Source organism: Eucalyptus grandis, chromosome 6, assembly GCF_016545825.1.
Source record: "Eucalyptus grandis isolate ANBG69807.140 chromosome 6, ASM1654582v1, whole genome shotgun sequence".
NCBI classification, from domain to species: Eukaryota; Viridiplantae; Streptophyta; class Magnoliopsida; order Myrtales; family Myrtaceae; genus Eucalyptus; species Eucalyptus grandis.
This window is the reverse complement of record NC_052617.1, coordinates 52174217-52311457: the sequence shown is the minus strand read 5'-3', so window position 1 is coordinate 52311457 and position 137241 is coordinate 52174217. Positions and strand designations below refer to the sequence as shown.

Sequence of the window (137241 nt, the reverse complement as noted above, 5' to 3'; positions counted from 1 at the left end):
TTGGTCTGCTGGTGATTTTTTTTATTTTTTTTTGGCTTGAATAGAGATTTGGCAAGCTAGGACCACCGGCCGTTACAGCGTAGATGGTAGATCATTTGTTCTCCACCAAGGAGGCCAAGGTTCGAAGCCCCTGCGAAGCAAGAAATTTGGCGAGCTAGGATCTTAGTGCTTTTCTTTGAATAAGAGGAGTAAGGGGAGATGTGTGATAACACAAGGGACTAGTCCTTTGAATCTCTTAGTACTATACCTACATCAATTCGTTAGGACTCTTAGTACTATTTTAGGAGAAATTATCAAAGAAATCATAAATTCATTACACTTATATCAATTCAGTTTTACACATTTTAATTTAATTAAATTAATCCTAAACATTGTGATGATTTACCAATATAATCCATTCAACTGATTTTCATCGAAAATCACTAAAACGATTGTGTCATCTAAAATCGTCAATATCTACGTTAACGATTTTCAATGAAAATAGACCGAAATAAATGCCGAATACTTTAAAGTTAAGTCCTTGCAAATCTGGCATCTTAAGTCTTGACATGTGTCGAGATTGAAAATAGACCGAAAACAGAGTGAAAACAATGCATCGAGATTCTTAAATCTTGACATGCCTGCGGGGCTGATCTTTCCGAAGATTGCACACGATCCGTCACAATAGCGTTGGCATGAGGGCGTCGGAAAGTGATGAGCCCAGCATTTTAGGGACTCCGGGGTCCAATCAAATATTCAATGCCAAACATCTCTAGCATCAATGCGTCATCGATGCGTTTCTCGGCCGGCCAGAGAATAGAGAATCGATTTGCAGGGATCGCCTTACGTATTTTTTCTGGTACGTCCTTATATCGTGTGGGGGCCGGGCGAGTCACTGGATTAGTTCAGATGACAACGAAAGGTCGGCCCTTTTCCACAGACCTAATTCCGCACCACATTTAAAAGCCGGCGGCTCTGTTTCCTTCCCACCCAATTCGTCATTTAATGCTGTCGAATCTGCGCGGGGGGCATCATCATCAATGAGCAAATATGCTCGATCGAATTTGACACATCTGCTATAGGCATATCTTGGACCTGAGCAGGTCCTTAAACTGCTCCCCCCTGAACAGACCATCTCGGGGGGACTCCTCCTCACAAGCCATTTACAGGCAAGTGAGGGGAGAGTAGTATGGGATAATGGTCCCATTGGGAGACCCGGCCGAGCCCTTTACGGGTTAGGGTCCCACCTCTGATCCCCGTGAAGCCTTTGTAACCAATCCGGGCGTGGTTCAGGGACATGACGAGGCCTGAGCAGTGGCACACTTTGCTGGGGTGGCCGGCAAGCCGGCGGCTCTGTTTCCTTCCCACCCAATTCGTCATTTAATGCTATCGAATCTGCGCGGGGGGCATCATCATCAATGAGCAAATATGCTCGATCGAATTTGACACATCTGCTATAGGCATATCTGAACTTTATACGACACATAAAGTCAAAATCACCCGTAAGTAACCCGACATGTTACCTCGTCCACGCATCCCTTTCGTCGACCGTACGATTTCAGTATGCAAAGTAATCGGACAGGCTCGTTTTGGTAATGTCCGCTCCCCTCGTCATCTGGCCCGACAATTTTGTGGAGGGTTGTACTTTACCCCAGGCCATGGCTTCCGATAGGCCTTGCAGCGAGTTATAAATATCACACCCTTGCCGGTTTAATTAAAAAGTTAATACTAAGAAAAACATACCACCGCACTAAGTAGCGCTACTGGTTTCAGACGGGCTTTCTCCCCTCACGAAGGGGAGAAGTTCGAATCCCAGCGCGTCACGGGTGGACTTACCCGCTTCACGAGGTGGCGGGTTCCTTCGTAGATCTCGGGTTTTGCCCACCTTTGTCAATTTACGGGTTTTCCTAAGTCATCAAAAAAAAAAAAACATCCATCTAATTATAACCACAAAAAATCTCATAATAATATCTCCGTCGTAAATTTAATTTCCATTAATTTTTATTAAATTTATCATCAAATTACTAAATTGGATGGATGATATGTAATAATTGACGAGTATAATCATTAAAGATTTTATTCTTCATTTGTTATAAATATATCAATTTATGATTTTTGGTAAACAAAACATTAAGTTTAATATTTTTTATGATAAAAAAATTAATTTAAGATAAATTTATCATAAGTATTAACTTTGAGATTTTTATGGTCAAAAAATTAATTTTAATCAAATTTGTCGCATGTGAAGTTTTTTGTTGATACGCCACTCAAATCAAAGATGACATGAGAATCATGGCTCTTTGTACGAATAGCTATATCTGGAATTATTTAATTATATTGGGTAGAGTTAGCATTGCTTGACTTTTGCTTGGCAAAGATATTTGAGAAATATTATTTAAAAATGAGGGAAAGGAGGAGGAAGAAGCTAGCCGTCCAAGACCAAGACGGGGTACAAATAAGGTCCTCTTTCTCCTCCAGAAGAGCACAACCTCGCTTTGGCTTTGGAGAGAGAGCTCGATTTTTTTCTAGTCAGCTCTCGCAAATCTCTCTGCAAATAGAAGAGGTAGATGTCTCTCTGTGTATCTTGTTCGTGCTTTTGCTAAGCTGAAGCGGCGAGCTTCGCCATCTTCATGCATGCAGAGATGGCAATATAATCTCAGAAAAACGAAGAGTTCGTGAATATATATTATGAACATGCTCACCGAGGAGATTTGATTTGCAGCAGCTCGTTAACTTTCTATTTTCTGTCTGCATGATCATCAGGAAGGCCGGTTCGCGAGTACCCGAATACCGAGAGCCGCAGTATAATCGGTTGAAGGAAGAGAGAACGAGAATGTGGAGGCTGAAGATAGCAGAAGGAGAGGACGGTCCCTACCTGTACAGCACCAACAACTACGTGGGGAGACAGATTTGGGAGTTCGATCCGGAGGCTGGCACCGCTGAGGAGCGCGCGGAGGTCGAGGCTGCTCGCCAGCACTTCTACGACCACCGCCACCAAGTCAAGCCCTGTGGCGACCTCCTCTGGCGCATGCAGGTACATAACGCGTCCCACGCACCTGATGAACACGCACCCAACACACTTGCTCTACTTTCTTGTTTCTGCGTGTGTGGGAACGAATCGTAGTCCACATTTTTTCTGTCGACTTCAGAACTGAGGAGGGCATTGCATACATGTACATATCTGTCGAACTTGACACGGATACGTAGAATCAGTTTTCAATTACGTTAGCCAACTGTGCATCTAGACGTACGTAGCCTGGTCTTTGGTGGCTGCCGGGCCTTCACGTTTGAATGAGAAGATCGAGGGCGGCTTTAGAACAAGAACTGAAACCCGTGCGGTACTGTACATATGTCGATGCTTGTTTTGGACTTGAATTGTGTGTGTGTGTGTGTGTGAACGACGCGGGGTTGGTGCACAAGGGTTAAAAAATGAAAAGGAAAAGGAGAGACTCGACCCTTTGAAAGGGAGGTCAGCGAGGAAAGGCAAAGCAGCACCCCAGCACCCTAGACATCTCGGGTCAAATAATTCAACCGAACCTTCGTCCCACGACCACACGGCCCTTTCTCTCCTTGGCTTCGTCGTTCTCTTCTTTCCCTTTTCAACAATTTCGCTCTAGCTTCAATCACCCCACGTCCACCAAAACGTGAAAAGGGAGCTCGGCACTGTAGCCCACCGGAAATCGGGCGAAGCTATCGTCTCGATCTCGGGACTCGAACTTCGCAGATTACTAGCCCAATCACGTTTGCAGCCACTGCTGGCACTGAGGGATGGAATCAAGTCTAACACATACGAGTTACCATTTTTTTTTAACTTTAAAGCTTTACTGTCGTTGCTTGTTGTATAGTGTAAAACCTGTTAACGTGGGGGGTACTACCAAGTTGGTGGGCAACCTTAAGCTGACGCATGGTGCATGATTTCTGGGCAGTTCCTGAGGGAGAAGGAGTTCAAGCAGACGATTCCGCCAGTGAGGGTGGAGGATGGCGAGGAGATCACCTACGACAAGGCGTCCACCGCGCTGAAGCGGGCCGTCCACTTCTTCTCCGCCCTGCAGGCTAGCGACGGTCATTGGCCTGCCGAGAACGCCGGCCCTCTCTTCTTCCTCCCTCCCCTGGTCATGTGCGTCTACATCACCGGCCACCTTGACGCCGTCTTCCCCGCCGAGCATCGCAAAGAGATTCTCCGCTACATCTACAACCACCAGGTAGTCTTTCCCTGCAAAAAAGAAAGACACTCGGATGGAGAAATGGCGGAGGAACTTTGAAAGACTTCGACTGGAAACTCTGTTTATGTCTTGCGTTATTTCTGTTGCAGAATGAAGATGGTGGATGGGGCTTGCACATCGAAGGTCACAGCACCATGTTCTGCACCGCCCTGAGCTACATATGCATGCGCATTCTTGGGGAAGGGCCCGATGGTGGCAAGGACAATGCTTGTGCTCGGGCCAGGAAGTGGATTCATGACCGTGGCGGGGTGACCTACATACCCTCCTGGGGCAAGACTTGGCTCTCGGTACTCCCCTCACTCTTTCCTTCATTCGATCGTCAAAAAATTGTTCTCAAGATCGTCCTGTGTATGTGTTTGAGTGTTATCATATATGTGACATTGTGCTTCTGCTTGTGTGTTGTCGTGCGTGCTCTGTAGATCCTCGGCGTTTTTGAATGGACTGGAAGCAACCCAATGCCCCCTGAGTTCTGGATCTTGCCTTCGTTCCTCCCCATGCATCCAGGTTTGTTTTCCCAGATTTTCTTCATCTTGTCCTTGATAATATTCTACTGTAGTCCAGTACACCTAATCTTACACGGGTAATAAGACAAATTTGGACTAATTTTCACACTGGAACCGTGTGGCATTTTTGCTGCGCCAACAAGAAAATAGCATTGGCTTTTCATTGAAGTCACCACCCTTCAAGAATTCCCCCTAATTGCGTTTCTCCTTAGTTTCATGGATGTGTTGACTAAATTTTCCCGTCCTGAATGATGTAGCTAAGATGTGGTGCTACTGTCGGATGGTTTACATGCCCATGTCGTACTTGTACGGGAAAAAATTTGTCGGCCCGATCACGCCTCTTGTTCAACAGTTGAGAGAAGAACTTCATACTCAACCCTACGACACCATTTGCTGGAGGAAAGTTCGCCATCTTTGTGCCAAGGCAAGTATCACTGGCTGTTCCAAAATATCAATCCACAATCAGATAGTTTGCAAGAAAGTAAATTTTTAATAAAATGATTCGAATTGTTGTTGCAGGAGGATCTCTACTATCCCCATCCTTTGATACAGGATCTAATGTGGGATAGTCTTTACATATGCACAGAGCCTTTTCTCAACCGTTGGCCGCTTAATAAACTTAGAGAAAAGGCTCTTCAGGTGACGATGAAGCACATTCACTATGAGGACGAGAACAGTCGATACATCACAATTGGATGTGTTGAAAAGGTAATGAAGACGTACATTCAAAGAGGAGAGAGACACAAATCGCAATATTTACACATCATGAGAAACAACACTGAGAATATATCTTTTGCTTTGGACCTGGACAGGTGTTGTGCATGCTTGCTTGCTGGGTAGAAGACCCAGACGGTGACTATTTCAAGAAGCATCTCGCGAGGATACCGGATTACCTTTGGGTGGCTGAAGACGGAATGAAGATGCAGGTTAGTAGTAGTGTCAATGACCTATAACAGAATTGGGCTCAAATTTGAACTGATAAATACTTATCTGCATATTTGAAAGATGAAAGTACTGTTATAATGACGAGAATATTGATTTAATAAAGTGAGACCATCTAGAGGAAAACTTAGTATGGTATTTGGCTCATTCATATGCAGAGTTTTGGTAGCCAGGAGTGGGATACGGGCTTTGCCATCCAAGCTTTGCTTGCCAGTAATATGACTGAGGAGATAGCACCGGTATTAGCTAGAGGACATGACTTCATTAAAAAATCTCAGGTTTGAAATTTTATTCTTGCAAGCGCCTGTTTGCCTCAAAACCTTTTCCATGTTTCTTTTGCTTCCTCTTGTAAGCTGAACTGTATCAATCTGTCAACAAAATTCCAGGTCAAGGACAATCCATCTGGTGACTTCAAAAGCATGCACCGTCATATTTCTAAAGGATCTTGGACATTTTCAGATCAAGATCACGGTTGGCAAGTATCTGATTGCACTGCAGAAGGTCTGAAGGTAATACTACTACGACTACACAGCATCCACAGGTTCAATTCAATCCTAAATTGCTCTGTTTCTCACTGAATCTCTTTTCCTGTTTATTCAGTGTTGCTTGCTTTTCTCAATGATGCCACCTGAAATTGTTGGTGAGAAGATGGAGCCAGAGAGGTTGTACGATTCTGTCAATATCTTACTTTCTCTACAAGTGAGTACACCATTGTTTTTCTTTCCTGAGCAAGACTTGAGAAACTATTTGACCTAGACAAGATATATTGGCCAAACTTTGTTTGCTCCATGCATCCCAAAATTGTGTGGCTATTTAAGTCTTTCTTTGAGTTTCATAACTTTTTTCAGATTCCCAAGTATGATATATATTATAATATCATCACATCAACCATGCTTATCACTTGTTTCAGAGTAAAAATGGCGGATTGGCTGCGTGGGAACCTGCAGGAGCCCAGGAATGGCTAGAAGTAAGTATTTAATAAATTTGTGGGAATTCCTTGATAGTCCTGACAGACTAAGACATGTTTCTTTGTTAACAAATTACTAAACGGAGACATTATTTCTCATCATGTGTCACTTGCAGCTCCTAAATCCAACAGAGTTCTTTGCGGACATTGTTGTCGAGCATGAATATGTTGAATGCACATCATCAGCTATCCATGCGTTAGTTATGTTCAGGAAGTTGTATCCTGGCCACAGGAAGAAGGAGATCGAGAATTTCTTAGTAAACGCTGTACAGTTTCTGGAGAACATACAAAATCCAGATGGCTCGTGGTATGTTCCTTTTCCACTAGGCACTTCTGAATACTTCAGATTAATTAAGGAAAAGACTAACCAATTGAGCAATTTTTGCAGGTATGGGAACTGGGGAGTCTGTTTTACATACGGCTCATGGTTTGCGCTTGGAGGACTAGCAGCTGCTGGCAAGACGTATAGCAATTGTGCAGCTATGCGCAAAGGAGTCGCTTTTCTTCTGCAAACACAGTTGCAGGATGGTGGGTGGGGAGAGAGCTATCTTTCTTGCCCGAAGAAGGTAATTTCTAGAGGGACCTTCTACAGCATGTTCGGCTTTAGCTGTATTTGTTGCAAGCTTTTCTAGCGACATGGAAATCTTGAATTTTCTAATGGTCATTTCGGTCGATGTAGGAATACGTACCACTTGAAGGGAACAGATCGAATCTGGTGCACACCGCTTGGGCTATGATGGGTTTGATTCACGCAGGGCAGGTCAGTGGATGATCTTGTTGTTTGGATCTCAACTGCATTAACCTTACTTTTGTGATAGTAAAAATCAGTATTCCATGTGAAGTTTCTGACTTTGGTACTTTATCTACTATCAGACGGAGAGGGATCCGACTCCATTGCACCGGGCCGCAAAGCTGCTGATCAATTCACAGATGGAAGATGGCGATTATCCCCAACAGGTTTGTACCTTCCTATAACTTTTGATCTCATATAGTGTTAATATCTCGGATATAAAAGAGTGCTCGCCCCCAATATCGTTGGAAAGAATTTCCTCTGCAATAGCCCATACAGCTAGGAGAACCCAGAGACGATTATTCAACGCATATTTTCTTACAACAATCGAAGCATGAACTATGGCTGCCGTGATTATTAATAGTCAATAACTTCGGGTGGCAGGAAATCACTGGGGTTTTCATGAAGAACTGCATGTTACACTACGCCGCTTACAGGAACATATACCCATTGTGGGCTCTGGCAGAGTATCGCAGGCGGGTTCCTTTACCGTCGAAAGTCCTCTGAAGAAACAAGGCATGTCATCACGGCTTCCATATTGAGAAAACTTAGATTTCATCGGCATAACAGAATTCAAAACCCATGTAGGTGGTTTTTTTGGTTTCATAGATCCGAAGGACTTGCGGTCCTAGAATGGATGGTCGAAGCTAAGATGATGGTGTATCCACAGTTCATTGTAATATAATCAATACTCCTGTTGAAATAATGTAAATGATCAAATACAAGTTTTCATACACGTTCTATCTACTCCTCATGGGGCGCAATGGAGCATTTGTATTGTTTCTATACCTTTTCTTCTGGCGTTGAGTAAAAATTGCATCGTTTTCTACTTCTGTAAGAACAGGAACTGATGCGATATTTCACGGAAATTTATTCATTTTAATGTCGCTGTCCTCTTGATGATACACAAGGAAAGAAAATTCTTCAATCCATGCAAATATAACCCATTTGATCTGTATGATGGTAAGGCTGATTTGTTGAGCCACGTCATGGAATTGTGGGCTCTGGCTGGGCGATTTTCTGTAAGCAGAAATCGAGTTACGGTGCCACATTATGTGCTAACCTAGAACTACAAATGGTGTTGTCGATTAAGATAGCAGGACGGGTATAATGACTGTTCTTAGATCCATTAACACGTGCACATATCCAGAATATTGTACTCTGTTTATCCTAATGAACCAAGCTAGTGATTTGAGTTTTCTCTTATTGGCATTTTGTCTGACCAGATTCGAAACAAGAAAGGTCCTCCTTAATTTAAGATATCTGTGTGTGTGTGTGTGTGTGTGAGAGAGAGAGAGAGAGAGAGAGAGATTAGATGGGAGTCTCATCTTTGTTTTCTCCCCTATTATTAGCCACATTAACGTCTGGTACCAATTCTTCACTGATATGGAAGGAACAAAAGAACTACTGGATTTTTTTCACTTGCACAAGAGAGAACCACCAGATTATTGTTCAGAAGCTTTGATCAAGCACATTTCCACAGTTATCGTTATCCATAACCAAAAGGCAAAAGGAAAGAAGCATTGAGCTCGTCACAGAGAAGAAAGAATGTGGGTTGGAAAGAGTCATGGGGAGAACAAAACCAGCACCAGGAACGGATTAGTCGCAATTGCTGTCGACAAGGACAAAGGCAGCCAATGTGCCATCCGGTGGGCCGGTGATAATCTCCTCTCCAGGGGCCAAACTGTCATCCTCATTCATGTTCACAACGACTCTTCACGTATGTATACCATTTTCATTCGCATCTATCTCTTCTCATACATAGAAATCGAGATTGCATTTCAGTCTCAAACACGCTTTGCATCCTCAGTTTCCAGCCCATCGCAGATACATCGTAAACTTGTCATCACGTTTCATCATATCCAGAAAGAAAAACTAGAGGAAATTGACCGAGCAAAGCAAACTATTACAGGAAATGCTAGCAATGTGATGTTATGTATCACCCTGCACAGCATAATCCATTACCAGACATCGGGAGCTCCTGCAGATTCCAAAAAGCATGTGACTGACTATTTCTCTTTTTGATTGGTTGCAGTTGCACACAAACATCGCCGCCGCCGCCGCCGCCAGCAACATCATCATCACCATCACCATTCCACTTCTGACATTGCTCATGGAATTTCATCCCCCCGACAGAAGCAGGACCTCGACAAGCCAACCATGGACCTGTTTCTCACCTTCCATTGTTATTGCACTCAAAAAGATGTAAGTCAAAAAGCTGAAAATCCTTTCAGTATCAATATTTCAGATCGTGTTAACAAGTGCCCCCGAAGCACTTCCTATGCTTGCCTGACAAGGAAAGTTTCAAATTTGAAGGCACCAGTTACGCACATTACCTGAAAAAGTTAGTTATTTGGAAATTGAAATTTTCCTTAATTAGATGTTCAACAAGTACTTTGTTTGTGGACAATCTCTAACAGAATCCTTATGTTTGTACTTCATCTTTCTTATAGTGTTGTTTCGCTCCTTCAATGTATATCTAGAATTCGGTGCATATCATCCTTAATATAAATGCTACAAACACTAGAGTTTGCGTAGATCTACTTAAGTTGGTGGTTTTTCTTCAACAGATTAAAGTCTTCGCATATCCCAAGCAATGTCTCAAATGGGGTACCGGATTTCTGCACCGTTTATGTCATCTCCAAGGGAAAGGTCTCTTCTGTGCGGAAAGCTTCTCGTCCAGTCCCTCATGCCTCCCCTCTTCTTGACCAAATACAGAACCTCAGAGAAAACAGCCGGTTCTGAAAGATACTTGCAGAACAGTTTAAGAGGTTCATTTCTCTCCCCGATCACTTCAGATATGCTTCAGCATTACAAGAATATTAAATTGTTGGAGTGTTCCAATGGCTGCAGAAAGATCCTTGCCTAGACCTCTCAGCAGGAAATATGAGTCTATCAAGTAAGTTTCAAAAATATTAAATCTTTATTCACCGCCAGCGAAAAAGGTGGAAACCCTCCAAGGAATATGGGGTTGCAAACAATATATCCTAAGCAAGTGCAGTTCAAAAGGAAAAAAGAATGATCATATAGAAGCGTGATATATATTCTTGACTATTTTGGATGCGCATCAATTTAATTAGAGGTAGTAATGATGAGAGGGGAGAGGCAGAGAAGTGGTTGAACATTGTCACTACAGTTTACAGCTTCAGTTTCTTCAAATGTGCACTCACTGGGCCTGTGATAATAAAACAGGTCAATATGGGATAGAGGAAGGTCACCTGGATATGTAGCGGGGATAATGTCAGACCCGGATTCTGACATATCATTTGTCAGCTAGGGAAGGCCAAGCACAGAACACACATCCTCTGTGTTCTATGACCATAGTGACTCCTTCCACCCTCCAAGGCTTTCCACCAGTCCTGATAGTTCATCCATTCATTCAAAGCACAAGTTCGCCAACCCCAATTCTCTGCATGGATTTTCATCAGCCTCATATGACAGTGGACACACATCAAATTCATCACATCACAAGGTGATCTTTTCTCAATCTCAGACTTACAAGTATCTGCCACAATACATGGTAATTAATTACTTTTCCATGACAAGTTGCAAGAAAATTTATCTAATACGACTAAGTAAAGAAATGCCCACCTACCCTGAGATGGTTTTAAGAGCTATCAGCATGATGAGTTCATATTCTTCTTTCGCATATATTATTCCAAGAAGTTTAAACCGTAGGAAATTGAGGTGTCATATATTGGTTCCTGCATATCTCAAACAAGTTTCTGATGTAATAGGTGATTCTTTTTGCACTCTTCAGTTGCAAAAACAGTCATAACTGTTAATTAGGCCGAACAAGAATCATCTTCTATTGCAAATGAGGAAGTGCCTTATATTATAGTGCCATTCACAATGTAGTGTAGGTGTTCAGCATGCAATTGTTAATAGTATAAAACAAGGCAAGAGAACTGGATGACCAAATCTCAAATTGCATTCATACAAGGTAAACAAAAGGCGAGTGTTAATTGCACATAGCCGAGTAAAAGATGATTACAAAGATGTCTGTACTCCACAGGTATATATATTCTGTCACGGTTTAATAGTCTCTTAAAAAACCTAGATCCATCAAAGTAATAGTCATGTTTCCAAGAAAGATAATCATTGTAGTACAAGTGAAATTCTTATGTGATGACTTCTGACCTTTCTTTCCATATTAAAATAATGCAGGATGAAGTCGAAGCTGAAATGAGGAGGCTGAAGTTAGAACTGAAGCAAACAATGGAACTGTATAGTACAGCATGCAAAGAAGCACTCGCAGCAAAACAGAAGGTACTGAGAAGAGAAGTACTTATTTCATGTGAAAATAGGGTACTTGCTTAAACCAAACTGACTTCAGGAAATGGAGATGCATTGCTGGAGACTAGAAGAAGAGCAACGTCTTGAAGAGGCACGATTTGCTCAGGAAGCTGCATTATCAATTGTAGAAAAGGAGAGGGCTAAGTGCAAAGCAGCCATTGATGCAACCGACGCAGCACAGAAGCTAGCAGAATTAGAAGCACTGAGGAGGGCCAATGTGGAAATGAAAGTCCTCAAAAGTGCAGAGGAGATGAAGAAGGTCTTGGATTCATTAAATCACAGTGATGCAAGATGCAGGATGTACACTATCAAAGAGATTGAAGCTGCAACAAATTCATTTGATGAGTCCTACAAGATTGGGGAGGGAGGTTATGGGCCAGTCTTCAAGTGTTACCTTGATCATACGCCAGTCGCAGTCAAAGTCTTACGTCCAGATGCAGCTCATGGAAAATCACAGTTTCAGCAAGAGGTGAGAGAGAAGAATTGAAACCTTTTTTGAAGCCTTGCACATTTCTTGCTTTGTAACTCACAAATGTCACTGTTTGTCGTCAATTGAGGAACTGAGAACGTCATGGAAATGCCACCAAGTAAATGGCAGTATACAGCTCGCTCCAAAGAGTGGGGGAAGTTTAGGAGAGATGGGGAAAGTCAGCAGCTGACGGTCGAAGCAAATGTTGGACATCTACCTTCTGTCTAATTACAGCTAAAACATGATCGAGATACTTCAAAAATTCATTAAATGCATATCTTCTAGGAAATGAATACCGCCAATGAGGCTATTATAGTCCCTGGTGATAAAGAAAAGGTTATGCAATTCAGGATTCTTCCCATTCTTTCACTAGTGAGGCACAAGAGATTTTTTTTTTCTTTTTTCACAATAATTTTCAAAAAGAGGAAGCAGAATTGCAGTGAATTTAATCACATTATCATATTTAATCTGTCCATTGACCATGATGATGCAGGTGGAAGTACTTAGCCGCATAAGGCATCCCAACATGGTTCTCCTCTTAGGAGCCTGCCCTGAGCACGGGTGTCTAGTGTACGAGTTTATGGCCAATGGAAGCTTAGATGACCGTCTTTTCAGGTGAGGCAAATCCCCCATTCTTTCTTGGCAACTTTGATTCCGAATTGCTGCAGAGGTAGCCACAGGCTTTATGTTTCTCCATCAGACAAAACCTGAGCCTCTAGTCCATCGAGACCTTAAACCAGGCAACATCTTGCTCGGTGACAACTACGTCAGCAAGATCAGTGATGTTGGATTGGCAAGGCTTGTTCCTCCTTCCGTTGCTGAAAACGTGACTCAGTACCGAATGACATCGACTGCAGGAACCTTCTGCTATATTGATCCCGAATATCAACAAACTGGAATGCTTGCCGTAAAATCTGATGTATATTCTCTCGGAATCGTCCTTCTACAATTAATCACGGGGAAACCACCAATGGGTGTCACTCATAACGTCAGCACATCTATAGAGAACGGGAACTTTTTGGATATGTTAGACCCTGATGTGCCTAATTGGCCTGTTGAGGAGGCCTTCTGCCTCGCACAGCTAGCTCTGCAGTGTGCAGAGTTAAGACGAAAGGATCGGCCTGATCTTGGCAAGGTGGTTTTGCCAGAGCTTAACAGATTGAGAGATTTTGCTGAGGAGAACATAGAAAATGGCTCATTATCAGTTGGCGCCAGAACCCCGTCTCCTCATCACTCTTACATTTCCAATGCCCAGGTAAAAACAAATTCTCTTTACTAAAATCTGGAAACTGGCTCAAAACATCCGCCTCCCACTAAGATCTTTGCTTAAAGCACACTTCTAACATAATAAGAAGGCTTGACTTGTTTCCAAAATGTCGTGGCAGGAGGTGACAAAGGATCCTTTGCTCGTGCATTCAGGAAGCTCAAGGAGCCACTCCAACACTCTCTGCATAAACAGCTAGTTCAGTCAGAGTACAACTTTGCGATTAGCATCTTCATCATATACACCGTTTTAACTTTTCTCAATTCTGCATTGCCCCATGTCAGGAAGATGCTAATCAATTGATAAATGGAAGACGGTGATTATTCCCAGCAGGTTTGGAACTTTCTTATAACATTTTCCCCTACATTTTATATGAATGCAATTTCCTGTACTGGAGAACATAGGACGAAATTGATCACTTGATGCCTAATCAAGCACCCAGAAGCGTTACGTTACAACGAAACATATCCTATCTTCTAAACTTGAACTTTGCTCTCCAATTTACTTAATTACGCTCTGCTTGCAGGATATCGATGATTTTTCATTCAGCCTATGTCGCATTGTACTGTTTGCCGGGGAGTGGATACTTGTGGGCTTCCCAGAGTGTCGCAGGCAGGTTCATCCATCATGAAGGGCCCTTTGATGAAACAGAGTACATAGCCTTGTGTATACTGTCACTGTGTATGTTTGATGAACAGAAGGACCTGCCTTGTATCCATTGTATTTAAAGTTCACGAAAGAAACCAAAACATGCTTGTGGTCAACTTGGCTTATTTTAAGGAGCTTTAGGGCAGACCAGAGCAGCAGAAACGTCATGTAACTATCTTGTTTCTGTTAAAAGTTTACTGAAAGTTTGCTGATGCTTTTGAAAAGGGAAGAGATTGGATGCTGATGAAGATGATGCAGATGCATCATCGTATGTTAAATGATTTGACTTTCCTGAAAAGCCCGCGCTATGCAAAAAAAAAAAACAGTTGGTTAGTTCAACGACCACAAGGTCCACAGAAGCGCTCGACATGAAAATCCCTTTTACTTGTAAGATCATATTACAAATCATTTATTTATGGTATTTATATTGACCTGTTATACTCTTTTTTTTATGTCAATATCCATATAGAGGGAATGCTGAACAAATTTACAGAAAATGATTTAATTGTAACTTCAAAGTTTTGTCTTAATTCTATTTAATTGGGATGAAAACATTTGGATAAGGGTATTGAATGACAATTTCAAAAATAAAAAATAAACACAAGAATCGACAAATTGGACTCAACTATGTGGCAACCCTATCTTATAGTGACAAAGGTATGGATTTTTGTGTGGATTAAAACATGCAATGAGGGTTCTGCACAACTAAGTACAAAACGATTTCATATTTGAGTTATCCTATCTCGTCAATATGGTTAGATTCGGAAGAGCCCTTATCAAACATTTTAAGCATTTGGCCGATTAGATAGTGAGCTAGTCATGTCTAGAAGATTAAAAGGTCATCTATGTATTTTCCTTTTTTTTATGGACTAGCTCTAGATATAGATCTACACTGAAAATAAGGATGCCATCGTTGCATGTAGTCGAATTAATTTTAGTGAGACGGTGAATCTAGTAAGCACACTTGTAAATAGAGGTATCACTCATTGGTCTTGATTTGACATTTTCTTGAGATTTTGGATAGAAACTGATGCAAGTAATTACATTGTCGTCGAAAGTAATATAGGGCTTAATTTTGTCACTAGAATAAAGTTGAGGCTAATGATGCGTTTCTTTCATGGAAATGACTGATTTAGAAAATAATCTTTTGAAAAATAATTACTTATATTATTTTGAAAAATTAGTCAATGAAAAATTTCTTCATCAATGATAACAATCTATTGCCTAACAATTGTCTTGAGTGATAAAAAAAAAATCTATTCATTTATTTTTAAGAGTGGTAAAAATGATTACTTTTCGAAAAATATTTTTCACGACACTCATTTTCCATGAAATGAACACACCTATCATTCCCATGCAATATGGTAGCAGTATGGGGACCAAAAAGTGCAATTTGTTTTAGAGGTTTGAACAGGTAGGAGTCACATGTCAATAAGTCAGTACCAACACAGTAATTTCTGGCAAACATTGAATGGAAATTAACAGAAGGACTTTAATTGGAAAAAGAAAATGCTATCAAGAGTAGAATTGTGACCACATAAGTATGGGGACTAAAAGTTAATTCCTCCAGCAGATAAAATGTAAATTTGCTCAAAAAACAACATATTCGCCTTAACAAGTTTTTATGACTAAACCAAAAGTTGGCGAGTAACTAAATTCAGTCGTTATCTAATGGGATGAATGCCGGCAAGCCGGTCATATTAAGATTAGTAAATTTTGAACATAAGCCTCTGACTTTAAAGCTTTGATAAGTCATAATTGAAGAAAAGTCACTATAACCATTAAAGTATTTGGTAATCTTAAAAGTATAAAAAAAAAAAAAAAAGTCAGTAAATGACCCAAATTAATTGGAAACCTAATGTGATGGATATTGATGCATCCGTCAGATTAAAGTCAACAACTTCTTATATAGGTCAACGAGTCTTGATATTGTGATTTGGTAACCGAATAGACACTTTTTGTTGATATTTGATATACACACCTTTGTTGCATCAGATACAGTTTTATAGACATACAGAAAATATAATAATATAGCACATGGTCGAGTTGATTATTTATTGGCATAACCCTAAAAGTGGATGCTGGACCAGATCAAGGATTCATCTTCCAAAATAAGGGATCGAAAGCCATTTACGTCCAGCCTCTTCACCTATTTCTCCAAAGCTTTGCCCTCCTAGTTCCAATCGGCAACCACCTTTCGGCAATTCTATCTATAAAATCAAAGTATATGTCCGCCCAACATGCGCGCGCTTTATGCAATAAAAATGTTCTTTTCAATTCAATATGTACACACACGCATGCACATAGACACGCGAGCGCGCACTCTTACTTCAAGACATGGGTTTTACAAAACCAAAGAAGATATAGTACCACTCATGTAGACAATAACTTTATCACCAACCCTCAACCATACAATGACATTCACAATCAAGACAAAAAAAAATCACTAGGGGCTCCACAGATTTAGTTATGTGCATCTCCTTACCTTCCTCACCATCCAACCAAGCCAAAACAAATGACACAACGGCATAACTGCTGTCATTGTACTGATCCAAAATCAGTTTAAAAAAAAAAAAATCGACATGCTCTCATGCTTCTCCAATTCATTATACTCGTAAATCCGTCGCCTATTTTCTATTTCTTCTAATAAGAATCCTCTGTCATGGTTAACCCGGTTCTCTTCACACTCTTGTCGGCCTGTAGACCACGCTAGAAAAGCTTCTCTGTCGGATGATGGAATACTTGAACTTCCTCCCTTTCCATAGTTCATGTCCCTTCCCATGCTGATTGGTTTTTATCAAATTCTTGCGATACCTGGGCAAACCGATTATATACAATGTGATATTTCAACTGGAACCAATATTATCCATGACAACGACCATTACCTGATTTTCATGAGTAAATTATGTTAAACCTTCGAAGAGAGCGAGTCAACTGGATTTTAGCTTAGGGTCCCAAAATCAATTAGTGACCCCACAAAGAAATGTAACAAACTCCCACGAAAATCACCAAATCGACTGCAATAAATTCACTCACTTGCACATCACATTCATATCAATCTCTAGTACCATAACATCGAAATTGTGGATGGCTATGTTGCGAAAAGTTATTTGCTTGGTTTATGAGATTTATTTCTAGTTTGGAATTCTGATTTTAGAGGATGGCAAGCCACCGGCTTTGTAGATGGAGACCTTGCTTAGGGAGGGAGTCTTAATTGCCTTGTCATCAAGTGTTGATCAATGGACTTGATCATTGATGTTTGTAATGATTAATTGAGAATTTTCTAAAACATACAAAGTTTTGTCGAAAAGAGACAACTCATATGTGATTCGATATGTATTTTATACCTTGAGTTTAGTTATGAAGTTTCAATATTGCTTTGTATAAATGCATAATGATTGTTCAATCCGCTTAAAAGATATACGTACTACTCATTGAGTTATGGTTGTTCACCCCGTTATTTCCCAACCATTTCAGGTTCATTGATTGGTAGCTAATACAGCAAGAGTGCTATCAATGGGGACCTTTAGAAGTGGATAGTATGGTTTGAGGCTGTGTCCTTTGGGTGAAAGAATGGCCATGTCACCCCATCCCTATAGTTTGGTGTAATATCTCGTGGTATCAGTGCCAACTCCCGTCAACATGTGGGGCCACAACAAGGGCTTTGTGCCATAAGGGATGGAGAATATGACAACCCGAACCCTAAAGGTGTGTAGCATGGTTGGGATGGCAAGGGAGGTTGGAGCTGGCGAGCAAGTGTGACCCAAAAAGTGGGCAAGGCTAAACGCATTTCTTTTATCCTACATTGCCAAGGGAAGGAGTCCTAGGCTAGTTGATGAGGCTTAGGTTCTCTAACTGTGTAACACGTTTTAAAACCCTGAAAACTAGATGCCAAAGTAGACAATATTATGCAGTGGTCTACCAAGTCCTTACAGGAATGTGATCCTGAGGATGGGCAGCATGACTGGGATGGCAGGGAATGTTGCAAGCAGGCGACCCTAAAAGGGGAGTCATGGGCTAGCGCATATCTTTTGTCCCACATCTCCGAGAATGGGAGTCATGGGCTAATTGATAAGGCTTGGGTTAGCGCATGTCTTCTTTCCCACATTGCCAAAAAGGGGAGTCATGGGCTAGCGCATGTCTTTTGTCCCACATCACCAAGAAGGGGAGTCATGGGCTAATTGATAAGACTTGGATTATCTACCGTGTTTTAAAGCCGTGAGGGCTAAAAACCCAAAGCTAGACATCACTTGGGTTCTCTTCTTTGTTTAACGGCTTTTAAAGCCACAATATTACACTATGATAACACCCGACCGTGACCCAAAAAAAGCCCGAGCAAGGCTAAGTGCATGTATTTTGTCCCTAAGGGTGGGTAGTGTGGTCGGGATGGCAAGGGAGGCTTATAGGTTCTATCAGAGCCGACTTCCGACAGCGTGTGGAGCCACAGCGAAAGCGCATGGGTAGCGTGGTCGGGATGGCAAGGGAGGCTTATAGGTTCTATCAGAGCCGACTTCCGACAGCGTGTGAATAATAACACCTGACCGTGACCCAAAAAAAGCCCGAGCAAGGCCAAGTGCATGTATTTTGTCCCTAAGGGTGGGTAGTGTGGTCGGGATGGCAGGGGAGGCTTATAGGTTCTATCAGAGCCGACTTCTAACAGCGTGTGGAGCCACAGTGAAAGCGCATGGGTAGCGTGGTCGGGATGGCAAGGGAGGCTTATAGGTTCTATCAAAGCCGACTTCCGACAGCGTGTGGAGCCACAGCGAAAGCGCATGGGTAGCGTGGTCACAGCGAAAGCGCATGGGTAGTGTGGTCGGGATGGCAGGGGAGGCTGTGTTAGCAGGCGACTGTGACCCAAAAAGCGAGCAAGGCTAAGTGCATGTATTTTGTCCCACATCACCAAGGGGGGATTCCTAAACTAGTTGATAAGCATTGGGTTCTTTACTCTACGTAGCGTATTTTAAATCCGTGAGAGCCAGTGATCCAAAATGGATAATATTACATAGTGAGAGCCCTGGCTCCTTACATAACTAATGAGTATTTGTATCGAGACTAAACCTAAATTTGACACAACGCAAGTGAGAGGGAAAAGAAAACCCTTCGGGGACTAAATTGAACAACTAAACAAAGTATAGGGACGAAATTGAATAAAAATTAACATTAAGTTCTATAGTAGACGGACTATCCATCAACATTAGTAGATTTAGCAAATTCCGCCTATAATTTTAATGGAAAGATCGCAGTGAACCAATCTTCAAACATACAAGGACGACATCGAACAAAAAGAAGTTCGGAGATGACGTTGAATGAGCAAAATTTCAAAGACCGTTGTTACCTCCATAATAATTTTTATATAAGACTTAGGGCGCTTTTGGTAACGATTATGTTTTCAGGAGTAAATTCTGATCAGAAATTATTCCTTTTTATTCTATTCCCGGGAACAGATTCTAAGCATTTTAAGATGTTTGGTAACTGTCCAAAATTTCTGATTCTGAAATAAAATTGCATTTGGTACCGTACTCATTAATTCTGGTCCGGCGACCAACAAGACGAGGGCCGACGACCTCACCGGAGCGTCACCGGCCCTCTACGAGACCCGCCCTCATCGGCCGAGCCTTGCCGGCAGCTAGGCGAGGCTCGCCTAGCCCCACCTCATCGAGGCTAGGCAAGGCTCGCCTGGCCACCAGCGGGGCTGGGCATCGCGAGGCCTGCCTGGCCACCGGCGAGGTTGGGCGAGGCCCGCCTAGCCACCAACAAGGCTCGGCCTGGGGAGGCCGAGCCTCGCCGGTGGCTAGGCTTGCCTCCGGCGAGCTCGCCCCGGCCAAGCGAGCTCGCTAGACCGGCGGCAGCGGAGGACAATGGTCGGTGGCAGCGGATGGTAGCGGGCGATGGTGGACGATGGTCGCGAGATGGCCGAAGGGAAAAATAAAAGTTGTTGGTTTTGATTATCAATTCTGATCCTGAAACAATAATCAACTTTTTTTTTATTCTTGATTCCACTTCCAATATATTCCCAGGAACAAAAATTTTACCAAACGCGATTTTGAGAACAAAAAATCAGAATTTGGCCATGTTTGAATGGTTAGCAAACAGAGCCTTACATGGCAAATAATCCTACCCTTAAAATATGCAAAGCAAGTCAATGCTGAACTTCCAACGTTTTTTTCTTTCTTTGGGCCAGAGCTGAGCTACCGACATGGGAAATCACAGAGAGAAAAGGGGAAAGGGAGGGGGGAGGTAGGAGAGAGAAAGATTATAGGAGAGTCTCATATTTTGGTCTCCTCCTAGCTATTTTTAGTGACCGATGCTCGATCCTTTCGTGCACTAAGACAGGGGAACAGACAGGAAAGGAAAACACACAACCTTTGATGCCTGAAGAAGAGAAAATAGCGGGTACACCTTTTCAGGAGGGAGCTCTGACCATCAAACACAGTCCAAGGTTTTCTTGTCACCCACCCAAGAATCAATCCGTTTGATCCTCAGTTTCCAGAGAGAGAAAGAGAGAATGTGGATAGGAAAGGGTCATGTGGAGAAGAAAGCCGCGATGAGGAATGGATTGGTCGCCGTCGCCATCGACAGGGACAAAGGTTGCCAATACGCCATCCGTTGGGCCGTCGATAATATCCTCTCCAAGGGCCAAACCGTCATCCTCATCCATGTCCACCAAAACTCCGCCTCCGCTCCCAGTAAGTTACCATGCTACATTCTTCATTTTCTCTTTCTGAGTAGCTTGCTGATCGCCATTTTCAAAGCTATGATATGACATGATGCCTCATCGAAATGGATCAGACATGTACATTTAACTCTCTCTCTCTCTCTCTCTTCGGTGGATGCAGCACCGCGACACCATCACCACAATCATGACCACCATCACCACAATCATGAGCACCATCACCACAATCATGAGCCCCACACGGCTTCCCATTTTGAAGTCTCGTCGCCGCACAAGCAGGAGTTACAGAAGCTAAACAAAGACCTGTTTCTCACTTTCCATTGTTATTGCACCCGAAAAGATGTACGCATCTAATAATGAAGTCCTTTCCCTTCAATACTGCAATTTTCCCGCCATCTTTCATAAGCAAAACAAGCATGATGCAACATTCTTTGCCTCATTTATTACTTACATTCACAAATTCAGTAACTTGGATCAGATACATTGCCTAGATGTCATACTGGAGGACATGGACGTGGCCAGAGCAATTACAGAATATGTCTCTTACGCCGGGATAGAGCTCTTGGTTCTCGGCGCTTCGCATCGTCATGGCTTCATCAGGTGGCAGCTTCTATCCTCTAAAATTCTACCCTTTTTCCCTTTCTAATTTTTCTCCAACGTCTCGGGCATCTAATTACAAATAGAGCTGTATGTGAAACCGAACCATCCACGATTCCTCTTCCTTTATGCAATGCGGAGTCGGTCAGAGAGCATCTCATTTTAGCTTTCATATGAGCTTGTCACGTCGTGTTCCCTACTTATTTGCACTAGCTCTACAAAGATTTTGAACTTTTCTACACACCATTCCTGAGACAAAACCTCAGAAGCGAATCACATGATCTGAGGAATAAAACGGAAACGGGATACGGCACTAATGAAGAATGAGAAAAATCTTCACTCAATCAAAAGTTTACGAACTTCAAAGGAGAATGATCTTCACGCCAACTTCCAAGGACACAAACACGAGATGAAATGTGTACTTTACGCTGGGTGTGAACCTGGCTCTACGAAAAAACATTATGTATAGGACAATCAAACTTGCACCCTGCAATATGAGTACTGCAAATAGGCCTAAACTTCTTGTTTTTTCTTAATTAGATTAAAGCACGTAAACATCCCAAGCAGCGTATCAAAAGGGGCACCGGATTTCTGCACGGTTTACGTCATCTCCAAAGGAAAGGTCTCTTCCGTGCGGAATGCTTCTCGTCCATCTCCTCATGCCTCCCCTCTTCTTGACCAAATACAGAACCTTAACGAACAGACAGCCGGTTCGGAAAAACACCTGCATAACAGTTTAAAAGGTTCGTTTATCTCACCAACCACTTCCGTCATTGCTTACAGCGTGGCGAAAATGTAGACTGTTGAAGCCTCTATTATTTGCAGATCAAACATCAATCAAGTCTTCCCTTGCCATGCACAATGAGTCCATCAGGTAAGTCGTGAAATCTTAGACCATTTCCAGAAAGAGTGTATGTTTTTTTTTTCTTTAATGGTTGAATGCATATGGGGGTTTCAAATGCTTGTAGTCTATAGACATTTCAATTTACAAAGAGACGAATCTTTGGCAAGAAGAAGTGCTTTTTTTTTTCTTGACTATCCTTGATGCATGTCAAGTTGGACATTGGGTCCATATAGTTGCAAGTCTCGTGACTTGTGAGAGGAGGTGAAAGGCAGCATAGGTTGAGTACTCTCATTGTGATTATGTCATGCTGCTGGTTTTATAAGTCTAGACTCATTCAACGAGTTCAATGAAAAAATAATGAAACAGGTCGCCATTGGATAAAAGAAGAGGCTCATCAGCATATGCAGCAGGGATGATGCCAGAAGTAGAAACTGACATATCGTTCATCAGCTCTGGAAGATCAAGCACAGATCAACCATCCTCCTCACTCTATGACCGAATGGACTCCTTTCACCCCGCCAGGCTCTCCGCCAGCCCAGATAGGTCATCCATTCATTCACTGCAGAAATATATCGATTTCAGTTCATCATATGAATTGTCACCGATCTCCCAAGAGAGTGCGCGAACATCATGCTCGTACTCATCACAGAATCTGGTAATGTTTTCTTATACTAAGACATCTCTTCAACATACAATAGTAGTTTCAATGTTCTAAAACTAACCAAGAGATATTTCAAGCGATCTGGAAAGTGCTTGGTTACCAGCATCACTATCTTACCTCAAATTTGTCGTCAGATTGTTTCCAAAATGTTTAGAGTATGTGTGCATTGCCTGAAAGAATACTAGATTTGTTTTTACTCAAACATGAGAATACTAATTGCATATGTGAACAATCAAGAATTAATAGATGACTTTTAAGTTCCACGTTCTCTGTACAAAATATGCAGGATGATGTAGAAATTGAAATGAGGAGGCTAAAGTTAGAATTGAAGCAAACAATGGAGATGTACAGTACGGCATGCAGGGAGGCACTGGTGGCAAAACAAAAGGTGTGGATGATCACCATGCGCTTTGATTGTAAATTATATAAACGACAGTTGTTTTAATTGAGTTAGCTTCAGGCAATGGAGCTGCAACGCTGGAGATTCGAAGAAGAGCAGAAACTGGACGAGGTGCAACATGCCAAGGAAAATGCTCTGTCAATTGCAAAGATAGAAAGAGCTAAGTACAAAGCAGCCCTTGAAGAAGCAGAGGCAGCACAGAGAATTGCAGAGCTGGAAGCACAAAGGAGACTGAATGCAGAAATGAAAGCTCTCAGAGAGGCAGAAGAGATAAAGAAGGTATTGGATGAACTGCAGCACAGCGATGCAAGATACAGGCGATACACAATTGAAGAGATTGAAGCTGCAACAAATTTCTTTGCCAAGTCTCACAAGGTTGGCGAGGGAGGTTATGGCCCAGTGTTCAAGTGTTACCTAGATCATACACCAGTTGCAGTTAAAGTTTTGCGTCCAGATGCAGTCCACGGAAGGTCGCAGTTTCAACAAGAGGTATGGGGGAGACAAGGATTTTGCATTTAGATTCTTGCATATCTTCCTTCCTGGGGGCCTTTTTAATGCATCAAAAAGCTTACCAATGCTTCAATCCATCTTCTCTTCATAGTAAATCTATCAATCAAAGAAGATCTGAGCAAAGCCAAATCAAAAGTTCCGTAAGACAAAGTAAAACACAGTTGAAGCATGACATATAGCCCAGTCATCTTTAGGTGTTAAATTAAAGGATCTAAGACGTGGACAGACATACTGTTGACATATACATATGTATATATGAGTACAAAGATTAGCAAACATAATCTGTCCCTTAATCATGGTGATGCAGGTGGAAGTACTTAGCCGCATAAGGCATCCCAACATGGTGCTTCTCTTAGGAGCCTGCCCAGAGTACGGGTGTCTAGTGTATGAGTACATGGCCAATGGAAGCTTAGAGGAACGTCTTTTCAAGCGAGGCAAGTCCCCCGTTCTGTCTTGGCAACTTAGATTCAGAATTGCTGCAGAGATAGCCACAGGCCTCCTGTTCATCCATCAGACAAAGCCAGAGCCTCTAGTCCATCGTGACCTCAAACCTGGCAACATTTTGCTTGATTACAACTATGTCAGCAAAATTAGCGATGTTGGATTGGCTAGGCTGGTTCCTCCATCAGTTGCTGAAAGTGTAACACAGTACCGAATGACTTCGACCGCAGGCACTTTCTGCTACATCGATCCCGAGTATCAGCAAACAGGGATGCTAGGCGTGAAATCCGATGTTTATTCTTTCGGAATCGTGCTTCTGCAACTAATCACGGCAAAATCACCAATGGGCATCACTCACCACGTCAGCAAGTCCATCGAGAAAGGAAACTTCTCAGAGATGCTAGACCCTGACGTACCTGACTGGCCAGTTGAGGAGGCTTTGTCCCTTGCACAGATAGCTCTCCAATGTGCTGAGATGAGGAGGAAAGACCGGCCGGATCTCGGCAAGGTTGTTTTGCCAGAACTCAACAAGCTTAGAGATTTCGCTGACGAGAACTTGCAGCACTGCTCAATATTGGGTGGCAGTGCACTGCCGTCCCCTCATCACTCTCACATTTCCACATCTCAGGTAAGCCAAAGTCTCTCCACCATCATCTGAATTTAAAATATAAACACTTTTTCAGTACCCACTCAAATTATCCTGTTAATCTAACAAAGAAACAGTTGATCAGCTACAGCTATAAATATCAGAGGTATGCGTTCATTAATCATGACCAAGGAGTCATAAGTTTTTGTTGGATGTTTGTGGTGCAGGAGGTGATGAGCGACCCGCTAGTGGTACTGTCGGGGAGCTCAAGGGGCTACTCCAGCACATCAGCCAAAACAACCACCTGATTCCGAAAATGCCAAGTACTCCTATTCACTTCACAGTTTACAGGCACAGGCGGAACCAGACCAGATTATTACATTGCCTTGTTGTAGTGGGTGTGCACATCCTCAGGTGTATAGTTTAGAGGAATCAAATTTGGGTGACGCATAATGTTGAATTTAGGACGAGAATATATAGGAGTTAGGAAGTTGGCGAACTCAAGAAAAAGAGTCCAATTTTGGTCCATAGATATCCACCGCGCGTATGACTGACAGACTAATTTATTGAACTTTGATTGTTCCTGATACTTGCCTCCCCTCATTTTTCTTCTATGAAGAAAGCAAATAATCACTGATCCCTAAGGAAAGAGGAAGAGCTCGCTTTAGCACACGTACATGGTAAACCAAGAATCTTACCCAGAGGGAGCGAATTGAGTGAATACAGAAGCCTATGGAATCCTTCATAGCATCCAATGCCACACTGAAACTAAGAAGACCGCGATGAATCAATCACTAATGGCATAAACCAGCACCAATGAGGAAGACCACATGACCCATCGAGCGTGTACCAGGTCCGACCATGTCTCCTCATACCCCCTTACACTTCCTGCCACCACGGCTCTGGGAGATCTTTCAACTACAAATTTTGTTTTGATCTTACGGTTGCATCGTTGTATCGATGAACATTGGATGTAGACCTTAGGAATGGTGGATGACATGCCTAGGCCCAATTTCTACCGGATCTTTCTGCTTCACTTCGGCTCTGCGGTAAATTATTATTGACCTTAGGGGAAAGAAGAAGTTCAATGCTTGACAATTCTCGGCTATGGAATGGTTGAGATAAGAGTATCTTGTAATGCTCTCACTTACCTAAACCAACACTGAAAGTTTTCCCTCGATCTATCTTTAGATTTCATGCTCCTCTGTTCTGCCCGATTGGCCCAAAAAAATCTATGCTTTGGTCTGTTTGAGATGTCGAAATACGTGGTAAGAAATATAAAGCACAAGTAGATCCAGGCAGTCCCTGTCAAATAGGTTGCTTCTTGGTGCTTTCACTCTGTTTTGCCTTGTGTATTCGTTCTCTGGTCTAGCTAGGGAGAACTGGATTTTTCTCCTTTTCTGGCAAAGGAAGACTTTCTGTGCTTTACTTTACCAAAAAAAAAAGACTTTCTGTGCTTTACTATCGATGCAAATTCAAGGATAACTACTATCATACAGATGTTTAGCATCTCCAATTATTAATTTTTTAACCCATTAACAATTTTAAATACATTTTGTCAGTGTCAAAGAACATGCTAGAATGAATAATATGGTATTCACATGATCACGTGATACTTTCATTTATGAACATATGGGACGTACTGAACAACTTGCACCGCCGATATATAGAGTCATCCCTCATCATCATCATCATCATCGACACATCCACTGACCATGACCAGCATGTCATTAATTCTCCAACAGTTTGGTGTGGACTCTAGGGATGATTGAAAGAAGTATGTGCCCTAGAAAAGTATTTGGAAAAATTTGCTTTTTATCTTCGCACATTACTTAGAATTACTTTTAAGAGTTATCTCTTGTTTTTCATCACTAGGTCTATTTTTTTTTTTTTTGACAGAAAGATATAATATTAGATGGAACGAGTAATACAGCCAGCAGCTACAGCATCTGAAACAAGAAGATCCGAAAGGGGAGGGGGGGAAAGTCAGCCCAACTAGGTATAAGATAGCCTTTGCTATGGGCCCTAGCGGCCCAGTCAGCTGCAAAATTTGTCTGTCTTTTACAATACCTAATACAGAGACACGAGAAACGGCAAAGGAGAGCGGCGGCTTCTGCTATCAAAGTGCGAATCTCCCATGGCGGATCAATCTTGTTGTTGATGGAGTCAACCAATAGAAGACAATCTGACTCGATCTGAAGATGCGTTTCATTGTTGCCTTGCTGCAATAGATGTCGAAGGGTCACGATCAAAGCTTGAGTTTCTGTTTGCAAGGCAGAAGACGCAGGTACCGTTCTGGCGAAACCTTCTCGCATTTTCCCTGTGTGATCCCGGCTTATAGCTTGAAACTTGAAAAGTACTGAGATTTGAAGCTTGTCACCTCCATGGCCATTTAAGCTCAAACGAAAAAGATGTCGCATTTGCGCCCCTCTCTTCGAAAAATAATTAAAAATGCCGCGTCAACGAAAAGGAGTTGGTTGACGACATTAAGCTGCATATGAAAAATTGTTGTCACTCTCGTTCATGATAGGAACGGGGGATGCAGACTTGGTCCCCATGTGCTTGATGTAGACAAGTTTTCATATAGGACCAAGTTTAAAAAAAAAAAAAAAAAAATTTGTTGTCACTCTCGTTATTCAAATATCAATAATCTCAAATAAATAGTTTGGTATGAAAACTTGGTCCTCTCTTGTGTGATTTCTAGGTCACATTAAAATTACCCCGTCTCTATCATGTGCATGATGTAGACTAACTCGACTAACTCGATAATTAAATAAAAAAATTGCAAGATTAAAATATGAGGATAATTACCTACCAGTCACGAACATACTATGTAAATATCAATTCAATTCAAAATCTTTTCAACTTTACCGATATATTCCTAAACCTTTATGATATCTTATAATATTGTCCTTCTAACCAAATGATGTTGGACATTGTTGATGTGACATTCAATCATGACCGGCCGTTTCCAAAAAATTGTGTAACTAAGGATGTGTTTAGTAGCCTTTTGTTCTCAAAAATAATTCCTATTCAGAAAAAAAAATATATTTCTACTTTAGTGAACAAAAATTTATATTTTTTTTTTACTAATTGTTTATGTTTTAAACCTATTCCTTTACCACTTTTTTGTACGGGAAATAGAAGAATTAATTGACATTACCAAGTAAATTTATGTTCTTTTTTAGTTTTGGGGACCAAAAAAAGAAAAAATTTTAAAAATAAAAATAAAAGGATGGTTACTAGGCGTAAGCATGATTCCAAAATAGAATTTAGAACCTGACAATGGACCAGTAGGAACTTATAGGTTCCAGGTTTCAAGATATGCACGTAAGCTACGGGTCCTAAAAAAATTATAAACATACTTTAACAAATAGATTTCTGATTCCAACAAATGATAAATATATTTCGATGAATAAGTTTTCAAGTCCCTAGTTGGAGGAACCTGTAACTTATAACATGTAACCTAGAAATCTAAATAAGTTTTAATTCATATTCTATGCTATTCAATGATGAGTGTGTGATTTGGATGCATTAATTTGAGCTTGCATGACTTTTTATTTTATTTATGTACATACTTTTTTATGTCTGTTATGATCAGTAAAATATAACAGCAAATGACGATCATTGAAATCATTTAATTAATAATATAAGTGAAACCTAATAGACCCTGAAAAAGCACAAGTTTAGGATATGCACGATAAGTTTCAAATTCTGAAAAATGAATAACCTGTCCTGTCAGATAAGTTTTAGATGGAAATCTGGAATGTGAAGTCGCTCTTTTTTAATGATTATTAGACAAGGTCTAAATAAATAAATAAAATGGGTTCTTCCGTTTGGAACGTGGGAAAAGATTTTCCTCAATCCGAGGAGATAAAAAGAAAAAAGAAAAAAACGTGGTACGAGGGTGAGGTCGTGGCGTGGGGCTAGGCTATGGTTGACCGGTAGTGGCAGTGATTGGAGGAGATCAGATCGGTCGTTGTCGTCGTCGTCGTCGTCGCCGTCTTCGTCTTCTTCTTCTTCTTCGAGAAGCTATGTCGCTCTCTCTCCCTTCCCGTCCGTGCCTATATTGACCTGCGCCGCTCCCACGTTAACACCCGTCACCGCGTCCCTCCGCCTCCTCTCTCTCTCTCTCTCTCTCTCTCTCTGCGGGATCGCCGCCGTGCCGGAAAACCCAATGCGTGGCACCGTCGAGCTCGGGCCGGAGCGGCGCCGATCGCCGGCCGACCCGGGGATCGGGGGCGTGGACGACGTCCTGATCGAAGTCCTGGTCCGCCTCCCCCGGAAGACCCTGCTGAGGTGCAAGCTCGTCTGCCGGCGGTGGCGCCACCTCATCTCCGGCCCCCTCTTCGTCGCCGAGTACTCCCGCCGCCACGCCCGCCTCCACTCCTCCGGGTTCTACCTCCAAAGGTTGCTGCTTTGCGAGCTCTACCCGTCCCTCAAGTTCGTCTCCTGCGACACCCCGGCGGAGGCCCTGGCCGGCTCCGGTCCTCGCCCCGGCGCCGACGCTTCTCTGGCTGACTTGATCGAAGACGAGCATGGGGTGTTCATTCGGCATTCCTGCAACGGCTTCCTCCTCTGCAGCAGCTCCCGGTGTCCCCTGGGCGATCGGGTTTACTACATCTGCACGCCGCCCACCAGGCAGTTCCTCCCTCTCCCCGACCCGGGCTGCAGGACCGTCTTCGCGATCAACATAGCCTTCGATCCCGCCAAATCCCTTTACCGGCTCGTGTGCGTCGCCGACTCCGAACTGTCGGAGCGGCACCGGCAGATTCTCGTGTGCTCCTCGCACTTCGGCCGCTGGAGGGAATCGGGGAAGCCGTTCCTCGTTTCGGATGAGCTGTTGTTCGACCGGGGCGCGTATTGGAGTGGCGGACTTCACTGGATTGGCAGGGGAAGGTCTGCGCTCCGGTTCCGTGTGGAAGACGAGGTTTTGATGGAGATGGCGATGCCGCCGATCCAAGAAGGGTGGTCCGAGAGGAAATTGGGCTACTTCGGGGAATCAGGAGGCCATCTCTATCTGGTGGAGATCTACGGCTCGTCTACTACTGCCTTTGATGTGATGGCGTTGGCGAGGGACTACTCCGGCTGGTTCATGAAGTACCATGTCGATCTTGAAGCAGTGGCGAGGGATTTGGTGAGGAGTCTGCAGAGGATTATCGATATGGTGGCCGCTTACGCCTTCTCTGTCCTGCATATTGTTCATAGGCAAGGAGGAGAGGAGGAAGAGTGTTTCATGGTATTGCGCATCCCCAGCAAATTTGTGTTATACGACCTCAAGACGAACACGGCCATGGACATTGGCGACTCGATGCCCCAGCTCTGGAGCATTAAACAGGACGGTGGTTTGTTTTATACCTGGGAAGGAGTCTACCAATACAAGGATGCTCTTTGTTATCTTTGATATTGTAGGCATTTGCCTGGACCTTTTTACTTTTTCCCAACCATTGCTAAAATTTGTGAGGCCTTGTAAGAAACCACTGACTTGAGTTATACCCTATATAATAATATACAAGTGAAGTGAATTGGCTCTTAACTGATATCGTTTCACATCCTTTGACTGCAATCATCAGGATTCTATGTCGTACTTTTGCAGCTGTAGCTTGTGATGCTTTAAAAGTATTTTGTAGTTGAGGATTTGTCTAGTTTATGGTTAATCTTCCAGTGACATTTATCCAGAAACCACTGAAGACTTGGATAGTGAAGCAGGGTATTGCCAGAGGAAGATGCTGCACCTTGTGTATAAAGCTACGGTTTAAGGATGAACATCTCGTTTCCTGCTCTGTGGAGTAAACAGATGATGCATTTTAGCTTAGCTAGGGGAGAATTCTAAACCCTGGCAGCTACCAGAGGAAATACAGGGGGAGCTTATAGGCAAATACTAAGAATTTTTCCTGCTGATGATTATCTGTCAAAAGACTAAAAGCAAGAATATTGATGCATTTTTTATTTTTTTTCTGAGAAGATAAAATACCTCTAGAAGTCTTCTCTGCCTTTATGTTGTAGGCTTTGCCATTCTCTCCCCTGTTGCAGGATATGAGAGTGAGTTTGCCATATTGAGTCCTTGATGATAGATTGATAGTGCTATTTACCTTAGGAAAAAAGAACACTCTGTCAGCAGTAGCATGGTGCCTTAATTGAAAAAATTAGTGTATGCGGAGTAATAATAGCCACCTCTACCAAAGGGTCATCTCGAAGTGAGAATCTCGACACATGAAAAAGATAGATGATGCATAATGCAGAACCTTGGACTGATGATAAGCTTATAAGAGTTTGGAGCTAGAAGGAAGACTGAATTGCTTAATTGAGGTACTTGCTAGAAGCCAATTATTCTGAATGATCTAAAACAACCTGACCAAGTTAACTCGCTGCTACTGCTAATAAACATCGTTTATTCTTGTCTCAGCAGCAATAGTATTCATATGTTGTTTTTCTTCTTCAAAGTAACTGCAGAAACTCCTACAGAAAGATTGCTTGAACCAGGAAAAAAAAAAGGGAAGAAGAAGAAAAATGGACCTGTCGAAATGAGCATATGCTTGACCACAGCAAGTGTTTGCAACTGCTTTATTCCAGATTCGAAAGGTTGAAATTCTGCAAGTTTCATCTTACGGAAATATCCGTTTCTCCTTTAAAAGGATTACCTGCAGTGAGTTTTGATGTAAGGTTCGATCAAGTAAATCTGACTGGTCACCGTCATGCTTGACAGATAAGCAGTTCCATTGGTAAGGATTAGACTTCATTCAGATGGTTCGCCGGACTTTTTATCCTCAATATTGCGCCACAAACGTTACCCTGACATCTCAACATAATTAAGTCCAATGGGATATTGTTTATTTTACATTGATTGCGGTAATCAAGTACAAAAGGGTCGTAAAATAAAAGGAAAAATGACATGGTACGATGATTATAGAACAGATAATTTCGTGATTTGCAAGGGGTGAGCAGCACAGTTCAAGTACTTAATGGAAAATATGTTTGTCGAACAACAATACACGCGAGTTGCTACTTGTTCTCACGTCACTTTCTATGTGCTCTCCTGAAGGCTGTTTCCGACAATCAAATTCTGGGACAAAATTCACGAGCTATTCATCGAAAATTTTGTCGGGTATCGTGAAAAGTGCTTCCACTGAACTCCTCTTTGAATTTTTCTTTTGTTTTTTCTTTCTTGGTGAAAATTCGTAAAACACAACCCGCGCCATCCTGCCCAGCCAACTAATCCTTCAGATTCCTTGTCTTTCAACAGACAGAATTAGTACCAGTTGCATAATCCCACGCTGTACAAAAAAAAAGTTTATCCAGAAGAGACATGAAGCTCAACCGGTCTTGGAATATACGAATTCGTCCAGATATGAAGTTTTCTCTTGGCTTCTACTTCCAAATCCAAAATGCAGCTGGACTTAAGCTTCATCATAGAATGGTTCAAAACTGGATGTATTTTTCATTTTCATTGAGCTGAAGACAAATTCCGCAACATCTAACAAGAGATTGTTTGATCCAGCTCTGGTTGGCCCAAGTTGCATATACTACTAACCTTGAATTGAACATGTCGGATTAAGTCGGGGACATGCTGATGGTTTTTTCAGCTGTAAATGACCCCTGAAAAGGTTTCCTTGTTTATTCCTATTGGATGGCTAGACATGTTATCCTACATTTTCAGCTTTGGGGCCTCATAGTTGGTCACTTTAATGGATATGTACGGTACAAACATGCTATTATATCAGCATGTCACCTCTAACTTTCACTATTACTAAACATTCTAACTATCTACATTGACGGTAGTTGACGTAACGGAGCACAACCTCCACATCAATTCTTGATCTATCGCCTAAATGAAGCATGGTAGGCGTATATATGGCGCCCCTACAGTTTTCAAAGGCCATTGAATGTCTGTATAGTTTGCTCTATGGCTAGTTGTCTGTAGAAATTCATACTGATAGAAAAGGCCGCTGCCTCATGCTTTATTCTGAATGCTGTGGGAGAGGATCGATTACCAACTCGGTCCACCAACCGAAAAATAGAAGACACCCGAATCATCCTAGGCCAGAAAATACCGATTGAGGCGTGAGAAATTATGGCCAGCGAGACAGACGATGCATGCACCTTTCAATGAACCCACATCACACGTGTCGTCTCTGGATCGCCATTATGTAAATGAGGAGAAACGGCTCAAAAATCCCAGACGAAAAATATAAGGCCAAAGACAAACGGAAGAAGAAACTAATCTGAACAACGTCGGGAGTGGGTTGAGAAAAGTAGCCTAGATGAGGGCACCATGCGTCAAAATAGCTCGTGGTCCGCCAACAATGGCGCACCAGACGTTGATGGCAACACCTTGTTGTTGTACTTGTCGCTGTCATTTTTTTTAAGGACGGTATAACAAGAGAAATTTCAGGGACGGAGTTTCCGACACTTTTTTTGGTTATTTACGGGCTGGATTGGATTGACCGCTAACCGTTGTTTTCTTCACGTATAAAGCAGAAACATCGGGGTCCATGACAATCTAACAATATTCCACGCCACTTCTCATTCTTCCCTTAGAATTGGACCTAAACACCAGCTCGTCTCTAATCTCTCTACCTTCTGATGACCCTTTCATGTCTCCCAAAGACAGTGTGCCCATGTTTTCATAGAGATGCCACACCTGTTTTCTCCATGGCGGTAGTCCTCTTCAGGTTGTGTGGTTCATCAAGAATACATATCGCCGTGTGGCATGGACACTTTCTTTCGTAGGATGAGATTCACATAACATTCTGGATCGTGGCCATTTTCGACGACAGGATGAATAAACATCGAGTTGGCGGGTGGCCCAAGAACATGCTCAAGCAATGGCTACGGTCGCCTCCACAGCATCACCGCCACCAGCCTCCTCCTCATGCGTCCAGGAAACCGCAGGGAGACAATTTGACGGAATCATTGCTCGCCATGGAGTTCTGGGACGACAGGAGGCCACCGGGAAGAGTGCCAAAGGGGTCCCTGGTGGTGTACGTCGGGCCAAAGCTGAGGAGGTTTGTGATCCCGGCAAACTACCTGTCAGCACCGGAGTTCAGGACTTTGATGGAACGGGTGGCCGAGGAGGTCGGGTTCGAGCAGGAGGGGGGGCTTCAGATCCCTTGTTGTGAGGAAGAAGATTTTGAGGAAATCCTGGCCAGGTGCAGGGCATTCCCCCAGATGATGTCCAAGCCAAAAAGAAATAGGAGTAATAGGAAGACTTAATTTGATGGTTTCTTTCTTTGTCCTTGTTGCCCTGCATGTGCCTAAAAATACAAGAATTTCAAGGGTTATGTCCATATCGAACGCTGAATTGAATGCACATATTCATCAGCTTCATCGATTAGTTCGTCTGTTCTTCGAATGGTGTATTTGATCATGCATTCACCTCTTACGGGAGCTGAACCAAGATGCGGGAGTCATGGAGCCACCCGAACAATGATGAGACTACTAAGACCAGCATAAAAAATTGGCATGCTAAATAATAGACATTCAATACCCAACCAATTAGTCAGAATATTGATTTTATAAATTGGTCGAAGTTTACCTAATTACTATTCTCGTGTCACAAACGCTTAGGATAATTTTTATCCTGATCAAGTTCGGCAATCTCCGGATGGAAGATACCAAAATATGTCCGGATAAAAAGTTCAAAAAATCCAGGAATAAGGGCTGAAATAATACCCGGATGATATATTAAATAAATAAATAAAATTGAGGGGAAAAGAAGTGAAGGAACCGTGAGGTTCCTGTAATAACTTGATGCCAACATCGATGGCAATGGTGGTTCAACTAGCAACCACCCACGGTTGCCAAACGAACCCTTTTCTCTTTAAAGTCGCTGCGCTTGCCGCGACAGTTAGATCTAGGGTTTTTTGGCCTATCCAATGACCTAACTGAATTTTTTTTGTGATTCTATTTTAGATGGCGCAAACAGTAAATGAGATTAAATTTGTCCAAAGCTACAGTGAATTTTTTGACATACCTGATCTATCCTATCCCAATTCTTGTCCCAACTACTAAACATAGCCTCAAGGATAGAGACAAAAATCATGCAATGACATTCTCATGCGTCGAAAAGGTTCACATCAGTCAGATTTCAGGAACATTTTTCGAATTCAAGGTAGCTTCCCAAACAATAACATCACAATATCTAGGTGGAAATTCACCTATCACATAGACGATTTCAATATAGGCTTTCGTATCATTGTACAGTCGCCCATTGCATATCACAAAAAGTAATCTGCACCCCTTGTAAAAAGCTGTCAAAACCATTGAAGAAAAGTACGGCTTTAGTAAGGCTTTTTCTCAAGTTCAGTTCAGATCTATTAAGGGAAGGCATCCATAGGCGCACAAACATCTATCTTTTCACCCTAAAAGTGGTTACAAAGCAATGATGCAAAAAAGTTGCCAAATAGATTAATGGACATGAAAATTATAACGAAATGAGGGGAAATATGACAAAGGCGGAAGACAAAGAAGTGGAAAAATTAGAGAATATATTAAAAATAGGAAAGCAATCGAGTCCCATGAGAAAAAGAGGATAAACTCTTTCTTTTAAGTCATAGTTGGCACCACATTTGCAAAAGGAAAAGGTGAAAAGGTCATTTTGCAAGCAAAATCTTCCCAAGAAGACCATTTGACAATAAAATGTTTGCTCGAGTTTGGATAATCTAGCATATCTGAAGGCATATTTGCAGAAACACATTCAGTACATGCTGACAAAAACTGTGCAGAAGGTTGCCATGTGAAAAATGAGACCAAAATGCTATACAATGGAGGCCTTAAAATGAATTTTGCTGCCTGCTATTATTCCGAGAAACACCGCTACTTTCATCTGCACTATGTACACCAAAAGGGAATTTCTTTGCTGACTTTAGAAGACAAGCACTACTATGCAAAAGGCCCGGAGATTATTATCCATGCCTGCAACTTTTTAATAAGCCAAAAGATGAGGAAATGGAAATTCATGAGATGGCATTACAAACCTCGCTGGTTGTGCTGTGGGTTACGAGACAAAGCAGAGTCCATGAAGACCCTTCTCTTTAGGTCTTCCAAATCACTTGTTAGATCCCAATTGCCCATCCCCAGCTCATCGATGGAGAATACATCATCCCATTTCTAATAGAGTCCAAGCTCCAACCACAGCCTTGACAGCTGAAGCATCATCTGCTTGAAGCCAACTCACAGTGAGTCTTTGATAACACCGGCAGGAGTGGACAGAGTGAAATAAGATCACAACAAATGCCTGATACATTTGACAAAACCAAATAAACTGTATTAGAACCAGCTAAAGGGATTTAACAATTTCAAATAGCAACTCTCCCGTAATAGTCATAAACACTTTTGACTCTTCACTAATCAAACTCGACTTGATGACACTAAAACAGTTGAGTGAAATATTACATAACACTAGATATGGGCTTAGCAGATTTCCAACTTCCAACTACTGTTAGGTTCAAAAAATCCCAGCAACAGCCTAGGAAATAAAGGTACAGAGTGCAACTAGTAGAATGGCAATACAAAGTCTAGTCCAGCATGAAATTCCATGATAAGGGCCAAGAAAAACAAATGTAAACTCGAAGCTACCTAAATAAGTAATGTATGAATTGAAACCTGAAATAAGACGCTACATAACATGCGTGATCACCAGCTCGATTATTCTCACATGGCTGTAATAAGTTTGTTGAAATATTATCTCACATTGTTTGACAACAGGTCATAAATGCTTTTTATATTCATGTGGTCTCCCTCTACCTATCAGCTTAAGCTTTTGGGTTGGATTTTCTAACATGATACCAGAGCTAGTGCTATCCCTTTTGCGAATTTGCGTGGTCGAAATTCCATGTAAATGTGCTTAGTCAAAATTCCACATGTCACTCATAATTATGGCTAGCACGTGAGTGGGGACATTGAAATATTGTCCCATATGCTTGACAACAAATCCTAAATACTCTTCATATTCACGTAATCTCCCTCCACCGATTAGGTTAAGCTTTTGGGTTTGACTTTCTAACAAAGTTTGAAGGTAAAATTTTGAGTGAATGGATAAGTGAAGATGAGAATTTAAGTCAATACAGATGTTTTCTTCTTTACAAAGAGCTCCTTATGCATCCATTGGTGGTGATTCAGCACAAAATACGGCTCTCATATGCTATTATACCTGATTCCTCATTGCACTGCACTTCCAAAGTGACAAAGCACAAGCAAGCATGAGTTGATTCGAATGTGGTCCACTCAATTAACCATTATGGATAATTTCATAAAAATCCCGAACAAGATTATGAAGGCGATCCACCTCAAATGACTACGACATACCTGCAAGAGAACAAAACCGAGATGTTCCATCTAAGCACAGCTAAGAATGTCAGAATCAAGCAGGAAAACAATCCCATAATATTAACCTAAACTTACGACCGTTCTACGTATTAACTTGCAAATTAATATGCCTCTGAGGAAAGTGGATATTGAGCTCTTTCACTGTATTCTCCACTCCAAATAACCATCAAAAGAAAATTACCTCTCCTCTTTGATGGCTTAATGCCGGGACCTGCACTTAATTTCCCAGAACCAGGCCTTTTGGCAGGGAAAGCTTTTCCAGAGGCTTCAGGCTTCTTTGAAGGTATAAGAGAAGATGACAGAAGAGCATCAACAGCTTCACGCTGTCGTTTCCTTTTAACAATTAAGTCATTCCGCATTCCATCAAGAGCAGCACCTTTGCCGCAATCATTGCCAACCTTATCTTCAAGTCCATCCACAGCCGAGGGCGAAGAATCATTGAGATTTCTCTGACTTCTTTCTAGCTCAGATGATTTGGTTCGTCTTTTAGAAGCACGGGTATCCAAATGCTTATCAATATCACCAGCATCCATCTCCTTTCCAACATGGCCACTCTTGTTAGACTTATTGTACACATTGCTCCCTGGAGTATTATTGTATTTCTCTTCATTACGCTCTTTGGCCCTCCTTTTGCCATCCATGGCATGTTCTTCAGAAGCAAAAGTTGTATTATGAGTTGACCTGACGTCTTCATTTGCAACCATGGAATGAGCATCACCCCTTCGTAATGGATAACCTTTTCTCTTCAAACCTCCTTTCTTCCTCAGAGCATCTTCTCGTATTGAAGCATCAGACCTCTCTCCAGTCTCCTTTTGACTACTAGGAACTGCATGGCCTACATATTCTGCTTTCTTTCTAGTGGAACCCTTTGTATTGTTCTCAGTTCTCTGAGTACCATGACTCTTAATTTCTGGCTTTTTGTTATGGTTCAGCTCTACTGAACAGCATGCAGATTCACTTCCCAAAGCTGATTCCAACATAGATGTATAGGGAGTTTTAACAGATACAAATAAGCTCCTGGCCTTAGCATCCTCCAGAAGAGCAGCCCAGCTGCGATTTGTCTTTAATGTCCTTGAATTGCCCAATATCCAAAGAGAGAGTTTAGCTCTTGTTAAAGCGACATTCATGCGCCGCACATCAGCAACAAATCCAATAGTGCTTGATGATACGCCACTCATCGCAGAGCCTGGTTTAGCAGCCCTTACTGTGGAAAGTATCAGTATATCAACCTCACGGCCCTGAAAACCGTCCACAGTATTGAATTCCATTCCGGCGGCGGCAGAAGATCCAAATGTGCTATAGAACCGTGAACGCAACAAGGAGAGTTGACGCTTGTATGGAGTGATTATACCAATTCTCCCGCCGATAAATTCCGATGGGTACCTTTAAGAGTGACAAAAACCATGAAAATAGGGGTTAGTGCTCAGCATTAGGCAGACAAGTTTCTGTGAAAATGACCAATAATGTCATAAAAGGGAATTCCTGACAAATGAATTTTAATTGAGAGGACGTACCTCATTTTGAAAAACCTTAAGAGTTCAATGGCCGCATCCACCTCTCGCTCATTACAAAGAGATAGTGCACCAGAATTTCCACCACGCATCTCCATGCCATCAACAATGTCATAAAATATATATGGACCAAGACCTTTGGTCTGATGAAAGGACGCGGATCTTTCATCTATTATATCCCCATTCAACAGCTTCCCATCATAAAAATAAGTAGACGGAAACTGGCATATCTCAGGGTGCATCCTATACTGCAAAAGATACAAGCTTCTTCACAACATGGTTCTGGTAAAGCAGGATTATTCTCTTCACAATGGCAAAAGACACAATTGGGAAGTAATAGCAGAGCTTTTAGACAGATGGGACAAGCTAAGAATCAGCAGCCAACCAAATAATGAAGAAAAGAGGACATCAAAGACAGGAAGATCTTTCGGGTCTAGTCAGACCATTCCATTATATTGACAATTTCATAGAGAACTTTTTCTTTTGCATCTGTATGAATCGATATCATTCCCTTCCAATTCCTTCCTGATACCTCCCAAGGAAAATCCCGAATTGGATTCCAAATTGATGGGTTAGTGTGAGCTTATCCGACCCGCACGAAAGGCGTAACGATCTAGGCACTGTCCTGGAGAGAAACTCGGTGAAATAGACATGTCTGTCAAGATGCAGACTACCTACACCTGGACAGAAAGACCCTATGAAACTTTACTGTTCCTTGGGATTGGCTTTGACCTTTCCTGCGCAGCTTAGGTGGGAAGGCGAAAAAAGCTATACTGACAGAAAAACTTGCATTTGTCACAATATCATACGTTAAAAAGATATTAGTACCTGGTACGGGAAGGGCTTTTCCATGAATGGATGATTATCCATTTCTTTTTTTAATAATACAATTTGTTTTATTTGGACTATAAAAAAATCAATTTCTGATATTAGTAATAAAAATTCAAAGATTTTATTATCCTCCTTCTCACAAGCATATGTATTTTACCAATTATATCAAACGCAATTTTGTAATTTGGACATCGTAGCATAACCATCAAGGTGATGTTAGGACCTAAAAGATCAAATGGAAGGATAGATAGACAAGTAAATCCCTTATGTCACTACGAATGCCCCCAATCTGTGCAATGTGATGTGTCTATTTATCTATCTCTTAAGTCGAAATGGGAGCAGGTTAAGAAGTTCTAAGGTGCTTAGCACAACCATGTTAGCCTATTGCTCCTAAAATACCAGAGCAACAGATGCTATTGAACTTTGCACAATGGACCTAGCACCACATTTGTATCTACCTTCGGGGAAACATAAGATGCATGAAATTAATAGGTATGAATGTATTATGTTATCCAGTCACACCCCTCTTCCAAAAATATGCTTCTATTTATGGAAAAAACAAAAGAAAAGAGAGCTTGATACACAATGATGTCAAACAAAAAGTAGTGGACAAATACATGGCATTATGTAATCCAAGGATGAAGCTATATTCTTATATCTAATGTCCAAGAAAAAGGAATGCAACAAACATGGTAATAAATGAGGAATCACAAAGCTAGTTACTTAGCACTTCAATGAATTCAGAAAAGCGAGACAACCACAGATACAATGACCTCTTTCCAAGTAAGAAAAATCCCATAGCCACAGATGAATTTAATTCTCTAACGTTAAATATTTTAATATACATCAGCAAGTAAATCTATTATCCATAAGTGCCCTTGTGGGTTTCCTGATATAAAATTCCCGTCCTCTACCTTATATCTAAAGCTTTTGGATAGAATTCACTTATATATGCAACATAATTAAAATAAAAAAAAAAAAAATCACGTTTCTGATTCAACATTTCAAATCAAAAGTCTAAAGAGCCAACAATGCCAGAGAATATGAATATCATGCAAAAATGCATCTTTATTTATTTATCTGTAATAAATCACAGCAGGGGTTGACTACATTCTAATTAAGCACAAGAAATGGTCTAGTTTTGAAGTTCAAGACAACACAATTTAATCCACCTGTTTGGTAAGCATTGTGACAGGATAACCTGCCCTCTGCAGACGTTCAAACATGCTGCACTCATATAGGAATTTGCTAGCGATGTTAGACATTACAGTAGCCGGGAGCTGCTTTGGATCACCAACCTTCAATAAGGAAATTCAAGCTTCAGCAATAACTTCAAAACGACATTTAATTTAAGAAGTAATGAGTTTCAATCTTCTCACCATGATACAGTTGGTCCCCATTGACTTTAAAAGTTGAAGAGGAATTAGAGTAGCTGGTTCAAGTGCCTGCAGTGAGAAAAAAAGAATGCCATTGAGGCTTACTGATCAAAATGCTAATGTCAATAGAGGAAATAGGATGAAGTTTTTACTTGTGCCGCTTCATCAATGACAACAGCATCGAAAAGAGCATTCTCAGATGAACTTCCAAATTTAGCATTTGACATAGACTCAGAGCAAACTTCATATAGATCTCCACCACAGCCGCTTAATGTAGTTACAATAATTTCGGCTTCCCTTAGCATGGATTTTCGCAATTTATACTTAAGAGCTCTTATTTCTTCATTAGCTTTCTTCTCTTGAGCCTGAACGAGGCTAAGTTCTTTGTATATTTGCCTTTTTTGCTCATAAAGTTCTTTCAGCTTCAGCTCAAGTTCTTCATCAGAAAATTCCTTACCATCAACCATCTTCTTACTCTCATCCTTCAGAGAACATGCAAGATCTGTATTTTCATCTCTTATGTTAGCACGCTTTGCCTCATAGTGCCTAATACGATCGACTAACTTCTCTAAGTTTGCGCGCAGCTGCACAGTGGAGACATCATTTCTGGCATCAGTCAAATTCTTTTCTTCAGCCAACCGTTGATCAACAAGCGTGTCGATGAAGTATTGCAAGGAATTTGAGTGTACAGTCTTAGCATTTCCGACCCTTACAAGATAAGGTTTGTACATCTTCCCATCGCAGCCGTACAGACCTTCACTGGATATTCTTGATACCAACTCATCCACTGCCGCATTAGATTGAGCACAAATAAGTACCCTTCCTCTAGCAGAACGCTCCATGGGTTTTGTAGAATTCTCAACGTCTTTATTTAATTGCCTAGCTAAAGCTGCATCTTGCCATGCCCTAGCAATTGCAACAGGCTCGCTGACTTTTGGCCTGAACTTGGTAAATGAAGTACTGCTCCCCTTCAAGCTCTCAGGTGGGGAACTTTTTGTCTCATCTGTTCTTTGCAGAGAGCCAAGCAATGCACTGACAATGGCAACTATAGTTCGAGTCTTCCCTGTGCCTGCCCGGACAAAAACAACTTCAGATTTGGCATCATTCTCAACAGCTTAAATTAAGTGGGTAATTTAAATACCTGGAGGACCCTGAATGAGAGACAACCGGCAATCTTTACGTGAAACCAAAGAACTGATGGATGCACTGATAGCTAGAAGTTGACTGTCATTGAAAGTTGCCTCCAGCTTTTGCCGCAGAGGCCTGGACAGCTTACCCAAACGTGATGATTTAGCTTCATTCATACCCTGAGAATTATTGGTAGGGTCCAGAATAATCTGAAGGATTGGGAAATTCTTCATTGAAGATAATGCCTGAAATTCACGAAGTTGAGGTGTGATGCTCATAATTCGACTTCCATGCCATTTACTGCGATCAATGAGGAGTCTTCTAGCTTGATTTAAACGGGAAGAAGCATTTTGGAGATAGAACCTAATAACTAGTGTGCTTGACTTCCTTTGGTGGTCTCTCTCACGCCTCTCTACCTGCAAATGACATAAACCAAAGCATACACAATCATAAAAGGGAGTAACAGATACGGCAGTACAACGTCTGAAAGCTTATACAACTACTTAGATTGTGCTAGGACTCCAGAAAATCAAAGTCTGGACAGTTTATTAGATGTCTGCAAATCATCCATGGCATGCACAACTGATTATAGAGCAGTTAGCATTTATATGAATTTCACCAAGCACTTGTCTATCACCAAAAAATATCTCAGCAGGAAAAACCCAAATTACTCACCTTTCCAACCATATGAATTTCATGGGAAGGACTTTGCACAGGTTCTTTAGTCAACAAAACAAGGTCATTCTCTGAGAAACTTTTACCAGATGCAGAATAAGTGTCATCATGGACAAAGCGGACAAGATGAAAGTCGTCTACTCTATCAACAGACAGCACAGATAGCCTTCCACAGTACACATCTTCCAAAGATGACATCTCGAGATAGGAACTGCGTAATTGTGCTTTAAACTCCTCGAGAACCAGTGGTCGAAAAATATCAACATATTGTTCAGCTGACTCAAAGCACAGAGGAACTTCCTTCAATTCACTAAGTTTTTTATCATCCTCAATGCTCGTAGGTGACGAACCCACCGTGCCAAAATAATCTATTTCTAAGATAGGTCTGTACCACTCATCAAGCCTCGGTGGCTGAAACCTTTTATTTTCAGCATGCCGCCTGTGCCAATACCCACACCTATTCTGTATAGACGACTTCAGTTGAATCAGTTGACGTTTAGGAGCAGTAGCACTGAGATTCATGAGAGACGAATGATGCAACTTTACAGATCTATTGACTGATTTCTGAGGATCATCTTTTGTATTGCTTACCATCTCTTTCAATATTTTATCACCAGCTTCAGATAACTCATTACTTGAACTTTGATTTTTCCTATCATTCACAACAGCTTCATCGGATAAGGTTTGCACTGGGACTTCATCTTGGGAAGAAAAGATGTCCTTTAAACTGCAGTCTGCAGTTATCTTCTGGTTCTTAGAATTTGCAATAATCAAGTTATCTAGTTTTTTCCTCCGAGAAGACACATTAGGACTCTCAATAGAATCTCTTAAATGACATACAACTGGTGAATCTTTAGAGGAACGAGTTCCAGAAGTCTTCTTCGCATGGTAAATTTGTGGAGAATTTCTGTCTAAAGCAGCTTTCTGACCAACCAGCATGCAGTCGTTTGGCTTGGTCATGGACACATTGGCTCCATCCTCTGACTTACTTCTAGATAGAAAACCAGGTGAAATCTGCTTTTCTGTTTCATCATCTGAAATAACGACATAATTTGGATCTTTCTTACTTGACACAACTGCTGTCTCCAAGATTTGCCTACCCAAAACTCCACCAGAAGATGTTCGGACAGGTAAAGTGGGATACTCTTTTTCAGCAGACATATCCAGAGAAAATGGAACATGTGAACTGAAATCTGTCTTTCCATCAAGAGTAGAAGCTTCCATGGATAAAGAAACAGAGAGGCATGATACTTGCTTCATTAGTTCATCCAATGAAAGGGAATCTGATAAGGAAACATATGTATTAGTCCAACCTAAAAGAAAACATAAGCGAGCAGATTATTGTGACAAAATAACTCTTATCAACAGAGCTCACCAGATGTGATAAGATTTTCAATAGACCTGATTAGGGATGAAGATGCATCACTAAATGCTCCTTTGAGCAATTTCAGCACAGATATTACTGCTTTTTTCCAATATACGACAATGACATTCAATGACGATTTTCCCCATTCCATCAAATGCTGAAGCCATTCATAGTCCATTACCTTTCCCATTGACATTCCAGAATTCCCAGTTGCAACAACTGATTGCCAATTCTTTTCAAAAACCACTGGGAGAAGCTCAAGTATACGCACACAAGTCATCTGCAAAGACAGAGAATTACAGGAGGAAATTTTTCACCATGCAAACAAAGCTGTACCTGAAGATAGTATTCATTCTATAGATGTTTTATGTCCTGATAAAGGAGTGATTTCAAATCTTCTATAATTTAGTTGGGCAAAAAGAAATAAGAAACATGATGCCAATTACCAAAATTAATATAAACATGTCCATTCCTACAGCAGGGTGAGAAGGAATGCTCACAGTTATAAAACAAGAGTCTAACTGATAGATCAATACCTGACAGATGCTATGGTCTATAAACGTTTTCCCTACCATCAAGCACTTCTCTATGGAAGGCCAAGCAGCTTCAGATAGTAAAATGTTGAATTTCTCAAGCAAGTCGGAACCAGCATTTGAAGTACGAGCAATTGCATCAACAGTTAAAGAATCAAAAACAGGCTGCCGCAAAAATCCCCCTTGAGAAGATAGCTTGCCAGCAGTTAATTCACTGGACATTTCTCCTCGCAAATCTGAAGTAGGCGGATTTCCTTCATTCAACAATTTTCGGAGAAGGAAAAAGAAATGTTGCAATGTGTGAAAGTTCAGTCCCAGAGAATCTGACTGGAGTTGGAGTATCTGCAAACAGAAGAAACAACTAAACACAAGTCCACCAAACAGGGACCAATTACAGAATAATCCTCCGAAGGTCATATTTTTTGTCAAGCATCATCCCATTACTTTTATGCTAGATGGCCTTAGGTAACAGCTTCATATAAAATTTTTTTTTGGTAAGAAGCTTCATATAAAGTTGCAGGCCATATATTCGAAAATCCTGATGATATAGGGAAAATTGACTCCTAATGGAGAGGAGGATAAATAACCTGAGTCAAGTCTATAAGAAAGCTAATTTTCCATAAGGTTATACAACAAAAAGTAATGGTGGCATTGAACTAAATATTGAATTAACAAATGATCTGGTACACAAAAGAAATCCCTTCCCATCCAGAAACTCCTTTCCATCTAAGAAAATAAAACATAAGATGAAATAAGAGGAGGAAGCCCAAATAAGAAATAAATCCCTCAAGACTCACCAGAAGTGCATGTTTTAGCCCTGAAAGGACTGCAGACAAAGAGAGGTTGAATGAGCAAAGAAATTTCAATCCACATGTGAGACCTTGTGTACTAGAAACTTGTTCCAAGATACTCTTCGCAGAGTGTCTCACGTTCTGTGACATGAGAAACCCATTATAATCAAGGTAAAAGGTCAATCAAGCGCTGGGAATTTTTAAAAGAAGAAAATCATGCGATTTACAAAATTAAACAATTAGCATACATCATTGGGATCAGCAAGCAAAAGAATCAAGCTTCCACTCATCCTTGGTTCCCACGTCCACTGCTTCAGCAGTTGTCCTTGTGCTATTTGAACTAGAAAATGTCCAGTCAACCTGCAACAACCTTCATCTCAATATTTTCTGGAATCACAAGCCACTTCATCTCATAAATGATATGTGAAATCGAGGTCAGTTATAATTGAAAACTTTGGTAGGTGGCAAGAGTCTTAAGTATCTCAGGAATACCATTCTGGCATCAGACTTGAAAAGTTATTAACACCAAAAGAACAAACCATCTGCACAACCTATGGAAGAGAAAAGTAATAGCTCAAACCCTACTATATGCTTGTCACAGCACAAATGTTTGCTTCCACATAAAGGAATGTGGATGCAAGCCAGAGTTGCAATTGCATTCTCCAGTACTCCCTCATGCCAAAATTCCTCTAGTATTTGCAGGAGCTTTCAAGCAGTGCTCATCCACCTTAAGAAGCACCTCATATGCTCATATTACTGGTTTTATCATGTAGATACACCCCACAGGACAGAGGACATACTGTAAACAATGCTATACAGTTCTAACCTGTTAAATGTTTTTATCAGAGGGAGACACATTGAGGAAGCTTCCACAGAGTTCTTTGACACCTTTCCATCTCCACCGTCATCAGAGCCGGTAGGAACCTTCCATCCAAATGCAGATGACATTTCGGTGGCAAATGACAAAATCCAAGGTTGAATTGGAAGATATTTTTCCCCACTAATATCAGGTTCTACAAACAACAAGCGAGATCTGGCCCAAAAGACAGCCTTGGTAAATGATAATGGAAGAGCGTTGGGATCAATTTCAACCAAAACATCAGTCCATAACATGGGGATGCACATCCATCCCCTATATTCCCGAGAAACGACCATATTTTGTGAACTGAAAGCACCCCATCCACCAAAATCCTCCTCCTCCACACCATATGGAAGAAATGCCAGCCCATCATCATCTTCATCATCATTCAACTTGATGGCACTTCTACCAATACTTGGACGTGTGTGAAAACTTAAGGACGATGATATTAAGGCGGCAGCATCAGAGACCATGATAGTTTGAATGAGATCAAGGGCAGGTTGCCGCAAAGAAGGATGAAGAGAAGAATCCTTCAAGGAAGACATGAGAGAGGGACCCCTGTGCAGTTCAGTATTTTCAGAAATGAGTAATATTATCCTTCTTCCTTGTACATGTCAAGAATTCTAAACTCTGAGATTGGACACTAAAGTTTCATTCACTATAGATAGAGTTCATTGGGCAAGAAAAAGAGGGATAAGTAAAGCCTGTGCACCTCCATGATGAAATATTTGAATCCAATAAACGATCATTTGTGAAATAAAAGCTCAACCTCTGGTAAGAATGCCTAAACTTGAGGGGCAATCATCTCTCAAGATGAAGCCCTCATCATTTTCTCTTAGTATGCATAGAGCAAAATGCATAAGAAAATCAATAAGAAAAAGGCACAGATATAGAGTAGATATAGCTATACTTACCACATATGTGAACATTCAAAAGGGGGAGAAGGTGGATTCATCTTGTAACCTCTGTGTATGATAAGGAAAGCTATCTGGAAACACGAGATTGAATAATTAACAAGAAAGATCAGCCCACTAAATAAACCAAACAAGTGCGCCAGATGAAACTGTCTGGACTCACAAGAGAATATGTACCTGGCGAGCTTTTTGTCTAGTGAGAACACTGAAGTTGCTGCTAATTGGCACTTGATGGAGGAGAAAATAAAGAAAACCCCTTCTTTGCTTCTCAAGCTCGCCATCTTGCCAAGCTTCAAGAGACTGGAGAACTCAAAGTTTACTCATCACAGACATCAGCACTTGAAAGTAAAAGAAGCAATGGAAGAACAGGAATAAATGCATGCCTGCAAAAGTGGCTGGAAAAGTTCAAAGATATCCTTATGAATCTTCTCATTACGAGAATGGAAACACTGCCCAACAAGTGTGCTTCGCATGATGCTTGGAGATAAGGCAGACCTCAACCATAGCTTACAACCTTAAAGGAACACCAAATGCGAAAAGGTGGAGAACAATGAGACTCCTATAACAGCAACAATGTTGCTTTTGTTTCTTAAAAGGACAAATCAAAAGAAATCAACAAACCAAGCATTTCAAAGAGAAGCTTCAAGCAAGTGACCGCATGAGAGAATACAGGAGAATCACTGGAGACTTGGTTAAGAACAACATCGAGAAAAATAGGATAGGACTCCAATATCCCTTCTTCCAATGCTGGAGGCTCTAGAAACCCAATCCTTCAAAATTAGAATTAAAAAATCAGAGAGCACAAACAAAGAGACTGAAAATGCCTGACTATACAGAACTTCAGCACCCCAACCTACAATGATTTAATCCCAATCCATGCAGCAGAACGGTCAAGCTCCAATCTTGGCCTTAAGTTTTCACTGGTCAAGGGCATCACTTCAGTTTCCAAGGACCCAATAATTTTTTTAAGCAACTGCTGCAAAGGTTCCAAGTCTTCAGCTCTCCTATACACAAACAAAGAACCATTTATATATCAAACACTTTCAGAGTCAAGTGTGCTTATCAGCAGTAAATCAATATGTAACTGATAGGCTGACTATCTTTTCAGAGGATAGTTCACTGCTTTGCAGTGTTGACAAAACTCATCTTAATAACCCCTATGGAGCTTGTATAATTTTTAACTGTAGTGAAGGGTCCTCATAATAAAAAAGAAAGGAATGATGAACCTACAGTGCAACAATCGTGTGAATTGCCACGATACTGAACATCAAATAAAATGAAGAAAAACAAATAATCATGCCAACCATTGTATAGCAGGCAAGCTTTCACCAGTAAAGCAACTTTTAGCAAAACTATTCGAGGCATTAATAAGTTCCACAAGCATTTAACAGCAACAAGAGCCATACTTTAAGCAATAATCAGCAGCCTTGAGAGGTCAACTACACAACAGAAGTAGAAAGCCGATCATCAGAACATAGAAACAAACAAGATGACGAAGCAAAAGCCAACGATTCAGGACATTCAACCATCTTTCTGGAAATCAGAGAGGACAAATGACCTCAAACAGCAAGATAAGCTCACAATATTAGACTCCGTCTACCTATTCCAGATGCCAGAAAAATTGAAATCACAACATAGAATTAAGAGCTTCGAAGAGAACAAATTAAGAGATACATGCTAATCATATCACCAAAAAGAAGATTGCAAAACAATAAGCCTCGACTTAAGTTAAATATTGATTGAAAAAAAAAGCAGATTGGAGGACAGCAAACATACCTCAGTTTACCCATGGATTCAGCTAACCGATGAGCGACAAAACGCACTCTTCGCTTGAAAAAGAATAACGCATACACGCCCTAACATAGTATTTATTTGAAAATGAATAAAAAGCCCTCATAACAGATCAATAACTTGCCAGGCAAAAAGGAGAAGACAAGTTGAGTAAAATGTACCGGAAACTGTTGGTTTCTATCCAACGCCAATTCATGGACATTGTCAATAGCTTCAATGAAAGCTTCAAATTCAGAGAACAATGACTTATCATCGAGCAGAACAGGATGCATTAGAACCTGAAATGTCATTAACAGGAAAGACATGACATGAAGATATGTTCACTTGGAGTTTAAGGAAGATGAATGCACAAAAGATAATGACTTTTTAAACTCAATTTGAGGAAGACTACCAATTGGTTCTTGTCCACCTCTAGCATTCATTGTTTAACTTATGTAAACCAAACATAACGGCCACAATATTACAGAATCCCAACAAGCACCCGAAGCTCTAAATACTGAGTGGAAGATTAGTCATTCCCATGCAGCATGCCATGACATACCTCGTACATGACGCTAACAACTTCTGCATTATCATGTGCGGGGAAGTAGTCTTTCTTTGCCATTCTTTCATTGATCTCTCTCAAGTGTTGAGTCACTCGCTCTTCATCCAGACTCTGCAACACGTCAAGAAGTGGACCAATTGAACTTGGCTCATACTCCGTTCTATACATCTCGAGGGCTTGATGATGCTGAGAAATGCAACGGATGCACGTCTTCATCTCCTCGGAGATTCTTTTCCATAGAAGCCTGAGAGGAGAATCTTGGCGCTCATCCCTAAAATAATTGTAGAACGTCTCCAGCAAAGGCCCCATTAGATCCGCCGAATCGCACCAAATGTGCGTTTCTTTCGGCAAGCGCATCAAAAAGTTGAATGCATCCACAAACCTGGCATCATCCAAAAGTCAGAGATTTTCCTGAGAAGACATCCCCTGTACAGTAAGCGCATACTGCAGTTCTTTCGAGCAGTCTTAGCAGGCAACACATCTCATTGAGTTTTAACACACTCGAAAACAAGCAAAACGAGCCCTTCCATATTTAAAAGCCCAAAAGATCAGCACAATCAGCTGGACGATGGCCATGATTCGCGGAGGATCAAAACCACCGATCATAAGACGATCAAGGAGGAGATAAAACACAGGAAGGACATTGATCCTCCTGCACATTGAGGTGATGATTCTTTACAGTTTCTTGAACCCCCGGAAACGGAATCGAGGGCCGTAAGCGGGGGAGTCCAACACCGATCGCACGCGCACGTAACCATCCGAACGGACACCGAATACGCGAATCGAAACGAGAGAGAGAGTGGGCGCGAGGTCGATGGTGTGTGGGAGGGACCCACCATTGCTCTTTCGACCGGTGGAGACGGCCGGCGTCGTCTCCCTCCCTCTCCTCGTCTTCCTCGATGCTCCGCCACCGCGCCAGCAAATCCCCGCGACCGCCGCCGACCCTCCGAGACATTCTCCTCCGACGGATTCTCGCTTCTCCCGGCGGGACGGGGACCGCAGCATGCGTCCGATCGGTCTCTCTTATGGACGCAGGAGGGAGGGCGCTAGGGTTTTGCGATTTCTACTTTCGCTGTTCCTGCTTCGCGACTCGCGCCAAAATGGACCGAGCTCGATCCCGAGACCCTTATAAATTCCCCGCCAAGAGAACTCGTTTTCGTATGTACGCACTTCGGGGGCGTTCGATTCCCTTCTTTACGAAAAATACAAACGCCCCCCCTGCCTTAAATGAGATTTTTTTAAATGTATATAACGTTTGGGAAACTGTACTGGAGAATGATTTTGATTTAAATGGAGTTTGGAAGAATCGTTTCTGTTTTTTTTTCTGTAGAATTTTGCCAATAACAATTACTCTTACTCGAACTGAGGTGGCCAAATATTGACTCACCAACGGTCTGCCGACAGCCTAAACCATCGCGAGTGACATTACGTGAGATAAGGACATTTCCAAATCTTAAGAGTTTAGCAGGAGTAAAATTAATATAGATATATATAAATTTTAGAAACACTCAAAACACCTTTGGATATGCTTTGGCTAACCTTTAGAGGCATTAGGAAATACAATTGCATCTCCCGAAAAGTTTTTGTATTTGCGTAAGGATTTTGGAGCCCAACCTAAAACCCAGAAAACCCAGAGGAATGCAATTCCCAAACGGAGCCTTCGCTTTGCTAGGAGCTTTCATTGTCTCTTCAGCTAGCACGAGAAAGTCGTGGCCTTCAGCTGTACATCGGAATCAACAATATAAGTTGCCAAGTCCCCAAAGATTGCGTACCCGATTCGAATGTTATTTTATAAGCAGCAAAGTTCGATCACACGCCGCCTTCATACGTTTGAGACAGACGCATAGATCTGGAGTACTAGAAAATCAGAGATTTGGTAGCCCAATATTATGACGACAATTTCCTAGGCTATCACCCCAAATGAAGCCAGGGTTATATGGATTGTTTCACTTCAGTGAGATCCATCGTAAAGAATCGCGATCAATCGAGACTGGAATTTTCTGGTTCCTACACGCAAATTATCAAATTCGTGAGCTTGCTGACGAGAGAAACCGCATCTCATTTTATAGCATTTGAAATGTCACGCAGTCCTCATCAAGCCCTATTCTAACGTGATCAAAACTCGAAATGAATGGACAACCGAAATGCTCCATACATTTCTATTGCATCAAGCAGTCCAAAACGCCAGCATATTTTGCAGATGGTGCTAGGAGCACGAACGAAGCTCGCACCTAGCTTTCGTCACGTCCATACACCCACCCAATCGGTATCCTAGCACCTCCTCATACTAGATAAGAGGACATGAGATTCCAACTGATTTTCATGTGGGATGGCATCGGCGCCACGAATCGCAGCATATGGGACTTGGAGCTGAGCACGGGACGGGGTGCTTCTGACTTCTGATCCAGAAACTCCTGGAACTTGGCTATGTTGGGAAGTACGAGCTCTCTGCAGTGCAGGTGCAGCAACGGAACTTTCGACAGGACGCTTCCCTTCTGAACATCCAACCCTTCAGGCCTCCGCAACTTGTATGGTTTCCCCGTGGTAGGCTCGAAATCGACTCTGGGCATTTGCTTCCATCTCTGGTGCACGAACCAACCATACTTGTAGTCCCCCACAATCGGAGTGCCAAGTGCTTCGGCACAGTGTACACGAACCTGCAAGGAAACATTTCGCACAATGTTACCAGGGTCCTGGTTAAACTACTTTTCTAAAGTGCAATCTTTTTCCCCTTTAACAAGCTAATCTGCCCTTGTATTTGTGCCTTTCAACTTGAAAACAATAAATAGAAGAGTCTATAAACGAGTGCAGCAAAGAGACCAATTATATAATTTCCCAAAAATGAAAAATAGGTGTTCTTGTACAAGCAATATGGTCTAGTAAAGTCTCAGACAAATGTTCTATCATAACATTCGAAAAAGGCGACTTTATTTCCCCACTAAAGGGAAGTTCTGTCGAGGCAAACTAAAAAGGCTGACAGATATACACAGACCTGGAATCAAATGGAATCCTATAGAAATGACATTAGTATTACCTGATGCTTGCGGCTGGTATGAGGGCGCAATTCTATCCAGGAACATCCATTTATTGTAGGACCCAATACCCTGTATTCTGTCACAGCTTCTTGAAAAGGTTCTAAGCCTGAGTTACGAGCCAAAATAACTCTCTCGGTTTTCCCATCATCAAGAAGCACCTTAAGTTCAAAACAGATTACATTTTTCCATCAGTGCGCACCACCTAAAAACTGCATATCCTAATGGGAAGAGAGAGAGACACACGCAGAGAGAGAGACCTTTGAAAGGGGAGCACAAATTAGACCTTCTTTTTCCTTTGGAGAGCCTATGACAAGCGCCCAATATCTTTGATTAGTTGCTCTACATGCATCATTCCAGGCCTAGAAGACGTTGTAGAATCAGATGTTAACAAAAAAATAAGATATGGGTATAATCTGTTGCATGGAAGATCCATCATTTACCCACCAACATCAAATGTCTCTTGCACAAGGTAACACCACAAGCCTTTACCTGAAAGGAGGAATCTGTTTTCTTCATGTCGCTAAACAGCCATTGAAGATGAGCGACACTTTCCTTTGTTCTTCCCATCAAGAGAAGGCCACTACTCTCTGTGTCAAGGCGATGCACCTGATGAAGATTTTTTCACATGAGAACAAGAAAAGATCAGCCCATGAGGGAAGTGAGATGGACATCACACAATGCCATGTGCACTGCATCCAAAATCTCATTCGATAACCCCCACTTCTAACTGCAAGAGCAAGGCTCTCACGAAGGATGATTTGTTCAACGTGTAACAGCAGATAACTTCCTCGAGTAACAGAATATAGCCTCCTGAATTCAACACAATAAAACAGCAGTGAAATACTTGGCTAAAAGTTACACAGTCCACAGCTGCACATGAAGGCCCCATTCGTTATGTGAAAAATTTATATGTTCTGTTTTCATTTGCATATTCTCACTGAAAAACTCCTCAGTAAGAATTATTCTCAAAAGATTTTAGCCTCAGAAATGACAACTGAAAACAGCCATAATCCTTTTTCAGTGTTTTCTCTTCATTTTGAAATACAAAAAGGAACATCAACTATTGACATCTTTCCTCAAATGCCAATTCATTTCTTCTCAGATCATTGCAGTCCACGTACAACTCTTCATCTTGATTGTGGAACTGAACAAGGTTGAAGAAGAGTTTTTGCCAACTCTGTTTTTCTCATTCAAAAGCAAGGGGCAAGCATAAATTAAGGCAAGGGACAGACAAATTGGTGAGAGCACAAAGGCAAGTTTGTTTCACAGAGGAAGGATTGTCAGTGAATTGAAGCGATACTGAAGCTTCAAGCTTCTAATGGTCTCTCCTCTGGTGTAATGGAGTAGCATTTTTGAAGATTCAAGGAAGCTTCCTCTTGTTCTCTTAAAACATTAATAAAAGGGGAGACCAACTTTATACAACAACAAATAATTCATTTAACATATTTTCAAGACAATTTGTATATCATTAGTTTCAGTCACGTTATTCAACTGAGGCTTATAAAATTTTTAGCATAGTGAAGGCATGACTAATAAGAAGTTCCATTCAATAAATATGTTCTGCTTAATATGATAATTTATTACCAACTCAGTATGATTTGTATAATGAGTAGAAATGATGTAATTAGTTTCTTTTATATGAATGATTGGTAAGAGCCAAACATATTTTCAGAATTTTCATCTTTACCAAACATTCTCGATGTAAGGTACCAAACAAAATTTCAAGTAAACAGAAAAACAAAAATGAAACATACCCTGAGGTTTCGCAAGACAGCAAAAAAAAGTCAACTATATGTCCCTGATAGGGTGTCTAACCAAAGTTTTGAGATGTAAAGGTGTAGTAACTCGCCAGCTTTTGGAGTTTTAATGTATCCAATTTTAACTATCAAAGGAAGGAAAGAAAAGTCTGTTGACGAAAATGTAGTTCAGAGTCCAGGCATGAAGAACATATAAATGACGGAGAAGGAAGAACTGAGAAGCAACATGCAGAAGATACTGATACAACTTAGCATAAACAAGCGTACATGCTTAAAAGATCAAAAACAACCAAAAAGTTAGTTACCAATTTAGGACCCTCATCATAGTCATAAGACAAAGCTGCCGCTGCCAAAGCATCCATGCTGTTATGAACTGGCAAATTCCCCTATAAACGAAGAATTCGTGGAGATAAAACATTGCACTTACATGACAAAAAGTATGAGAGAAAAAGGAAAGAATAACAACAGCGCATGAGGTTCTTACCTTGACTGGCAATTTCGGGGGCTTATTAAGCACAATAACCGCAGAATCCTGAAAATTAGCGGCTAGCAAGTCAAAATTGCAAAAAACTTTGAGAAGACAAGAAGAAATTATATCCCCAGGCCTAATATTAGATATGCAGTAAACTGCTAAGCAAACTTTCTACTAGACCAACCAGAAGCAATTAACAGGGGATGTCCGAATGCTGTCTGCTGGGGATCAAAAGCTAGGTTGTAATATAACAGATGTCCCCAGTGGAAATCGGGCATTACAAAAAGGGATTGGTTTCAAAGACTTGCCCTGTACATGACCAGCCTCTGCAAGTACTGTATCTCATCGGCATTGGGATAGAGAGTCCCGCTAGGTATAGTGTCGAACCGCCTGGAGATCCTTGATTCAGCAATTGATACCGGCATACACAATCTGGCCCCTGCTTCCATCACTTCATTCGGCTTGATCTGCAAGTCAGCTGTATGATTGTAGTAGGTAAAACTTTACAATTCACATACACAGGATAATACCCCACAGAGAATGTTTACACCGGGAATTCGACTTCACATAGAAAACTCTAGAACAAGAAGAATGTAACTTGGATGAGTTAGATGCTACAGGAGAGAAGTTGCATTGTGTATGAAAATACCTTTCTCAAAGATTTTCTTTGTCCCTGCTGTCCCGGGCATGAGTCATCCGAAGGGGCGCATTCCATCTGAACCTGAAAAAGGAAAAAGAAGCAAACTTTATCCATGGAAAACAGAGAAACGAAAGGAATGAGAAATATCATCAGGCGCGAAAAGACGGGAACTTCGAAAGAGGTGAGTGAACAGACAAGGCCCTTGTTGAAATGGGATTGAACGACGGAGTTCTGAACGCCATGGAAGTAGTACTTGACCCAGCTGATCGCAGTCACTCGCGACGACGATGACGAAGAAGAAGAAGAAGAAGAAGAAGAAGAAGAGGCTTCCTTGAAAGAGAACGCGGGCAAAGGGTGAGAAGGGAAAGGGGGAAGCGACAGCAGCTGACGTGGCTTCGGGCCCTCCTTCGGCTCGCCATCGCCCACGCTCGCTATGTGGTTCTTCACCCTTATCGCCGTCGCCTGAGGCGGCGACGCCCTCGAGTAGCGCCTCCTCGCCGCCGCCGCCGCCGCGGCGCACGCCGCCGCTAGCCGTCGCGGCGAGGAGTGGTTCCACATCGGGGCCACGCTAGTTGCGGAAGACGAGGGCCCTGTAGCGCGACCGCAAGCGTCGATGTCGGAGCAACATTTTGGGAGGTACGAGGAGACACTAGGCCGGCGTCGACACTTCCATTCGCACGAGCGGAAGTGAAGAAAGTGGGGGAAATGCGTTGCCCCTCTTTGAAAACTGTCGTACTGCTTCTGTTTATGTCACGTCAGCATTTTAACCGGACCTACCCGATTGCGTAAATTAGCCGAGAGCCGACATCGCTCTCCAGTGATAATTACAGAAAGCTGAAATTTGAGGTGATTTGCATTTGCACGTCTCCCTCGAGAATTCGAGTACCCAAACTAAATTACACGCCGTACGGTCAATGACGAGAAGGCACTGTACCATATGCCATCTTTGGAACGAGGGAACATTGTTTCAATATTCCGGCTCATCGAGCATCGCATAACTCGGGGAAAAATTCCGGCCCACGACACGAACGATGCATGCAAGAGAAATCACATCGCATCCCATGCCGTCAAAGTATTCGAATCAATCTGTTTCAGGAAGAGAGGATGGAGGAGCAAAGATCATTAAACCCGGCGCTATACCAGAAGCACAATCATCATACACATGCCAATATATACACCCATTCTTCATAATTTAACCCATTTTCTCCAAGTGGTAACCATTATTTGGAATCCTAATTACATCACACCATGCTTTGACCTATGTACATATGCACATAAATACAGTTAGTCCTACAAATCCATAACAATCGAAAAGCATTCTACAGCCTGGAACTTGCTTTTCCCTAGTTAAATTGTGTTCCCCGCTTGTCTTTCGGGCTTTATATGTCGATAAGTTCATCTGCCGGAACATCTAGCGAAGAACACACTTGCGATCCACCTCCCAGAGTTTCATAGTCCAACAACCCGCATTCAATATCTTCACGCAAAGGATACAGAGCCATAGAGCGTGACAAAGTCCTGGCCGCTTCATCAGGAACTGCTTGGCTCCAAGGCTTGGCCATCTGCGAGGTTGATAATCCAGATCACACTACATATACAGCTGCCTAGATGCTCATGAATTCACACTTGCATGCAAAAGCTCAGACAGAACGCCTTCTAAGTATGTTTCCTTTTAACAGAAATTTCCTAGGATGTTGGTTTATCCAATGCCTACACACACAGTTCTGACAATGTTATATGCCAATATGGCACCATCAGACTCCGCACGAACAAGCAACCGTTTGACAGCTCAAATTTCCATTTATGTAGGGCACACTCCAGAGAAGAGCTAACAAAGGCAAATTAACCCAACTCAGAATCACAACCGCAGAGTGCTACAGACCTACGGCTGAACTTTAACACACTAAATATAGTTGACCATCAGTCCCTTCCTACTAGTATTATCTTCTAATGAACAATATTTTATCTTTCCAGTAAAGAAAATATATTCAACGGAATTTTCTTTATTTGCATGAGACTGGAACAAAGAGCAAATTCTGGAAGAGGGGAGGTTGCCCAGAGCAAACAACATTTAAAGAGAGAAATTTCTTGCGGGGAATGGAAACTCTTATCATAAAAAATAAAGAGCAAGACTGGTAAAGATAAAATGAGCAAGAGTGCCTCCACATATGAGGGACAGTGGCCAAGGGATGGCTCCATCCCCACCCTAGCCTCTCTGCTTGGAATCAGTCGAAAACTTCCCGTCCCTCATCCTACTTGCCCAGTTCACCTTAAAAAATAAGAAGGCAAAACTGCCACTGGATAGGGCAACTACCCACAATGCAAATCAAGCATCATAAGGTCACGTAGTAAAAAAACCCACAGCCTATAAATCATATTAAGGAGCAGATCACTACTTTTTATAGACCCCATCACTTAGAAGAACAATATTTGTCATGGTGATATATGCACAAATTAGCTGATTGCCAGACAAATAGGAACATCAAAAACAAAAATTAAAGTACCTTCACCAGATAGCTGCTCAAATCGAGCAACTATGTGCTTCCCATAAGTATATTTCTTCAAAGCATGAAGATGAACCTTTATCCGACTAAGCAGGATTTCCCGATGCTTATCATTGCTAACTTCAAGAATCTTCTGAACCACATAATTTGCATACTGGTCCTTCATCATTGCCTGAACATGTTACATGCCAAGGACTTAGAGAACATAGTACGCCTTTGTGAAATTTTGTGGGGGCTGATTAAGCTATTAGACAAAAGCATAGCTTAATATGAAAGTAATTATTTACAATCCCCCTCAAGACTAGAATTTGACCTAAGAGTAAAGCATGGAAATATATCAAGGCAAAATAGTCACGTGAAAAGATTTGAACTCAAGACCTCCTACTCTCACATGGTAAGAAATTTTAAGGTATCACTTCCAAATGTTCTAAAAGCTTAAGTTGTTAAATTAAGGCATGATTTAACATTTAAATATACTTTCTGTAGATCCTGTAAGTACAAAAAATCTCATCCTAGTCAAATATTTTCACATGCATATTAAGGAAAAATAACGGTCACAATAATGAAGCGAAAGGTTCAGAAATATAGACTGCAACAGATATTAAAAGGCAGAAGGTAAATTTCAACGGCAATGATTGTACTTTTGTGAAATTGGTGTGAAATTGGATTGTCCATTACCAAAAAATATTCCATGGTCAGCCCCCATTTTAAAATGTCTTCTGTCCTATCATAGGTAGAGGATTCACCCCCATTGAATTAGGAACTTCAAGAAGGGGTTGAACCATGTTGAGGGGATCAACCCTGATCCCTGAAAACCTAGAATCAGCACCTTCAAGTAAGATGACCTGTCCGTTTGATTAGGCCGACCCTTTTTGCTAAGGACCCAATTAGGAAATAACTCTCTTGAAAAATGGTTAATCCCCAACCCCCCCCCCCCCCTCTTCTTTGATTGGGGATGCACAGAAGAGACTACTACTATTCCTCGAAGTTTACCGCAGTAGATGAATTACACACCCCCATAAAAATGTAGAAAAAAGAAGTCGCCCTCCCCAATGGTTCAAAAATGGAGAATGAATGAATTAATTAGGATTGAAGGATGCAAAATTGAAACAGGTTTAGCATTGCTATTGCAAATAAAATAAAATAAAATCGATGAAGTGCCATTGCAAATATAAGATGAGTTCTCACTGCATTTAACAAAAGTACCAAAGTTTACATACCAACAGATTGTCATTTTCTTCAGATTGCCCAATGATTTCCTCAATTAACAGTTCCCTTTCACCAGCATCACCGTGTTCTAAGCACTTCTCAACCACATTTGATGCATATTTGTGCTGACTCAGTGGGACAATATTTCCAGTCAACTTGCTGATAATTCGGCTTCTCTCTTGGGGTTTCCCCCTTTCCAAAACATGCTGTAAACAGTAGAAGTAACCTAGTCTGTTAGTCATAAAGATTGGTAATGTTGAAAAGTGAAAAGAAGAAATATGAATTCTAAACTCTTTTAAGGAAAAAGTAGTGAGTAATCTCAATTTTCAGGCAATGAAATCTGCAGGGACTTCAAGCTCAGAGAAAAAGAATCACGCAATTCAAACTAACCACTAAGAGACAATCAGCAGAACCATTTCTGGCTAAAAAATGAACTATCTTAACCAAAAGTATAGCTTGGATGCTAGTCACAACATGGAAAAGGAGACCACAGGAGAACCTACAAAGCTGATCTCTAATCAATTCCAAAAGAAAAGGACTCATTTCAGGGTCAGTAATAAACTAAATCTGAACACCAAAATGGTGAACCACAACTATCAACACCGCAGTACTTATTAACAATGACAAAACTTGTTAGGAAAGTTCAAGCATCCAAAGCTTTTCTTTGAGAAGTAAGAATGTATCACGCTGAGATTACATCCCTTGTCCCATAGATGAGCCACCAAAATAGGGACGTAAAGCACCATAGTTCTTCCAGTGCTGATAAATATTCAATCCCTATCAATCAAACAGAACTACCCCAACAGCTCGGGGGAATAAAGAACAAAAGTTTCAATTGATGTCACCGCTGACATCTAATGCCCAAAAAATTACATGTCCAGAAACTCAGAAAACGAGACATCATCGGTACCAAGCACACAGATATAAGACTTCAGCAAATATTTGAGTCCAATAATGTACGTCCACTAGAGATGCCATCCCTTCCCCATCAATTAATGCTTCAGACAAGCGGCCTCAACATGGCGACATCACAGAAAAACTGACTCTGAAGCTCCACACTCCTTTAGACTAAATGACTTTGCAACTTCACTTTGCTCCATAAAACAAACTTAACCCAACAATGCCCAAAGACAAAAAATGCAATTTTAAGAATCATACTACCTACCATGGCTAAACCTAGGCCCTCTCACCCACCTGAAATAGAGGGGAAAAAAAAAAGATTTCCACTGCCCTCTTCCCATGTGTTGCTGTCAACTTTTCTATGATCTTTGTGCAAAGAACACAATGAGAGCCAAGTCTCCAATGATCCAAATAAAAAATGGTATGAAAGCTGGATAACACTCAATGCCTATTGTCCAGTACCAGAGATGGAAATGGACACCACGTAGACCCACCAGCCACTAAGATTATTTTGTCAACAAATCCTGTCTTAATCCTTTGCAACTAATGGGATGAGGATGAGGATGTGTCCTTAGATTGGGTGATTAATCCATCATCCACCTTGTTATGTTTATTAGAGAAGGATATCAAAGCTGTTACTCTCTAATTGGACTTGTATTCTATTGGGTTCCTCATTAGCAATACAGTGAAGTAAACTATCCCTAAATCCTATTGAAATTTAGCTTGTGGCCAGTGAAACAGATATATCAGTCAGCACTCTTACACACAACATCTATATGAATATTTCTATAGGTTTAATCAAAAGAACAGTTAATTCATGAATCATAAGAGATTGAATGAAGGGGTTCCAAGTAAACTTTAAAAAGAAATCCAAGAAACAAGCAATTTAAAGCAAATACAAACCTGGGTAACATAATTGCCATACTGATCTTGAGCAAGTTTATAAGCTGAATCCAATATCTCATCCACTATACACTGGCTTTGCCCTTCATCACAGCAATGCTCCAAAACTCTCTATTGAAAAACCAAACAGCTAATGTTTTTGGTCAAATAAATTTTTATTAATACCATCAGCAACATGCGAGGCATAGGAACAAAAAACCCACCTGGATAACACGACAACCATAGGGATGAGTTGAAAGAATGGCCACTTGACCACGAAATGCCTTTATGATGAATTCAATTTTTTCAGTTGGTACACATTCAATACACTTCTGTATAACGTGGTTTCCATTTTGGTCTCGTACACATCTCATAACATTTCCATCCAGCTCTCGAACAAGTATCGTCTTTTGGTCAAGTTCAATAACCTCGAGTGCCTAAAAACAACCACTATGAATAAGCATTGCAGCCCACAACATAAAACGAGCACATGAATTCAATCCTACATTGAGCATGACAGGTTCAGTAAAGTAAAGCGCAATCATGTGCTGGTGAATAGCAAGTCGACAAGGAGGATTTTGATCGGCTTCATCAAGTTTTCACACCTCTTAGGGTAGCGAATTGTCTGTCAACCTTTTAAGTGTAACTATACGCAATTTCAAGTGCTTTTCTCAGGCTTCATTGCTTCTGCACAAGATCTGGCAGCAAAAGTGAAAAGAGGCCACTAGGGAGAGGCCAGGGCCTGAGACTTCTTTCTTTAGGTTATACATGTTAAGGGCAATAGCTTCATGTACTGCACCGATTTTAATTACATACGGCAATCCCTTCATGTCCTTGTTATAACCACACTGAGGATGCAAGGCCTCCCAAACTTTAGGAGTTTAGAATAACCTTGAGGTCAACCCTAGAACAATTCCTTAAACCACAAAATAAAACACTAGGGTAACTAGACAGAACTTTCAGTTTCAAGTGGATAAGCAAACCTTCTGAATCACGCGGCATCCATACATTTGCAAACTTAATTGCAACATCTGTCCAGTGAGTTGATCTGCAAGCTCCTTCCTCTGCTCGGGGCTACCATGTTCAAAGAACTGAGACACAAGCACCATTATAACATACTCAGGACAACACTTACATAAACATAGTTGCAGGAGTCTCTTTGCAGACTAACACATACAATACAAAACACACACCTTTTGTATAACATAGTTCCCAAAAACATCAGTCATTAATCTTGAAGCATGAGGAAGAACTTCACTGAAAACAGCTGCCTTATCTTCAAAAGTGCAATTTTCTAGTTTCTGCTGAATGAACCGACTCCCGTGTTGATCCACACTGAAACAAAAAGTACAAGAACATTTGGTTCTGTATCAAAAGTCACATGATATGAATGCATTAAAAAGCAAACTGGATAAGAGCAATGCCTGAATTCAACTATTCGTCCCACGATATCAGAAAGCTCAAATTTCCTAGCATTGCTGGATTTTAGTTCTTCCAGATATGTATTTCTTTTAGCATCATCAAATCCATTTACTCCTCTCTGACCTTGCCATCCAGAATACATCCCTCCATTTCTACTGGAACCCTGAGAAAATCTTACGTCATTTCGCCGACCCAGGTGGCTCATTCCACCAATTGGAGATGATGGCAAGATTGGACTTGCAAGAGGTGAGCCTGGAAACTGTGGCATTGCAACAACACTTCTGGGGCTTCCATAGTAATTACTGCTTCTAGGACTTGGAATGTTCAAACTACCATTAGCTTGAAACTCTAGCTTCTGATCTGCTATATGCGTAGTAAAGGCTACATCATTTTGAGATGCAAATGAATCCATAGGACCCCCAACGCCACCTCTAGACAAATGACCAAAGTGAGATGAAGCACCATAAGCATCTTCAAGAGGATGATGAAAATAAGACATTTGGAGAGGATCCACAAAGGGTGGTTGAAATGTCAAGCCATATTGTCCATACATCTTGTTCATATGCGGTGCATCACCCACATTTGAGATTCCTTGTCCTGTAGACACCCCACTAGTTCGACCATTTAAGGCTTGAGCCGACATGGAAAAGCCACTATGCGGAGAGTATGTAGCCATATACGGAGGAAGAACTGCAGAACCCAGAGCATACCCACCCATGTTATACTGTGGAGCAAACATACCTGGCATCTGAAGATTAGGATAATATGTATTGGAATTAATATAGGATGCTGCTGTATATAATGGAGGTGCAAGCCCAGGTGAGTGCATCGTTGACTGTCCCTCGACAAGAGCGGATCTAGGGGGGCCAAGACCAAATCTCTCGATTCGGCCCTGTGGATGTTGATAACTCCCCTGTCCATGAACAACTGGACCTCGATGCTGAGTGCCATTTACCATGGATGCAGGCTGCAAAGGAGCGCTCCTCCTATAGGCATGTTCTTCTGCGTTCTTAACATTACTCTCATCTGTTCCAGAAATATCCAACCCACTAATGGATGCCTCATTTCGTACATTTATTTCTTTATTGGCCCTTCCATCTTCATGTATAGTCAATAATTTCTCTGCAACATTTGGTGAACTTGCAAAAGGAGTATGTAATGTCTCACCGTTGGATATCAACCCAACATCCTGTGGATTCAGGTTAGAAGTCTCAGCATTAACATCAATGGAGCCTGAATTCGATTTTGATACTTCAGAAATATTAATAGAAGAAACATCCAGGGCAATTCCATGGACATCACGATCTATTGATTGCTCGTTCACAAGGCTCAACGGACGAGTCTGATAGACAGGAGAAGGCGTACGAGGGAAATCTTCCTACATATTAGCAAAAAGAATGCAGTGTTAAAAAGTAGGACCCAAGAGAATTACGTCCACTTTAATTCAGGAGTCCAGTAAAGCTTCTTGCATTGTTAGAAGTGCGCTTTGCATATAATTCTGCTAGCGAGCTGTAGCATTTTCGGTAAAGTGGTTTAGCCAAATGTAAAAGTAAAAACAAGGAGAAGATTGAGCAATAACAAACTGATTTGAAGATGTAGCATAGCAATGCTTTTGCAGCCATAGTCTTTCTGGCCTTTTCATATTGTTTTAGTTGTTCCAACTCATATATTTAGCGCTTTCTTTTAACTTCACCTGATACTTAAAACAAGAAATTAGGGAAATTTATTTCCACAGAGTTCAGTTAAGTTGCTCTTCCATTACTTATAGGACATTGATTTTACTAATCGCCACTAAACATTAAAACACCCCTTGACAACATCTATTTTGTATCAACATCTACAGCAAGAAAGCACCAAAATTATTAACAAGAAGAGCTAAGGGAGCTCTCAGTCACTTAACAACCACTATAAAGCCAAGGTCTATGGATGCAATATGACTGAATGCCCAAAAAAAATAAAAAAAAATGCTTTCTCTGGCTTGATAAACGATAGAGTCAATGACAAACATCATTGCCCATCATGATTACAATAAAAGAGATTACACCACTGAATGGTTACTAGGATGCCGCCACTGAATTAAGATTGGTGCAAATTCGTAGCGGCTTCATAGAGGAACATCAAATTAAAACCCTGACATAGCCAGCTGAAAAGAACAATGAGAGTTAAAAAGAACTCTCCAAATTTCCAACTTTGGAAAACTTTAAAAGGAGGATGTAAACCTAACTAATTTTCTACTTACAGCAAAAGGCACAACATTTTCTTGAGCCAAATCTTGTGAATAGACAAAAACATTTGCTGCACAGATTTACCTAAGGTCAGATTCCTGTGAGAAGGCATAAAACCAATGCCTTTTTACTTCCATTTCAAGATCCTAACAGTATTAGAAGGCTCTGGGTGGTACTACTCGGCCACTCAATCCTTGGTTGAGCTAGAATATACACATTAAAGTGCGCTTACTCGGACTAGACACTACATTTAGAGAAACTTGACTTGAAAGGTCTTTTTCTATATAAAAAGGTATCATTAAGAAAGATTTCCCTACAAGGAAAATAAGCAAGCAACTGACTCAAAAGACATCCCAGGCATCAACTTTTCAGTTCGCTTTGCTTAAACATCATACAGTAAAGTAAAGAGAATTCAAAAAATAAAAACAATAAATGCCTTCTTCCACCGCTTGCTAGACTAATCCCAAGAAAAAGACGATATAAACTGAGAGATTCCCAAAATTTGGCTGCTTATATATGGCTCATGAATCAAGAAATGATGCGATGCAAAACCGTAACAATTACCTGTATTAAATCAACCAGACTCTTGTGACGGGCCGATGAAGAAACCGCATTCTGTATGGGCATATGAATACTGCTTTCTGCCCCGAATCCGTTATTGTGTGATTGTGATTTTTCATCTTCAGGCTCCTCATTATGAGTAAACAGGGAACCTCTAGACAGATGCAAAGATCCATTGCTGCTGTCATCAAAGGAAGTTAATCTCCAACTATTTCCAAGCCCACCAATATGGCTTGCCAGGCGTAGGTTTTCCCTTGAAATGAGAGGTGGAGGGAGCCTAGGGTTAAGATTAACATGGGAGCAATAGTAATTAACATATGCTGGTTCAGAGCGTAATTTTTCCTCAATCCCAGAAACTTCGATGGTGCTGCCAAGATTGGCCAAAGTCTCATCCATGTTCACATTCTTTTGGGCCAAAAGGTTAGCAATAGCTGCAAATGAACCCTCCATACTGGGTGGTGCACTACCACTTCGATTAGGCATAGTTCCCATCTCGCTTCCATGTACTCTATGCCCACGTAAAATAGAGCCCAACTCCTCCGCTGCCGTGGTCTTCAATGGAGGTCTGAAAGTTGTATGATCCCGAGAAGGCGGGCCCTTTCTAGCCCCACCATTTTCCACCATCCTCATAGGGATTTCAGTGGCCATTTTTTCATGGGAAGGAGTTATAATGACTTTCACATTCTCAAGATTGCATCTAAGCAAGGCACTGTAGTGCCCAATTCAGGTTCTGCTTTCTAATGTGACAAACCAAAGTAGTACGGCAATCAGACAATCTCAACACCCACAGCGTCAAGATGTTGGCTACCACACGTTCAAACCTAATATCAAGAAAGAACTCTGTCAGTTGACTCGTGATAATAGTATCATGGCATCGACTATTAGTCTAAAACTGGCGACCAGCTTAGCCATCAGAATTCCCATCCCAAATAAATTGAATTTTGCATAAACTGCACTGCCGATCGCATGTAACAAAGTGAAATCGGTTCAAGTAATTTGGCAAGATAGAACCACGCTCTTGACAGGCTCACACACAGAAATCAGAAATATCGACTCTTTGACGACGCTGAGCTACAGCTGATCACTAAAATCAGCTCCTTTCACTACTCGGCCTCTGGAAATCGAAACCCAAGAAAAGCATAAGCAAACAGGAACCAGCAGAGAAAGACACGGCGCCCCCAACAGAAAGCCGACGGAACCTATCCAGAACCGAGATTCTCAAGACACGACGGAAACGATCACCTAGAAATGTTCCCCCCCGGCGCTAACCTCCAAAGGGACCACCCGCGACCGGCGCGATTAACCCGAACCCCGAGCCGTCTCCTAGCAGAATCGAAGGCAATTGCGACGACCCGACCACGAGGCCACTGACCTAAAAACCGCGCAAAACCGCCCCCGGACACGAACCGAGAAAAGAGACCAACCGAACCGAGGCCAGCAATCAAACCCACCATCCGACCAAAACAAACCCGCCGGAAAAACAGAGCCGCGACGGCGGAGGAGGAAGCCGAGGCCGGGAGCCCCCGGAGGTCTTCCCTCGCGCGAATAACGTGACGGAGACGGAAACCGCGCCGAAAGGGGCCGCTTTCGATGACGATGAGCGAGGAAGCGGGAGGAACCGGAAAAGGACGCTCGTACCTGCTGGGGGGGTGGAAACCCTAGAGCGATGCGGGAGGAAGGGGAAGGCGGGGGGAGGCGGCGGTCGTCTCTTTCGCCGGGGGGGGGATGATCGCGCGCAGCGCTCGTCAGTTGGGAAGTTCCCAGAAGAGTCGTGGCGAGAATACTGTGCAGCGGAGAGAGAGAGGGAGAGGAGAGAGAAAGAGGGAGAGAGAGAGAGAGAAGGGGGCTGCTGGCTATGTCGATGGTGTCTTCTTTCCTTTGTTTCTTTTGTTGTTTTTTTTTTTTTTTTTTTTTTTTTTGGGGGGATGTGGGGTTTTGTTTTATTTTTCTTTTCTCGGACTCGGAGAAACAAATGTCGCTTCCGAAAACCACCAACGCTGCTGTTGTCCCCCCCTCCCTCGAGGGGCGTTTCTATTTTCATTTTTTGGGAACATTGCGGAGACGCCCCTCCCGAGTCAGCCAAAATTTTCTCTTTCGCCCCCTTGCAAACCTATGATTTCACCGTATTACCCTTTTCTCATCTCTGGACATCTATAATATATATATAGGTCTTTTTAGACGTCTAGTATATTCAAAAGAGTGATTTTGGGCTTCTTCTTCTTCTTCTTTTTTTATATTAAATGTTGGGCATGTTAAGACCAGCTATTAACAAGACACGTGTCGAATCTAGAACGAGTTGGAGCATTGCTAGTTATTTCAAATATGCACTAGGAGCGATATGTAATTTTACTTAAAATAGTTGTGATATGCTTAATATTATTACTTTTCTATGATGTTATGAGTTTTAATGCTAATCGATAAAGATGCATGAGTTTGTTTAACTTGATGAAAAGAGAATTCCTTATCAAGCTAAGCCATTTATAATATGTCTCATTTCAACCTATTTCTATTGTGATTGCTCATCTAAAAAATTTAACATGAGTCCATTCATTTTATATTGTTGATGAATACTGTATTTGACAACTAGTGTGAAGAAGCTTGCATTGATTTCTCCTCCGAACGAGGACGATCAAATTTACAAATTCAAGACCTAAAAAAATTAGTCATCGATAAATTAAAATATAGCGAGCGACTAAGTGAATCGTATTTAGTATAACTTTACAAGACAAGTGAGTAATTCAGCAGGTGAAATCTCGATCTTTACCAACGGAAGCCTAGAGATAATTTCAGCAGTAGATTCGGAAACCCCATGATGATAGAGGGCATTCTACCTCTAGAGGGCGGATGGAGCAATTTTTATAGTTGTGGGGGCCAAACTGCAATTTCCTCTTTCTTTCTTTGGAATGGTAAGGACGCCTGTGACGTGCCCTTTAATGAATAAAACAAAATAAATTCCATTAGAAGCAAAGGAACAAAAGAAAAAAGAAAAGAGGGGGATCGAAAAAGACTGCGTGAAATGACGGCGTTGCCATCGACCGCGCACTTTGGGGCCCGAGCCTATAGGAGGATATTTCCAATGGGGGGCAAGCCTGTAAATAAGCCGAACTAGATCGGGGCATATTCGGGATCGCGGGGAACCCCCTGTTGGCTTCAGGGACACGCGGCCGCCTCAGGGTTTCCAGAGAAATAGGCGACGCGCTGACACGTGGAAACCCCCGTGGGGGGACTTTTTTTGGTATTTACGCATGAGAAAATTCAGAGAAAACGACGACCCCCTTAAACGTACGAAATAAACAAAATTATTTATCCACGTATTTCGTAGATATTTATACGAAGTTTCCATTTTTTTTTTTCTTTTAAGGTTGCCTGCCTGCGCCCACCACAGTAGGGCCGTCTCAATTCATTGTCTGATTACCCAACGTCTGAATTTGGCCATGCACACGTCCCTTTCCTTCAATTATTAACAAAATTCGAAGTAATTTCGTGCCAATAGACCAAGAAATTGATCACCCAATTCCGAGAATGATAGATGACACCGACAATCATTTTTTTTTATTTTTTTTTGCATAAGCATTTGCCACCATTTTTCCATAAGATTTGGAGCTTGCGACAATGGCGTTTGAGAAACCTCCACGAACATGCATGGATATGGTGTTCATGGGTTCAACCTGAATTGCCACGAAATGAAGCTAGTGTCGAGCTGATGAAAGTGATCATGCATCTCGTGTGCTCTTATTCATTTGAAAGTTCCCCAGAAAAATGTGCGATGATGTTTGAGATTATTAGACCATGGCTATCTAGCATTTAATCCAGTGCATGTCGATGTATTGAACTTCTAGCAAACGCATGGATTCGTCTTCGCTTAAGACCACCACAACACCGATCTTAATCAAAGCATTAATTGGGTAATATTCGTTGGGATAATTGCTATTAGAAGGTAATTAATGCAGTCATAAAATTTTCAGACGAGTTAATCCGATTCTAAACATTTTGACAATTCAATAGTTTAGTCATTTTCTAGCCAATCTTGATAAAAAAAAAAATTTATTAATGTGGTTGTCCAGTCAGTGCCAACCGATTACAAGGAACCTCGCTCATGAGAAGAAAATCCTTTTTCCCCGTTGTTGGTCCCCAAGACCCTTGCCTATGGCGGGCGAGCAATGGAGAAAGAGGGAAAAAAAAAAGAATAGAAGAAAAAAGTCAAAAAAATTGCAAAAATCATCCACATCGGCACTAATCGTATAACATAAGACATTAGCTACTCTGTTAGCAATTTTAAGTAAAAATTGACCAAGATGACAAAATTAACAAATCATCAAAATATTTAGGACCAAATTATTTAATTTGAAAAGTATATGATCGAATTGATTGCTGTATAATAAGTTTAGAATTTTTTGAACAATTTTCTTAATATTGAGTCAGAATAGCTTGTGAACCAAACCAAATGGTTGACTCTGCAGTATCTTGCATATATTATCCACCATGTAGCATATGGAGACAAAATTGATAAGAGTTGAAATAGTCTCAATTTAAATTTTCTCGGAGGTTATAACAAAATAAAAAAGGATTCGATTCGCATTGCGTTTTCTATCCAGGACTTTACGAGACTTTATGTAATGCAGTTGCCACTGGTCAAGCGACCTAGCGCAATTTGCGTGAGTGGGGGGTTTGGTTAAGGACGAAGATAATTTAGAATTCGAATCCCAAACAAATTGTATAAAATAGAAAAAAGCATAAACTTGATGAATAATTAAATTACCAGAACAGACAAAAAGTATAAAATTATTTTAATCCTGGTCGTGCAATAATAACAACGACGACAACAACAATAGGATTAATCAAATCAATTTGGCGTAGAAAGCAATGGAGACGTCCGAAATAAGCTAAAAACGCAAGCGGCTCGATCGGTCATTGGCTCACCAGCTCTTGCCCCCAAAGTCAACGCTCCTCCACACGTGGCTCATCGTCCTTTCTTCCTCAAAATCAACGGCCGACGCTGAAGGAGGAAGCTGACATGTCGCCTTCAATCCCGGACAAGATTGATAGACGATTCGATGAATTTTGTTAGTTTCTCGTTCGAGCTAGTCGATGCGATCCGGTGCATGAACTCGAATCATCGTACATGCGCATTCTCTTAGGGCTATCCCACGGAGGTGATCGTCGTCCTCCCCACCCGTCCAGCTCTAAAATCCCCATCCAGTCCGGTCGGGTTCGGTCGAAAGGTAAATTCATCGTGGTAGGTTTAGATAAGGATTTCTAGGCCCGACCATAGACTTGACCCACTCATCGATCATGTCTAGAACTCGTTTCTTGACGATCCGGAAACGAAGGCATGGAAGAACTGCGGCGCCGATGGGCGACTAGCCTAGCCGGGTGCCGGCTGCTGTCGAAAATCTCATTGACATCCGAAAAAACCGAAAAAAAGTCCGATGCAATTACAAATGAAATGCTCACGCTTATTGCAGAGTCTTGTGCAGAGATGAGCATACCTCAAATCGATCTGCCACTGGCAGATTCTAAGAGCTCTCACGTTTAGCTCACAGGGAATATACAATATGTTACAGTTACATATGCATATCCACGCCTCAGATAGCAAGAACCGGTATGAGCCTTTTAGTTCTGTACATCTAAGTGTAAGTAAATATGGCTAATAACCTAACCAAGCCGACGGGATCGGTTGGAACCTGTTCTTGGCGCACGACAATACGTCGTAGTAGTCCACGTGGTTGAAGCAATCGCGGAAATCAGTGAACAGCTTCTCAAACACTCTCCACTGGATCTTGCTCGATCTTGAATAAGGGTATGGAAGAAAAACCTGCAGCAAGCGTTGGATGAGTTTCACACGTGCACAGGGAAGCACACATTCGACATGTCATAAGCATTACCATGTCGTTCCTTGTCAGAAAGACTACTTCAAGAAGAAAAAGATTCCCGAGCTTTGAGAGAACTTGTGTTCCCATCAGGAAGAAATCCATCATTATTAAATGCAAGATACTATGATCGCAGTTCAGCTACTCATGAAGCACTTGGGAATTGAAAAGAGCAAAATTTTCTTTCCTTCAATGCATTGCCAGAATGGAAATCTACTGAGCACTTCATTTTGAAGTCAATCACATTAGACACCATGTTATTCATTAAAATGCTATATTCAGCAGATCATTTCATACGACATAGCAAGAAGCCCTCAGGATATTAAGCATACTTCTTAAAGTGAGAGCAGTTCAAAGTCAGATCTTGGTCGGATCTTGGATAATTAGCAAGTGATAAGCAACCAAAGAAAGCTATTACACACTCTGTAGACATCTTAACTTAGATTAATTACCAATAGATGTCACTAAATATCAGTCAGTATATTTATGTACATGCTTACTGCAATCAAAACTTCCCTCGCATAAACTATAAATGACATCCTCAAATGCCATGGGCATACCCTGCCCTATAACCCCTGACTCACCAAGAAAAGAAAAATGTATGTATATATGCCCCTTCAACAATTATGCAAATGAGAATGCGCATTACAAGGCCAAAGAATGGTCCAAGACTAACTCACATCAGCTTCTTGGGCAAGACGTTTCAGCAAGAGAAAGGTGTGTTCATTTTCCTCCAAGTTGTCCAGAACAGCAATCCAAATCTGTGAAGCAAGCTCATTTGCCACGTCTCTTGACTTTCCACAAGCTATGAACTGATCTGCCAACAGGGCAACTTTCAAGGTCAGAAGTTTACCGTAAGAACGAGATAGAAATATCACTTATAGCAACAGATGTGTCTCATGCACTTGCCATTATCCATTTTCCATATAGGGCCAAACTAGAAATTCAGCACATAAGCAATGCTCTATCAGTCCTTTTTTCTAGATAGTAAGTTTTTGTTTACCATCAAACTTCACAGAATACTAGCATCAATATATTAATCAAAGATGATCAATGTAACTGGAAGAGCTTATCTTACATAATCCAACAGCTAACCTGAACTGCATTAGCCTAACCAGAAAGAGGACCTGGGTTTAAAAAATGCCATACCAATCATTGTTCCATGAAGAACCGCGGAAGGAGGCATTGTTGAAAGTTCAAGCTGCTCTTTCAAAAATAGATAAGCATGGCCCACTATTTCATCCATATCTCCATCGAGAGAAAAAATCTGTTTACTTATATACAAAGCCACGAATCTCCTGAGATCATTGGGCAGCAGGTTAAAACATGACTGTGCTTGCAAATTGAATTTTTCTTCAAAAACAGCTAAACTAAGATGAATTCAGGATTCACAAAATTTGCTAGAGAAGTCTGCTACAACACCCTAGTCATATTATGCAGTTGGACAAGCTTACACAGATAGTCTATTTTCTCATCAGGGCACATGTTGTAAAGTACACTGTGAATCATGAAATATAGCTAGCACACCAACTATGCAGCTAAAAAGACATTTCATTGAAGTCGAAGGAGATGAGATGCATTAACTGAGAGGATACGTGATTTAAAGCTGTTCAGAAGGTGCATACCATATCCACAATAAGAAAGTCATGAGTGTGTGGCCAATAAGAAAAAGGCAAGAAGTGCTACAAAGAATAGTTTATATAGTAATAGTTTGAGTATGTATTCGCGTGGCGTTAGACTCCATGCAAATTGTCATGCATGTTTCAACAAGCAGAACTGTGAATGCCATGGAAATCATTTATTTTGTTCTACACGTCTATGTGTGTGCAAACACGCGTGAAAAAACAGAAAAAGGAAACTTTACCGTCTGCTCAACCCTCGTGGAATTGGACCTGGCCACCGTTTTGCTTGGCTAGCCAAAGGATAGGACTTCACAAGAGCAGCTTGCCACAAACATTCCCCACGGAATAGGTTTGCCCAATGCTTTTTAACACAAGATATCTGTGCCCACTCTGTGACAGGGACCCGGACAAAAATTTCTATCAAGAGATGGTCAGGAAGCTTCCCAATAAAGTTATCCCCCGAGACTAAAGCATCAACATCGCTGCCATTTGTCATTGATATTCTGAAATAAGATTTAAAGGGATCAAATCAGCAACGTCCATAAGTGACTTCCTCGTACAATTCAGAAAGATTGAACATGAAGCAAACATATATAGACATCTACCGAGGTGAAAAATTTCAACCCAGCAAGTTCTGAAAGACAAAGCCCCAGTTGAACGCATACAATTACTTCAGCACCTAGAGATCTACTGAAGGGTTGAGGAATGAACAAATGGCAAGTGACCAGAGAGGATGAACTGCCACAAGTGTAAAGATACGGGAAATGGACATCTGTTACTTCAGATATGGAATTTATGGAGTTTGGGGAAAGAAATTCCAGCAAGAAATGCAAACCCATAAGCACCGACAAAAGTATGCAGATGATGATGTCCTCTTCAATGATAGTGGATAATCCAGACAGCCCAACAATTTTGAAGGCAAGAGCAAGCAAAAAAATCGCAAAAGATGATCAAAGCAGTCTGGTCTTTCAGCAATCGAAGGGGAAAAGAACCAGTCTGCTAAATCCAGTCCACTTTGCCATCCAGTCTTATTAAGTAACTGGCCAACAGTTTCAGCTCACTCCAAAAATACCGAAACAAATGGCAAACGAAGACAATCGGGCACAGGCAAAAGACACTTAAACAGAAACCAAGCTTCGTGTCGTACGATCGTAAACCAATCCCAAAGTCCACGAGCATCGGAGTCTCAAATCACGTTATCTACCGCTTGCTTCCAACGAAAAAAGAGAAAAGAAGAAGGAAAACTAAAGACAGGAACAGGAGCAGAGCCCAGCTAAAATCCGGGCAACCTCTGCTGCCGACGGGACAATCAAGAACGGAAAAAAAAGAACCCATAATCCGGCAGCTCATGTTCAAAGCCGCGAGACTCAAAGAGCGCAGGCGATCCCCGGAATCGAGCTGGAAAATCCCAAGAAAAGAGCAGCTCCAAAAAACGACCGTACCCCAGACGAAACAGTAAAAACCCACCTGAAGAAGAAGAAGAAGAAGAAGATGATTGGAGACGCGGGTCGCGAGCGCGAGGGGAGGGAGCGCTGCCGTCAGCTCCGGGTGGACGGAGAGACGGCGGCAGGGCCGAGAGGGTCGATGGAGTCGAGGTTTACAGTTGGCGGTGGTTGGTCGGGCGCGTCGTGTCTGTCCGCCCGCCCGCCCGCCCGAGTACGTTTTCGGAGTACGTACGTGCGGGGGAGGCTGCGTAGGATGTTTTGTCGGGGCTGGGGACTTTCGGGGGCCGAGGACAGGACAGGCGGCAGATGTTCCGCCCGGCTTTTGCCATCCCGGAAGAGGGGGGCCCACCTCAACCTTTAAGAAGTCCCCTCTTCTCCTCCACACGTTTTTGGGTTGCGGTGGAATCTAATTCCGAACCTCGCCTGACCCTCGAATTTAATTGAGGGGAAGTACACCGATACATGCGGCTGAGGCTCTTCAAATGGAGGGTTCTTTTCATCGTTCTTTTCGTTCCTTCGCAGTACTATTTTGGTTCTCACTGATTCACCTCCTTTTATTCGTTAATATACTATCTCAATTTATAGATGGAAGTATGTCTATCGGCAAAAATATATTTATATTGAGGACAAATTTTAAATAAGAGTTCGAAGTGCCCTTATTTTTCTTAAATAAAAGTCTAAAAATAAATAATGTTGGTCTTAAATAAAGACCAAACATTGCCGATCATTGATTGGTTAAAGATTTCCAACCAATTGAAGGCATTTTCGTCCAAAGACAATTTTAATTTTAAATTATTTCTTTCTCTTCATATAGGACTCAATGACCCTCGTTAAGGCCCTACAAGCCCCCACTGGCCACTAGCAATGTGACTCTCGCCCAACTCTGGAGAGGGTGGCTGTCCCTTACTTGTGGCTAGCGAGGATGGCCCTTACCAGATTGGGCAACATCTCTTTTGGACATCATCGACCGCTGGCAAAGAAGACAAAGAAAACCATAAAAAATAAATAAACTATTCAAAAAAGGTAAGGGATGAAAATGTCTTTAACAAACTGGAAAGTTAGGTCATTCTTTAGAACTAACGTAGCCGTTTCAAGTTTTTATTTGAAATAATATCCATTCCAAACTCTTAATTAAGAAAAATAAAAGTACTTCAAGCCATAATACAAAATAATATCCACTTTACACCTCTATTTGAGAAAATAATGGTATTTATAGTTCTCATTTAGAATTTTTCCTAGAATGAGTAGAGCAAATCAAGAGTTCATAGAGTTTAGCATGCCATGTTCAAAATGGCCGATCTCAAGAGTAGTGAAATTGAGTCATATATTAGGGGTACATGATGGGACGGTTTCCACCCTAAAACCTAAAATCGGATCAAACATGTCGGTTCCCAATTGTGGAACCAAGAACCGATCTACCTTGCTTGGTTTCATGGTCGATATAACCAGTGATTTCTTCTATTCTCTACAAACAGAAGTTTCTCAATATTAACAAATCCATCGATCGAGTTCCTTATGTGAAATTGGGAATGGGACCAATCTCCTTAGAAACTCCCCAAAATCGATTGGTTTGATTTGGTTCTCAAGTTGGACCAAAATCAATGCACACCCCTATAAAAAATCACTCAACTCATCCACCAAATTTTGATTCAAAACTTCAATGCATTTCAATGTAGCATATAGCATATACTCACGGGATTTGATGATTAAGGCTACCGGTGGAAATGGAGGAGAGATAATTGATAAGGGTGCCATATATTCATGGGATTTGGTGATCGAGACTACTAGTGAAAATAGAGGAGAGATAATCAATAAGGGTGCTATTGCAAATGACAATTTTTGTTATATTGATGTTTTTATTTTTGCCTGCATGTCATATACTTATTGTGATATATTTATCATGAATACTTTTCGTGATATAAAAAACTTAGAGCTATACCTACCATGACACATTTGCCTAAAATTATCCTCCATCAAGATTTCATCAACACTATTTGCTTTCAATGTCCATATATACAGATTTTTAACATTGTTTATTAAGGGAACCTTGATGATGAATGCAAAAGTTTAAGATTTTTCGTGTCTCATAAAAAGATTTAGAGTAAAATATATTGCAACGGATAGAGTTTGAAGGTGCTTTTCGTGGTCTTGGCTCTTTCTAATTTGAACAAAACTCAGGGTACCTAACCACAAATCTCAATCGAAAACAGAACAAAGCGGAGCTCGAGAAACGGCGTCGTTGCCTCCGGCCCTCCGAGACGGGACGTTTCGGGGACGCAGCTGTACTCATGGGGGCGGGCGAGGAATGAGAAAGCAGACAAAGGACGAGGATGCTAATTATTGGCAAAAAGTTAAAAAAAAAAAAATAGTAACAAAAAAAAAGAAAAAGAAAATCGACCATCGACAGCAGGCCACCGCGTCGTCATCCCCGACATAACGACGACGATCTCTGCAGCGAGCCAGCCAGCCAGCGAGCTTCCTCCACTCCCACTCCCTCTTTCCCGTGCCCCTGAAAAGCAACTTCCCTTTTTCTGCCTGCTTCTCTCTCTTCTCTCTCTTTCTGAATCTCTCAGTTCGTCGCTTCGGATCGCGAGAGAGCTTCACGCCCGCCGCCGTAAATGGCGTCCGCCTACGGATCTCGCCTCACGACGTTCGAGGACTCCGAGAAGGAGAGCGAGTACGGATACGTCCGAAAGGTGCGGCCTTTTTCCCCCGTCTCCCCCCCGGATGGGATTCCTTCTGGTTGGTTCGGTATCCGTTTTGGGTTGACGGGAGTACGTGGGACGACGGCTCGCGCTTGATCGCATCTGGGTTTTGTGATCTCGCGTTCTGCGTTGGTCAAGTTTGATTTTTTATTTTATTTTTTTTGACTTATTCAGTAGCTTTAGCTCGCTAGGACTGAATTCAGCGCCTTACTTTAGATGGAGCGCGCGCTTTTTGGGCTGAGAATATTCGAGATTGTCTGGTGATAGCACTGAGAGGTAGATGTGATGATAGTGTGATGCACGGGAAGAATATAATATTGCCTCTGCCCGTCTCCCATTATACGGGAGTGTAAAGATCTCTCCTTGAACCGAATCGGCGAATTCGCTGCGATTGAAGAAGGCGGCAAACTTTCTGTCTGTCCGTCTGTCTGCCTGGCTTTGTATTTTTGCTTTGTGCTTTGAGTTGTACCCTTCAGTCAGTGCTCAAAGAACTATTGCGTCTCAGGTGTCGGGTCCTGTGGTGGTGGCCGATGGCATGGGTGGGGCGGCCATGTACGAGTTAGTTCGCGTCGGTTATGATAAACTCATTGGTGAAATCATTCGTCTGGAGGGAGATTCTGCGACTATCCAAGGTTCATCTTCCTTCTCTGACTCATTTACCATCAGATGTTATGTACGTGCGTGTCTTCAGCTCTTATGTGTCTGTGTGTATGGAGCAGTTTTGATGGAGAAAAGTTGTTTTATGTAATTTCAGTTTATGAAGAAACAGCTGGATTGATGGTCAACGACCCTGTTCTGAGGACGCATAAGGTGATTCGCTGTCTCATTTGTCTTCCTTTGCCTCTGTTATTGCATATTCTTGTCCATTTGCAAATGACAATGTCATGTCCATTTACAGCCTCTGTCGGTGGAGTTGGGTCCTGGAATCTTGGGAAACATTTTTGACGGAATTCAGGTCTACCCCGATGCCTTTCTATTATTTGTGGCTTACTAGTCTTTGGTTCGTGGCTCTAAATGTGCTGTCACAATTTCAGAGACCCTTGAAAACCATTGCCAAAATATCTGGTGACGTCTATATTCCTCGTGGTGTATCTGTTCCTGCTCTAGACAAAGACATACTCTGGGAGTTTCAGCCTAAAAAAATCGGTAACATTTAAATCCAATTGATATTGGACTGACCTGGTATGGATGTTCATTCATCAATCGACTTGCAATTGTTGGACGCAGGTGAAGGTGATCTTTTGACAGGAGGAGACCTATATGCTGTAAGTTAGTTTCATCTAGGAAATTTATGGAAGTTTGTACCTTATTAGGGTCAGGCCTGCTTTCATTTGCTTTCTGTTCTGCTTTAATCAAGTTTCCATATGGGTTCGTGTTATTGCAGACCGTCTTCGAGAATAGTTTAATGCAACATCATGTTGCGCTACCTCCTGACTCCATGGGAAAAATCACTTACATTGCACCGCCTGGTCAATATTCATTGAAGGTTGGTCCGCTTTTTGTCAATACTTTGCCTAGCCACGTAGGTTGTAGCTAAAACTGGTTTTTAATCTTTAGTTCTTAAATTCAGTGTCGAAATCACCGAGGCGCTTGGTATTTTTGTTGCATATGTTTCATCTATTAAGATGCACGATAATATGTCATATTATCTTGGTCTTTCGATGATCTTCATATGTACTTGTGGCATGCTCAACATCACATGACTCTTAAAGAAGGAAGGTCATTTGATGAACAATTTGCTGATAAGGGATTCTGTGTACCAGCTTTTGCTTGCTATATTCTTATCCTGTTCAAATGTTGAATGGAGCAAGATTCTATGGCGACCTTTGGCCTCTGAGTATATTTTGTTTCAAGATGACACAGAAGTGATCATGAAAAATCTCATTGGTCAAGATCCCATTTACATCCCATAGATGCAAGTCTCTGTATTTCAATATATAATCTGACAGTTTTTCAAAGTATACTCTCCTTTCAACAAATGATCCATTGCCATAACCTAATTAAAGAAGTTCGTTACTGTCGGATGGACTTCTGTCCTCTAGAGGCAGCTCATGATTGTTGAACTCATCAGTAGAAGGATCCTTACACAATTGTGGGGTGACTTCTTGATCTGTTTGCAATTGCAGGATACGGTGCTAGAACTTGAGTTTCAAGGCGTCAAAAAGCAATTAACCATGCTACAGGTTTCAACTTTTGTTACATGGATGCATTTTGTGTCTGCCTTTGTCGAGACCTTGGTCACTTTTTAAATCTCGTGCCATATTGTGTAATCCTTTTCAGACTTGGCCAGTTCGTACACCTAGACCAGTTGCATCAAAGCTGGCTGCTGATACTCCATTGCTTACTGGTCAGGTAATGACTATGCAAAAATATATCTCCAAAGTACTTTCGTGACTGCTTTTGCTTGTAAAAGTATTGAATGTAGCTATATCTCATGACAGCGTGTGCTCGATGCACTTTTTCCTTCTGTTCTTGGTGGAACCTGTGCCATTCCTGGAGCATTTGGCTGTGGGAAAACTGTGATTAGTCAAGCTCTTTCGAAGGTATTTGTTACCATTAGTTTGAGGATGATTAGGCAGGCATCTTCCACCATATATTGATGATACTGCCATAAAAGTTTTTCTTTTATATAAGTTAATTGAAAAGATATACCTTGTCTCATTTGCAGTATTCCAACTCTGAAGCTGTGGTATATGTTGGCTGTGGAGAACGTGGAAATGAAATGGCAGAGGTATGTGCATGTTGTGACTGATCATTTCATGTTTTGCTTATTGTCTGCTGAAGATAATATATTTAAGATCTGTATTTCAGGTTCTTATGGATTTCCCTCAACTAACCATGACATTGCCTGATGGTCGCGAAGAATCTGTCATGAAGCGTACTACACTGGTAGCCAATACATCTAATATGCCTGTGGCAGCTCGGGAGGCATCAATTTATACTGGTATAATCTATGTCCTCTGCCGGTTTATTTTGGTTCCTCATGTGGCTTTAAGGGGTGTACTGGTTGAGGTTCTTGTCTGCATTGGTTTTCTGATGACCCCATTAGATAGGACAGAATAAAACATGACAACTTATCATTTTGGATCAGTCGGGAGGGGGGCAAAAGACATAAGAATAATTTTTCACATTGATAATTAGTATACTTTTATCTTGTGTTGAACCAATGTGTATTTTTCCATTGTCTTAATTGGGTATTCACTTTTAAGAGAAGGGATTGGAAACTTGAGGACATGGGAGCACTGTTTGACTTTGGTATATCTATCAGGTATTACTATTGCTGAATACTTCAGGGATATGGGCCGCAATGTCAGCATGATGGCAGATTCAACATCTCGTTGGGCAGAAGCACTGCGTGAAATCTCTGGACGGCTGGTAAGTTGCTCTCATGTGTCTTTGTACCTGACAGCCTCTGCAAAATCATTTTGCCATGTCCTGGTGCTCTTTGTGCTGGATTCAATTGTGTTTTCTTCTATAATTAGTTGTCACGTAATCAGAAATGAAAATCTCTTGTGCATGAAATTCTCATTCTCGAAATCCTACAGGCAGAAATGCCTGCTGATAGCGGGTATCCTGCGTATCTAGCGGCACGTTTAGCATCCTTTTATGAACGAGCTGGGAAGGTAAAATGTTTGGGTGGGCCAGAGCGGACAGGCAGTGTCACTATTGTTGGTGCTGTTTCTCCTCCTGGAGGAGATTTTTCAGATCCTGTGACATCTGCAACCCTTAGCATTGTCCAGGTACTTCTTTAACTTATATTCTGAACTTTGAGCCATGCTGATGTCATGTGTAGTGATCAGTGGTAAATCACATGTGAAGATAATTATCTTTAGATATTTTGGAAAAGTATCACGAGATAGGAATCTGTTGGTTTATAACTTCTTCAACTTCTGAAGCTTAATGTTTACTTTTTTGGTTAATTGCTTAAGTCACCTTAACAAGCAGCCTAGGCAATGTTCTACAGATAATCCATTATAACACACGAAAGCAAGATTGGGCAGTTTATGACATTGAACCTTTCTAGTCTCCATTCACATGCATCTTTACTTTATCCTTAGTAAAGCTTATCTACACAGCCTTAATATAATTTGCATTCTTGTAATTCTCAGGTCTTCTGGGGTCTGGATAAGAAACTTGCCCAGAGAAAACATTTTCCTTCTGTGAATTGGCTCATTTCTTACTCAAAGTATTCATCGGTGAGCTCCAAACTGGGCATACGTGTGTGCAAGGCTTATAGGTTCTTTTGTGAAATACCTTAGGCTGTCCTCAAATGAAAACATACACCGCGAGTGCTGTTTTTGAACATATTTAACTTAGACCCTTTATACTACACAGGCATTGGAATCATTCTACGACCAATTTGATCCAGATTTTATCAACATCAGGACAAAGGCTCGTGAGGTGCTTCAGAGAGAAGATGATTTGAACGAAATTGTGCAGGTATGTTTTTTTTTTCGATGATTAAATTTTTGTTTAAACTGTCACCGACTCTATTTACATGTATCATGTATACTTTTCCTCTGACCAACTCTGTTCACATGGATCATGTATACTATTCCGTGTTTGCATATCCTCTGACATGTGAAGCAACTGTTGATAATATGGATATTTGGCTTTCTTTTTAACTGCAGCTCGTGGGCAAAGATGCTTTAGCAGAAGGAGATAAAATTACACTGGAAACTGCGAAGCTCTTGAGGGAAGATTATCTTGCTCAGAATGCTTTTACTCCGTAAGTACAAGATTACATTGCTCACCGTTGGTGAGTCTTGCCTAATGTATTATTTTCATATTACATCCTTTGGTGGTCTTTTCTGAGAGGAACATTGTTCTCCATCAAATTTGACAGGTATGATAAATTTTGCCCCTTTTACAAGTCTGTTTGGATGATGCGCAATATCATCCATTTCTATAATTTGGCCAACCAGGTAAGAGTTTTTTCTTCCAATATTTCGTGTGCTCTCTCTCTCTCTCTCTCTCTCTCCCCCCTCTCTCTCTCTGGCTGTTAGCATGCTTCTTAATCTTATGTTTCGTCTTGTCTATAGTTTGATTTCATATATGTCTGAATTCAACTTTATTTTGCATTTCAAAATAATCAGGATAAGCAGTGAATACTGAACAGCAGTAGTAATAAATTTAGCTCGTCGTGTGCTAGTTAGAGGCACTTGTAGGAGTACAAGATCACCCTCTTTATGGTATTGATGATGAAATTCAGTATATGTTTTTTTTTTTTTTTGGTTGGTCCTACTCTAATCCTACTCTAACAATCATTCTCAAACTTTTGCCCTGCCTCCTTACAAGGCGTGGGAGTCGAAACCCACTCCTTAAATGAAATCGTCCCCACCCCAATCCCCTCTGAGGAGGTGGGGATTTGAACCCCACACCTCCCCCTTCCAAGTTGGAAAGGTGACCACTGGGGCGAACCCTCAGTGGTTAAATTCAGTATATGTTGGATTACTTGTGAAATCACACTTTTGGAGATGCTTCTTAACTTTGTCAAAAGAGATGTCAAATTCACTGTGAACTTGCAGTTTCATATGTATCTGTTCAGATCCAATTTAAGTGGATTGTGTGGGGATTCCTTTGTGAGAGTAGACTCGATCACTTATGCAGGCTGTGGAGAGAGCTGCTGGTATGGATGGTCAGAAGATAACTTACACCCTCATCAAGCATCGGGTGGGAGATCTCTTCTACCGTTTGGTGTAAGTATACTAATTGCACTTGTGAGAGCGAATTTAGAGGGCTCATTGGATCTTCTAATTTGGTGGTTTACATATGTAGGTCCCAGAAATTTGAGGATCCAGCTGAAGGAGAAGAAGCTCTGGTTGCAAAGTTTAAGAAGCTGCATGAGGATCTAACAGCTGGTTTCCGCAATCTAGAGGATGAAACACGCTGAGCCAAAAGTTCTATACTGAGATGGATCACCAGGTCGATGTTTCTGGCGCCTGCGCCGAAAAAGCTCACTGGCCCCATTTGGCTGTGCATCAGAATCAAAGAGTGTCCATAGATAAAGATTGCCAGCTCCAGCCTTTGGCTATCATTCTTATTTTGGTTGAATGCACACAATAAGATGCAAACTGTTCTGTCTCTTCCGGGGCATCCGGTGAGAAAACACGCTGAGTGATTCCCAATGGTCTTTGCTTATTTAATGTGGTTTGACCAACGGTCCCTTGTGTTTACAAAAAATAATTAGGTGTGATTTGGCATGAGACGAAGCTTAAAGTATACACTTCTTGCACTTGTTGTTCTGGTGCCCACGGGGATCGTTGTATTATCCAGTAGGAAGTTTACAAAGGTCTAGTCACGTACCAATGGGGGAAGCAGTGGTTCTCAATGGATATCAGAATGTCTCTGGTGTTTCTTAATTAAGCCTTCCAAGAACCATGTACTCGGACAATAGTCTCTGTTTACTGACAATAGGGAAAGGACATAATCAGGACGATTCTCAAGAAAACATAGAAAAGCACAAGAAACTTAGTAAAATGGCATTGCAAACAAATCTGAGTATTGGCTGCTTCTGAATCCAAGGGTCCGGGAGAAGCAATGTTACTAAATCGGCTTCAAGTCTTGGCATAATAATTTGTATCTTCCTCGTTGTTCAGCAAAGCTTCGTATAAATTAGGTAGTAAGTGCTAATTGAGTTCTTATCAATGCGGTGCGAGAGGACCCATCAAACTTTACTCATTTTCAATGACTTCAAGTGCTCTTAGTTCTCTTCAGAGAACTTTCTTGAGAATCAGAAGTATTTAATCGTAACCATTTCCAACACAACTTAAAAAGAAAGCCTAAAAAAGATCAACTAAATTTCAAGAGCTAATCCCAATATCTTCTTTCAATTAGATATCAAGAAAAGGAGGGAGAAAAGGTTACGATAGCTGCTCCATCACACATTGCCAAACTTGGTCGAAAAACTTAATCAAGGTTCAACAATGACATAATGCACAGAAGTAGTGAAATCTCAGTAACATACAGGAAATTTGATCTGGCGACCTTCATGCTCATGGAATCGATCCTCAGTTATCCTGGGCCAACTTTCGGGATGTCATAATGTTCGCTCATGTTTGCAAGGTACTGGTTGAAATCCTGTATCCTGTCGCGGTGAGATTTGTTAGCTGTCTTCGCCAGTTTCTTGACATCGATCTGCTCCCTCTGCTCTATGTATCGCTTTTCAGCAGGCGTCAGCTGGTGGTCATACGGAGCAGCCTCCTTGCCTTCTTCGCTCAACTTGCTCTCATCATTGATCTCGTCTTCAATAGGTTCATTCGACAGCGCCGCACCCTCGCCTACGGAAGTAACCAAAATCTCAGATAAGACTTGCCACAATTATTTGCCATCAGATTCTTCGCATGGTAAAACTGATTTTATACAATAAGTTGAAACAGGAAGTTGCCTCAAACGTGTATAAGAAAACCCAATTGCCCATCGCACAACGCATTCATTAGTCTCAACAAAAATGTAAATTTGCTACAGCAATACACAGGTAGAAAAATGGCAGCTACACCCACACAAGCCATTGCTGCACATCACAGAAGAAATTATTCCGGGATGCGATAAAGATGACCGGGGGAATCAAGTCAGCTAACGCTCTAATTCCAACGAAATTAACTGCTCCTACGCGGCGGAATAAGGCCGTATGCAGCCAAATTCAAGAAAGAAACGCAGAGTTGAAAGACCGGGTACGAACCGGCGGAGAGCTCGGATTCGATGACCTCGGACACAGGGTCCTGATGCTGCGTCTCCTGCTGCTTCTTCTTCTTCTTCTTCTTCACTCCTCCAGCCTTCACGTCGAGAGCCTTCCCTTTCAGCTTCAGCTTCCCTCCGACGACATTCTCATAACCCGACATCTCCCCCCCTGTCGCACGCGAAAAAAATCAAAACGCCGCCGAACAACAACAAGATCGAATCTTTCGAATGCTAACAGCGAGCAAATCAAGTTTCAGCCAAAATCCCTCCCCAAGATAAAAACTTCGCGACCAAATTCGCCGCGCTTCCGGATCACTCGATCGGAAAAGATGCGCCGGTTTCCGGGATCGGCGCGAATGCAGCGATATGGGGGCGAAATCACTACGCAAATCGGAAGCGGTATGAACCCTAGAATCGTACCTGAAACGACCAGTCTCGAATTCCCCTCTCCTTTCACACTGTCGAAATTTCCAGACTCCATCGGACATGAAGCGGGTCAAGGTGGATCGGTTCGTAGCCCATTTTGTTATGGGCCTCGTGAATTCGAGCGTCTTAATAATTTCTTTTGGGCGACGCTATTTTCAATCTCCGTGAAAAGATTATAATTACCGATAATTGGAGGGGTAGTTTGAAGTTTTTTAAGTTATAAAAAAATTAAGATAAATTTATCACGGTGGATATAATTTAGCATTTTTGATAGCTTTTTCCTGAATATCTGAGTTAGAGGAAGCTATGCAGATATGAAAACCGCTAAGGCCAATTTCGTCTATTTAGTAGAAAGGGATTTACTTCCGAAGAATTTACTCCTTCGGAAGTAAATAAAAATAAATGTAGATATTATTGTCCATTAAAAATCGGTTTGAAAGCTCTTCCCGTCCCCGGTGTATAACCTCCAGCAGCCCCAAGCGATCCTCTGGTTCTGGTTATGACTCGCACTTCACCTTTGAGATCAAAAGCGCATCTGGTTTCCGATCGATTGAAGTTCGTAATTCCGAGTAGATTTTCTCAATCCAGTTCAAACTTCTGGCCAAGATGGAAGTCCTAGAGCTCTTTCCGTGAGGAATGAACGAGAGATGATATTTCGGAATCAGGGCACAATTTTTACTGATGAAAAAGAGTGCCTTAGGGCAGGATTACTCCGTCGATGCTAAGAGCTTTATTCTTTTTTGTCCATTTTTGTCCATTTAAATCACACACCTTCGAAATAAATCCCACCACGCAATTTCTACGTCAAGTCAACATACAAGCAGAAATAGACTGCAGTCTGAAAAACCTCAACGTTCAGGGCAGCCGGTTCAAACTAAAGCTACAGTTACTGAGTGCCGATACTCCAAGTTCGATACAAAGTCATTCCGAATTGGAGTAGCAAAGATAAACGCAATGTTAAATGCTGCTGCATGCATGAAACACGAAAAGTAGCTCTACCGCTGGCATCTCCTATAAAACCAAGTACAGGGACATCTTCTGAAGTACATGAGAACGAGCCAAAGCTGATCCATGTGGACTCCTTTCGCCCGACCATATCTCCCCATACAGGACTTCTTGCTGAACCTCAGTAAATACCAGGAATAATTCGGTATCGAACCTTCTCACAATATATCTTCCAGTACTTCCCATACCTGAAACCAGAAAACATTATCAGAAGAAGCTGCGCACTCTGCTTCACTGAGAAAGGGAGCAAAGCAATGGTAACACTGGACTATGCACAAGGACCTTCATAAGCACAATTGTGGGAACACATGAGAATTCGGGCCAATAATGAAGATGGTCTATTAACGTGCTGTGCATGCTCATGCAGTCTATTAAAATCATGACGAACATAAACATGTGAAAGATATGGGACCAAAAAATTCACTCCACCCCTGGTTTCCCATCAGCACAGTGCTCTTCCTCGTTCTAGATTACTGCATGTTCCAGCATCAGGAACATTGCTCCAACAAGATACAGATCATTTAATGATGCCAAAGGATCTGAAGTTTGGTTTTTATTATGTCGAGACCCGTAAAGAATGGGGTTTGTCCTAAATCACAAAGTATGCAGAGAACCCAAAGTGTATAAAAGCTGATGGAGAGACATTGCTTCCATTTAATCTGTCCTCAAGAATGACCTAGAGAAAAATATAAATGATATACTTACTTTGATCGACACCGATCGTCGTCCCTTTTTGCCCGGTCAAACAATAGGATTGTGAGAAAGATCACATAAAAGTAAGGCAGAAACTGCAGGAAATTAAAGGGGAAAAAAGGTAAGTATGAGTGTCATTGAGACGGTCATTGTGAAATCACAACTTAAGAGTAAATTAAACTGTTAAAACAGAGTTTACATGATTAAATAGTGCAGGGACAGTCCAGAAAAAGGCTCCAAGAATCTCGGGCACATAATGAAAATGACGTGATAAGCCCCACCTGTGGAAGGAATGAGTGAGAGACCATATCATAGACCATTCAATCAGTTGCAAGCAGAAGCATGCATATCGCCATGTAGACCCATATCACTCATAACTTAACCAGTAACTAGATTTTATACTGCTTACCCAATGGTCTATCACCAAATTCGTTATATTCTAGGAAAAATGTAAGCAGATTACCTCAAAAAGCATAAAGAACTATCTATTTCCCTCGAAACGCAAATATAAGCAGTAAACCTAATCGCGCAGTTAATGATAGGACTCTTATGGTAGCTTTTTAAAATCTTCATGCTGACAATACAGAAGAATTAAAAGGCTAACTGACCATCCTGAAGTCAAGAGGAGGCTAGTTTTGTTCTCTCCAGATGTTGTAGTGTACGTAGCCGATATCTGTCAAAGAGATCAAAGCTCTCATTTCCATTTGATGGATTGAACCCAATTGAAAGCATAAGAAAACATTAAAACAATAATAGTGGTAAGCACCTTTGATGGAGCCTTCCCCCATACTGAGCACTTGCCATTTGTTCTGCGAAATTCTTGCCTCTGTCTGTCGCAATCATAATTGATATATATGCACAGAATGCCTGCTACCAAAATATATAGTGCGAGCTGGAAAACAAAGGGTGTCAGACTCTCCTAATATAAAAGAAAATACATTTATCCTCTTGAGCCTGTTTTTAGGCCTATTGGACTTATGTGACGGAAGTTTTAGATATTCCAAAGAAAGATAATCTTAATAATCATCTGATAGCAAAAGTTCCATAACTTTCATTCTTGCCCCTTCTTTCAGATACGCCAGTTGATGACTTGAACGCAGATTAGACTGCCCCAAGTTTATCCCAAGATAATTGTGCTCATGCCAATTTTTATTAACACCAGTCTTTCGTAGGAAGCAATTAGAACCTTCAAATTTAATTGATCAGCGTGCACATGCCACAAAAAATCTTCCAGTTGTTTTCCAGATTTTGTCATTAGCATATGTTGACCCAATCAACACCACTGATATGGGACTATTACTTCAAACAAAGCAAGGGGTTCCACAGAACAGATGCCAAAGAGAACCCAAAAAATCTCGGCAACCATCTTGATTGAAACTAAGAGCAAATTTAAAGACCTTGCTAAGGAAGATAACCATGGTTTGTTGGTTCACACACATGTTTCCTAGAATCAGCTGTAAGGAACAAGCTCCTTTTTAGATGTTAAAGCCCTTCCAATCAGCCACATTGAATTTCGCATAAAAAAAAAAAAATTAAATTGATTTATAAAACTATTAGTTGTTAAAGCCCTTCCAATCAGCCACATTGAATTTCGCATAAAAAAATTAAATTGATTTATAAAACTATTTAAAAATTTGGTGACTTTAAATGCTAACGTTTTACATGTCTTTAAAAGATGGGGGTTCTCATCCAAAAAAATGTCAGACTTTTTAACTTTTCATGTAAAGTCAAAAGTGAAAAGGCAAACCCAATTGCCAACTTAATCTAAACACCAGACCAATAATTACAGTAAATTTCTGTCCCTTTGCATGCATTCATAATCGCATAAAGTCCACTTAATGGTAAAAATAGTTACAAGAGGCACTTCCACACCTGAGTTCCCAGGTTAACAGGATGATTGACGAGATACATGCCAGGAGAGGTATAGATGGATGGGACCCATACCAAGCATCCCCAACAGATGTAGAAGCCAGCTGCCAGAGTCATTTTGAAAATAAAGTTGAGCATCAGTAAAACCAAATGGAAGGTATTATGATTATGATTGGCGTTCTACATCTGCCCAAGCAATAAGAGTGCATAAACAAAATGCCCAGTGGCTTATTTGCAAATTAAGCCATATAAAATTCACAAGTAATTAGACCAAGAATGAAATCCAGTATATATGCTAGTGTCTCATCTCTTGATGATTGGATTTCAGTTGCTTATTTCGAATGATTGAATGGAGAAACTGACATTGGCATGTAAAACAGAATCAATAACTCGTGTCAACCTCGATCGTGTGCAATATCCATTGTGTTCCAATAGCCGGCTTCCCACCAGAAGAACTTGGTGACATACACTAACATCAATATTGTATTCACGAGCATTGAATCAGCAACTTTTCCATTCTGTTCGTACTGTAAACACACATGTAAGATTATTAGCACATGATGCAAAGAAATCATCAACCTCCACTCCCAGAAGAAAGTGATCAGTAACAGAAATCAGAATTTGTGGCATTACTTTACACTTCTAAAAACTGTTTCTGGTTTTTAAAATGACCAACTCTGAGAATATGTTTTAAAGCGCTGGTCCAAAGATTATTTTCTGACAACACACGTAAAAGTAAAAGGAAGGCATGTTTAGAAAATGAAATTGGTGTATCAAGCGTTTTCCCCCATTTTTCTATTTCTCTTATAGGACCATTCCAAGATATTACCCATTAGATGGTTGTCAGAAATTAAGGCTCAATTATATGTTTTTCAAATACATGCATCTTTCCTTGCCAAATGGAGTTCTGTAATACAGAGATCATTGGTATCAATTATATTCTTGTCAAGTCACCAAAAAATGCCTAGGTTACCTGCTTTATGCAATAGGTTAGAGCAAGAACTGCCCAAGACATCATTCCGAACCTGCAATTTGTGAAGACTTTAATATCAAAGTCCTTGCCAATCCGAGGATAGAGCTCCATACCCTGCAACAATGTCAAAATGTCACTCAAAACAGAAAAGCTGCTTCAAGAAAATAGCATCAAGAAGCAGAACCATAAAGCCGTTCTTGCTTTCTCGTTCAAAAGATTCATTGGCTCAATATTATGCAAAAAAACACGTGCATGCATACATATACCTCAAACTACACCATATTAGATTTTTTAAAGTTATGAAGCTAAATTTGAAGTATTTTTTATGCATAAACATTTGTGATCTAGCAAGTCAAAAGAAGCTATCGATTTTTAAGACCGCTCATCATATAAAAAAAAATTGGCATCATCCCCAGGTCAAATAAATATCTGCGACACGATTTGTATAAGCGTAATCAATTAGCATCCTTAAAACTAATTAAATGTGCATTTCCACATATGTCACAGAAGAGGATTCTAGAATTGCCTCGAGATGGACAGATGAAAATCATAGAGCAGGAGTAAAACAGTGAAATCTTTTGAAGGAACCTACAACAGACGAGTTTGTGAGGCTTAATTTCACACAAAACCCAACAATACAGTTCGGAAAATTCTGTTTTGACTTTCAGACATCATGGCGTGTCCAAAGATCAGAAAAAAAACATCTGGCTTCTTCTAAAATTGCCAAATTTTGACATCAGAACACCCAACTTGAGCTTTTCCACATTTAGTGCAGCAAAGAGTCTAAAACTTTCTGAAAACACTCACCCAATAGAAGTCGATTATTATATTCCCCGAAGAACCAGAGTCGGTAGATGATGGTGCCACATGACCCTTCAATACAAGAAAATGTGTCAAACATCAGTTATTATTTGAGCTTTCCCAGGGGAAAGAGATGTCAGCTTTTCTTTGGGGGTTGCATTCTCACTTTAATGTACAAGAAAATACAAAAGATGAAGCTTCCAACAATGAGTGCGGAGTATATTTCGCCCAAGTGATCATAAACAACCGTGGGGTTAAAAATCCCAAACCTGAAAGAATAACATGGAAAATGATAAGTTAATCTAAATGTTATTTGATGATGACATCAAACAACAGAGGAAACCAAACAATAATTCTACTATGAATGAAATGTGGTGGAAAGAATTCCACAGCGTAGCATAAATTCTATAATAGAAAGCCTTAAAAAGCCAGGCAAACTACTTAGATCCTTCCAAATACCCAACGCATGATGACCAGTGAATCAGTCCTCTGAGAAAGGTCATTTAGTGCAACTATTAAAGATGAAGAGGACGTCTTGCTTATAGTGAATAAGGTCACATTCAGACTATAGAAATAGACCCGAGTAGTTATATGCTCAGACTGAGAAAGCTACTCAAGAACCGCAGAAATCATAGAAAAGATGAAGACAGTACTGATACCACGTCACTTATTTTACACAGCAGCTTGTCAGTAGGATATATCCAGCACCTAGGAAACCACTTGAGACAACAAAGGAAAGCTCATTGTATCCTAGAAGGGGAAATGATATGTCGGTAGATACTGTGGATTGAAACCTTTCGACAAAATTACAAATGCATGGATGAGCTAATTATTGACTAAAACTGGCTCTCTACAATGTAACTTGTGCTAAAGTGCTCCCCTGCCCCGCCCAAAATTCAATAAATAGAATGTATGAAGACCTCTAATGGAATTTTTAAAAATAGAAAAGAAACAAAACAGAATGTTAGAAGTACGTCGATTTCTAGAACTAAACCTGCGTTGCATCTGAAGTACATAAATTTATGTTCAATCAAAAAAGAACTCACCACCAAAGGCCAAGATAGGTGATCAAGGTCACAAAATATGCTGCCATTCCGTTTGCCTGCAACAACCAATAGTTTAAGTCAACATTGTCCATGCAAAGAGAAGATGACTCATAGTCAAATGGTCCACAAGGTGTGCCACTAAGGGGAATGGCAAACATAAAGTACATCAACAAGAAAGAGAGTACCTTATACACTGGCTGATTCCCAGCAGGAGATATAGGGCCCTTGACTGTCTTTCCTGGAAGAAGGAGCTGCAGCGCCGCCTCAAATGCAGCATAAACGGCGATGATCTTCCAAGCGACGGCAGTCGGCCTGGGCCATATGTCTAGGAATCCTTGCAGTCCATGCTGCCTCAGGTAATCAAAAGTTTGGACGATAGACCCATCAGCATGCACCATCGTGTACCATCTGCGAGGATGAAAATTCCACTCAGATAGTCCCAGTACGTTTTTGCATAAAAAATCCGAATATCATGACAAAGCAAAGTCTACAACTTCTTTCTATCTGAGCTACTCAATTGCTGAAGCACCAAATCTTTCTTCCAACTCGTTTATACCGCTCTGTAACAGGTGCTTTTACTCTAAACGAAGGCTGTGGACTTTAAATTCAAATGCTCAGTAGATCATTAAGTGCAGTCGGACACAAAGATTGGGCATTGTCTTAAGAACAAGGCTCAGCGTTCAATACCGCGAGGGGAATTAAACAACCGACTCTTGACTCGACTCGAATCTAGGTTAGACGCTCATTCCATATGGAGATCGGAAATTGTAGACACGCAATCGAGCACGTCGCGGCGAAAACCAGCACGCGCATCGAGATCTAGAACTCGCGACCGTTCGCCGCCGCCGCCATCCTCCCTCCGCTCGAGGAGGAACCAGAAAACACGCAGGTTCGCGAAATCGCACGCGACGGCTGGATTTTCCGCGGAAACAGAAAGCGCGAGCTCCTCACAGAAAGAGAGAGAGAGAGAGAGAGAGAGAGTCTTACAGCAAGATGACGAAAGGAGGGCAGAGGGTGAGGAGCGACAGCATGGAGAAGTAGGTGACGAGCGGCGAGTGCACGGTCTTCGCTTCCGCCATTTTCTCTCCTCCTTCCTCCGCTCCGCCTCTCTCCGTTCGGGAGTGAACTCGATCGATGAGATAGAGAGAGAAAGAAAGAGAGAGAGAGAGAGAGAGAGGAGCGGGTTGCTTAGGTAGTCTGCTTGACTTGCTGGAGTAGACTTCGCTAAAGCGGTACAGAGGAGTTCCAGCGGAGACCGGCAGACACAGTGCGAAGTGACTGGCGACGACGGCGACACGACGGCGACGGCGGCGACCGAGAGAGAATCTTTCTCGTTGTCCCCACCGGCCCCGCCCCTGATAAATCTCGCCAAATTGGTACGATGAAATCGCGTCACGTCATGTGTAGTTGTAGTGCAGTACAGAAAGCAGTTGCTTTTGATATTTTTTTTTTCCTCCGATTTCTCTGAGAATTTTTTGGACCGTTTGGATGGGCTTAGGTGGCGACCCACGTGATCGTGCCACGTGGCCCCCCGTCGTCGCGTCGGGTTCGGGCACTTCTTTTTTGTCTCCACGGATCGGGTCCTGGCTGTAGCCCTGTCGTGATCCGTTGCATTTACGGGCTTTCTGCATAAAGCATCCTCTCACGTGAAGGAGAAGTTTTGAAAAACCGGTTCAATCGACGGCTGAGATGCATCGTTCCGTGATCTAACGATTGACGCCTTATCTTCGATGAGCGGTGATTGAAGCGACTTGGTGATTTGTTTCCTTACTTTTGCCACTTGTGAAATAAGGAAATGAAAGATATCCTCCTCATCTTTCCTCTCATTTCCAGAGTACAAAATCGAGCAAAAGCACTTGATTTGTTTGAAGATGCGAGAGACCTTGTGATCGTTAAATCTTCGGCTCGTGGCACGACCGGACAAAATCATGATTGTAGGCCGTGCGATCATCGTGTTACATCCTTGCGAGTGCACGAGCTGGTGAGACAATTGTTGTGCGATTGGTAGCGACTGAATGGTGAGTCCCGAATTTGATGATGTTGGATGATGTGTGGAAATGTTGTGCGTCGTAAGAATAAAGCAGAAAATGAAGCTGTGGAATTTCTATATGTATCGATAAATTACATACGAGCCTATTAATAGGTTTTGTAGGATGACTATTTATAATAGCATGATATTACAATAAAAATTACAATCAATCAACATTACAATATTACAATCCGAGAGATACTCAAAATCATGTAGTATATTTCTAACATTCCCTTAAACTCAATATGACATAGAAAAATTCAACTGAATTTTGGAGAAAAGATCTTGAAAACACTTGAATGGATGTGCTTTAGTGAATGCATAGGCCGTTTGATTAACCAATGAAGTGGAGACGAGATGAATAGTGTCACGAAGCGCCATATATTTCAACGTGATTGGTGCACTCATATAAAACATCGTTATGTGCTATTTGAACAACACTTCAATTGTCACAATAAAGTATCTTCCACCATTATCACGGACGCCTATGTCCTCTAATAATCATTGTAACCATAATAATTTAGTTGTCCTATTAGCAAGAGTAGAATATTAAGCTCTTGTACTGGCTTGGGCGAAGAAGTCTTGTTTCTTGCTGTGCCATGAGATAAGTGAGTTATCTAGAAAGAACTGGTAGGGGAGCACAATCAATTGGGTCTTCAGACTAGTCAACATTCGAATAAGGTTTCAACTCTAAGGCAAATTGAGTAGAAAAGTGAAGAACATGAATTAAGGTGCACTTGACATAGTGAAGAATTCGAAAAATAGTAGTGAAATAAGTGGTTCACGGAGTGGTCATGAACTAATTGACAATGTGAACAACAAAGGCCATGTCAGGACGAGTGATAGTGAGATATATAAGACTGTCGATAAATTGTTGATAAAGAGTGAGATTCAAAAGAAGAATCACATCTTTGTCATTAGTTTCAATGGGAGCTATAACAGTCTTGTTATGAGTGAGCTTTGCTCGAGAAAGAAGATCAATGTTATATTTAGCTCAAGAAAGATAATAGTCCAAGAACTTTGAAGTAACCTCCAGATGTACCTGCATCAAGATTAGAAGAAGACAACTCCGAAGAGGAAGATATAAGCGTGTCTTCTTCAAGAAATAATTCTATCCAAGCATTGGTGATTGAATACAATTGACAGTGTGTATAGCACTATGACAAGCTTCAAAATTGTTTTGGACAAGAGGCTTCAATAAGAGAGGTGCGTACAACATCTAAAACTCACCCATATTTACACTTTACTTGACCATTTTGTTGGGAAGATCCTGAATAAGATGATGCATGATAGTATTATTTTGAAAATAATCTCAAGAAACTCTTACTTTGTATTCCATGGCATTATTGGTACGGATAACTCTGATCTTGAGAAAATTATATTTTAATAATAGCAACAAAATCACGATAGATATGAGTAAGTTCAAAGCAATTCTTTATAAGATAAAGTCATGCATAACGGAAATGATTATCAATAAAAATCACAATATAATGAGATCCTCCCATAGTTGGAATAGGAGATGGCTTCCAAATATCAGAGTGAATCAAATCAAAGGAAGCATAACAGACGGAGTAACAAGATCAAATAGTAAAGCGTGATCTTTTCCCAACTTACAAGTTAAGCAATCAAAATGTTTATTCTTAACGGAATCTAGATGACAATTGAAAATCAAAGGACCTAATCTAGAGAAAGAAGCGCGACCTAAGTGAGAATGTCTAGTTTCAAATGTAAACTATGGTAGCACGATCAGTAAAAGAGTTTGAAAGCTGTAAGGAAACAAACTTAAAAAATGTCCCACTTTATGGCTAATCCCAATTGTCCGTCTAGTCCACAAATCTTGCATACGATAGCCATTTGAAGAGAAATGAATGCCAAAACTAAGTTTATATAATTGTCCCACAAATATCAAGTTTAAAGCGAGTATGGGAACTAAGAATGTGTCAAGTAAGGATAACTTGGACGTCAAAATATCCTCTGTATAACTAACAATCATAAGTGAGTTATTAGCCGTATGAATAATAGGTGCTTGTGAAGTGAATGATTTTAACTTAAATAAATTGGAATTAAAACTTATGTGATTAAAGCAGTCAGAATTAGAGAACCATGAATTGGAGTGACCAATGGAGGAGAAGTGCTACGAACAGAGGAGCTAGAAGTACTAAATTCTCGAAGAACATAACAAAAATGTTCTAATGATATAGCAACATATGAGTTTCGGTGGAACCCTTAGTGATAGCAATAGTGAATTGATGTGTAGGTTGAGGTGGACCTCTATACTCTGATTGGTTGTTTGTCTTTATAGGTTGCCTGTGCTACCATCAATAATAATTGGATTCAAGATAACCAGATTGATGATAATTCGTACAATATTGTCTGCACGAAGAGGAAGAGGAAGAGCTAAGAGCAACACGCGTTATGTTTGTAAGCGAGGACAAAGCTTTAAGCCTTTAAGGTAGCAAGTCGAGTCTCCTCAATCAACAATTTGAGACAACTACCCCAAGATGAGGCAATGTTGATGTAAAAGTGAAGCTTGCACAAGTTCAAATTCATCACTAAGTGCCATAAAAAAAGTTGCATGTCATGCATGCAATTGTTATATTTAGCAAGCTTGCAAGTATCAAAAGTCAATGTCCCATTGTGGTTTAGATAATGCTAGTTGATCCCATATAGCATTCATGGAGGATAAAAATTATTAATAGATTGACATGTCTTTTGATGCAGGCGATGCCAACTCCCTAACGACCTATATTGATGGGCAATATTGAAAATAACTTAAGTGGAATATTGGCTAACAAGATCCCATGCTTCCTTTGCTATATTAAGACAATCAAACTAAAGTCTAATAAAAGGACTCAAAGTGTTTTGAAATGTAATAATTCTTGCTATCCTAGTTTTCTTCTCAATTTCACCCGTAATCTAAGTAGGTGCACCAATACCACCAGTGACATAATGTCCTGTACAATAATTGAATATTTCTCGAGTCCATAAATTATATTGAATCCATTCAAAATGGTTTGAATGTATAGTGAAATTTCCAATTTTTCCATAATATGCAATATATTAGTATGAACCCAATAGATTCCATAATGAGTTTGATGAAAATCGATACTTGCAAAGTTGATATGGAGAAAATAAGCCAAAAATAAATTTAGGATGTCAAAATATCTTAGGAATAGTTAGAAATACCAAGAACCGGCTGAAAATGGGTTGAATTGGTTGAGAAGTAGGCTAATCGATCTAGTCAACATCGATCGATATGAGTCAATGCTCATAAATTCTTGATCAACGAAGGCCTATGGTAAGTCAACGTGGTCAATAGTCACGATTAGAGGTTGACATGATAGACATACATTGATAGTGTGGCTAAAACGTGGCAAATGACATCACTTGTTCAATAGGCACGGCGGGTCACATGAGAGGCACGTTGCACATGGATTTCACTTGTAGAGAGGGTGGTGGTTGCAAGTAAGGGTGCGTGCAAAATTGGACAGTGAGGATCTTCTCAGATCCTAACTCACTGGAGGACATCCTCGAGGTGGAGCCACACTCCTATCCCTCTCACGAGATTTGTTTGTTATAGGCCCATCAGCTTTCGGCTGGTTGATTCTCAAACTACACACTTTCGGTTGGGCTTGAATTTGATACCATTGTAAGGGCCGTCCTCTTACACCACTTCCCACAATACTGTCTACTTTGAGCTATAAGACTCACTTGCCCTATGCCTTCAAAATTTTGTTCTTCTAGGCTTTGCCTAGAAAAAGCCTCATTGGTAGTTAAGACCGATGCTACTACTTATATAGCACATTATCTCACTGTCCTTGGGTAATGTGGGATTCAATTCATTATTGTTCCTTTCTCCATACTTGAGATGAAGCCACGCTCCCATTCCTCACAAGACCGGATCATTACAGTCGGTGAATCAGGGTCGTGTCAGCGAGGAGGAGCGTGAAGGCGTGTGTGGTAGTGGACAACACTAAAAATTTCAGAATTTGGCTCTTTTGAGGTAGTGAATCTGATGGTGGTGCGGGTTTTACGAAAAAATTAAAGAAAGTAGCATAACAACACTCAAGAGTGGCGAGTTTGCCAAGACATGACATGATTGACTATGACCACCACCTTGTAATAAACTTAATTGGCACTCTTTTAATCTTATAATGACTTTGATACCATGGTAAGAATAAAGCACAAAATAAAGTTGGGAAATTTTATATTATTGATGAATTATACAAAGCTTATTTGTAAACTTTATAAGATGGCCATTTATAGTAACATAATATTACAACAGAAATTACGATCAATTAGATTTACAAAATTATGATTCGAGAGATAACGAAATTAGGTAATATATTTTAATAGTGCGGATCTAAGTCCTCAAGAGGTGATTGTCAAGCAGGTAGCGAGTGAGTTGGTCAACCTCGATCCTAACGCATGATCTAGCGAGCCTTTCTTGCGATCAAGAATCTAGAGTATTAATCCAGCTTCGAATGCAACTCTTGGGTTAATCACAACATGTTTTCAACTTATTAACCTCATCATTCTGATTTTGGATAACGATATTATAAGTCCTGCGTTTTTGTTTAATGTGCAATGTTATCTAAATTCGCTACCCAAAATTTTGTTTGATGTTATATATGTCCCTTGACTTCAAATAGTTCCCTAGACCGTTGTAGAAATGTTCAGTGTCGTCGTGTCGATGGCACGGGTAGGAAACAGGTGTCTGTTATTTTCCAAGATTTCGACTGAATTATTAAAGACAAATCGTTCGTATACGAGACCCTGGGCCAGCCCATCAGCAGTCCACTTCACTTCTTTATCTTCGTATTTTTAAGGAAGATCAGAGCTGAATGGCCAAAAGAATGGCAACAACGGAAAAACAAAGAAGATCTCGAGGGCATGCGCGTCCAAATCCAGTGAATCCGGACTCGGGACTTTAGGCTACCAAAATAATAAAATAAAATAAAAAAAGTCCAATTTGTCCGGTTTATGCCCATAAACAAATTTGGAAAAATAACACAAATGATTCCTAAACTTTAACACAATACACAATATCATCCATAAACTTTTAATTTATTCGATATATTTCCTAAATTTTGGTTCGATGTGCAATGTTGTATTAAATTTTTTTATTCGGTTGAAATTTTTAAACTTTTGATACATATTCAATTTACCCCCTAAATCACATATGCTATCCTTGAACTTGAATCATATTTGATAATTTCACGTGATTTAGGAATCAGATTAAGGTTCGATGCTGTATATTGAGTTAAAATTTAAGGACTATATTTGAATAAATTAAGAATTCAAAGACAGCATGACATATTAAATTAGAGTTTGAGGAACATTTATGTCGTTCTCTCAGCAAATATTTGCATTTAGGAGAGATCGGTCGGGAAAAAAGAATTATTAATTCATCTCGCATGGGCTGCGGTCGGATCACGTGGGACCCGCATCGGAAACACGTAATCCGACGGGTTCGTGCAGAGCGCGCCCGCGGGAGCGGAGGTTTTATCCGGATCAGGTCGTATTCGGGACCGGATAGAGTTCGCTCGCGCGACGAAGAAGCACGTGGTTTTCCAGTGAACGATAAGAATCGACAGCGAGAATTTCTCTGTCCAATGCCGCGAAAAAAAAAAACAAAAGAAAAGCAGAAGGGAAAATCGCATTTGTTTTTTCCTTCGCTCGCCCACCATTGGTCCGTCTTCCGATCATTCGTCACCGCACCATGACTTTACACGACCACCCTCCGCCCTCGCCATTATTATTTTAGTCAACTTCGGTAGAGCGACGATCTCCTCAATTTTTTTTTCGTTTCGTTCGGTTCGTCCGAAGTCCAGCTCCCCTCCTCCTCTTCCCCTGCTCTCTTCCTTGTCGCGTCGCGTCGTTGAATCTCTCTCTCTCTCTCTCGTTCGTTCGCGTCGATCTCGAAACCCTAGAAGCCGGGCTCTCCCCCCCGGCGCGAGATTGCCCCTCGAATTGCCTGCTCGCCGATGCGTCCATGTCGGTGTAACCTCGCCGAGGCCTCGGAATGGTTGGCCCGTAGCAGGTCAGCCCTCGTTCTCCGTCCTCGTTCGGGCATTCGCGTCCTCGCGTGCTTCTTTTGACCTTTCCCCGAGCTGAATTCCCGGTCGCGGCTTCGGGGCGCCGACCTTTGGTTCCCTGCGTCGATTCCGTACTGCATTGCGTCTCCCCGCGCCCCGTCGCGGTCGCGGACCTCGTTTGCGATCCGGTGATCGTGAGATTTTCGGCGTCGTACCGGTTGCTTGGCTGGCCCCCCTTCCTGCGTTCCCTCGGTTTATTGTCCGAGTAGGAGCAATGCGGTTGGCCTTGATTTTGTTGTTTTGTTTTCTTGGAAGTTTTTCGTCTTCAGTTGCTCCTCCGTGCCTGGAGGTGGCCTGTTTGTATGGCCGTGCGTTTTCTTCTAGCTACGAAAATTGTATATATACGGACAAACTAGCAATGAGATTGATCCTGATGAGGTTAATTTTGGGGCGGCGGCGGCGGCGGGTCGTGACAGCTATTGATCCATCTTCCTCTTTTTAGGGACGGATGGCCGACCACTTATGGTGCAGAGATTTCTTTCCGTCTCAGTAAAAGGGCTTCGTGGCCTTAGGCGGCTAACGAAGCTCTTCATGCAGTATGCATCTGCAGATATTAGATGTGTATTTACCATACCAGGCGTGGAGCCCCGATTGTCTTTTTTGAGTTCTATGCTAAATGTTGTGAAAAATGGGCTTAATATCTTGCTGATTGGTGCGAACTACCTAGCATAGAGCTAAACGAATGGAAGCAGAAATCAGCATTCAAGAAGTCTAGCGAAAAAGCTGGATATATTTCTATCTCTTAATCAATCGTTTGAAAGTAGCCTTGAGTTTTCACTGGCATGCCTTTCAGTTTTCCATGATAAGTCACATTGAAGAAGGGTAGAATCAACCGAGACATCGACTGTCTGATGTTCATTGGGGGCGAATCGTGAATATGCGCATGTGAAGTAATGAGTTAGGACGATTAGAGTTTGACACTTAAAATGGATCCTCTTTCACTGACGCTGTAACTTTTCCTTTGACTTCCAGGCACTTGAGCTGCTGTTGAGATGGTCAGGAGGAACCATAGAGCTCGCAATGATAGTTGCTGTCCAGTCCTGATTCTTTATCCTTCGCAATGCAATTAGCAGCTAATGATGGTCATAGGGAAGATGCTTCAGAAAATGAACCCATTTTGCAGCAGTCTGATGTCACGGAGAGATCTGAAGGATCTTCATCTTCATCCGAAATAACAACTGTTGAAGGGGAATTTGCTGTAACTGTCGATGATTTAGAAAATCTTGATGTCGATGAGACTTGTCGTTTGGTTAATAAAGACCAACCACAGTGTCGCATATGCCTTGAAAATGAAGGTCTGTAATTGCTACCTTTCTTGGTATCCTTTTATATTCTTAGGTTTTCTCGTCACCAGAGTGGGAAAGCACCTCTCTCTCTCTCTCTCTCTCCATGTGCATGGAGATTTGTGGTACAGTTGTGGAGGGGACTTGTTATTTTCGAATCAGAAAAGAAGTTGATTGCTGAGGTTGTATGTGACTATCTTCATTTTGCCACAAAATGTTGAAGCTATTTTTTTTGGTTAATCTTTTAGGGGAGGACTTGATTGCTCCCTGCCATTGCAAAGGAACCCAAAAGTATGTCCATAGATCATGTCTTGATAATTGGAGGGCCACTAAGGTGATATTTTTGTTCCTTTGCCGAAATCTCCTCAGTGTGATTGCCAAGGGAATGATATGCAATTTTCTGCTATTGGGGACATGAGAATTAGAGATTAGATTTTTCTTTAACTTCTATGAGATGCCATTTCAGTAGATTGGCTTTATGGATATATTCAATTCGTGTAATTTCTGTAAATCTCATGTGGAGTAGTTTTACTTATTTGTTTGCTTTCTCCACCATGCCAGGAGGGTTTTGCTTTTTCTCACTGTACAGAGTGCAGGGCAGTTTTCCTGCTTCGTGCAAATGTGCCAGCTGATCGCTGGTGGCTGAGATTGAAATTCCAATTCCTCGTCGCTCGGGATCACGCGCTCATATTTATAGTCGTTCAGCTGGTATAATAACTTTTGCCAAATGAACTTGATGTGTTTGTTAAATTGAAAGAAAGTGGAACCAGTTAGGTTAGTTATCCTGCTACTTTTCTGAGTTATGTCATTGTCTGCATAGATTTGAATGGTATGAATTTCACTGCTATTCGTGTTATTGTGATTAGAAGTAGTCAAAGTCTGGAGAAGGTATATTGTTCATTGCTGGCTTTGAACTGATGCTTCCGCATATTAGCAAACTTTACCATTTATCGATGATTTTCACATTTCTGGATAATCGATTGAGAAATTGATTCTGATGTAACTTATTTATGATTTGCAAGGTTGACAAACCTAACATTGCTGTTAGACAGTGAAGACCCATAAAGCTAATGTACTTGTCTGAACTTCTAAGGGTTTTGTCCAGTCCGGGTGCTTGTTAGGCAAAATTTGTCAGCTTCGAATTTGAACGAGTATATATACTTCTATTTTCACTAAACCACTTCCTGATTGACTTGGATCAATCCATATGAGTGCATAATTATGTTATTAAACGCATTAAAAGTCTGCTCCATAGGTAACGGACTTGAAATTTTAGGGTCGATTCTTGAATGGGTTTACGCTGGAGGACTAAAGATGACACAAATGCATTTTGCATCATGCCAGATGGGTATGCATTTAAAAGCGGATGGTTGGAAGACCTGCCGAACATCATCTGAGGGCATGTGCATGCAAAACCTTCTACACTAGCAACATGAACCGAATCTTTCTTTCAAGAATGATATAAAGAGAATAAATGATCATTGGTTTCTGTTAACTTTCTGTGTATCAACCTTAATTCATCTATTGGGATTAATATGCTTTTAAGGTATATTAATACTTTGGATTTTCCGCTTAAAGGAGTGGCAACAAGCGTTGCATTTTCTCTTACTTTCACTAAAAAAAAAACAATCGTTGCATTTTACTTTACTTCTCAGTTAATTCTGTGCATTAATAAATAAATTTGTGATGACAAAGCTCACATACTAATTTTTCAGCATTGAACTGGCTATCGTGGATTTAATAGCACTTCATCTTTCACTTTTAAGTTGAACTTCAATCTCGCACTTAGTTTTGGCATTATATTTTCCTGTATAAGTACTCATATAATTGTAGATTCCAATTGGCTTTAATCCGAACATCAATAGGGCAGGTGCCCAGCCTAGTTATTCTCTCCCATCCCTTCTTCCTCAAAATAACACTGAATACTGCAACTGAATTTTACTGCTTGCTGCTTTCTTTTGAAGCACTGTCGATCAGTCATGTATGACTTTTCAGGAAGCAATTAGGTCTATGTAGTCTGAAAATACCATAATCCTAAGCCTTATTGTCTAGTTGGTAGAATTTCGTGGTTTTGTTGCTGCTGATTCTGGATAGATTAGAAAGACTAGCGAACTTTCAACTATGACATAAAGTCAGAGAATTAAACTTTGTAAAGATTGCTACGGCAAGGTAAAATATGCTCAGTTCAGATTTTGATCATTTTGAAAGTTGAAACGATCTGCTATCCTTTTTGTCTCTTAAAGGAGAGCTGATTTTTTTTCGCTTATGTTAACCTGACTCCATAGAAATGCAATTAATGCTTAGGCATCTTCATCTCATGTCCGACACACGACATATGTTGACCTATAATATGTTTGACTAAAATCCTGTGTTTCTCTGCCTGTATCAGATGTTTACCATCTATAGTGATTTATAATGGTCAAAGTGAACTATAACTGCATTTTTATGGCAGATTGTTGCATCCTTGGGTGTGCTGGTATACAAGTTCTATGGGGAGGAATTGAGGGAAATGTTTGGTTATGAAGAACACCCATATGGTTTCTACACTATGGCTGGTAACGGCACTTGTACCAATGATCATCTTCCTCCCTCCTTCCATCTCTCATAGAAAAATATGCTTGCATGCATCATTGAGTATAATTGGAATATCGCATTATTACATGCTCCGTTTTGAACTAGTGATTTTACTTTAATTGCATATAATATTGGCATTACACTTTCTTGTGTGCTACATTGCGACATAATTCTTCCGCATCCTACATTTAAGTTGAATTCTTTGTAGTTAAAAGAATCTCTTTGTAGCTAAAAAAAGGACACTTTCTAGAAGAAATACGGGTATGTCACTATGTTTAGTCAATGTTGCAGACATGTAAATGCATCTTATAATTATAAATTGTTTCCATTCGTGGGAAAAGTTTTTCCGAAAAATGAATTTGCTTCATCTCATCTTTGGGATAGCTTATTGTCAATTTTTCTTTGAGCATCACTTTTGAAGGTCTGGAATCATCTAATGTATGCATTTTGTGCAGTGTTGGCTATTGTTTTGGTGGGTTTGCTCTATGGCTTCTTTATAGCAATAATATGTGGACAGAGGATCAGTGAACGCCATTATCATGTTCTTGCCAAACAAGAACTGACAAAGGTCTACTAAATTTTTTGGAGTAGCTTGAATTTGCTGATGAATTACATATTGATTGTTGCATCATTCGTTGCACTTTTACTTATAAAACCTCTTTCAGAGATGATAGTATAGATAAATACTGGTATTCACTGATAAAAAAGAGCGGAGCATGTCATAATCACGATAGGAGTGTGTTTATCATCGGATTGAGAGACAATATTTAGTCTCTATTATGTAAATGCAATGTAATGCATATCATGCCATAACAAGAATTTTACAAATGTCCTACCATTTGAACTATGAATTCCTCTTAATTTCAAATTAGGTTTTCTATTGTTTTGTGAACACATTAAATTGTTTTCGTTTAAATTCATCAATTTTTAGTTTTCAGTCATTTCCTAAAGTAGCTGAATCATTAAATGCTTGCCCTTGTGCTAATTAAGTCCATGTTGAAGGAGAAACAAAAAACATCTTTTACCTTGATTGGCCAAATTCAGTGATCTCTGGTTCACTCATGTTTCTGTGGGAACTGAATCAATATGTGCTTGGCTTTTTGCCAACTAAGTCCATATTCCATGTTTGCACATACCGCATATTTAACCTTTGTGGCAGTGCCCATTGTAAATTATTAAGCATGCTCATGAATGACCTCCATTCTATATGTCAGGAATACGTAGTCGAAGACCGTGAAAAAATGAAGGATGTCCCTGAACTCGATCCTAGCCATGTGACAGAGTTGCGAATGTTGGGCCTTTATTAGCTCAAAGATAATTGTGAGTATTCTATCATGTTCATATGTGAGTATTCTATCTTTCACTGGTGCTTGAAGGTCTGATTGAGTCTTCAATTTTACATTAATGAACAGAAACTATCCTAATATATCTTGGTTCTATTTGTAAGTGCTTGATAAGACCTTAATTTCTTGATGAGACTTAACTTTACCTTTGCATATGAAAGAGAAGTGATGGGGAAACAAAGGAGGATAAAAGGACGGAAAGGTGTTAGCGTGAAGTTCCAGGGTGGTTAGATGTCTCCATCAATGACATTTGAACTGCTTTCATGAAGTTACTGAGACCAAAAAGAAAAGTGCAGTAACATGAAAAGTGCCTAATTGAGTTGAGGGTGACATGTTTCCGAACTGATTCTCGTTAGCTTTATTTCCAAGTGAAGTAGGCATCGCCTGGACCTAGTAAAAGAGAATGGAGATGATTCTATATTATAAGAGAAAGATATACAGTTCTCGATTTGAATAAATCCATTAATATCACCATGTAGGAATGCATGCTCATCTCCTAAATTCTTAGACGTGGACTAATTAGTTTACTTGAGGACATGCATGCACATAGTAATCTATGTAGTTGTGGTCTTCTAGAATCTGGTGATCTAGTGTCAAATCTCTTGGAACTGGGACAGTCATATTACCAAAGGTTACTTATAGTCTTGTACTTGGGTCTCTTGCTGTTCCGCTTTTGAATCCTTCCAATTTATGTTCATGTTTTCATATGAGCTGCACGGATTCTTTCTTTGACTTGTCTGTGATCTTTCAACTGTTGCGGTTTGCTTAAAGCTTGTTATGTTCCTTTTTTTATCGCAGGTCCAATTTGCTCCTTTGGTTGGTTGATTTGTACACGTGCTTGAAATTTGGAAGCAGAAATTGTTGTCTTCTTTGAGCGTGTGACATGCTGTAAGGTTTCAAAAACTTCACGGCTGTAAAAGGGAGTTGGTCACACCATACAGATTTTCATAATTTGTTGATGCTTCTGCAATCTGATTGTATAAACTGATACAAACATATGGCGATGCGGGCAGGAGGAAAAGATAACTCTTTTGTATCGCAACTTTTTTTTTAACGTGGAGCATATGCTTGTACTCCTTGTCCGGGATCATTGTAAAAAGAAACTGTTCATAGATTTTTTATACTTTTTTGACGTTGTCCCTTGGCTAGTGCTTCAAGCATTTTCTTCTTTCTCGTCTTTCTTGTTTTCTGGTTCTGTCACTCTGTACAATCTTTGGGCATGCGTCTCTCTTCCTTGTCCCAATTAAATACCGGGCATGCCTGCTGCAGTAATGTCGAAGGACATTGAGCGATTCTACTGTGTGGAGAAAGCTTTAACATGTTCCATGAACAGGTAAGCGAAGCGGAGCTCGAGATTGCCAATAGATATTTGGGTGAAAGTGAGGTCAGGGCACTCTGTCACTTGCTTTGCCATGGTTGCTACCATTGTCTGATCAAATGCATTTCCATATGTAAGTACCATGCAGGAAGTATCTACAGGTAGATCTAGGACCTAGCAACGGCATTTCATCAAGTGCTTGTCCCGAGGGAGAAGCTGGAAAGCTATGTTGAATTGGTATGGTGACATTTGAGGAGCTCACACGGTCCACGACGTCCTATACACGACCTTCTCTGGATTTTGGAAGTGAATTTCACCCAACCTGCATGTTCTCATCGGTGGATGTTAAAACTCGATCGCGGATCAAACTGGGCGATAAATCACAAAAGCCATGTTGCATCTAGAAGGACCCCGATGAAGAGTACCATCGATCAACCTGCGCCTCTTCAAAGCGTTGTATGCCACTGCCCATGGTCCTGGCTCGGCTGCGCCCACAGATTGAGATTAGACAGAGCTTTAAATTGAGCTGCACGACATTTTCGTTTGACTCAACTCGACCATCACGTGCAACGCGCGGGGATCTCGGCGGTTTGCTTCTATCGTTCGCACAAGACGATGTTCCCCGAGCAGCACGTAAAAGGAAAAAAAACAGTACTTTTTTTTTTTTTTTTTCCCTTAAATCCCCACCCGAACTTGCGTCGGTAATTTCCCTAAATTATTATCCAAGAAGACTTGGGATTGTCAAGGACAGAAAAAGAAAGGGGGAAGTTCCAAAAATTCCCGGCGCCAGATTCTGAAATTCCCTTCAGACTCGATTTTGTTCCATAATATATCGTAAACTCAAGCATTTTCACTCAATAATTCGATGTGGCCTCCTTTTTTGGCAATTCCTTTCAAACTTGAGGTTATTTCAAAATACTTTAAAATTTGATCAGCTTGACTCAACAACCCGCAAGCTCATTACCGACCGAAAAAAAGAATGGACGACAATTATAACATTACTCGTCTTGTGCATGTTTCGCCCCTTTTCTGAATGCATTCTAGTCCAAAAAGCACGAGCGCAAAATAACTGTCAAAGGCCTGCAAATTTGTCCCAACATTACAGAAAAAGGAAGGGGTTAGGGTTTCTCCAACATAGATTGGAAAATTCAGGATGGAGAATCATTATAGACGTAGGAAGAAAGCTCTAATGAGAGCCTCACAGAGTGCAGTCACTCAAGTAGGCACCATATTGTATGTGAGAAGTACTGGATAAGATCAACTAAGAGCTTTTAAGCTTACGATGGTGTTTTGGACCATATGCACACGAGGAGCACATACAAGTCAACGCGCTATTATTTACTACGGCAATGAAAAAAATCACGATCACAGAAAAGAGACAAATCGGTCGATGATAAATGATGTAGTTCCAAAAAAATCGAGTTTAGATATATCCAAAAATAAAATTCAAGTTTTCCCAGAATAATTTCGACAAAAACAGACCCAATTCATCAGGTTCTCGATTTTATTTTATTTTTTCCTAAAGGAAAAAGAAAGAAGTGAAAAATGGCCAAATCGTGCGGCTTCTCCCAGATCCTCCACTGTCCCCTCCTCCAAACCCAATTTCCGCCTTAAAAAGCAAACCGACTCTCTCTCTTTCTCTCTCTCTATTATCCATCTCGTTCCAGCAAATTCCCATCCTCTCTCTCCCCCGTCCGAAGATTCTCTCTGTCTCCGTCTCTGTCTCTGAGAAGCTCGACGATGTTGAGGATGGCTCGGTCGCCCTCCCCGTCCCTGGCCCTCCCCAGGACCTCCTCCCGCCTCCTCGCCCTCCGCGCCCACTCCAGCCACTCCTCCTCCTCCCCCTCCCCGGACGCCGCCGGGGACTCCGCCGACCCGCTCCTCCGGAAGCTGGAGGACGTCATCCACCACCTCATCGTCCGCCGATCCGAGCCCGACTGGCTCCCCTTCCGCCCCGGCTCCTCCTACTGGGTCCCCCGCGCTCCAAGTCCCGCGGCATCGCCCAGCTCATCGGCAAGCTCGCCTCCTCCTCCTCTTCCTCCTCCTCCTCCTCCCCCTACGGCGACCCCTTCCTCTCCTCCTCCTCCTCCGCCGCCGCCGCCGCCCCCCACGGCTGGCCCTCCTCCTCCTTCTTCATCCACGGTGATTCCCTCCCGCCCCTCTTAGGTTTTGGATTTGATTACTTGCTTGCCTTCTTCGATTCCGTTGCGCAAGGATCCGCGACGCGCGATTGTAATTTTCCTCTCGTCTCGTTTGCTTGAGCTGGTCGAAGGTTTTGTCGTTCTCCTCGCTCATCATTATCGTTGTTCCCTGTGGACGTGATTGTCGCAGGCACGCTTCCCTCTGCTTATCCCGAGGAAGCCCTGCAGACGCCGGATGGCGAATCTCAGTCTGAGGATGAGGAAGGGTGAAGCCACTGCATCCCCGCTTTTGAAGCTCGCGCCGTGGGTGACGCAGCCTCTCCTTTCTCTGGGTTGGTTTCCGCATCTCACTGACCTTCTGATGATTAGGAACCTATTTGGAGCAACATTTGCATGTCAAGTTTGTTCTTTTTAATCTTTGGCGAAATCTAGCCCGATAGAATTGATGCAGATTTTAGATGTGACTGGCATTGTATCGGATGGTTCTTTTCTCTGTGTTGCTCAACTGAATCTCAATCAAGTGAGGTTTCTGGGTCTTTAATTGTGCTGGAGGATGGGTTCCGTTCTCTGTTCGATAGGGTGCTTAACAGTTGATTTGGGGGTTCTCCGATGATGTAAGAACTTGGGAGAGGTTGAATTTTGGGTTATGGTTTGAAGTCCTAGGTTTTCAATGTGGATAATTAGGTTGTTGTTATGCTAAGACAAGTCTTAAGAGGACTAAATATGTGGTTTTTAGATGATCACCCTGCTCCCTGGATATGATCGGTATAGCAGTGTGTTTTCGCTGAGAAATCTGCTGTTTTCCTCTATGCCTACGGTCTTCTTCTGCGTGTTGCTCAACTGAATCTCGATCAAGTGAGGTTTCTGGGTGTTTACTTGTATGGGCAGACAGGTTCTGTTCTCTGCTCAATAGGTTTCTGGATGCTTGAGTTGGGTTCTCCGATGACCTAAAAACTTGGGGGAGGTTAAATTCTGGACTATGGTTCAAAGTCCTAGGTTGTCATTGTTGATAATTAGGATGTCTTTGTACCAAGACAGAACTGAAGAGTACTAAATGTGTGGTTTTTAGATGCTCACCCTGCCCCTGGATTATGATCAGTATAGCAGCGTGTTTTCGTTGAAAGATCTGCTGTTTTCCATTATGCCTACTGGTTTTGGAAGGGTATAGTTTTACTCTTGTGGGGGAGTCCACTGTGTGGTGATGATATGGGAGGTTGATCAACTAGCTGTGCTTTTTTTGTCTTCAGCATTGGATGTGTATGCTTTTGAGATATGCTGTTGAATGTTTAACCTCTCCAAGCAGACACAAACTCCTATTCCAATATGTATGCACTTGGAATTCTTGCATACCGAATTGGAATTCTTTTTCTGGAGAGATTGCTCATTTCTTCGTCTCGCTAAAAACTGATTCTTTTTTGGACTGCTCGTGTTTTAGGTAACTGTCTGTTGCGGAGTTGTGAAACTAATCCATACATTTTTACACAGGAACTTGAGGAAGTCCAAAGGATGCTGATGTATCAACTGACGGACAGGCAAAGTGGTCAGAGGGGAGCTTGTACAGATGATCTGGTTAATAGCTAGTGAAAGGCAGCGTAGTTTCTGCGAGACTGCTCATCGCCAAGCAAAATGTGTTGTTCTTCTTTGTACTGCTATTTAGTCGTGTAAGATCTTTTTTTTCACAAGGTTTGTACATAACGTTAAATATTTTCTTCCAGTGAGAACCAATAAGTCTAATTTATACGCAATGTTAATGTTTATGTGGATTTAGCTCATTCCATTGTTGGTTTTTCTGTGAGATGTGACGCGACATGGAAAGATTGATGCAGCACTACCGCATGTATTTGCTTCTCTCTGGTCTCCCGAGGCGAAAGTCATTTGCTGGGGCCTGATTTGTTTGAAGTCAGAATATTTTCAGTTTCTGTTTACCTGAAAATGGAATGGGAAACAACCATCTGTCTTCGGAACATGTGCTTTGGTTCATGAAGATAAAGAGTCTCGACAGAAATTACGGAAACGTATTTGGTCCTTGTCATTTCCCAAGTTTTTCGGCTTATATTCATGTTTAAATCCGTGTGTCATTCTCTATGGCGTTAGAGATGAGAATCATGTGAACAAACTTCCAGTCGACCTCTGGCATGAGAAGAGGTGCCGGGATTTCGCCAGCATACTCTTTGCTGCTACTTATGTACCGGCAGATCCCCGGTCAGCATCAGGAAGTGGGCTGTTGGTGTGAAAGCGTTCGAGGTGTTGTGCGGCCATTTTTCAATTCAGAACGACTCGGAATCGTTTTGAGAGAGTCGTGACACGAACGGTGGTTTAGTCCGATCAATGGTTTGAACGAGGCGTGAAGAATTTGACTTTGCTTGCTGCTTCCCTCCATCTTCCAGCTGTTTTGGGTATACATTTGTTAAATCACCGCGCGCATTCTTCACGACCCATTTTGCGTCTGGTTGTAAAGCAGACGTTGGCACTGTCCCAGGACCATTTGTTTTCTGAATTGTTTTATTTATGTTGCTGGTGGTAATAGTACTAGTGTAACGGACAAGATAACATTTACATAGTGGAAGTGAAAACTGTATTAATGATGCGGGCGGTAGCTCGTTAGGTTAGCTTTCCAATCTTTTGCGTAACTTGTGCTCCAACTCCTACTTGGCACCTAATCATAAAGCACAGGAAATTCAACCTTGCATTTGTTGAAAGCCATTTTCTTAGTGCTCCGTTTGTTTGTGGAAAGCATATGATTTGAAAAATATTTTCGTAAACATAACCGCTTATATTGCTTGCAAAAATGGATCAACGGAATGGAAGATATTTTCATCGTTTGCGAAAATATACAAACAAGAATTGTTGTTTATAATGAAAGTGTTTTTTATTGGTTAATTATTCCAAATGATATAAACGATCGTCAAATTGCTTATTTTTCACGAAACAAACAAAACCTAAATTCTAATTTGATTTTGCTTTGGATGGAATTTTCATTCTCCTTTAAAAGTAATTGACGAGACGTGAAATCAAATCTATACCACATTAAAATCATTGAACATTGTTATAGTTTCGGTTACGCCTTGCCTTTCACTGACGGGCTTGTCAGTAGTTATCACATCACATTTTTGGTTGCTGCAAGCTAGAAAAGGAATTCTGAAAACGACAAAAATAGAACAAAACGGCCAAAGAGAGGAGAACCATCGAGTGGGCAGGACTTCAGATTTGAAAAGCCTGCCGTTTCATTAAAAATAAGCAATAAAACATATCCTCAGAAAAAACATCTGCCTCCGTCTTATTGATGCTTGGGGGACTTAACCAAATGCCCAGGATCTTGTCGTCTAAGCAATTCGCTAGAATTTACACATGCCCGTCCAACCTCCACGGCGTGTTCTGTGCACGTGAAACGGGGCGATTTTTGCACGTAACCCAGGACCGGCGAAAATGTAGAAACTTTCGGGGGAAGGAGGGAAAAGAGGAGAGGGGGGGAGGTACTTACAATGTGCTGGTGATGACCATGATCATGATTAGTGCGAATTGTTTAAGGAAGTTTGGTGGGGGGGGAGCGCGTTTGATAATCAGCAGGAGGGTCGCTTTAGTCCCAGGACGAGACAACCCAACCCACCAGCTGTTGCGGCTGTCCGAAGAGAGAGAGAGCGACCTGTGACTGCCGATTCGTCGGATTCATCACGCTCTCTCTCTCTCTCTCTGTGCGCTCCCGCTTCTCGCTGTGAATCCAGTTCACTTCCTACTTCCACTTCACCCGACCCCTCCCAAAGGTCGCTTTTTTATTTAGCCTTTCTTTTTCGTGTGCAAAGCCCGTTTCGCCTTCTTCTCTCCCCCCCCGAGTGCGGTTAGTTAGCGGCCATTGCTGTCGCTGTCGCTGTCAGTGTTGTGTACTCCATTTTCTCGCCCCGACCCCTCTGATTGGCCCTCCGCGTCTACAAATCGCTCGCCACCGTCGCGCGGAGAAATTTGCCCTCCCGGCTGATCGGATTCTTGCTCGAATTCTTTGGTCCCCCGCTTGCAGATCTGGGTGGACGCCTGGCTGTCTCAGTGGTCGCGCCTCTTGACTGGCTCGGGGGCTTGTTCTTGATTCCATTTGCTTTGGTGGGTACTCAAATTTGAGCTCCGGTTTGGGTTTCTGGGTAATGGGTGAATGCAGAGGATGCGGGCCATTCTCGGCCTTGCAATCTTGTATTGCTTCAGCTTAATTGTTAGTGGGTGCTTGGATCTCGAGAATTAGACATGGAGAATGCATATCTTTTTGGCAATGTTGTATCCCTGTGCCCTTTTCTTTTCCCATTCTTTGTGCCCTTTCCTCTTTCTGTTTTAAGGAAATTTTCTTTTTTTGCCTGATCAAAACGATGTTTTTAAGTCCGAATCGTAGAGTGATATCAATTCCAGATCTGCTCTACCCGTTCTGTCTGGCTTCTGCTTGCTTGGTCAGTTTTTTATTGGTGAATTCCGCTTGATTTGATAATTCACCCTTCTTCTCCTGGAATTTCACCCGTTGTTCTGCTTGTTGATTGCTTAAGTTTGTTTGGTGTCTGTTCAAGTTCTTGATCTCTGATTTTGAGGGTGAGTGGTAAATTTTCTGCTTAATTCGATTTTCTTATATTGCTATCAAACTTCTGTTTGATTCATTTTTACCTTTGGCTATCTTCTGCATAGTTCGGGAATAAGATTGTTGTGAAATGCTGTGATTTGCCGATCCTTTAGCTTTGCTGGGGCATATGCTTCTTCATTTAGCTCCGAATTGTAGCTTGAGATTGTAGTTTCCAAGTTTTCTTGGGCCGATGCTTCTTCTGCATTCCCCCATCTGCAGTCTCATGTCGATCTTACTTGATTTTGAGTTTGCTCTCAACGATCTCATCCTTACATATGTGTGGTTGACTAGGTCTAGCTTGTGATCTTCTGGAAGATACTTCAGCTTCAATCTTCTGGAAGTGCTCCTAAAGGCTGCATATTTCCACATTTTCAGAAGAAATTTCTGTGGCACTTCAGCTTGGATTGAGCTGTGTGTGACTGGGGCAATTCTCCCTGGTCTCTTTTAGAAAGGCTGGATGGGTTCCAGGTTTCCTTCCCATCAGTTAAGCAATGGCCTATATGTGTCAGGCCGAAAAGAGCAGCCAAAAGAAAAGACTCCAACAATGAGTTCCGTTGCCATGCCCTATACTGGGGGTGACATAAAAAAATCAGGAGAACTCGGTAAAATGTTTGATATTTCTGCAGATGGGTCTAAATCACGGAAATCAGGGCCAATTACCGGTGTTCCTTCAAGGACTGGATCTTTTGGAGGCGCTGCGTCACACTCTGGCCCTATCATGCATAATGCTTCCAGTCGAGCAGCCTATACCACAGCTGGCCCTGTAACTTCTGGTCATATACCTAGCTCTGCTTCATTGAAGAAGACAAATTCCGGTCCTCTGAATAAACATGGAGAACCTATAAAAAAGTCATCTGGTCCTCAATCTGGGGCAGTCACGCGTCAAAACTCTGGTCCTATACCTCCTAATCTTCCAACAACAGGTCTGATCACTTCTGGACCTATTACTTCGGGGCCATTAAATTCATCTGGAGCCCCTCGAAAAGTATCTGGTCCATTGGACTCTGTTGGATCAGTAAAACTTCAGAGTTCTGTTGCTCATCTTCAATCTGTAACCACTCTTGGCCAAGAGGACGAATCTTCTTTCATGAGGACCCTGCCAAAGTCAATTATGTGGTCAGTGATTCTAATATTTGTGATGGGATTCATTGCCGGTGGGTTTATTCTTGGAGCTGTCCACAATGCCATTCTTCTGATTGTAGTCGTGGTCCTCTTTGCCTTGATTGCTACATTGTTCACTTGGAATACCTGGTGGGCAAGAACAGCTATCACGGGTTACATTGCTCGATATCCTGACAGTGATCTCAGAACTGCGAAAAATGGCCAATATGTGAAAGTCTCTGGGGTACGTATTCTCTTGCTATGCTAGAGTTTTAATTAACTTTTCATATTGGGATGGGCACAGTTCATCCTTATATTGTGCCGTTTTATTTTTGTCTCCATTTATCCAAATGCTTATCTCAAATCTCTGTAAAGTACGGAGTTTTCCTGCGGTTCTTTGATTTTTCTGATGATTTTTTTGTACCCTGGCATGTACTAGTCTTCTGCAAATCATTTTTGGTTTTTGGACATGGCCATTTTCCTTTTCTAGTGGATAGCGCTAAGCAATCCTTGTATGCTTATAGAAGCAAAAATTGGAGGTACCTTTATATGCACCACATTGACAGTTTTACCATGAGCAGAAGAAAGGTTGGAAGTTAAATGTGTGGGGAGGGTGGCAAAGATGGAATAACAGCATCACTGACCTAACCACTGGAGCTGAGAATGTCGAGGCACTTTGATGTAAAGATGCAGGGTATTTAGACCATTTAGCTGGAAACATGGTCAAATCTGAGTGTTTAAACTTTGACATGAGGTTTTTAAAAATATAGACTATGGGTTAAGAAGCTAAAACTTCTGGGGACTTGCATTGCTCTTGTTACTGCCTTGATGAGGGGACAAGGGAGTAAACAGATGTATGCAAGTCTCTCTCTCTCTCTCTTTTTGGTGTTTGCGGGGCCCGGGGGGGGGAGCAAGAGAGAGAGAGAGAATGGACATTCAAGTTAAACTGAAAGTTTAGTGGTTTTATGCAAGTCCTTGTTACTGCCTTGATGAGGGCACAAGGAAGTAAACAGATGTATGCAAGTCTGGTGTGGGGAGAGAGGGAAAGAGAGATTTAGTGGTTTTGTCAATGATGATATTTAGCAATTGAGTTACTCAACTATGTTCAGCATTTTGTGCATTGTTGTGGGAGTTCATCTTTAGGGTTCTCTTGCACTTCCTCTGTTCAATGACTTTGATTTATACTCTCACATCTTTTAACCATGCATAATTAATTCAGGTTATCACATGTGGTAATGTGCCTCTTCAATCATCTTTCCATAAAGTGCCTAGATGTGTCTATACATCTACAGCTCTGTATGAGTACAGAGGTTGGGATTCTAAAGCAGCCAATCCTACACATCGTCGTTTTACATGGGGACTTAGATCAGCAGAAGTGAGTTCCTACCTGTACCTTGTGTATTTCATCGTATCTTCATCTTCTGAATCCTTTTCATGATTGATTAGTTTGTTAAAAATGTGTTGATGCTTGATTTTTTTATTTGTAAAATATGTGCATTTGTTTCAAGTCTCGAACATCTTTCTTGGTCATGTGGCTTTTTGGCTATATGTTTTACCCATTATACAGTGCAAGTTCTAACGAGGCGAGGACTCGATATTAGCACCATTGTAATGGCCTCGTTGATGTGGTCGAAACAGCTCGCAATGATTCTCACATATGTCAAAATTAAAACCAAGTTTCATTCCATCGTCGCTAAGTTTGATTTTAATTAGACAACTTCTTTGGTTTTTACTATAGCCACATGTGCCTATTTCTAGTCCTGATGGACTCGAATCTGGAATGTGCTGTCACTTCTCTGATGTGTGGATATTTCTGGACTTCTAATGACACCATCTTATTTGGTTAATGTTAGAGGCATGTCGTGGATTTCTACATCTCGGATTTCCAGTCTGGACTGAGAGCTCTAGTTAAAACTGGCTATGGTGCACGGGTTACTCCTTATGTCGACGACGCCACTGTTGTTGACATCAATCCATCAAACAAGGATATGTCTCGTGAGTTCATCAGGTGGTTGGGGGAGAGGAATCTTTCGTGCGACGATCGTAAGATGCGACTGAAAGAAGGGTAAGGATATATCACGTGCATTTATGGGTTTTGGTTTCATCAAGCCATAAGTAACAGATTACAGTTCATTATATACATAACATGCATATATTGTCAGAAAGCATATCCTTTTGAAGTGATACCCCTATTGACTTGGTTCTTAAGCTGATGCTATGGAGGATTTGTTGCTCTTGTGCACGTAATCAGCTCTGAGGAAAATTCTGCTCTTGGTGCTTCTGTAGGTATATTAAGGAAGGCAGTACAGTTAGTGTGATGGGTATTGTCCAGAGGAACGACAACATGGTGATGATCGTGCCTCCACCCGAGCCATTTACCACCGGATGCCAATGGGGACAATGTATATTTCCAGCAAGTCTCGATGGCATTGTTTTGAGATGCGAAGATACGTCCAAGATCGATGTAATCCCCGTGTGATAGATTGGCATGAACTTGTCTTCCTGTTCTCAGGCAAATACATGGTTCGCTTTATTAATGTGAGAAGGTAATATCGATGTTTCATAGTGAGAATATGGTGCAATGAGTTTGGTGATTTAACAAGGAGAAGTGGGTTTTTCTCCTTCTCTATTTTTGACTTTTCTGTGTATAGCTTGGAGGTAATTCTTTATTTTCATGTTTTATAAGGCTATTGCCTCTGTAATGGGTGGGGATTTCATTGTAGATTCCGCGGGCTTCGACGACAGGCTAGACTGTCTCCATGTTGTAAGTCAAGAAAGTCCTGGTATTCGCTGAGCATGTCATCTTGCCTCTCGAGTTTCGGATTTATCAAATTAGCTTTTGACTGATCTGTTCTTCTCTCATGTGCAGTGAATGTTGTTTATATGCTGTTTTCTGAAGAGTTACTCTTTTCCTTCATATTATGTTTCACATTTTGGTCTAATTTCTGTACACGCCAATGAAGCTCTCCAACCACTGAGATTTGCCTCAGTAATCACCCTTCTTACATGAGAAGAAAGAGGTCGGGGTTCTAATCCCCACTTTCTTAGAGAGTTGGGGTGGAGACGATTTAGTATCAGAGACTTCCACGCCTTGTAAAGAGACGGGGTAAAAGTCTGATAGTAAAAGTTAGAGTGGGAGTAGAGTCTCGATTCTTACTTTGAAAGTTTGGTTTTTGCAATCGATCCACACATGGCACAACACATGACGGATACCTTGTATCCTACAACCTGGGTTTGAAATGGACACAACCTGGGGGTGAAATGTCCATTTCAAGATCCATAATTGTCAGAGTCACGAAACGTCGACACCTAGATATAATAAGTGGGAGGGTCCTTGGCTCCTTCCTACCATACCAAATGTATGGTTAAAATTCTCTGTACGGTGTAAGGTACACAGGTGATAAATTAGGACTCCTCCTTAATCAAACTAATAAACTAGCTTGGAAGATCGGGGAGTAGCTCAAAACAGCGAATTACGGGTGATGATATTGGAATCATTTGTCGATGACCTCATGAGCAATGCTGGATTACAAGATACGTTGAAAGCAGTACGTCGTCTTCGCGCGTTGTCTTCGCATACATATGCATCGCCTTATCTACTGTTGAAAAGAATCGATTTTGGTATGTCCGCCGTCTTTTCAAATGCCGCTGGTAAAGTACGCAATTCGCCGATGCCGGATTCGAAGCCCCACTCCCAAGTTTTTAGCTGGAAAAACGACCATCAAGACCGGATTTTGAAAACGGCGACCGTGTGGGTGCGCGTCTGTCCGGGGGCCGATCGATTCCATCATATCATTTTCCATTCCACGAGGAATTTTCCAAGAAACCGCCGGGCGAGCGGGGGCAGTTACGACAATTCAACAGCACGATCAGGTCACTTTGGTCCTTGGGGCAGAAAAGGATCAGAGAGAGAGAGAGAGAGAGAGAGAGGACATGATGAGACAGAGAAGCTGGAAGGTGTGTTTTCAGCTCCTCGCTCCGATATAATTTATTCCCTTATGTTTCTCAAGAAAAACTCAATTTAAGAAAGAGAGAGAGGGTGGAGAACCTGGGGGGGGCGCTGTTTGTTTGGTGGTTTTTGGCCGGACAAGACAACCACCGGTTGTTGCGGCTCTCTAGAGAGAGAAAGAGGAGAGCAGAGAGAGAGAGAGAGAGAGAGAATGGAGATGGCGACTGTGAGTGCGAGTGTGCTGTCGTCGACGAGATCTCAGTTCCACTCCGGCTCCACCGGCTCCCCTTCCCTTTGATCCCCCCCGCCTCCCCCATTCTTCCCTTGACGACGCTTGCCGTTCTTCTTCGCAGGTACGGTCCGGTCCGTTCGCTCTCTCGTTTCCTTTCATGGGCTCGCTGCATTTCGAACTCTAGAATTCCCGAGGGAAAAAAAGTCTTCTTTTTTGCCCGAGTTATGGCCGGTTCTAACGCCTTTGTCCATACCCTTCTTCTTAAATTTTTGTTTTCGGTTCCCTTTTACTACTGGGTATGTATAGAATGCAGATCTGGTCGTGCCCATTTGGTTGGTTTTCGTTTTAGCTCGAGTTGGGTAGCGAGTCCTTTCGGGGCCATCCCTTTTTTTACCATTCGACTCGGTTCTCTTACCTAGTGTTCTGGTCTCTATCTCTTTTGACTTTTACTTTGGCCACTTCTTCTTGTTCTCGTTTCCCCATCTGAGCTCCTGTTTAGTTGGGGTTGCTGGAAATGGGGAAAGAAAGTAGTGTAGGGAATGCGACATTCTCAGCCTTGAAAAATGTTGAGTGCTTCAGCTCAACGATTGGATCTCGGGTATAGAGCGGGGAGATGACGCATTCTTGAGCATTTTCTTTTTGGGGGATTTTTCATTTCCAGATTGCTCGAAACCTCTCTCGATCCAAACGGTGCGCTTTCGACTTCAGTCTGTAATCTCACTCCAGATCTGCTTTATTTTAACAAGTTTCTTCCTTTTTTTTTTAGGGGGGGAATGCTGCAGGTATTTTTTGTTCGGGAAATGCTTCTGTAGGAATCTTATAAGGGGACCGTATTCTTTGACTCTGGAATCGCAATCACCATATTACTCTTATTGATTGCTAGGATTTGGGAGAGAAATAGCCAAAATGACTTTTTTATTGCAGGCCTGTTACTGGTGAAGAAGTAAGTACCTTATGAAATTGGAGCCGAGGTGGTTGCATCTCATAAAAACATACTATCTAGTATCTACTGTAGTTTTTTGGTTTGGCTAGCATACCATCTACTATTCCTGGATATGGTTCCTTTTCTCTTTAGCCTCTTTGTTTTTGTGAGAAACACTTGGCTACATTGGTGATGGTAGTGTCAAGTATACGGCAAGTTTATCCTTTATTTCCAGGATATCATAGTTGTTGCCTTTTATGTTATGTTTGGTGGGTGCTTAGTCCTCTTCCGTGATTATTGTTTACACTTTTGTTTTTGGACTTGTGAAATCATGTGCTTGATCTAGTCATAGGTTGTTAATGCTACTATTCCAGACTTCACTTTGCAGTTTTCTTTAGTTATCTGCTGAACTGGTTTCAAAATAGGATCTGGCAATTACATGCTTTTTGCCTTTTCCGAAAGCTTTAACACCTAATACTTTCTATTATTTACTTCTAATATTCAAACAGGCTTCATATGTCACTATACTTAGTTGCTTTGTGCTTTTCTAAGTTTTTAGATATCATTTTCCTCGTTCTGTATTTTTCTGTCTCCCAAAATTGTATAGCCCAGACCAGCTGTTTTATCTTTAAATTGTGACTTCAGATGACAGTTCACAGATATTCTTCAGCTGATGATTCTTCATTATTTAAATCCTCTTATCATCAGTCGCGTGTCGAGTTTGTGTTTACATTTGACATTTTTATCCTCCAGACGGGGTATGCCCGTTATTGCTACTACTTTTGTCTCCTGTAAGTCTACTAAACAGCATGTTTCTTCCATTCTTATCTGCAGGAGTTTTGCTGGTACTGAACTCCTATTGATCTGTAGTATATAGTTTGGTCTCTTTGGGGGCCCTCTATATAGGCTGGATGGGTTCGAGATTTCCATCTCATCAGCTAAGCAATGGCCTATACGTATCAGGGCGGCCAGAGCAGCCGAAGGAAAAGACTCCGACTATGAGTTCCGTCGCCATGCCCTATACAGGTGGTGACATAAAAAAATCGGGAGAACTGGGTAAAATGTTTGACATCCCTATGGATGGCTCCAAATCTAGGAAGTCGGGACCTATTGCCGGTGCCCCTATGAGGACTGGATCTTTTGGTGGGGCTGCTTCACACTCCGGTCCTATCATGCATAATACTTCAGGTCGGGCAAGCTACACTGCATCTGGTCCTGTAACTTCTGGTCAGATGTCTGGTTCTGCTTCAATGAAGAAGACAAATTCCGGGCCACTTAATAAGCATGGAGAACCTATAAAAAAGTCTTCTGGTCCTCAATCTGGTGGAGTTACACGCCAAAACTCTGGCCCTATCCCACCAGTTCTTCCAACCACAGGTCTCATCACATCAGGTCCTATTTCTTCAGGGCCACTAAACTCATCCGGGGCCCCTCGGAAAGTGTCTGGGCCACTTGATTCTCTTGGGTCAATGAAGCTTCCAAGCTCTGTTGCTCACCTTCAAGCTGTTACTACTCTTACCCAAGATAATGAATCATCTTTCATGAGGAACCTGCCAAAGTCGATAATCTGGTCGGTGATTCTAATATTTGTGATGGGATTTATTGCTGGTGGTTTTATACTTGGAGCTGTTCGCAATGCCATTCTTCTAATTGTGGTCGTGGTCCTCTTTGCCTTGGTTGCCACATTGTTCACATGGAATACTTGCAGGGGACGAAAGGCTATCACAGACTATATTGCACGTTATCCTGATAGCGATCTCAGAACTGCAAAAAATGGCCAGTTTGTGAAGGTCTCAGGGGTATGCCACTTTCGAAATCCTCATGGGTCATGTAGGATCATGATCTGCATGTTCTATGCTGGAATTATGTGGATGTGTTTTCCTGAAATTTCTATCTGGACATTGTTAGTTGAGCCTAACCATTACAGAGTGAAACCTGTTTGCACTCTGATGAGTTGATGGCTGACATTCTTGGAATGTTGTATTAAAACTTTCTATCTGGAAGGTGGTCGGGAAACAATATGGACATGAGATATGTTTGCTCTATTAGCTTTTAAGAGAAATGGCAATACATTTACAGTATATACAAACGTGGGAGAAAGGAGGGAGAAATTAGGGGTCCTTTATATGAAGCTTTGGAAGCCCATGTTGGTAAAACGGAATTATACTTCGATGAGGGGATGAGGAATGTAGAGACCTAGAGAGAGTTTGTGTACGTGTGCGTGTGCGAGAGAGAGAGAGAGAGAGAGAGAGGGAGGGAGGGAGGGGGAGGGAGCACAAATCGAGGCTTTGGTGAATTTGGCAGAGAGAGAGAGAGAGAGAGAGAGAGAGAGAGGAGGGAGGGAGGGAGGGAGCACAAATCAAGGCTTTGGTGAATTTGGCACAGAGAGAGTGAGAGAGAGAGAGAGGGAGGGAGGGAGGGAGGGAGGGAGCACAAATCGAGGCTTTGGTGAATTTGGCACAGAGAGAGAGAGAGAGAGAGAGAGAGAGAGAGAGAGAGAGAGGGAGGGAGGGAGGGAGGGAGCACAAATCGAGGCTTTGGTGAATTTGGCATTTTGATGTATGTGGATTTCAGTCAAGTTTGGAAGCTGTATTCAGTAATTTATGTGTCCATCTCATTATAGAAGGAAGTTCATTTGTGTCCGTCCCATTTGTTCTCTGTTAAGTAGGGATCCCCTCGATTTCACCTTACAATTATTTGTAATTCTTACAGGTGATCACATGTGGTAATGTCCCCCTTCAGTCATCTTTCCATAGAGTTCCTAGATGTGTCTATACATCTACGAGTTTGTATGAGTACAGAGGTTGGGATTCGAAAGCAGCCAATCCTAAACATCGCCGTTTTACATGGGGACTTAGATCAGCAGAAGTAAGTTTAACATCATTAGTTTGTTTTAATAAGTTAGTCATCATTGTATGTTTTATCGTGTTATCATGTTTTAATTTGTTCCCATGGTTGATTCATTTCTTCGAATTATAATTCTGGTTGGAAACCCTTTCTTTCTGAATGTATTTCTTGTCACCACTTCATAAAAATATTTAATGCATCACTCCTGGTTTATGGTTTATTCTTCCAATAGAGGTACAAACGATTGATCATCATCTTGATTGGATCTCACACCCTCGACCAAGTTTGGTTTAATTTGAGTTTATCTCAACAATCTCCGGGCCTGTAAAGCAGCATGCTCTCACAGATTTTAAAGGGTTTTGGCATTTCTAAATGCTATTTTTCTTCTTGCTTAACTACAGAGACATGTTGTGGACTTCTACATCTCTGATTTCCAGTCTGGATTGAGAGCTTTGGTCAAAACTGGCTATGGTGCACGGGTTACTCCTTACGTGGATGATTCGATTGTCATTGATGTTAATCCATCAAATAAGGACATGTCTCCTGAGTTTGTCAGGTGGTTGGGGGAGAGGAACCTCTCAAGTGATGACCGTGTGATGCGAATGAAAGAAGGGTAAAGAGCTCCTAAATGTCTGTCTCATAGCCTCATGTAATCTTGATCATGATCATCTGTGTAGGAGAGTGCATATATCTTTGTTTCCCTTCTCTACTAGCCATAAAGAACACGTATTCAACATGTTAAGTGATTTCCTCACTTGTAAATTCTGCTTCGTAATTGTTTTGCCACATGGTTTTACTTGTTGTGCTTCAGCCATGAGCATAGTCTCCAGTGCTAGTAGGCCTTGTGTCCCAGGCATCTAATTACTCTCTAGCTTTGGAGCTATCTGGCCAGCATTTGACACCGGACTTTTTCTTTTTATAGTATTCGCATTTGGACAGATACGTTATCCGAAAGGATAGCATTTGGTGGCAGTGAATATTTTGGTAAAACTTCCTCAGATTAATTGATAATATGTATTGGAATATCAAGCAAATAAAGCACATGGGGATTTTTTATGGAACCCATAAGTGCCGCTTAATGTTGTCTCTTATGCACCCCAGTCATTGCAGTAATTGTCGGACACACTTAGGCTAAGAGACAGAATAAGATCAGTCCATATTTTTCTTTTCCCAAATAAACAAGCATGTCACTGGTGTGTCCAGGGATGTCAAGATGAATTTGAAGAGAAATGTGGGTTATCTATGCTAAATTCTGATCTGTGTAGTCATTTTGCGTGCTTTTTAGACTTCGTTTTTAATCAGCCCAGTAGTTCCAATTACCATGTGGACGTGAACATATGTAATGCTTTATCTTCTCATTAGAACTGATCAAGAATACAGTCCTTTACGGGGGGTTACCCTTGTGGTTTTGTCCTTGAGATTTCCCTATTCAAGGGAGTCATCACTCATGCATGTGTATGCTTTACCTGCCACTTAAAGAAAAGCAGTGCATAATGACGTCGAATTTGCTTTTACTGTTATCGCAGGTACATCAAAGAAGGCAGTACAGTCAGCGTGATGGGTATCGTCCAGAGGAATGAAAACATGCTCATGATCGTGCCTCCCCCTGAGCCATTTACCACTGGATGCCAATGGGCGCGATGTATATTTCCCGCAAACCTTGATGGCATTGTTCTGAGATGCGAAGACACGTCAAAAATCGATGTAATACCTGTGTAGCACTATGTGTGTGAAAACTTTCTTCCTTCTCTCGACAAATATTTTGTTTGCTCTGTTGATGCTGGCGGTAGTAGCGATGTTTCATAGTTACATGGGGCAGTCAGATTGGGATGATTTTAAGATTGAGAAGTGTTTTTGTTCCCTCGTGTATAGCTTTAAGAAAAATTCTTTCTTTTACCATATTTTTATAAGGCTTTAGCTCTTGTAATGGGGGTGGGCTTTGACGTAGTTGGGGGAATGTTACGTTGTGGAGCAGACTTGTCTTTTTATGTTGCAAATCAAGAGGATTGTTCATTTACTTGGCGTGTTGCATTTCTTGGTTTTGGCCTCGTCAGCGTGCTGCAATTCGAATGTAACATTTTGAACTCCATTTTGTGCTCGCGGGCGATGTAAAGCAATCCACTTGTCAATCACAAAACCGCAGTCAGACATCATTCTTTGAGTAGAGATGGCATTAGATCATCAAAATTATTATGGAACTCAAAATATTCGCAACGCGATCCTCACTACTTCCAACACAGCCTGTTAAACTGGTATTCCCCCAAAGGGACAGTGCTGAAAGAGTATGATAGCGCGCAGTTAAAAGTGTGCATCGGTCCATCCTCTCCGAGAGTTCGATCCCGCGAGAGAAACTAAAAACATGACACCAGTTTACCGAAAATCACCGATTGCCAAGAAGCAAGAACAAACTATAGTAGCACGAGAGTACCTAATTACTTTACTCGCGTTGCCTAATTTATACAAACATTTTCAAGTACAGCAAAACTTTAATGATGTAATGATCGGCTTGGTAGCTTTGTCATCCATCACTCGCTTCTGATCACCTCTTTGGTGAACAAGGACCTGAAAGATCAAGATTTGCCTTGACATCAACCCTGTCGTCTATTTTTGCAAATATGGCACTTTACCCTTATTGATTAGCTTCCAAAGGGCAGCCTTGGCTTCCTCCAAGGTTTCGACAGCATGCCCTTCATCAAATGATATCCTCTGTATATTAAACTGCAGAAGAAGAACTGTATAAATTTAATTAAAGGACCACCAGCGACGTGTAGAGAGCAAAATTAGGTCACATGACACGAGTACCTGTGCACCTTGCCGGACACGAATATCAGTTCCCTTGCTGTCTATTGATATAAGAGCAGCATCGTCTACCTCACTTTCAGTCGACAGAAGCTTTTTTAAGGGCTTAGAAAATAGTGCATTGAGTTCCTAGAGATGAAGACATACACCACATTAAGCCCCTGCTTCAACAGACGTATAATTTTCATCCTCTGGTGCAAGTACAACGAGAATAACTTGTCCAGGGAAAGTCAGGAAGGATAAATGAGTATATCCATATACAGCCCTATATCAACAAATCCTTACCATCTTCTGATTTTTATAAATAAAATGGATAATAAGTTCTACAACAGCGACGATGATGGCAATGATAAATTGCATCAATTAAATACATGGAAAAGATGGTTCACATATTTTGCAACAACCTAATCTTTATTTCACAAAGTAAAGTTTAACGGTTCAACCTTTAAATTTTGCTCGCCTCCATCAACTGCAATTTTATCAGGTTCTAAGGACTCATACTCCTTGACATCCACCCAGGCAACAGTGCCAAAGCCTCCAATGAAGTATATATCACTGATGGCCACAGACAAAGTTAGTTCCCACACTAAGACATAAGAATAATGATAAGAAGAGTAAGTCACAAAAGGCACGGGAAAAAGAATTGATGTACGATCCCAATGGTAAAGGTGTAACGTACTTATTTTCCTTTCAGATTGTCCAAATGCATGTTAAAATAAATCATTACGACGCAAGTGCTATATTTCACACATCAAAGATAGCATATATTATGAAGGTGTGGATTCTAAGACCAAATTGATGTAATATCAAATAAGCAACCAAAGGTCTATTGGAAATGAGATGTTATAAATCTTAACACCAATATGATCTCTCCAGTCACAAAAGTAGAGCTTGCTCCAACATGATATGGGATTGTTATGACCAATAGCCATAACATAAATGAAATCATTCTTTAGACCATGAGAGATTAATTTATTTTGTAATCAACATCATCCTTTTACAAGCGGCAGTAAGTAAATGGTTCCTGCTTGGATCAAAACTTAGCTCTCTGTGAAAATCTAGAAGCCACAAAAAAAAAAAAAAAAAGATAACAGGAAATGGATAACTTGCTTTTGCAAAGATTATTATCGTCAAAGATAACCATATGTGACATGACATCCATGTCTCCACTTTAAAGATAGCATTTACATGATTAAACCAAAGACGCACCTGATATTCTGCATTCTAAAATAGTAGAAATTCCCCCACTGCTGGGAAGGCCCTTGCTGATGTTTAGCAATGTATTGCTTATGCGCCCATTCCTAGCAGCATGCAAGCTCATAAACAAAATTAACCAAACCAAAATATGAACCTCATACAAAGAAATTAGTATCGATAAAGGGATCCACTTTCTTGACACATAATATATGCAAATGCTATGTATAAACAGATGCATGGTACTGGAAACAAATAGTAGCTGATTAAAACCACAATATAAGACAAAAAGGAAAATTAGGTCACGAGTCACATAATTCATATCTCTGGTCATTTCTAACTCCCAATAGTTCAATGGGACAAATTATTAAAATCCATAAGACAACATTCTCAAACAAAGCCTTGCATTTGTCAAGCCAAAAATGGTCACCTGCTGGTCTACTGAAAGGGGATAAACATCACCAAAAATGGTCACCCTCGCGTTTGACAAGCTACTCCATCCAGGTATCTGAGGGGACAAAAGGACAGCCAATTAATTAAATCCGCCAAAAGAGAAATTCATAATCAGACCATCAAGAAAAGAATCTTTACTTGCACAACTAGGCTGCATTTTGGGTCTGCCAATAAGTTCCTTGTGTGGATTGCCAAGGGTGAAAATGAAAATATGGGATCTACAACATCAAAGAAGGCAATATCTATTACAAATAATGATAGAAAAAAAGACAATAATAAAAATCATAACTGAGACAAAATATTCAAGTCAACCATGTTAAGCTCAAGTTAGCAGGGAAATATTGATGCGGCAAATGAAGTCATATCTCATTTACTGAAAGTCATTGACCTGGTCCTCATCATTGAAACAGGAGGCTGGTCTCCACCAGATACTAACAATCAATCATAGTGTTAAGACTCGAGTAAGGTGCACAATTCAGAGAGCTCACCACATATCACTAGCATTTCAAACAACACCTAAGTCTCCAACTGAAACTAGGAATACTAGGGACTTACGGCCCATGGGATCAGGTGCAAAATCCACCAGTGAACCAAATGGGTATCCTTCCCGTCGATGATGCATCCGAGACATTACGGTGCACAAATGAGCAAATCTGGCCTGGAATCACACGTGTCAGCTTGAGCATAGAAGAATCTCCACAATAACACAAATGGGAGGGAAACAAAAGCCAAAAGAGAGGTTTTTCCATCGATATGTGCTCATTGAAGACTGACAGAAACGAGCAAGAATCAAAAATTACCTGCTCCATCAGATTGCGAACTGCCAAGGCTGGCCGAGGTAAACCATGAGCCGAGGTTGCACTTTGGACCCCACCAGATATTGGTGTTCTGAAAAGCCCAGCCCTCGTGCCACTTCCATATGGGACTGAAAGAGGCATCTCATTCTCCAAGGTTTTATCCACATTCATTGCACTGTGTTGGCTCAGACCCACATCACCCTTAAGACAAGAAAATGTATAATGACTAGGTTGACGAAGAAATACAAAATAAACTGCACTAAAACAGGAGTTTCCATGCGTCACAAGGCAGAAATTAGCCCAATAAGCGAAGCGCAATGAGCTGGGGAAAATTAATTCAAACGACTACCATTTCTCATCAAAGACAAAATATCTGAGTAGCATTGCACATCTGAGAAGTAAAATGATAACAAACATTACCAGGAGGAAAATATTTACACAGAGTTAAGATACCAAAGCTTTTCTTGCATGCAGTAGTCTCCAAAGTGCCCACGGACGAGTACATTAAGTGATCAATATGCCAATTCAGCTCAAATAACACTTTCTCCAACAATGATTGGTGTATTAGTTATAGTATCCAGCTAAATGAACCACTTCACCAACTATCTAAACATCCAAGAGTCTGACTCCAGGCTTTGCTCTCCTTGACCCGACAACTGGAGAACAATCATCCCGAGCTACAAATTTATGAGACCTGATATGTTCAGCAAAATCTGATCCAAAGACAAACTTATCCCAACAAGTTCAGATCAAAAGCTACAGCCCCACCCATCATGACAAAGGGCAAGAACGGCTTCCACGTGCAAAATGGAAACGAAAACAGAGAATATTACCAACCTAGGGCAAGAGGAAGCTTCTTCAGAGTTCAGGCTGTTTAGTTAAAACAATAATTCTCTGGGACACATCGACTCTACCTTGGACCACGAATGTAATAATACGTGACAGCATATAACAAAAGCACTTTAACCATTCCCAACGAGTAACTAGAGACTCCCCCCACACATCATTTGTGCTTATTCTCCTCACAGAAACATCTCAATTGTTGATTACATTAATCCAGAACTCGTCTTATCCCTAATCTGGATGGTGCGTTCAGTATTTCCAGAACCTAGGTTGTCGAGCAGGCAGATAGGCAACATATTCTTCCTCCCAAAAAAATCATGTGTAGGCCAGAAAGTCTTCAGCTTGTTTGTCAATGGTACTACATAGATGCTCGGCCATTGACTTCCTAACATCAAACTCATTTCTTTACAATTAGATACCTCCATATGTTCAGGCTGGATCGAAGACTTCCTCCTGCAAGCCAACTTGCAAAAAAAAAAAAAAAAAACGCACAAGAGTTGCGGGTATATTTTACGATTATGTCACAGCATTCTAGTCACACCAATTCCCTCTTTAGCTTTGGACACACCACATTTGCAATTCTCTCCCGAAATTTCTGCCACCCATCTCTCAAGCAAGCCAAAACAAGCATAACCCCATCAAGGCAACACAAGCCACACACCGAATCGTCATCAAAACCACGGTAATAAAAGAGAAAAGAACTCAAGAACTTGCAGAGACACTGAAACAATACCTGCGAAGGAGAGACAGCATCCCCGGGCATCAAATCGATCCCGTTCTCCGACGGCCTATCCTCCGCGCCCTCGCCGAACCCCGGGGACGCCAAGGCGCAAGCTCTGAGCCCGCCAAGGTGGCAACTTTCGGGCATCCGGAGACACCCAATTCCCTGGTGGGGCAGCGGCCTGATCGAACAAACGGGGCTGCCCAGAACCGGGCGCGCCTCGGGGACTCGGGACGCGAAGACCGCGCTCGAAAAGGCCTCCATGGATCAAGAAAGCTGGCGGAGAAAAGGGGACGAAAGCACCGAACGGACGAGCGCTTCTTGAGGAAAAAGCTGAGAACTTTGAAGTCGAGAAAAGGGGACGACGCTTGCGCAGTGTGCTGCCTGCTGTGTGCTGCGGTGGGTTTAAGAGGGGCGTTGTGCTCGTGTTCCTCTTGTTACTGAGGTTGCACGGTGACGTCATCATACTCCAGCTCCGAAAGAAACAGGTTTATTACCATTGGGTTTGACTAGGATTTCGATTTGCCAAGAAAGGAAAATTGGTTTTTGGAGTAGGTCGTTATTTACTAGGTTAGTGTTGGAAGGGTTGGCTAGTTGATGACACAACATTAGAAGGGTTGGATAGACTCTGATTAGGGAGAAAGATCGCCATTTTCGGAAAAATATAGCAATGATATGGATACTTATTGAGTTAATTGCGAGACGTCCACATGGATATATATGTATAAAGCATGATATCTCGTGTAAAAGAGAAAGAGCTAGTGACATTTGACTGGAATTTACTTATTGTCTTGTTGGTGGTTGTCGATATGCAATGAATAAGAATTTTGTATAGTTATTGCCTGAATTCTAAATAGGGTTAAATTAATTCTCTTATTACTAAGTTGACTACACCACGTCAATTAAGTAGCGTCAATCTAACATCGAGAATTGAGGTTAAGCCTTTTGGCTGTTGATTTGTTTAAAACTTGGTCAATCGAGCTATTAGATTATTCTATCTCAAATACCACAACATTCAATTAATGTCACCCAATTTATATTTTTATTTGAATTCCCCAATTTTTACGCCCCCAAATTTAGACAAGATATAGCCTTTGCCGGTCATTATTATTTATTTCATTATTGATTCGCCACGACATCATTTTGTCCGGATGATGTATTGATTTATCAAGAAGATGAAGAGAGAAGAGAGAAAGCAATTTCATTAATCTTAAACAATCATTTGCAATTTGGCCACTCACTTTCATTTTTTTGTAAAGGTTAGGTTTTGGTTCAAAGCGCGAGTGCTTCCCGATATTATCAAGGTGTTTTAGGATTGGGATCACGCAAATGCCATGCGCGACGCGCGTCGCCCATCCGGTGGTCCCCGTGTAAATGCTCTATCTTACACCGTGAGCGAGGAAGCCTAATGGCAATCTTTCTTCTTAGGTTTTTGGAAAGGTGAGTAAGCGGGGCAAGTACCCAATGCCATCCCTGCATTAGATCTCCACTCAGCACGGGGCGTGGAAAAGACAGAGAAAAGCTTAAACAATGAATGGGCCTCAGGCCAACGAAATACTTAAATTGGATCCAACGCTTGTAGTTGGACTCGACCAACCCAGTTGCTTCTCTCTTTCTTTTTTTTTGCTTTCTTTTTGGTCGAGTTCTGGCATCATGCTTCCAAGCACTCATTAATTACATTTAATGAAAAAGCATCTCCATTTCGAGCATAGCCAAAAAAATTCACGCGAATGTTTAGCCGAGTGCCGAGTGCTTCCGAAGAATCACGAAGAGATTTTGATTGGCGACCGTGACAAGTGACGTTAACGAACCCACGGGAGCCCGACATCCTTAAAAGAAATGTCCGAAGTACGAAGCCGGTGGACCACGTCATCGCAGAATCTCAAAACCACCCAAAACCATTTCTCTCTCTCTCTCTCTCTCTCCCCGTCCCTCTCTTTGTACAGTGAATAGTTTATCAAAGAAGCTTTAATCCGCGTCCACAACCACAAGATCGATCGCTCCCCTCCCCTCCACCACCACCGCTCACCAACTAGCGTCAATGCCGCATCGCTTTCGAACGATCTTCTCCACACCCCCACCCCCCCCCGGGGTTCTCTCTCCCTTTCAGCCCCGCCCCGCCCCGCCCCTCCCGTCCCTCTCCCTCTTTCCTCTCTTCCTTAAATTATTCATCTGCTCTCTGCTTGCCGCCTTGCTGCTGCTGCGGCAGCGCAAGAAAGAATCTGGCATGATAGCTTCTCGTTCACGCAAATCATTAGAGCCAACAACTTCGGTTGGTGGATCATCCTCCTCATCATGTCCTCCCCACCCACTTGTCCCGCCCGCACTGGCCCCCTCCGTCCTCCATCCTCATGCCCTTCCCGCCCATCTCTTTCCGCAGGCTCCAGATCATTGGTCGGGCCGAGATCATCTCGAGCGTGCGATCCACAGACACGGTCGGTTCGAGCTAAAAAAGGCGGGGTGACGTGACCACATCGAATTGCAGCATTTCACTGGCCATTCGGATTTACATCATCGTTAAAAAAAGAAGAAGAGATCGGGATCGATGCGAGATAAGAGTCGCCACCGACCGTGACGAAAACCCAAAGGCGGGGGTCCCTTTCCACAGGAGTTAAGATAAATAGAAACGGACCCACCCCACCCCACCTCACGTTTCCACGGCTCACAAATGATCCCATCAGAGAAGCTTATATTACATTGCACTTTGTTTAGGAACCCCAGGGACAAAGACATATCCACACATATCAAAGCGCATTCATTTGATTCGACAAATGTACACGAACATCAAGCGATATACAACATACTGTAATAAGAGCCACGCGACCAGACATCGGCCTGTCATCAAAAGGGCGACTGTAAAATTCCTTGTCCTTTTCTTTTCCTTTCCGGTCAGTGAGCAAAGAAAGAAGAAACAATAACTATGACAACCTCAAAACTTGGGTCGGTTTGGGAAATGGGGATTGGATCTACTGCTGCTACCACCACCTAAGCTATACGCAGAACCTAACCTCCTCGGACGTACAGATGAGATCGGAACATACGGCATTGCGAGGCGAGCGGCACCGCGCTCAGGCCGTGCACTCGGCCCAGCCTTCTTCCAGACGCTCTTCCCGCCGCGCCTTCTCGCCCCGAGCCCGGCGGACCAGCCTCGCCTCGCCCGCCAGGATCAGCTTCGCCGGCACCCCCGACGCCTCCTCCACCCTCTTCACGTTCTGCCACGTGGACATCCCCCTGCCCTTGCACGACCTCATCGCCACCCAGAAGGACGCCGCCATGGCGACTCGCAGCGGCAGGGCCGTCGGCGTCCCCGCGATCACGCGCAGGGCGCGAGAAGCGACGGCGAACGCCTCGGCGCCGCTCAGCCCCAATTTCTTGCACCAGATCGCGAAAACGCCCTCCGTCTTGGCATCCACGCGCGTCGTCTCTCGGAATCTCGCGGCTCCAGCTCTCCGATCGTCCGTCCCCCCGCTCCTCTTCCCTGAGCTGACCTCACCGGAGAATGCGGCCGCGCCGCCGAACCTCGCCGGGGAATCGGAACCCTCGCCGGACGCGTCCGTCAGGGAGCTCGACACGCCGGTCTTCTGGAGCTTCCGGCCCCCGCTCGAGCATCTGCCCTCCTTCTTCGGAGCCACGGCCGAAGACTCGGTGCTGGAGACACAGGCCGAGGACGACGAAGAAGCGGAGAGAGGGCCGGCGTCCACGGAGGGGCGATCGGAGCAGGAGAGGCAGAGAGCGGGGCGGCGGGGCCCGACGCCGGCGCCGGAGACGCGGTGGCCGGAGAGGGAGCCGCAGCCGGAGCAGAGGGGGTTGCGGACGTGGCGGGCGACGAGGAAGTTGGCCTGGTGCACCCGGGCGTCGCAGCCGCGGCAGAGGAAGGCGGAGTCGGAGGGGCAGTAGACGGAGGCGGCCTCCTTGCAGAGCTCGCAGGGAGTCGGTTTCATCGTCGGACCGCCGCTCGGGGACCTGAACAGACCGAATCTCGAGCTTCCCGCCGTCTTCTTCTTCTTCTTCTTCTTCTTCTTCTTCTTCTTCCTCCAGAAGCTGTGAGCGCAGAAGAGATAGAGAGAGAGAGAGGTGGAATGGGGTTTTAGAAAGAGAGAAGGAATGGAGACCAAGAGATTATATGGTGGCTGAGGGGGCGCAATGACATGAGAGAAAGAGATTTAGAGAGAGAAAGGAGAAAAAGAAGGTGGGCCTGACGGAGGCGGTGGCAGGAGGACAGGATCGTAAATTCTTAAATAACCCATTAAATAAATCACCCGGGCTGTCCGTGAGAAATAGCATATTACCCGGCGAAATTCCGCTTCTTTTTTCTTTCTTCTTTTTTAATGTGCGCTCCGTGAATGATTCCATTTTTTTTTTTAATTTCGAACGTGCGTACGAAATCATCCCTCAAGGAAATTACGTGGTTCTATTCGATGCGTGGTAGATACAATAGTGTCTGCTGGATAATTTTTTTTTTGCTTTTTCTCGGTATTCGGTGAGGGGCAAAAAAGTCAGCGCGGCCTCCCTGGTGGACCAGAATAAAAACAAGCCTCTTCCAGTTCGTCCACATAAACCTAGTTTCCCACGAAGACTTTGGACGTTTTGCAATCTAGTCCCTCCCTCGCCCCCGAATTGAACGGCTGCCCCGGCCAATTATGTCGAGAATTAGTACGAGCGAATTAATGTTAATAAGTGCAATATTGGATGGCGGGCGGACAAGCGCATTCTCGTGATGAGAACGAGTGCCGTGTAAATAATTTTTTTATGGATGTTTTGTCCCTATAAATGAAAGCTGATCATTTGATTTGACGGTATAAAAATAATGAGAAAACTTCTTCGACCTTTGATCGAAAAAAAAATAGAAAGAAAAAGCTCCTTTGAAGTCTTTAAACAAAACTTCTCGAATGATTGGCTATTTGGCGAGGACGGTTGCTTTGAACTTGTAGTTTTCACGTTTTATATTCCAGCATTGAAGTTGTGATTTTTAATATCATTGAATGCCTTTAATTAAAGATATGATACAAGCGTTAGCATCTAAAATAATTCAAAATGGTTAGAAATATTCTCATTTATTCATGAAGTTGAAATGACTTTTCTGCATTTGGGCGGAAGAGGTCATGAGATGTTTCCAAAGACCCCGAGCTCTTTTTTTCTTTTCAATTTCTAACTTGGGATTTTTATCATTAGAGAGTACTATCCCATGTAATGTAATGATCGATGATTACGGTAAGCTTAGACATTAGCCCATATTTAAGTTTATTAGCCGGCACTCGTGGACAGATTGGTCGCGTGAAAAAGAGATTTCCCAATCCTGGACGCGATCTCGAACGGGCATAAATCCTCGAGAAGCACGTCAGGGGCCGTCGCGCAAAATCCCGAGAGTCGAGGGACGAATCCGCAAAGCAGAAGGGGGCGAAGGCGAAAGGGGGACTCTCCCATGGGAAGTGACGTGGACGTGATCATATTCAAATAAAAACATGTGGTCGGGACTGACGAAAATATCTCCTCCCTCAATGCCGAGGCGGTGGGGCCGCGCAGTCCCACGGCCACAATCCGACCATCCCAGGGCCAACCAAAGTTTGCCGTTCTTCTCTTCCCCCTTCGACGACAACACACGGCCCGGGATCCTCCCTCTACCAAGAGTTTAAAGAGACCCCCCAGCGACCGCCACGTGTCGCGGCTCGACGGCCCCTCCTCCCTCCTCCTCTGTCCTCGCCATTCGAATTCGCGTCCGGCCGAAAAAAGAGAGAAATTAATACGTCACGAGGAATATTAAGGGAAGCTCGTGGATTTCGTGTTTCCGAAAGTGCCCCCCCGCGGTTCTAGAACGGGAGACGCGGCGCGGTTCAGTTGGTCTATCTCGGCTCTTATCTTTCTCTCTCTCTCTCTCTCTCTCTCTCTTTTAATAATATGTTTGTTTGGCGAGACTGGATAATCTATCAAATAACTTTAGGAAATAACCGCTTGTTTCATTTAACACGATAAGTCCATGAAATCTTTTTCATTATCCAAAACAATCCATCTCTAAAAAATTTCGTAGACGATAGAGATAATTTTTTTACTCATTTTCGTGAACAATATAAATAATCATTTTTTAGGAAGATATTTTTGAAACCATCTGTCTTTTGCGAAACAAAAGGACTTTAGATTTGAATTTTGCAACTCACGCATTTTGATGTGTCTAAATCAAAATTCTCGAACCTTTATTATAGGTTTTGGTTGCTAGCTAGTAGAATCATGGATTAATTTGTTCCGTAATTTCTTCAAATTCGAATTATGTTAGAAAATGTGGGCAGGAAAACAAAGGGATCTTTTGCTTTTATTTTTCGGGCGACATCCAACAGCCTCATGCCCTAAAAGTTAACTAATTATCCATTGCCACGAGACAGATCAGTCAGGTTGTTTGGCTTCACTGAAAAAAAAAATCCCATTATTAGTGAATCTCAATTGGGAGAATATATCATGAACACTATGACGTTGAAGTACCTAGCAGCCTCATAATATGTAGCAAGTGAGAACTAACTCGAAATTTCATGCAGTTCGAAGTGCAATAACCCCGCTTATCACCGCATCGCCCCACTAAACTCTAGAGTAGCGCCATCCGCAGCAAGATGAGGACGACAGCGGAGGGGGTGGGGGGAGTGTCGGAATCGAAATAATCTCATCTTGGATGGAGATTTTGCTGAGAAACCAAAAGAGAAAAAAGAAAGAAAGAAAGAGGGCAAAGACACTTCTCGTACGCAACTTCTTCCTTTTTTTCTTTTCAAAATCCACTGGCCGAGACCGCCCCTCCATCATCACACGTTCGGTCGAGCTTCGATTGCTTTCGAATCCAAAGGCCCGCCGCGGGCGGCGTTCTATTTTTGTGTGGCTGCAGTTCGCCCGTCCCAGGGGGGTGGGGCCCGGTTCAAACAGTAAACGGCGTCGCGGCAGATTCCAGCCAAGTCGCATCGCGACTGGTGGTGATTAAAGCGGTTAGGTAAAAAAAGAAAATATCTCTCGTTCTTCTCCTTTGTTTATTTCGCAAATATCTAAGCAATCCTGCTAACGTGTCGGACAATGATAAGCAATCCGACGTGTCGAAACTTGAGGATAGTATTCACGAGCTAGGATTCGGAGACACGTGTCCTTTTCTTTTTTGCGTGGAGGTTTTCGTGATACTACGGGCTAAGTTTTGATGGCCCTGAAACCAGGCAAATCCATCGAGCCGTAGGAACCTAACGTCTTTCTATCATGTAATTATACGAGTGCGCATCGGAGATTGACGTGACTTTTTTTTTTTTTTCTCTTATTGAGTATTCACATAAATAGAGCGACTAAAAAAACGTTAAAAGTTTGGCAGATCCTTATCGAGTTACCTAATTTCTCTTATCATCATTGATGATTACACATCACGCATGAAAAAATTTCTTTTCAAACTCTCTTTTCTCTTTTCCTTTTTCTTTTTTTGACTCTAAGCCGAAGAGGTTGCTCGAGGGGACCTGAACCTCATTTCGCCTAGACTAGGTGAGGATCACTGGCCTAAGTTTAGAATAACAAAGAAAAGATGAAAAAAATTTAATAAAAAGTTCAAAGATATATTAAAATGGGTGAGGGCCGATGCCCTCACTTGTGGCTACTATGCCCTCTCCTAGGCTAGGTGAGGACTGTCAGCCCTAGCCTGTGGTCAGTGAGGGTCATTCGATGACCTTGCTGTCTTAATGTTAGAAAGAAAAGAACAAGGAAAAACATGATGAAAGTTTGAAAAAAAATATATTATTAAAAATTGTCGACGTTTGTCATGCCACGTGGAATTAGCGAGTATTCACGTCAACGATTTTCGATAAAAATTGGCCGAATTGATTTAATATGAAAAATGTTAAGGTAATTATAATTTAAATAATAAAGTTGAAAGATTAAGATTGATTAGGTAAATTATAATAAGTTTATGACTTTTTTAACAATTTTTTCATTGAGTTCTTTGGGCACACATTTTAATATAGTGTACGGAGGCCCAAGTCCATGTCATGCTCTTATCAACTCCTACGAACAGGATAACTAATTAAAAGGATTCGAAGCAATAAAAACTTGGTTAAAACAATATATATTCAAATGTCTAAGTAGACAGATTAAAGATTCTAATAGGCGATACTAGAACTCCGACTGAGTTGAATTAGTCAATTTGGTCCAGTTTTGGGTTCCAAGGGGGCAACCAATTGATTTTTATTTTATTATTATTTTTTTAAAGTGTCTCGTGCACACCTCTCCTCATTCGGATTTTCCTTTTTATCCCATAATGCTCATGCTTACTCTTCTCTTTCGGTCTTTTCATTTCTCTAGGTCTTATTCTCCTCTAATAGAGTTTAAGGCATTCTCTCGTTTAAACCCAACCGATTCCACTAGATCGCTCAAGGACCAGAGATCTATTTTGGTTCGGTTCAGTTCCAATCTCTATGGACTAGACTGAGAATCGATTACCCCTATTATGCACATGGTTACGGACAAGAAGTGTAGTTTTACCTTTATTGTTTTTTTTTTTTTTTTTTTTTCGCGAAAAGTATATGATTTGGAAAATATTTTATTAAAAATAATCACTTATATTACTTGAAATAATTAGTTTTCATTATTGATAATAATTGATATCTAACCATTTTTGCGATCCGTTCATTTCCATAAACGATACAACAAACGCACCCTTAATTACAACATTGTCAACCAAATCACTTCCACTCAAGCTCTGTCGGTTTTGCAAAAAATATTTTTGGAAAAAACATTTTCATCATTTTTCGACATTTCGATCGCTTAGGAAAATGAGTAAACGGAAAGTCTATGCTTAAATTCATAAAAATGATGTTCTCTCC

At 41.7% G+C, this 137241-nt stretch overlaps 17 protein-coding genes and 1 pseudogene across 33 annotated transcripts; 10 read left to right on the top strand and 8 right to left on the bottom strand.

Moving 5' to 3' along the window:
- The first annotated feature begins 2431 nt into the window (after positions 1-2431).
- LOC104450716 (beta-amyrin synthase) lies at positions 2432-8192 on the top strand. 2 transcript variants are annotated; one of them, XM_010065390.3, is made up of 17 exons: positions 2432-2542; positions 2743-3013; positions 3906-4181; positions 4292-4489; positions 4622-4706; positions 4963-5129; positions 5225-5413; positions 5518-5631; positions 5806-5925; positions 6034-6156; positions 6248-6346; positions 6558-6614; positions 6731-6921; positions 7003-7180; positions 7294-7374; positions 7488-7571; positions 7789-8192. In XM_010065390.3, the coding sequence occupies exons 2-17, from the start codon at positions 2813-2815 to the stop codon at positions 7909-7911; spliced, it is 2286 nt and encodes a 761-aa protein (XP_010063692.2). In that variant the 5' UTR covers positions 2432-2542; positions 2743-2812; the 3' UTR covers positions 7912-8192. The 2 variants fall into 2 exon arrangements, with proteins under 2 accessions (XP_010063692.2, XP_010063693.2); XM_010065391.3 differs by having other exon boundaries at positions 2464-2542; positions 2747-3013; positions 7789-7989.
- Positions 8193-8952: 760 nt separating this feature from the next.
- On the top strand, positions 8953-13448 carry LOC104452266 (annotated as a pseudogene).
- A 7138-nt stretch (positions 13449-20586) lies between these two features.
- On the top strand, positions 20587-25437 carry LOC104452265 (U-box domain-containing protein 52). Its single transcript, XM_039316223.1, has 10 exons — positions 20587-20806; positions 21014-21096; positions 21233-21354; positions 21892-22103; positions 22138-22192; positions 22562-22850; positions 23143-23244; positions 23317-23745; positions 24074-24835; positions 25417-25437. The coding sequence occupies exons 1-10, from the start codon at positions 20587-20589 to the stop codon at positions 25435-25437; spliced, it is 2295 nt and encodes a 764-aa protein (XP_039172157.1).
- Positions 25438-28970: 3533 nt separating this feature from the next.
- On the top strand, positions 28971-30197 carry LOC104452264 (F-box protein At5g07610). The gene has a single exon (XM_010066758.2). The coding sequence runs from the start codon at positions 28971-28973 to the stop codon at positions 30195-30197; it is 1227 nt and encodes a 408-aa protein (XP_010065060.2).
- Positions 30198-33203: 3006 nt separating this feature from the next.
- On the bottom strand, positions 33204-50599 carry LOC104450703. 4 transcript variants are annotated; one of them, XM_010065381.3, is made up of 24 exons: positions 50276-50599; positions 49437-49821; positions 49057-49173; positions 48881-48960; positions 47962-48108; positions 47726-47874; positions 47488-47618; positions 47282-47404; positions 47105-47178; positions 46158-46748; positions 45580-45691; positions 45338-45472; positions 44544-44882; positions 44017-44287; positions 42642-43924; positions 41980-42382; positions 40991-41907; positions 40842-40907; positions 40635-40760; positions 38635-38879; positions 37302-38503; positions 36945-37099; positions 35770-36029; positions 33204-34047 (listed from the first exon to the last, which is right to left on the bottom strand). In XM_010065381.3, the coding sequence occupies exons 1-22, from the start codon at positions 50392-50394 to the stop codon at positions 37089-37091; spliced, it is 7026 nt and encodes a 2341-aa protein (XP_010063683.2). In that variant the 5' UTR covers positions 50395-50599; the 3' UTR covers positions 33204-34047; positions 35770-36029; positions 36945-37088. The 4 variants fall into 4 exon arrangements, with proteins under 4 accessions (XP_010063683.2, XP_039171901.1, XP_018731688.2 ...); XM_039315967.1 differs by lacking the exon at positions 33204-34047 and adding an exon at positions 34068-35043; XM_018876143.2 differs by lacking the exon at positions 33204-34047 and having other exon boundaries at positions 35312-36029.
- Positions 33572-34006, top strand: LOC104450702 (auxin-responsive protein SAUR21-like). The gene has a single exon (XM_039314678.1). The coding sequence runs from the start codon at positions 33572-33574 to the stop codon at positions 34004-34006; it is 435 nt and encodes a 144-aa protein (XP_039170612.1).
- Positions 50600-51478: 879 nt separating the features above from the next.
- LOC104450701 (RNA pseudouridine synthase 3, mitochondrial) lies at positions 51479-56056 on the bottom strand. Of its 2 annotated transcripts, none has more exons than XM_010065379.3 (9): positions 55539-56056; positions 55353-55424; positions 55012-55170; positions 54716-54763; positions 54537-54617; positions 52964-53080; positions 52732-52833; positions 52474-52632; positions 51479-52096 (listed from the first exon to the last, which is right to left on the bottom strand). In XM_010065379.3, exons 1-9 carry the CDS (start codon positions 55899-55901, stop codon positions 51722-51724), a joined length of 1476 nt encoding a protein of 491 aa, XP_010063681.2. In that variant the 5' UTR covers positions 55902-56056; the 3' UTR covers positions 51479-51721. The 2 variants fall into 2 exon arrangements, with proteins under 2 accessions (XP_010063681.2, XP_039171759.1); XM_039315825.1 differs by having other exon boundaries at positions 55012-55181; positions 55539-55678.
- Positions 56057-56462: 406 nt separating this feature from the next.
- LOC104450700 (pumilio homolog 5) lies at positions 56463-66895 on the bottom strand. Of its 2 annotated transcripts, none has more exons than XM_039315823.1 (10): positions 66685-66895; positions 65050-65867; positions 62263-63638; positions 62032-62173; positions 61822-61929; positions 61063-61275; positions 60860-60970; positions 59068-59262; positions 57848-58019; positions 56463-56905 (listed from the first exon to the last, which is right to left on the bottom strand). In XM_039315823.1, exons 2-10 carry the CDS (start codon positions 65692-65694, stop codon positions 56874-56876), a joined length of 2994 nt encoding a protein of 997 aa, XP_039171757.1. In that variant the 5' UTR covers positions 65695-65867; positions 66685-66895; the 3' UTR covers positions 56463-56873. The 2 variants fall into 2 exon arrangements, with proteins under 2 accessions (XP_039171757.1, XP_039171758.1); XM_039315824.1 differs by having other exon boundaries at positions 62263-63449.
- A 3562-nt stretch (positions 66896-70457) lies between these two features.
- On the bottom strand, positions 70458-74012 carry LOC104450699. Its single transcript, XM_010065375.3, has 5 exons — positions 73981-74012; positions 72781-73041; positions 72066-72214; positions 71597-71733; positions 70458-70861 (listed from the first exon to the last, which is right to left on the bottom strand). The coding sequence occupies exons 2-5, from the start codon at positions 73032-73034 to the stop codon at positions 70694-70696; spliced, it is 708 nt and encodes a 235-aa protein (XP_010063677.2). The 5' UTR covers positions 73035-73041; positions 73981-74012; the 3' UTR covers positions 70458-70693.
- Positions 74013-76409: 2397 nt separating this feature from the next.
- On the top strand, positions 76410-82891 carry LOC104450698 (V-type proton ATPase catalytic subunit A). The gene is made up of 20 exons (XM_010065372.3): positions 76410-76679; positions 77194-77320; positions 77443-77498; positions 77587-77643; positions 77723-77834; positions 77916-77953; positions 78073-78174; positions 78815-78871; positions 78969-79040; positions 79130-79231; positions 79357-79419; positions 79500-79632; positions 79957-80063; positions 80234-80428; positions 80798-80884; positions 81024-81128; positions 81320-81417; positions 81535-81613; positions 82299-82387; positions 82467-82891. The coding sequence occupies exons 1-20, from the start codon at positions 76602-76604 to the stop codon at positions 82579-82581; spliced, it is 1872 nt and encodes a 623-aa protein (XP_010063674.1). The 5' UTR covers positions 76410-76601; the 3' UTR covers positions 82582-82891.
- LOC104450696 (protein FAM32A-like) lies at positions 82807-84847 on the bottom strand. Of its 3 annotated transcripts, XM_039315829.1 has the most exons (4): positions 84789-84847; positions 84370-84537; positions 83656-83968; positions 82807-83095 (listed from the first exon to the last, which is right to left on the bottom strand). In XM_039315829.1, exons 2-3 carry the CDS (start codon positions 84527-84529, stop codon positions 83703-83705), a joined length of 426 nt encoding a protein of 141 aa, XP_039171763.1. In that variant the 5' UTR covers positions 84530-84537; positions 84789-84847; the 3' UTR covers positions 82807-83095; positions 83656-83702. The 3 variants fall into 3 exon arrangements, with proteins under 3 accessions (XP_039171763.1, XP_010063673.3, XP_039171762.1); XM_010065371.3 differs by lacking the exon at positions 82807-83095 and having other exon boundaries at positions 83490-83968; XM_039315828.1 differs by lacking the exons at positions 82807-83095; positions 84789-84847 and adding an exon at positions 84660-84772 and having other exon boundaries at positions 83490-83968.
- A 719-nt stretch (positions 84848-85566) lies between these two features.
- On the bottom strand, positions 85567-92563 carry LOC104450695 (7-dehydrocholesterol reductase). The gene is made up of 13 exons (XM_010065370.3): positions 92169-92563; positions 91367-91589; positions 91182-91237; positions 90302-90404; positions 90142-90207; positions 89335-89448; positions 88762-88888; positions 88365-88465; positions 87259-87384; positions 87101-87165; positions 86692-86773; positions 86505-86587; positions 85567-85987 (listed from the first exon to the last, which is right to left on the bottom strand). The coding sequence occupies exons 1-13, from the start codon at positions 92258-92260 to the stop codon at positions 85921-85923; spliced, it is 1305 nt and encodes a 434-aa protein (XP_010063672.2). The 5' UTR covers positions 92261-92563; the 3' UTR covers positions 85567-85920.
- A 6423-nt stretch (positions 92564-98986) lies between these two features.
- Positions 98987-105681, top strand: LOC104450693 (E3 ubiquitin-protein ligase MARCHF8). Of its 3 annotated transcripts, none has more exons than XM_010065367.3 (8): positions 98987-99253; positions 100281-100603; positions 100840-100925; positions 101153-101299; positions 103044-103146; positions 103621-103733; positions 104380-104485; positions 105307-105681. In XM_010065367.3, the coding sequence occupies exons 2-7, from the start codon at positions 100369-100371 to the stop codon at positions 104470-104472; spliced, it is 777 nt and encodes a 258-aa protein (XP_010063669.1). In that variant the 5' UTR covers positions 98987-99253; positions 100281-100368; the 3' UTR covers positions 104473-104485; positions 105307-105681. The 3 variants fall into 3 exon arrangements, with proteins under 3 accessions (XP_010063669.1, XP_010063670.1, XP_018731373.1); XM_010065368.3 differs by having other exon boundaries at positions 104380-104509; XM_018875828.2 differs by lacking the exon at positions 98987-99253 and adding an exon at positions 99336-99527.
- A 1712-nt stretch (positions 105682-107393) lies between these two features.
- Positions 107394-109739, top strand: LOC104450694. The gene is given in 4 exon segments (XM_039315901.1): positions 107394-107801; positions 107804-108058; positions 108158-108299; positions 109453-109739. Coding segments are annotated over 3 exon segments (570 nt in total). The 5' UTR covers positions 107394-107566; the 3' UTR covers positions 108238-108299; positions 109453-109739.
- A 1865-nt stretch (positions 109740-111604) lies between these two features.
- Positions 111605-116516, top strand: LOC104450692 (uncharacterized membrane protein At1g16860). Of its 2 annotated transcripts, none has more exons than XM_039315896.1 (5): positions 111605-112059; positions 112934-113903; positions 114879-115034; positions 115513-115724; positions 115946-116516. In XM_039315896.1, the coding sequence occupies exons 2-5, from the start codon at positions 113016-113018 to the stop codon at positions 116136-116138; spliced, it is 1449 nt and encodes a 482-aa protein (XP_039171830.1). In that variant the 5' UTR covers positions 111605-112059; positions 112934-113015; the 3' UTR covers positions 116139-116516. The 2 variants fall into 2 exon arrangements, with proteins under 2 accessions (XP_039171830.1, XP_010063668.2); XM_010065366.3 differs by having other exon boundaries at positions 111606-112059; positions 112850-113903.
- A 1116-nt stretch (positions 116517-117632) lies between these two features.
- Positions 117633-123626, top strand: LOC104450691 (uncharacterized membrane protein At1g16860). 5 transcript variants are annotated; one of them, XM_010065365.3, is made up of 7 exons: positions 117633-117961; positions 118607-118783; positions 119597-120332; positions 120471-120561; positions 121475-121630; positions 122011-122222; positions 123136-123626. In XM_010065365.3, exons 3-7 carry the CDS (start codon positions 119674-119676, stop codon positions 123326-123328), a joined length of 1311 nt encoding a protein of 436 aa, XP_010063667.2. In that variant the 5' UTR covers positions 117633-117961; positions 118607-118783; positions 119597-119673; the 3' UTR covers positions 123329-123626. The 5 variants fall into 5 exon arrangements, with proteins under 5 accessions (XP_010063667.2, XP_010063662.2, XP_010063666.2 ...); XM_010065360.3 differs by having other exon boundaries at positions 117634-117961; positions 119597-120561; XM_039315897.1 differs by lacking the exon at positions 117633-117961 and adding an exon at positions 118340-118530 and having other exon boundaries at positions 119597-120561.
- A 156-nt stretch (positions 123627-123782) lies between these two features.
- On the bottom strand, positions 123783-128832 carry LOC104450690. 2 transcript variants are annotated; one of them, XM_039315899.1, is made up of 9 exons: positions 128429-128832; positions 126856-127053; positions 126611-126713; positions 126194-126273; positions 126033-126110; positions 125618-125709; positions 124852-124963; positions 124412-124537; positions 123783-124341 (listed from the first exon to the last, which is right to left on the bottom strand). In XM_039315899.1, the coding sequence occupies exons 1-9, from the start codon at positions 128678-128680 to the stop codon at positions 124246-124248; spliced, it is 1137 nt and encodes a 378-aa protein (XP_039171833.1). In that variant the 5' UTR covers positions 128681-128832; the 3' UTR covers positions 123783-124245. The 2 variants fall into 2 exon arrangements, with proteins under 2 accessions (XP_039171833.1, XP_010063661.2); XM_010065359.3 differs by having other exon boundaries at positions 123783-124327; positions 128429-128830.
- Positions 128833-131148: 2316 nt separating this feature from the next.
- On the bottom strand, positions 131149-132507 carry LOC104450688 (B-box zinc finger protein 32). The gene has a single exon (XM_010065358.3). It carries the CDS (start codon positions 132355-132357, stop codon positions 131485-131487), a length of 873 nt encoding a protein of 290 aa, XP_010063660.2. The 5' UTR covers positions 132358-132507; the 3' UTR covers positions 131149-131484.
- Between the last annotated feature and the right edge of the window lie 4734 nt (positions 132508-137241).

Bases quoted from the DNA above. Each gene is read 5' to 3' on its own strand.
- LOC104450703 (XM_010065381.3), bottom strand. From the start codon at position 50,394: ATGTCTCGGAGGGTCGGCGGCGGTCGCGGGGATTTGCTGGCGCGGTGG. The intron at 49,174-49,436 runs GTATGTCATGGC...ATGACATTTCAG, and splicing joins TTGTTAGCGTCATGTACGAG to GTTCTAATGCATCCTGTTCT. The intron at 41,908-41,979 runs GTATTTAAATTA...TTGTCCGGGCAG, and splicing joins TCTCATTCAGGGTCCTCCAG to GCACAGGGAAGACTCGAACT.
- LOC104450690 (XM_010065359.3), bottom strand. From the start codon at position 128,680: ATGGAGGCCTTTTCGAGCGCGGTCTTCGCGTCCCGAGTCCCCGAGGCG. The intron at 127,054-128,428 runs GTATTGTTTCAG...TCTTGTCTTAAG, and splicing joins ATGCTGTCTCTCCTTCGCAG to GGTGATGTGGGTCTGAGCCA. The intron at 125,710-126,032 runs GTGACCATTTTT...GCATGCTGCTAG, and splicing joins CCCTTTCAGTAGACCAGCAG to GAATGGGCGCATAAGCAATA.
- LOC104450695 (XM_010065370.3), bottom strand. From the start codon at position 92,260: ATGGCGGAAGCGAAGACCGTGCACTCGCCGCTCGTCACCTACTTCTCC. The intron at 90,208-90,301 runs GTGAGAATGCAA...CTTGTATTGAAG, and splicing joins GTATTTTCTTGTACATTAAA to GGTCATGTGGCACCATCATC. The intron at 87,166-87,258 runs GTGCTTACCACT...TCTCTTTGACAG, and splicing joins GGGGGAAGGCTCCATCAAAG to ATATCGGCTACGTACACTAC.
- LOC104450699 (XM_010065375.3), bottom strand. From the start codon at position 73,034: ATGACAAATGGCAGCGATGTTGATGCTTTAGTCTCGGGGGATAACTTT. The intron at 71,734-72,065 runs GTATGGCATTTT...CCCTGTTGGCAG, and splicing joins TCTTCATGGAACAATGATTG to ATCAGTTCATAGCTTGTGGA. The intron at 70,862-71,596 runs GTGAGTTAGTCT...CGCTTGCTGCAG, and splicing joins GTCTTGCCCAAGAAGCTGAT to GTTTTTCTTCCATACCCTTA.
- LOC104450696 (XM_039315829.1), bottom strand. From the start codon at position 84,529: ATGTCGGGTTATGAGAATGTCGTCGGAGGGAAGCTGAAGCTGAAAGGG. The intron at 83,969-84,369 runs GTTCGTACCCGG...TTACTTCCGTAG, and splicing joins CGAATCCGAGCTCTCCGCCG to GCGAGGGTGCGGCGCTGTCG.
- LOC104452265 (XM_039316223.1), top strand. From the start codon at position 20,587: ATGTGGATAGGAAAGGGTCATGTGGAGAAGAAAGCCGCGATGAGGAAT. The intron at 20,807-21,013 runs GTAGCTTGCTGA...CCCATTTTGAAG, and splicing joins TCTTCATTTTCTCTTTCTGA to TCTCGTCGCCGCACAAGCAG. The intron at 24,836-25,416 runs GTAAGCCAAAGT...CTATGAAGAAAG, and splicing joins CTCACATTTCCACATCTCAG to CAAATAATCACTGATCCCTA.
- LOC104450716 (XM_010065390.3), top strand. From the start codon at position 2,813: ATGTGGAGGCTGAAGATAGCAGAAGGAGAGGACGGTCCCTACCTGTAC. The intron at 3,014-3,905 runs GTACATAACGCG...ATTTCTGGGCAG, and splicing joins ACCTCCTCTGGCGCATGCAG to TTCCTGAGGGAGAAGGAGTT. The intron at 4,707-4,962 runs GTTTGTTTTCCC...TGAATGATGTAG, and splicing joins GTTCCTCCCCATGCATCCAG to CTAAGATGTGGTGCTACTGT.
- LOC104450701 (XM_010065379.3), bottom strand. From the start codon at position 55,901: ATGTGGAACCACTCCTCGCCGCGACGGCTAGCGGCGGCGTGCGCCGCG. The intron at 54,618-54,715 runs GTAAGAACCTCA...CTTCGTTTATAG, and splicing joins CCCCGAAATTGCCAGTCAAG to GGGAATTTGCCAGTTCATAA. The intron at 52,834-52,963 runs GTAAAGGCTTGT...AACGTCTTCTAG, and splicing joins AAACAGATTCCTCCTTTCAG to GCCTGGAATGATGCATGTAG.
- LOC104450692 (XM_039315896.1), top strand. From the start codon at position 113,016: ATGGGTTCCAGGTTTCCTTCCCATCAGTTAAGCAATGGCCTATATGTG. The intron at 113,904-114,878 runs GTACGTATTCTC...TAATTAATTCAG, and splicing joins AATATGTGAAAGTCTCTGGG to GTTATCACATGTGGTAATGT. The intron at 115,035-115,512 runs GTGAGTTCCTAC...GGTTAATGTTAG, and splicing joins GGGGACTTAGATCAGCAGAA to AGGCATGTCGTGGATTTCTA.
- LOC104450691 (XM_010065364.3), top strand. From the start codon at position 119,674: ATGGGTTCGAGATTTCCATCTCATCAGCTAAGCAATGGCCTATACGTA. The intron at 121,631-122,010 runs GTAAGTTTAACA...GCTTAACTACAG, and splicing joins GGGGACTTAGATCAGCAGAA to AGACATGTTGTGGACTTCTA. The intron at 122,223-123,135 runs GTAAAGAGCTCC...CTGTTATCGCAG, and splicing joins GTGATGCGAATGAAAGAAGG to GTACATCAAAGAAGGCAGTA.
- LOC104450693 (XM_010065367.3), top strand. From the start codon at position 100,369: ATGCAATTAGCAGCTAATGATGGTCATAGGGAAGATGCTTCAGAAAAT. The intron at 100,604-100,839 runs GTCTGTAATTGC...TTAATCTTTTAG, and splicing joins CATATGCCTTGAAAATGAAG to GGGAGGACTTGATTGCTCCC. The intron at 103,147-103,620 runs GTAACGGCACTT...CATTTTGTGCAG, and splicing joins TGGTTTCTACACTATGGCTG to TGTTGGCTATTGTTTTGGTG.
- LOC104452264 (XM_010066758.2), top strand. From the start codon at position 28,971: ATGCGTGGCACCGTCGAGCTCGGGCCGGAGCGGCGCCGATCGCCGGCC.
- LOC104450700 (XM_039315823.1), bottom strand. From the start codon at position 65,694: ATGGCCACTGAAATCCCTATGAGGATGGTGGAAAATGGTGGGGCTAGA. The intron at 62,174-62,262 runs GCATTGCTCTTA...TTTTTGTTTCAG, and splicing joins GGACGAATAGTTGAATTCAG to TGTGGATCAACACGGGAGTC. The intron at 56,906-57,847 runs GTACTTTAATTT...TCAACCTCGCAG, and splicing joins TGAGCAGCTATCTGGTGAAG to ATGGCCAAGCCTTGGAGCCA.
- LOC104450702 (XM_039314678.1), top strand. From the start codon at position 33,572: ATGAATAAACATCGAGTTGGCGGGTGGCCCAAGAACATGCTCAAGCAA.
- LOC104450698 (XM_010065372.3), top strand. From the start codon at position 76,602: ATGGCGTCCGCCTACGGATCTCGCCTCACGACGTTCGAGGACTCCGAG. The intron at 76,680-77,193 runs GTGCGGCCTTTT...ATTGCGTCTCAG, and splicing joins AGTACGGATACGTCCGAAAG to GTGTCGGGTCCTGTGGTGGT. The intron at 78,872-78,968 runs GTTTCAACTTTT...AATCCTTTTCAG, and splicing joins AGCAATTAACCATGCTACAG to ACTTGGCCAGTTCGTACACC.
- LOC104450688 (XM_010065358.3), bottom strand. From the start codon at position 132,357: ATGAAACCGACTCCCTGCGAGCTCTGCAAGGAGGCCGCCTCCGTCTAC.